General features: G+C 58.0%; 1 protein-coding gene across 1 annotated transcript; it reads left to right on the plus strand.

Moving 5' to 3' along the window:
• The first annotated feature begins 54,403 nt into the window (after positions 1-54,403).
• On the plus strand, positions 54,404-117,709 carry F13A1 (coagulation factor XIII A chain). Its single transcript, XM_084228176.1, has 15 exons — positions 54,404-54,454; positions 55,988-56,135; positions 62,948-63,136; positions 75,375-75,626; positions 79,402-79,520; positions 81,249-81,356; positions 96,229-96,403; positions 98,829-98,967; positions 101,970-102,073; positions 103,315-103,403; positions 104,171-104,324; positions 106,682-106,969; positions 110,089-110,249; positions 114,293-114,429; positions 117,544-117,709. The coding sequence occupies exons 2-15, from the start codon at positions 56,006-56,008 to the stop codon at positions 117,689-117,691; spliced, it is 2,193 nt and encodes a 730-aa protein (XP_084084302.1). The 5' UTR covers positions 54,404-54,454; positions 55,988-56,005; the 3' UTR covers positions 117,692-117,709.
• The last annotated feature ends 10,659 nt before the right edge of the window (positions 117,710-128,368 follow it).

Below are 128,368 nucleotides of genomic sequence, written 5' to 3' on the forward strand. Positions count from 1 at the left end.
TCACAAACAGTGAGGTTGCATCTTTTTCACAGCCCAGTAGTATTCCACCGCGTCTATGGACCACATCTTCTCCACCACCCTCTGTCCTTGGCACCGGGGTTGGCTCCACAGCTTGGCTGTTGTGAATAGGGCTGCAGTGGACCCAGGGGGCCAGACGCCCCTTCAAACGTGTGTTCTTGCTTTCTTCAGCTTGAAGCTTAGAGGTGGGATTGCTGGATTGTGTGGTGGATCTATTGTTGATATTTTGAGGAGCTTCCGTACTGTTTTCCACAGGGGCTGCACCAGCCTGCGTGCCCCCAGAGTGTAGGTGGTTCCTTGATAATATCTGTGCCCTCACACATCCCACAGGGCTAATGTTCATGCTTCCTGCATCCCCGACACCCCGACACAGGCTGTGCTCCCATCTAGTTCCCATCTTTTCACATTGCTGCGTGTCCTCTCAGCAAAGCTCCACTTTGTGGGAACATCCCCCGTTCACACCAGGCTCTCCAGGATGCCCACTCTCCACACTCCTTCTCGAGCTTGTGTCCTCCTGGTCTCCCCGCTCTCTCTGTCTGCCCCGGTTCGCGCAGCACGTGCCCTGTAACTCCCGACCTCCGGGCCTTTGCACATGCTGTGTCTTTTCTGAGGGCAGTCTTTGCCAGCTGGAATCCCCCCAGTGCCGCTGGTGCCTTTCCTTCCTGTGGGCACAGGATTGCTAGTTCTTTGGTTAAATGTAACCAACAGAGTGCAGGGGACACTTGATGAACTGTTTCCGGAATTGCACACAAACCCACAGACACGTGGATGTAACCTGTGATGGTGCCATCTTTCAAATCCGTGCTCTGCCTGATTGCGGGAGGAAGTGGCGGAGATGTGGATGATTCCCATCTGCTGGCGCGGCCAGCAAGACACGCAAGAGGAGTAATAGGTTGGAGGAAGGGAGAGGCGGCGAAGGAACGTTGCTGCATTTAATCTTGGTCTTGTTGCCTTAACAACTTGATTGAGATTGCAAAGAGGTGGCCCTTTTTCTTAATAATCGTTTTGGATGCCAGAGTTGCCATAACAATAGTGCCAAGAATAGCCAGGGCCTGTCAGTGGCTTTGGTGCCTGATTTTTCTCTCCAAGAAAGGCCTATAGGACTTTGGCACCAAGGCCCAAGCAGGGAAGAGAGAACAGGTGATTTGTGCGAGAAGCGAATGGCTCTTCCTCGGATGCTGACGCCAAGCCAAGGCTCGGCGATGGATCCAGGCTGTTTTCACTTCCCCAGTCTTTTCCATCAGCAGCTTTTCGTGATGAGGCAACTTTTTCGGCATGTGTTCAAGTGTATATATCACGCTTGAGCAAAAAGCCAAACTAGATGGAAGCTACATTTTTCTTCAAAGAAAAATGCCAGTCCCGTACCTCTCAGCCACACCATGGACCAAGGAACTCGCGCTGAGCCTCCTGCTGACCTGTGAGACGTCCTCCGGGGACGGCGTCCCTGCTAGACTTTCCTCGGCCTCTGCTCCATGGTCTTTCAATTAATTAAATTTAAAAAGCCCAGGTACCACTGTTTTCATTCCCCATAAATATTCTGACAGCACAGGATGCCCCCTGCTGTGGCCACTATGCCCCCCACAGTCCTCTACGGTCCACTGTGCTGTCCTCCCTGCCTGTCTCGCTGCCCATGACAGCCAGGATGTGGAAACAGCCCTGCAGCCCTGGAGGCGAGCGGTCAAGGGGCAGCGGTCTGTACACACTGTGGCCCGCGACTGTGGGAGACGAGGGCTCAGGGGCTCGCCCACCCGCCCGCCACTGGCCTCCACGGCCGGCCCGTGGCCTTGCATTCCTCCTGGTGTGTCACCAACTTGGACACACGGGCACAGGGCATGTGGACCCCAGGCGCGTGGACCAAGGAGCCACGGAGCAGGGGCGTGTGTGAGGGGAGACCCCTGCCCCAGAGTGAGGGAGACGATGTGTCCACGGCGGCCTCACTGAGGCCCAGAGGCCCGTTGCCACCTCCCTGCCTGCTGCTCTGAGGGGGCCATCCCTGGATTTGACCTGGGAGGCACGACGGGGATTCCGAAGGCACAGAAACCCTCTCTTTGTCTGTGCGAATCAACCATGAACCTCTTGGCCGGGTGGTTGAGCAACTGCTACGGAGCGGTCAGGGAAGAGAAGCTCCTGCCATTCCGGCCCCGTGGAAGGAGCTGGACAAGAGGGTGCCCAGCAATAGGAGCCAGAGGAGAAAGTGGAATCCTGAATGGTGCCTCTTACGTGGGCAACACAGAGAAACCAAAGCAAGGGTCAGACAAACACCAAACCAACCCTTGAAAGGTCTGCGGCCTCTGGGCGCTTAGTGGAATGTTTGTTGCTACGAGCGAGAAGGGAGAGTCCACTGGCCACGTCTCCTCTGGGTGACGACCGTCAGGCCCCACGAGGGCCTCGCGCCTGCCCTGCCTGCTCTGATTTCGTCTGGGTGCCCTTGAGACCTCCCTGCATGGCCAGGAGAAGGCCTCTTGGGCTGTTGATGTCCAGTTGTGTCCTCCTGGGCGGAAGGGCCAGGGATCTCTCTGGAGCCACTCGTACAGGAATTGTAGTCCTGCTCATGGGGGGTGTGCGGACCACCTCCCTTAGGCCCTGCCTCCTAAGGCCGCCATGTGCGGGGCTGGGATTTTAACCTGTCAATTTGGGGAGGACACGAAGCCTCGGTCCGTCGTGCCGCTCGTGGTGGCAAGGAGTTCACCCGGGCAGCAGGGGTGGACAGCACCTGCCTTGACATTCGACCAGTGCTGACCAGGCTCACATTCCCCGGCTGTGAAGCCCGATGGCGGGCTCGGGAAAGGCCTCGGAACAGCTGGACACTGGCACTCAGGTAGCAGCAGAGAGGGCTGAGCTCAGAAGAGCTGGACAGCACGTGGGTCAGACTGCGGGCAGCGCCTGGGAGTGGACGCCTGGTCCATCAGCTGCCTGGAAAGGGGCCGGCAGTGCTCAGCCCCGCGTCCTCCCACTTGTGGACTCTGCCGCTCACGCGGGCAACCCAGGGCGGGGGGTGCCCACTCTAAGAGCCCCGTGAACCTTCTGTTTCCCGGAGCCCCCTTGGGGGCCATTGAGGGTCATTTCATCTTTCTTATGCGAATTTTAAGATACTAGAGGAAGAAAAAAAGAAATGGTTTTCTGGGTTACTTCCCACTGGGATACCTTGCAGAGAAATAGCAGAACTGAAATGTGCGAAGCGGGGCATAAATTCTAAAACACCCCAGAATGTGCTGAGTCTGGAGTCAGCACTGGAAGAATTGATCTAAATCACGATTCCTCCGAAAGAGGAAAGCGGCCCTTTACTGCAGAAAATGCAAATAAAATACTAATTTTCTGCACACGTTCAAATTTATGGTTCTTAAATGATTGTGTTGGAAGCTGCCGGTGATGTATATCATCAATATTTCTGGTTGCCAGATGGGAAGTAGGAAACGGTGTGTTAATGAATTATAGGCTTGATTCAAAGTTTAAAAGAAATAAGGTGCTTTTCAGTCCGCTTTCTTTGGCTTTGTTTGTTTTAAATCCAATTATTGTCCTGCTCTGTCACAAAACGGGACATTTGTTATAGCTCCATAGGCCTGGTGTTTGCAGGGCTGGCTCGGAAGGTGCTTCGTTCCTTCCTACCCACCCCGCGCAGCCAGGATGTGTGGGCAACAGGTGGGGGAGGCACCCACGGGCAGCACAGAGCGTAGCTGGCAGAGAAAAACCAGCCTGTTTTCAATTATATTTTGCTCTTGGATGACACCCCTCACCCCCCGCCCAAGCAGCTTATCACCCAAATGGCAAGATAATACCTTCTCTGACAATCCCAGTCGCCAGCGCAAAGAGCCAGGTCTTTGCAGAGTGACATCAAAAAGAAGGCGCCGTGTGTCTGGCCTCTCTCATTCTCTCAGCCTGGGCTCCCCTTGGTGCCCCCATTTCAGTGAGGAGTCAACCCTCAGGGGCAGGCTGGAGGCCCAGGCAGGGACGCGGGCAGGCAGGAGGTGCCTCCGGGTCTGGGTGCCCGGTGTCACGCAGGAGGGGGCCTGAGGGGGCGTGTGACCGTGCTGGGAGTGTCCGCCTGGGAGGAGAAGGGAGTGGTCAACCCGCCTGTGTCCTGTGGGGTGAAGGCAGGTCAGCTCTCCCACACCTCTGGACCACAGCTGAGCAGAGCCCTAGGAAACGTGTCCCTGATGGGCTTCGTCCATTCCCCTGGTGCCTGGTCTGCTGGCAATGGCCTGGGCCTCTGGCCTGCTGCTGTGCAAATCAAAGCAGGTCAGATCAAAGGCGCCCTCCCTGGGACCCTGAGCCCCACAGCCGCTCATCCAGCTTTCTCAACCACCCTCTCGGGCCCCTGAAGGTCCACAGACCCCTCACTCGGCTACCTGGGAGGCAGCGCGGCCTGACAGCTTCCCAGGTGGGGTCAGCATGGAGGGATGGCTGGCTTAGCTCTCCGGGTACCTGCAGGCCCACTCAGCCTTTCCTCGCATCAGCGGCCTCTCTCCCCTAAGGGCAAATCCAGGTGGGCTGGTCAGTGCATCCTCAGGGCATCTGCCCAGCAGGGTCAGAGGGTGGGAGGCCCTGGGCATGGCAGGGCTGGACACTGGGGAGGCCCTGGACATGGCAGGACTGGATACCGGGGAGGCCCTGGACAGGGCAGGACTGGACACCGGGGAGGCCCTGGACAGGGCAGGACTGGACACCGGGGAGGCCCTGGGCATGGCAGGGCTGCACACCAAGGAGGCCCTGGGCATCACAGGGCTGGTCCCACAGAGCCGGCCCCGCTTCAGGGCTGGGTGTTGGGGCAGAGCCCCGGCGGCAGGAGAAGGTGTTGGGCACCGGCACAATCACACCAGACCCAGGAAGCAAAAACTTTTTCTTTCTGTGACTCTCCCCAATGATCTGTGCCAACAAAGTCTAACACCGAACTTTCTGGCAGAGGAAACTATTCCTGGGACCCAGACCTATTTTTCAGAGCAGGTAGTAGAGCGTGACTAGAGGCCAAGAGGGGGTCACAAGAGCCGGGGTACGTGGTGTGTAGGTCGCTCTTAATCGCTATTTCAGAGTCATGTGGCCATCTGGCAAGTTTAGATTTATGACATCAATTAAATGCTTTTCGTGAACAATTCTGAACGTGCATTTTAGGCAGCTAAGATTTATTTAATTCTAAGGAGAAAATAATGGCTTCATCCCACTCACATAAAAGAGAGAAATAAAACCTTAAAAGAGTGAGCTAGATCCCTCTCCACATCTCCTCATTATTTGATCAACAGGGAAGGGGAGAGAAGGCAGTGATGTTGCTGAGTCTCCTGCCAGGAGCTTTGCACCTGTAATTATTCGAAACCTGCTAAAATACAATGGACCAAGGCAGTCATGTGACATCTTATAGAAGAGCGTAGGGCGGGGAATCTGCATGCAATTTGCATGTGATTTGCATTCTCAGGAAGATGACTTGGCCAGCCTGGAAGTGTCTAATTGAGGAGGAGGCCCAGGAATGCCCCACATAAGCAATACCCCAGAGACTGCTGTGTGTGGTCCCTGGACCACGTTTCATTAACTTGCTCCAGTTCCCGGGCGGCGGGGCAGACCTCAGACGGAACAGAGCAGTCTTTGTCTCCAACCATGTCCCGCCTTCATCCTGGCCTTGTCAGACTGTGCGTTCGCAGTGAGAGTTGGGCAACATTATTGGACTTCTGGTTTCTGGGCCACCTATGTTTGAGGGAGGTAATCAGGACAGTCAGGGGCTTAAAAATGAGCCCAGACTCTTTCAGGATCAACAAGTTATAACTGGGACAGCAGTGGCTGAGCTCGGCCACCTTGTGATCGTGCAGATGCTCCTTCTTTTAATCTCAATCCATTGATGGACCTTAGAAAAATCAGCTGCTATCCAGTGGAAGGTCGCCTTTATCTGGGAGGCTGACAGCAGTCAGTTATAAATGACACTATTAAATTGTCAGATAATGTGACAATTATCTAGTGAGATATTCAATAATGAACATTTCTAAGCCCATCCACCATCAAAGAAATCTGATAGCTTTCAAAGTTAATTGTCAGATGCTAATCGATAGTGCTTATTTTCTTAAGTGGTTCCAAATGAGATAATTCCAGATCTTCTCCTGTTGAATGATGCATCATGCAGTATTCGGAATGAGGAAATGGAAGCAAGCTGTGTTTTGGGTTGGGCAAACATGTGTAACTAATTTTAGAGCATTTGGAGATCAATGCATTACTTAAAATGCATTCTACATGCAACTAATTTTTTTTAGAGATTTATTTATTTGTGCATACAAGAGCTGGGGTACAGGCCAGAGATGCAGGGGGTGAGAGGATTCACCAGAGACAGAGCAGGGAGCAGAACAGGAAGACTGACTGAAACACACTGCGGAGGGGAGCAAAGGGCACAACAGGAGAGGTCTGCTGCACCATGTGGGTATCTCCGCCACCGGCCAGGATTGATCTCGTGCTGCAGAGGCTGTGGACAGCTTCACGGCACTGCGCTCAACCCGCTGTGCCACCAGGGAGGCCCGCGAAAAACTCATTTGCTCTTGGTTCTTTCCTTGGTGTGCAAATGTGATCATTAGAGAAACCTTATTTAAATTATTGAGTATCTCTTTATACAAAGATCCTTTAAGGCAGAGCAAGATTGTGTGCCAATCAAATAAATGGGCCTGAAGATTCTGAAAAATCGATGTTAAGAGTCTGACGGCCCAGGCACACAGCGTGCCTTTATTCAATTTGTTTACCTTTATTCAATAAAGATCTCTACCATAACCTTCTCATGAGTAGAAGAACTCAACTTCATAAAGTTCTCCTCAAATTAAGCCACAAATGCGATACATATCCAACAATCTCTCAGTCAAGTAAACTGATTATAAATATCATGTTAAAAAATCAGTAAGAATCACCAGAAATGTTTGAGAGAGGGAGAAGGAGAACTATTACTATCATCCATCAAAGCATATTCTAAAGCTACAAGAATTAAAACAATATGACTTTGGTGTGTGGCTTAAAAAAAACAAGATAAATGAAACAGAATTTGAAATCTAAAAGCACACCCAAATGTATATAGGAATGTAAACGTGGAAATGTAAATGTGGGATTTTAATACAGTAGGAGAAAATAGGGACTATGAAGGTGGTGGCTTTAGATTGCTGGGAAAAAATAAGATTCCCATATTACATGTTATATACACAGAAATCTACAGATCAATTAGAATGTAGATTTTAAAAATAGGAACTAAAAGTAGAAAAATATTTAATACTTAAAAATTTTAAATAGCAAAATCTTTCCTCAGCATGAATAGTGGCATCAAAGAAAAGACCGATAAATCAAATCAGTAAGAAAACGTACAGCCCAAGAGGAAAATGGACAGAAGGTTGGAAAGGACAATTCATACCCATGGAATTGGAAATGTTCAACCTAGTTCTCTAATAAGGGAATGGTCCTCTAGAGCCGGGGACACCTTTTGCTGTATCACCTTTTTACGTTAATTTTTGTTATTTTCTAAATGAAAATTGCTTCTTTTCTAATTTTAAAGACGCTTCTTTTTTTTTTTTTAAGCCGAAGAACAGACGACAGAGAAAGTGGAGACCAGCCACAGTCCTTGGCGGCCAGCCCATGTGCTCCTCACACTCCCGAGACTTCGACATCTCAGTAGACTTCAGACTCCCCTTGTGCATGGGGGAACAGACACAGCTGGAGTCGTGTGGGTTCCCCAGTTTCCTCACTGGAGAACTCACACTCATTTTACACATGGAATCTAAGCCGTCAGCACGAGCCCTGTACGCGGTGTGTTCTGTCCTGCGGGGAAACCGCCCTGCCTGCCGGGCCCATTCCTGGCTGGGGTGGACGGGCTGACTTTGCACAGCGCTGCGCACCTGTCCAGGTATTTCTGAAGACAGATCTCTGTAAGCAGAATCCTGACTTCTCTGGATGCCCTTGGAAAACAAACTTGAAATAGGCAACGTTATTTTTGCCAAAGGGAGCCTTTTCCAGAGACATGGGCTTGCCTCTGGGCAGCTTCTGGACCCGCCTTGGGGCGCCCCCCTCCCCAGGGCTTCCTCCCTCCCTTGCCTCCAGCTCTGTGCTGTCGCTGCTGCTGTTGCTGCACATAGCGCCCACCTTCTGGGGGAAAGCAACAGCTCTGTGGAATAGGTTTTATCCTAATTCTTCTTCGTAGCGGATTCCATTTGTTGTGTCTGAATTTTCTCGGCGGAGACAGCAGAGGTCTGCTCAGAGCAGCTTAACAAAACCATCTGTGTGTACGGAAAAGCAGAGACAATGAGAAGCTGGTGACAACTCTGGGCGAAGCTGGGGACCTCGTGTTCTGTCATGTCTGTGCGGAGAAAGGATAGTCAGTTGAAGCTGCTGCAGAGAAGCACAGCCTGGGAGACGCTCCAGGCAAGTTAGCCAGGTGGGGGGCTTCTGAGTCCAGCAAACCCCAAGGTGGCAACGGGACTGGTGCGCAGGTCCCACAAACACTCACACTCACGCGCGCGCTCCCTGAAGAGGGGACGGAAGCAGCGCCATCTCCCCTGCTGACTTTGAGACGAGCGGATGTCAAGGTCCCCGCCCCCCAGTTGCTCGTGTCAGCTGCTCTGTTGATCAGTTGTTTTTCTCCGGGTCCACGCGGGGAGGGCGACTCTCCTGACCCTCCTTCTTCCCACTGTCTCCCCGCCCGTCCACGCTTTCCACCCGAGGGCGGTTCCTATGAGCAGTTCTGGCCCAAGGACGCCCTTGTGGGAAGCCCCTCAAATCCCCAGACGCACTGAGAAGAAAGGGTAGACTTGGAATTTGCTGACAATCCGCTCACCTGGTTCCTGACTCCCTCTCCAGTTAGTCTTTAGCTCACACAGCAAGTTCAAGCTCACGAACGTGATGGAAAGTTGCATCCGTCTCCGGCTCCACAATTGTGGCAGCGTAGCCCCGGCCCATCCCCTCTCCTCAGCCGTCACCTCCGCCTTCCGTCAGCAGCCGCCGTGCTTCTGCTTAGTCAAAATGGATAACGTTTCTGTTTTATTCTAGGACCGTAATTCAATCTTCTGTGCTTTCTCTCTCTCGGTGGAGTCTAAAGCTGGAGAGCTAATAAGCGACACTGACATTGTTAGGGCTACATAAACGTTGACTTCAGAGACGAGGAAGGAGAGAATGATCACATTTCCCGCGCCGAGGGTCGAACGTCAGGATTCCTGGGCGCTGGCACCCACGGTTCCGGGCTCCGAGGCCACGTGGGTCCTTCCTGTTCGTGCATCTGATCAGTCGTTCTCGTCAAGTCACTGTTTTCTTCTCTGCGCTTGATGTTTTTTCTTTGCTTACTGGATACTTCTAATTAGAATTCTTTTTTTTTTTAACTTAAAAAAGAACCTTAGATTTCCACCATAACCTTCCATGGATCCAACCTTGCAGGAATACCAGTGAGTGATTTGTAGAATCCCTTTATTCCTCCGAGGCCCCTGCAATAAGGGCCCTTCTAGAATTTTCCAATCTGGCAAGCATCATCTTTGAGGACCTCTCCAGGGACTCAGCATTCAGGGCCAGTCCTGAAGTCCATGCCACCTTTTGGTTTTCTCCTTGGTTTTTCTGGAACAATTTCTGAAAAGATTCCCTTAGGCAGGAAAAAAAGGTGCATAAACTGACTCTTTGTCTGAAAATATCTTTATTTTATGCTCACGCTGTACTTCTAGTGTAGGTAGAGAATACAGGTTCAAAATCTCTTGCCTTTAGAATTTTGAAGATGTTGACTCGTTTCTTCTGGAACTAACATGACGAATGAAAATTTGGGTGATTGCTTGAATTTTTCTTTGGAAAATTTAATAATTTTTTTTCTCTACCCCTGGGGTTCTGAGCTTTCGAGAGGATGTGCTACCTGCGTGGCTCTTCCTGCATCCTACTTGGTGCTCAGCACACTCCTCAAATGTCAGACTTTGGGGCCAAGATGGAAACAGCCTCCACTGTGGTGGACTGGTCAGTCGCTCTGCCCCTCTCGCGGAGCTTTGTCAAGGCCTTTGGCAAATAGACACGTTACCGGGAAACCTCTCTAATCGTGACCGAGGGAGGACAGATTCCCTTGAAAATTTAGTGATGACGATAAATCAGTGCCTGTAGTATTCATGCCATTGGCCAGCCTGGCACAGTGAGCCAAGGAGCCCGAAACTTCCAGAGGCGCATGGAGCCCCATCCGGGTCCAGCGACGATGCTCATACACCCAGAGCCATCAGCATTTATCTTGCTCCAGGAAGAAGCCCGACGAGGACCATGACCATTTCATCAAGCAGGTTCTCGAACCAGACATATGGACCCACTGGGTGCCACAAACCAAGATGGCGCAGAGAGTGTCTCCACACGTTGGGGCAGCCTTGGTCGGCCCCCACGAAGTACTGATGAGGAGCAAAGAGGGGGCACCTGCAGGGTCCCCTAAGGACTGCAACACCAGTGTGGCAGTGACTGACTGCCTCAGGGCTCAGCTTATGCTCGTCCTGCTGGTGTTGGCGTCGATGTTAAAGCGATTACGCCCCGTCTCAGTGCCTCCCGACTTGGATTTAAAAATGTCATGTTTTCTGTTTCTAATTGCCTACGTGGTCCTGCGTTCGCACGGGATGAGTGGAAGATTATCTGCAGAATTGTACCATGTGATTTTTCAATAAGGAACCCCTTGATGGCTTTATTGGTTTGCTCCAATCCTTCAGGGGGTGGGCGGCCTCACGCCTGCCTACTCATGAATAATCCAGAGCTGTTGCTCCCCGGGGCCCACTGCATGTCTGCTTTAATTCCTCTCATTGCTGGGCGGTTTGAACCTCCTGGTGGGGACGGGCATCCTGGGCTCACCAGAATGAAGGTGCTCTCTGGAATCTAGCAGCTGCTGACCCCTCCTCCTCTCTGCTAACCGTGTCCATTACCCGGGCCACCAGCTTCTCCGTGTGGTTTCAGCTGCTACTGTTGGTGCATTTCAGCACAAGAGCTGCTCTGAGCCAGAAGTGCCAGATGGCAGGAGGAGCTCTGTTCCAGAGCCATGTCGTCTGCTGAAGAGTCAGCGGCTGATGGACAAAGATACACTTGCTGCTGCTTTTATCCGAGTCAAGCTGTTCCCCCTCCATGACGAGGCCTTTCCTCTGCCACTGGCTTGGGTCTCAGGCTCTCTTTGGAAGCTTATTCTAGTCTCACCCGCCTCCTCCATCCAGTCTTCCCATGAGGTTCCTCAAGTTACTTCAGCTTTGCTGTCCGCAGCTTGGTGACTATCTCGCTTACGTGACGTTTTTAGTTATCTGTAACAAAGGGTATCGTATCTCCCCAACCAAGATCCTTCCGATGACAGCTAACTGTTTTGCTTCTTTCTTTCTCTGCGGGGACCCCATGGTGGTGTCACCTAATTAATATTTGTTGACTGGGAGACTGTTTCTCTGAGGCCTGCTGCATCCAGATCAGGAATGTTTCAGAACAGTGTCCTGCAGCGTGTGAGGAGATCAGGGATGCAGTAGTGACATTTAACCAAAATCACAGCGCGGGCAACCAAGGTGTCTTGAGGGAGATCCCCGGAAAACTGCTTCAGGCACTGAGTAAACAGCTGCAGGTCACAGAAGAAAGGGCCGGGGACTCCTCTTTACAAGCCCAGGGATGCCCGTGGCTGATGGGCTACACCGTGAGGTGTCTGGAATCGGTGTCCACTTTCGGCCAGAACAGCAGCGTGGAAAGAGAGCAAACGCCAGTGGTGATCCTGAGGGCAGTTAGTTTGGAAAATCTTATTCCAGGATGGCGATTCTCAGGTGGGCGCTAACCCCACCATCTGGAGCCCTGTCAGCGCTGCAGGGTCCCCAGTCCGTGAGCCCTGCCCGAATGAGGACAGGTGGCTTCACTGGAAATTACCTTTTTTTTTTTGCTAATGGCTTGGCCGGCCTTCTTTCTGAGGTCCCTCCGTCCTCTGCCTGGCACGCATCAGCCACTCTCATACATCAAGCACCTACCCGGTCAGTGGCCAGGCTCAGCTATAAAAAGACAATAACGGGGCTCCCTGGGGGCGCAGGGGTTAAGTCTCAGTGCTATGAAGCTATCACCAGCCTTTGAGGCCTGAGTTCAATCCCCAGCCAGGGAGCTGACCCTCATGGCGCAGCAGACCTCCCCTGTCCCCCCGCTGCTCCCCTCAGCAGTGGATTTCAGTGGATCCACCTGTTCTGCTCCCCACTCTGTCTCTGGGGAGTCCTCTCACCCCCCACACCTCTGGCCTGCACCCCAGCTCTTGCATGCATAAATAAAATAAATCTTTTTAAAAAAAGGCAATAGGCCTCCCTACTTCTCTCCAGCCTCCTGCCCTTAAGTTCCAAGGACAGAGCCCTCCTTTGCTTCAGCCCCACCCAAGCCAGTCCTCGGTGAGGGACGACATTGAAGCTGCTTCCATCATCTCTCTCTACCCAGAGCGGAGCTTGGATGGAGGCTGGAGGCCTGACGGGGTTGGGGGACAGTGGGCTTGGGGTTGTTGAGTGACGGCAGGAAGAGAGGCGGGAAACGGTTTGGGAAGATAAACCTTCGCCTCTAATTTTAGTTCCTGAGACTCCAGATCTTTCTCCTCGGAGGGCTCAGCGCCGGGCCTCGCCCTGTGTGCATGAAATGGGCAGGAGCCCCAAGCGCGTGTTCCGGAGGCCCGCAGGGAGGGGGAGGCTGAGGGCAGGTCAGCCCTCCCAGCCCTCCCAGCCGGGCTCGGAGGAGACCCGCGTCACCCACCCCTGCTGCTGCCCTTGCACCCCTCCCCATTGTCCCTGCCGCGTTTGCAGCCGGTGCTGGTGCTGACTGGGCAGAGCTCATGCAGGAAACACCTGCAGCTTCGCTCCAAACGGAGGGACAACACCTCTCTCTGGAGACGCCCCCCTGCATTCCACAGCCTCGAAGCCATTCTGCCTGACAGAGCGTCCTTTGCCCCTGGACCTGAGCGGCCCTGAGAGGCAGTAGCTGACAGCGGCGGGCGCCTGGGGCCTCAGGAAACCGCTGTCGCCGCCCGTTAGTGCCCGCGCCCAGGGGCAGGCCCTTGTCTGGACGGAAGCAGGCGGGAGGCGAAGCGGGGCTCAGCTGCCTTCCTGGGCCCGGTGTGCGGGCCGGGCCCCTGCTTCGGGGCTGCTGGGGGATCTGCCCGTTTGTCTTTAGTTGCTTGGTTTTGCTCTGCAGCCCACAGAGGGCCGGGGATCCTGGATGCCCGGGAGCTGCGCCCACCAGGTTGGTGACGGCCCGTCTCTTCCGCTCTGTCTCTGCGTCCCTTTGCCTTTCTGGGCTCTTCCTCCCGCTCTGAGGCCAGGGGCTGTGTGGATGATCTCATATGGACCCGTGACATATGTATACACAGGCTCATTCTACATCAAACACACACACATGCACAAACACATATGCGTGAGTCAGTGAGCAGAGCGGAGAGGCGGCGTCTCAGCAGATGGCGTCCCCTGTTCTTATGGGTTCCCCCAGGAACACCCTCCGCTTGACGGAAGACTTCGCCGTGGGGAAAGGAAGAGTTGAAGCCGGCGGCTCATTCTCGGCTGACCGCTGGGGCCGGCGGGGAGGCGCCGTCGGAGTCGGTGTCAGCCGGTCAGTCTGCGCCCTCGCTGGGCTCGCAGACCCCGTGCCCCGGGGCCATATAGAACATCTTTCATGTAAGATGTCCTTGACCATGTGATATGTCCTTGATGAGATTTTTTTTTTAAGATTTATTTATTTATTTTATACAAGAACCGGGGTACAGGCCAGAGGTGCGGGAGAGTGAGAGGATCCACCAGAGACAGAGCAGGGAACAGAACAGGCAGACTGACGAAGTACACTGCTGAGGGGAGCAGCGGGCGAGACAGGAGAGGTCTGCTGCGCCATGTGGGACCCTCGCCGCCCGGCCGAGATGGAACCAGTGCTGCAGAGGCTGGGACAGCTTCACAGCACGGCGCTTAAACGCCTGCACCACCAGGGGAGGTCCCTTGATGAGATTTTTAAACAACAGACAAGAGGATTCCATCAAAATGTTGGCAGCGGCTCTCTCAGAAGCACAGAGCGCGTCTGTCTTTTCCTTTCCTCTTTTTGGATCTTCCCATCCAGCCAGGAAGCACAAATTACTCTAACAACTGGAGTAAAGACAAGCTGGAGCACAGGCTGGCGTGAGCGGAGATGCCCGCGCCTTCCGCAGGCGGCCAGGCTGGGGGTCCTCCCCGCAGGAGGCAGCGGCCGAGCCCCAGGGCCAGCCTCGGTGCACACCAGCCCAGTTTCCACGGAACATTCCAACCAGAGCGCTTCCTTGTTATTCTGGACCACTCGCATTATTTTAATGGAGACAAACTGCTTCATTATACGGCACCAGCGTTTTTTACTTAGGCAATCTTTTCTTTAAATGTACCTTTTTCCTCCTTGTTAGCGTAAACCAAACAGTCACAAATCACTGTGGAGGGATGCTGTATATAGCCCAGATTTTTTTAAAGAAATATTTTTGCTTGAAAGGATTCTATTTGACAATATTCTTAAATTCTATCTCAAGACTTCGAGTCTTCCCGCAAGTCGATACTTGAGTCTGAAATTTTTATAAAATTTTAAAGCTTCAGGGCCTCCCCGGTGGCACAGCAGGTTGAGCACCGTGCTGTGAAGCTGTCCGCAGACTCTGCAGCACGGGTTCGATACCCAGCTGGCCAGGGAGAGACCCACATGGTACGGCAGACCCCTCCTGTCTCCCCGCTGCTCCCCTCAGCGGTGCACTTTCATCAGTCTGCCTGTTCTGCTCCCCACTCTGTCTCTGGTGAATCCTCTCACCCTCTCGCGCCTCTGGCCTGTACCCGAGCTCTTGTATAAATATAAATAAACAAATCTTTTAAAAAAATCTTAAAGCTTCAGCTTTTACTTTAAAAATTCTCAATAGAGATGGAAGCAAGTCAACAGCACATGTTTTTAACTGAATCGAAATTGCACTGTAGTAACGATGCATGATAGCTTTATAGGTGATTCCGGTGTTCATCATGCCAAATCCACATCTGCATAGACCACACTGAGGTCGCCACTGAAAGCCCGACTCTGTCCTTTGCCAAACAACTTTCCTTCGCCTTTCACCTGACCTACCACCCTCTTCCCCTTCTCTTCTGGTGACACCAACTTGAGTCCACAGGACTATTTTTGTTTTATTTAGTTCATTTGTTTTGCTTCTTTACACATCACTCATCTCGCTGTGTGACTGCTACTTAGCATCTTCTCCCCCCACCACACCCAGGACCACCAATCTACTCTGATTCCGTGACCTTTACAGTTTTCAGTACCTCATTTAAGTGGAACCAGGCAATATTTGTCCTTCTGTGACTATCTTACTTTACTCGGCATAATGTCTTCAAGGTTCATCCACTTTTTCGTGGATTACAGAATATCTTTCTTTTTCAAGGCTGCATAATATTCCATTATATGTATATACCACGTTTTTTCAAATCCACTCATCTACCAATAGGCATTTAGTTTGTTTCCTTGTCTTGGCTAATGTGAATGGTTCTGTAGTTAATGGTCAACTCAATGGGATAAAAATATTTACAAACTACACATCAGATAAGGGATTAATTTTGAAAAACACAAGAATTTCTACAACATAACAGGAAAAAAACCTCAAAACTAGTAACCTATTAAAAATGGGTTAAAAACTTGAATGGACACTATTCTAAAGAAGACATGTAAGTGGCCAACAGGGGTGTGAAAAACACTGCACATCACTAACCCCCAGGGGAGTGCAAAGCAAAAATAGAACGAGAGGCCCCTCCTGTCTGTCAGAACGGACGTGGTCAGCAACATGACATCAGTGTGGGGGAGGAGGGGAGAATTGGAGCTGCTGCCACGCCTGGTGGGGACGCAGAGGCAGCCACGTGGAGGACAGGCCAAAGTCTCCTCCAACACACTGCAGCAAGACCCCCTGGAGCTCCAGGAACCCCACACTGTGGGTCTCCATCCCAAAGAACTCTTTAAATTCTTAAGCAGGGGGTTGCCTGGCTAAGGGGCGGGATCCGGGGGTGCACGAGCTGGCTCTCCACTTGCTGTGTGACCTCAGATGTGTCGCCTCACCTCTCTGTGCCTGTAGTCTCAATCTGAAGCTTGGAAATGAAAACAGCACCAGCTCACAGAGCTCACCGTGAGGATGAGGGGAGCTGACGCCTGTCTCAGGCGAGACCAAGGGGAAAGACGGCCAATGAAAGCGCAGATGTCTCCCCAAATCCAAGTTTCTCGGGAGCCTCAGATAGGGACCTTTCTGGACAGAGCCTTTGCAGCTCTAATTAAGTTCAGATGAAGAGCAGCCCCTAGCAAGGACAGTGTCCTTAGGAGGGAAGGGACACAGCCTGGGAGGAGCAGTCACGTGAAGGTGAAGGCAGAGGTTGCCGCTCCCGCACTCTGCAAGAGGCCAGGAAGGCTCTTTCTAGCTCCTTCTAGGGGCTGCCACCCTGGCTTTGGATGTCTGGGCTCCAGGACATCGAGAGAATACATTTCTGCTTGTGCCCAGGCACCCGTGTTATGGAAGTTGCCCAGGACTAAATGCCCCACCCCAGGGAGCCGCCAGGTCACTCACAGGGTGGGCACGTGGGGCCAGGCACGGACAGGCCGCATGAATCAGGGTCAATGAGCCGCAGAGGGACCCACAGCAGTGCTGGGGCTGGGGTGCCTTCCTGGGTGACGGGGGCGTCTGCCGCCTCCAGGGAGGCCCGGGGCACATCTCCTGCCGCCGCCCCCATGAACCTCTTGGCTCTGACCGTCCATTGATAACACGGGCTCACTTCCATGTCCACACTGCTGCTCGGCCCTAATGATGATTGATTCCAGCGCAAATGGCCTAGAGTGGCCGGCGCCGCTTTCTGGCCGCAGATACAATTACCACCAGGCCCAGCTGGCCGCTCGGGTGTCAGCTAATGGACTCTAATTTGCCGGTGGGGTTTGGGATTCTTTGTTCCCAGACAGAGCTCCATTTGTAAACTAGAGAGTAATTCATAAATATTTCTCTCCGGTCAGGAGGGAAGGCCAGATCGAATTGCGCACGGCAAGGCAGTCCTATCCAGAAGCCACCGAGGGAGGCTGCGAGTGCAGGCCTGGGGGCACCAGCAGCAATGCCGGCCTGGGGGCCAGAGAAGTCGGGCGAGGGGTCCGAGGTCACACAGCTCGCGCCGATGTTCCGCTGCTGCCCGCGAGCTGCCAGCTGCCTTTGAGCTCCTGCCCCTGACTTCTGCTTACTTGAAGCAACGTTCGGAAGCATTTTTCTATGGAATCATACTGTTCTTGTTTCCTTGGTGTAATAATGTTAGGCGCTTGCTTGATGAGAATTAGAAAAATATGAGAACGAGGAAAATGAGTGGTGATTCTTTCACAGAGATGCTACAAGTGAACAGGCTTTGTGCACTTTCATTGTTTATACGTATGTATTTTTTTTAACTTTGGACAAATTTTTTAATATTTTTTAAATTTTGGGCCCAACGGAGGCCGTGTTGTAGACACAGCGTCTTTCCCCCACATCAGCAGAGGCTTTTACTCCGTCTTTAAAAGCCGGAATAAAAGAAGTGGATCATGGGAACCAGACGACACATTCTTCTTCTGAGGTGGGGTGACGCGTAGATGTCATCTGTCGGCCTGCTGGCTGCTCCTCTCCGGAGACAGGACCCCGGATGCCCTGCCCGGCCTCGTCCTACCTGCAAGTCTTGCTGCGTCAAAACAGCGAGTCTGGTCCCAGGTCAATATGGCTTCCTCAAGGACTAACTCACCTCCCGGGTTGAGACACAGAACGAGGACGGTGTGACCCAACCGGAGCCTGGGGATGTGCTTCTCCCCGGGAGGTCAGATTTGCCTGAGAGACCCAGCCCAGTGGCTAATGGCATCGCAAAGAGCGGGAGCGCGCACAGGCCTTGTGTCCTGACGGAAGCCCATGCATAGTTTCATATTCTTTTTTTTAAAAAGATTTATTTATTTATGCACACAAGAGCTGGGGTGCAGGCCAGAGGTACGGGGGTGACAGAACCCCCCGGAGACAGAGTGGGGAGCAGAACAGGTGGATCTACTGAAACACACTGCTGAGGGGAGCAGCGGGGAGACAGGAGAGGTCTGCTGCGCCCTGTGGGTAGCTCCCTGGCTGGGGTTCAGACTCAGGCCGCAGTGGCTGCCGATAGCTTCACAGTGCTGAGACTTAACCCCTGCGCTGAGTAGTATTCCACCGAGTATAGCCACCAGCTCTTCCTGGCCCATCGTCTGTGTTTGGGGTCTGCTCCTGACCTCTTGACCTGAGACAGCACCCCCCCACCCCGAAGCCCAGTGAGGAGATGTTTGTCCATAGGGTGAGCCAGCAGAGGATGGAGACTTCCTCCACTCGAGAGGACACTCCCAGCACACTCTCGCCCCAGGACCCTGGCTTCTCCGGAACACACAGCATCTGTCTCGACACCCCACCTCCCAGGCGCCCCGCCCCACCCTGTCTGTCCACAGAGCTGGCCCCATGCTGGGTGTGGTGGGTGCTGACCCAGAGCTCCCCTCTCGCCCACAGCCGCCTCTGCTGGGAACCGTGTCTCTGGGGGCTGGAAGCCACAGGCTGCGAGGCAGACAGCCTTGAGGCTCCTGCAGACGTGTCTCACCCGCCGGCTGGGGCGAGGGCTGCAGCCGGGTGTGTCGGGACAGTGCCCAGACTCATCATTCTCAGGAAGTTCGCTCGGCCGTGACCCGGGCTTCTCGAGGGCGTGCAGGCACCGTGTCGCCCCCGGCCAGTGAATCAGCCCCGGGGAGGCGGCTCCGAGGGGCCCCTTGGGCCTGTTCTAGTGGTGGACACAGGTGTCAGGGCTGCCCCCCTCCACCGCCCCAGCAGAGGACAGGAAACGCCCCGGGTGCCGGGGGGCCAGAAGCTCTCCCGTTGCTGGTCTTCGGATAGTTCCGCGGAAATCAACCGGAAAGACCCTGCCGAGGAGCAGAGGTCCAGAGGGCCGGGAAGGGCTGGGGTCAGACCCCTTGAAAAAGCCCTCAGTGCGCTCTACTTAAGCCCCTGCTGTTTGCCCACAGTGTAGGGACAGGTGACAGGGGCGCCGGTTCCAATGAGCTTCTTGCTCTTTGGAAATTGAATTGTTTATTAAAAATATGCTAAGTTTGTTATTTTTTTGCATAGAAGAACTGGGGTGCAGGCTAGAGTGCGGGGGTGAGAGGACTCCCTTGAGACAGAGTGGGGAGAACAGGCAGATCCACTGAAATCCGCATCTGAGGGCAACGGTAGGGAGACAGGTGAGGTCTGCCGCGCCATGTGGGTTGCTTCCCGGCCGGGAATTGAACTCAGGTCGCGGCAGTGACAGCCTGAGATGCAACCCCTGGGCCCCAGGGAGGCCCTAGTTTTGCTGGCTCTTATGTCTTGAAATTATCTCGTAGGAAAGTCATGTTTTTTTTTAATTTTTAAAAATTTTATATATTTTTATATCATTTTTCATTTTTGCACAATGAACGCATTTTCATCTTGGTTCTAGTCCCCATACAATTCCCGCCCCCCTTGTTTTGATCCTACTCCCTCCTCCACCCCCTCTTTCTGGTTTATAGTGGCTTGTTCATTTTTATATTTACTTTATTATAATTAGTCTTTTTCTTGGTCCCTTATTTAGGTTTTCTAAATTCCTCTATGCGTGAGGCCATCCGGTAAGCTATGGAAACAACCCAAATGCCCCAAAATAGATGACTGGATCAGGAAGATGTGGTCCATATACACCATGGAATATTACTCAGCAATCAAAAAAGATAAACTCATGCCATTTGCAGCGACATGGATGGCGCTGGAAGGGATCATGCTCAGCGAAATAAGCCAGAAAGAAAAAGGAAAGCCAGTTTTAAGGGGAAGAGCATAGTGGACGTGGGATGAGGACCTCATGGCAATGGCCTTGATGGGCCCCTTCGCGAGGGAGCGCGTGAGGTCGCAGAAGTCACCCTGTGGGAGCGCCTGTCATAGGGGCCTCGTTAGCTCAGCCGCCTTGTCACTCCACATAAGAACCACAGGCAGAGCATGACTTCTGGTAGTTACCAAGGAAAGTTTAGTTCCTGTCCTCGCTCCAGTTGTTCTGGGGATGCGTCTGCATCTGTACCCCTGTGCCACCTGTCCCACCTGTGCCACCTATCCCACCTGTGCTACCTGTCTCACCTGTGCCACCTATCCTACCTGTACCACCTCTGCCACCTGTACCCCTGTGCCACCTGTGTTATCTGTATCACCTCTGCCTCCTGTACCCCTGTGCCACCTGTGCTATCTGTACCACCTCTGCCACCTGTACCACCTCTGCCTCCTGTACCACCTCTGCCTCCTGTACCACCTCTGCCACCTGTACCCCTGTGCCACCTGTATTATCTGTACCACCTCTGCCACCTGTACCACCTCTGCCTCCTGTACCCCTGTGCCACCTGTATTATCTGTACCACCTCTGCCTCCTGTACCCCTGTGCCACCTGTATTATCTGTACCACCTCTGCCTCCTGTACCCCTGTGCCACCTGTATTATCTGTACCACCTCTGCTACCTGTACCACCTCTGCCTCCTGTACCCCTGTGCCACCTGTGTTATCTGTACCACCTCTGCCACCTGTACCACCTCTGCCTCCTGTACCACCTCTGCCTCCTGTACCACCTCTGCCACCTGTACCCCTGTGCCACCTGTATTATCTGTACCACCTCTGCCACCTGTACCACCTCTGCTACCTGTACCATCTCTCTACCTGTACCACCTCTATCACCTGCAGCTCACGGCCTCCCAGTTCTCCAGGACCAGGCTGGGAAGGGAGTGAGGCACCTTCCATCCAGAATGCACTCACATGGCCCGCCTGTCTCTGCCCCACCACAGCCATGCGCTCACCAGAATTCACCGAGCCCTGGTTGCTTTTGGTGGAGAACAACCACCAACTTTGGAGTCAGACACACGGGCAGGAACCCCACTTACTAGGTGCTCATAACTAGCTAGTTCTCAGTTGCCGCTGAGGCTGTTCCCACACCCGTGAGGTGAGAGCAGTCCCGGGTGTCTGCGTGGGAGGACAGCAGGTAGCGAGGTGAGTGCTCCTGTGTTTGCTGTGATGCCCAGTGTGCAAATGCTGGTGCTCACTACCTGCTGAGAGTCACCAGCCAGGACTGGGTCAGACAGAGACGTCTCTGAGTCACGGCCCAGCCTCAGGGAGCAGGCCCCTTGCCAGACGCTGCCGACCTGAACCCGCGATCACGTAAGCGCAGAGGCTTGAGGGAAGCATGGTCAGGCAGCGTGAAAGGCCGGTGCGAACTCAGGAAGCCTGCTGCTGTGACAGAGGCTTCTGGGAGGAGGTCTCTTGGAGCTGGGTTTTGAAGACTCAGAGCATTTCCAGCTAAGATGTGGACGCAAGGATTTCAGCAAATGTGCAAAACCAAAAAATGAGCAAGACTATTTGGGGGGTGAAAAGCTGACCAATTCCGGCTCACAGGGAAGCTTAAAATCAGGGGCTGGTGGAGAAACAGGCTGAAAAAGTGGGCGAGGTGTGGGGGCCAAGAAGGGTCTTGAATGTCACTGAAGGGTGGGAACTTGGTGGGGCTCACAGGGACTCAGTAGAGTTCTGAAGCATGGCATGACCGAGCTGGTGGGGTGCGCGTGGCGGCAGACACAACATGGGGACGGTAATAACCACAGGCCCCGCGCTCACCCCAGGGAGCAGGAGGCAGAGAGAAGGGCCCGGAGAACTTCCTCCTATGTTGTCTTTTGTAGATGAGAGCCACAATCAGAGCCACGACTAGCCTGGGGGTCTTCCCAGGGCAGGGAGGGTGCAGGATGTCACCGTTTGATGCTGTCACTTTAGTGGCTTCTTTGAACACCCCCTCATGGCCCGGGGCAATTGGGAGTCTCAGCCTCCCCTCCCTTCTTGAGGACAGCTGGCCCACGTGTCCTTGACATGGCTGATGACTCGGCTAAGCCTGTGGAGGTCAGAGAAGGTTCCTGAAGGTTCCTGAAGATGAAAGCCAAGGAGATAGTAGCCTGAAGATGATGCTCAGTAAGGAATGAGCCGCTGAACTTGGCTCCTCACCGCCTGTGAGACCTCACCCCACAGACCGCCTGCCCCTCAGTTTCCTCCACCTGCCCCTCCCCGGCACCTGGTCTCACCTGGGGGCGGTGCAGAGGGGGAGCGGATGTGTGTGGACGGCCTGTGCACCCACATGCCTTCTCTGATAATTATAAACTCAACGTGGGCGGATGTGCGTGCTGTGTGGCTATGACACACATAGGCACGTGTAAGTGTGCATGGAATCGTCACCTCCCTGCTGCAGGGCACAGCCTCAGGCTGCTCCTTTCTCTTCTCTGCTCTGATTCTCTTGTCTCTCACTCCCCAGAGCTATGGAAGCCAATACACAGTACAACAGGAGCTCAAGGTGGGTTTTCATTTAAATCTTGGAACTTTCCCAGCGATCGCAGGAATAGCTCTCCCTCTAAAGCCACGCTGTCCCGGAGTTGAGGAGGTGGGGGTGGTCCATTAGGAAGGAGGGGCACTGCTGGAGAGTTCAGAAAATAGTACAGCCAAGTGGGTGGCAGTAGAGTCCAGTCCCTGTGAAAACAAGCAAGCAGGTGCCTCAAAGTGCCAACAATAGGTCCCCCCTATGCTCCAGCAGTCCCACGCCTGCGCATCCACCCAAAGAGAGCAGAATCACTAATCAAACAGCTGTCTGCCCCCCGTGTTCCCTGCAGCACATTCACAACAGCCCCGGCGGGAGTGGATCAGGAAGGCGTGGTCTGTGCGCACCACGGACTACTACTCGGCCCTGAAAAAGATGTGCTCTTGCCACCTGTGACAACATGGATGGACCTGGAGGGGGTGTGAGTGACATGAGTCAGGAGGAGAAAGACGAGTGCCCGACGGTGTCACCGATCCACGCAGTACGGAGAAACCAAGCCAAGGGCCAGATAAAGTTAAACTAAGAACTAACCCTAGAAAACTGACTGCAGGACTGAGCCCCAGAGGGTCGGGGTGGGGGGAGAGTGAGGTGCAGGGGAGCACGTGGACTCGGGAGTGGCTGTGGGTGCCTGGGTGGCGGTAGGGGGTGGTGAGGACGACGCAGAGACAGCAACGTAACTTGCTGTCGCAGAAAAACACTAACTCTTGTTCTCCTCCAGCTCCCCCAAGCCAACCGCAAGCCTCCCTCTCTTAGCCGTGGAGGTGGAGCCGGCAGGAGCGCGGGGAGAGGCGAGCCGCGACCGGATCCCCTCCAGCGGAAGTCATCACCCCCAGCACAGACTCCCGAGCCCACCCAGGGCCCCGCTCCCCCGAGCTGCTCTTCCACCGCCGCCCCGCCGTCACCTCAGCCACTTCAGACGAGCTCATCCAAAATTAAACTCTTGATCTTTCCCTGATGCCTGTTCTTCCTCCGGTGGTTCCCGTTTCAGGAAATAGCACCTCATCCCACCGGCTGCTCATCTTAGCAAGCCGGAGTCATCCTAACACTTCCCGAGCCTCCACTCCCCGCCGGGATCCGCAGCACGTCCTGTCGCGTCTCGCCCTAAATATAGCTCAGATTCGATTTTCTCTTTTTGTCTGACGCTGTCTTAGGCTGACTTCGCCGCCACCTTGCATGTGAGTTACTGTAGGAGCGTCGCCCTCGGGCTCCCCGGCTCCAGGATTTCCCCGCGTCAATCCCGGTGATGACAGCCAGCGTGGCTTCTAAACACAGAGGGAGGCTGTGTCACAGCTTCTATCCACTGCCGCCAGCTGCCCCCACGACAAGGGTGTGTGTCTAGACCCTTCCTTCTTGCCTTCCACGCGCAGGCAAAGCTCACGTCACTTCTGTGTTATCTTGGTCACCGTAGTTTTGGGACATGTGAGTTCTCCAATTTTGCTTTTCATTCCCAAATTGGTTTCTGGGTTCCTTGTGTTTTCAGAAACGTGAGGGCCGTCTTGTCCATGTCTGCCAAGGAGGCAGCTGGTGTTTTGATAAAGGTTTTGACGCGTCTGCATTCTGACTTAGGGAACACCGTCCTTCCGCAGCGCCGTCTTTCGATTTGCGAGCTTAAGACGCCTTTCCGGGTATTTGCATTTTATTTAATTTCCTTCCACGACATTTGATGTCATTTTCAGGGGGTAAATTTCCCATTTCTCTTGGGAAATTTCTTCCCCAGTATTTGATTCCTTTGATGCTGTTGTAAATGGAATCGTCTCATCAAACTTTGTTTTTGTTTTGTTCCTTGCAAGTGTAGAGAGACGGAATAGATTTTTTTTAAAGAATTTTTCGTCCTGTAACCTTTCAGAAATCCTTCATTAGTTCTCAAAAAGTTTAATGGATTTTAATGCCGTCCTTAGAATTTTCATTTACAAAGCCATGGCATCTGCAAATCAAGACTGTTTATTGCTCCTTTCCAACCTGGAAGACGGTCCTTTTTCTGCCTAATTGGTCTAGTGAGAGTGTCCAGGGAATAACGAACGGGCGGGACAGACGGGCAGCGTTGCCGCCACCTCAGGGGGAAGCTTCTGTCCTCACCACCAAACGGGGTGATGCCAACTGTGCATTTTTGCAGGTGCCTTTCATCACGTTGTATCTTATCAGTCTTAGCTTGTCGGTTGTCTTGTCACAAAGGGGTATCAGAGTCCAGTGGGTCTTCTGAGTCTATCGAGGTCGGCTTGTCCCTTTTGTTCCTATTGTATCCCAGAGCGTGCACACGGGTGCTTGGATATCAAGCCAAATTGAATTCCTCGGACAAGAAGCCCTTTGGGTCTTAGAACACAATTATAATATTTGATGGAAAATATTTGTTTACTAAGTTCTGCATCTGGGCCTCCTTAGGAATCTTTTCTTCAGATTTGATTTCTTTTTCCCTTTGTATGGACATTATTTTCCTGGCTATCTTTTTATCTTTATTCCAAATTGGTCTTCCTCCTCATGGTTGAAAACCTTCAGCCCATTTTAAAATTCTGAAAAAGGTCATTTCGATCCTCTTTGCTCTTGTTTCTGCTGCTTTTACAGAGGAGCACATTTAGGTCGAGTCTCGCCCCCTCCAGAACGCCTGGTCTCTCAAAAATCTCACTGAGTGTTACTATCCCCGTGTCTTCGCCGATGACCGATTTCAACAAACCCGATGTAGCGGCGGGTAAAATCAAAATAGACTGTGACTCACAGCAGCGCGTGGCAAGTGGAGAAGACAGAGCGGGACTTGCCGAGCAAGCGTTTGAACTTTCAAGTCTCTCTTCCCAGAAAGGTGGAGTCTTTCTAATTCCGCGCTCAGGTAGGCACTTGGAAGACGGAGCCGGTGGGTAGAGCTGGTGCGGGGGATCTTAGCTGTGTGATGTCAGCTTTGACAACCGCCAAAGCTTTTCCATCAGGCTGGAAAATTCTTCCTGTCTGTTGGCACAAAATTCTTGCTTGATTTTCCTGATGTTCAACCTCCCGCGGAGCAGCAGGGACCGTTCATCTCACCTGAACATCACGTCATCTCATCCCTGCATCGCACTGGCTGTAGAACAAGCCCCGTGTCCGTGGAAGTCTGTGGGTTTCCAGAGTCCTGTGGCTCCCCGTGTAACGGGATTCCAGATAGTATGTGAAAACAGGATGTGAACACATCCCTTTATTACGTTGCTAATGTTTTTTAATTTTGGGGTGACATTGTGGCTTGTCCTTCTGGGTTCACACTCCACTCACCCTCCCCCCAGCCGCCCGTGCCCACACCCCCTCTGCCTCCCTCCCGAACCCATCCATTTAAACCCAAACACGAGAGGAGCCTGGCGTCTGGGATGGACGTGGCTTGTCGCTGACCGTGAAAAGCGGCGACGATGTGAGCTGGGCCCAGGCAGCCTGTGTGGACATGGCCACGGCTGAACCCTGCAGTGATGACCTGTTTCTTCAGCAGGAGGCGTGAAGGGTGACCCTCGGTGTTCAGAGAATGCAACCTTGGAAGACTGAGCGACAGATGCTGTGACTTGCAGCTGTTACACGTGCTGGTTTCTGAGGCTCTGGAGAACACAGAGGACAGAAGCCTCCTTGAGTGGACCTTCCTGGGTCCCCGGGAGCGACCCGGGAGGGAACAGGAGCGCCTGCCCTCCGGGGGAGAGAGCCCGCAACGCTGAGAGCGGGAAGGCAGGCTGGCCAAGCGGGCTCCGTGCCAGCTCGCCGGCGGCTGCCGCCCTCCCTGCCTCTCCAAGCTCTCCCACTGGCCCGAAAACGGTTGTGTTTTTGCTTGTTTGGAGCATGTTTTGGGTTGCTATTAATGCCATCTTTAAAAAAATTATGTTGATTCATCACGAAGAAAGCTCCCGGTGATTCGACATTTTCTAAATGCTGGCTTTTCCCTCAAACACTTGTTTTTGCTCAAGCCTTTGGGAGCAAGCCAGGCCCGGGAAGGAGGAGGCCGGCCGGCCGCCAGCTGGGTCCGTGGGCGCCGGGCCGCTCCGAGCCGACCAGGCAGCCCTTCCCGAACTGGGTCAAGCGGCCTCCGGGGCCCAGCAGTGACTCAGCTGCAGCCACCGTCTCCCTCACCCGCGCTGAGTCAGAGCAGCTTGAATACCCTGACAGCTTCCGAAGAAGAATTTGCAAATTGTTCTCTCTAATCTGGCACAAATCTAGGTTACTGAACAGACTTAAAGGTTGTTTTGTGTGTGTGTGTGTGTGTTTTTTCCAGTTGTGTCTGGGTGTTTTTCTTTCTATAAAAAAAATGCATTCAAAAGTTTCCACTGAGTTCTAATCAATACGCCAGGGCCGGGCCAAGCTGTCCCAACAGAGGGAGGCTGAGAGGAAGCCTCCTGAGGAGCATGACAAGAGGGGGTGTTCTACAGAGGGCAGGGTGAAGGCAAAAGGCCAGAGGCCTGGGCTGTGCACCAAGGACTAGAGGTTGTGCGCGCTCCCTGGTGAGAGTGCACAGGTGTCTGGTCTGCCTCTCCTCCGTGTGAGTTGAAGAAGCCTCCTGATTCCACTTTAGCCCTCTCCCTCCATCCCTGAAAGTGAGCGGACCGTGCTGAGGTGGTGCTGGCCTTTTCTCTCAGGCACCTTCTTGGGCAGCTGGACGTCCACTCAGCCAATTAACATTCCACTGACCACATATGCTGGGATGTGCTCTTCCCCCATTTGGTCTTCGCTCGGCAACCTGCTGATGTGTGACCTTCAGGTGTTTCTGCCCGCGGTTGCCTTAACAAGGAGTTAGTGATTTCTAATGTGGAACTTCAGAGAAAACTCTTTTTGGAGACATATTATGAGATCTATGATGTCAAATTAGGTCAGTGGGAGCCAGGGGTCATTTCCTCACTGCATCTTTTGTCTTTGGTTTTTTAGTGTGGCCGATCTGACCCAGCCGTGAGCTGTGACAGTGTCGCTGCAGCTCGAAAGGGAGCGGAACATTCCTCAGAGTGTCTGAGGAGCAGGAAAAGTGCAGGTGCACGCGTGTGCATGGCACGAACGCACGTGTGTGTGTGCACATACTAGTGTCAGCGCCCTAAGGGGGAATATGACTTGAGTCAGGCAGCGCCTGCCCCACCTCTCCAGGATCGGCGACTTCGCATGTGAACAAGAGCTGACCATGAGGACGTGGAGTGTCCTTCACTGGACTAGGGGCTGCAGGCGTGACCGTCCTTGCCGGGACCGGCCCCAGGCACCAAGCTCCAGGGCAGGGTCATGCTCTGTGCTCCCTGCCCACGCCGGGGCGGGGGGGGGGGGTGACAGAAGCAGTGCTGGAAGACCTTGAGGGCTCCCGCCCCGCATGCCTGGTCTTGGAACAGGACCTCTCCCCGCCTCTCTTTGGAAAGAGTAAACTTTTGGGGCTAGCGACAACAGGTGCCATGGAGCGGGGTAGGTCCAAAGGGAAATCCTTTCTGCAGTGCAGTAGACTGGAGTCTAATGATTATTTGAAAACATTAAATACATGTAACCATAGAATTTTCTAGATTTTAAATCAGTAGGTAAAAAAAAAAAAACAACCAAAGAGAAAGACAAGTTACATGCAGGAGAACAGACATAGGGTCGCTACTGACATCAGGAGCCAGGTAAAGCAGGTAAACCAGGTGAAGCAGGTAAAGCAGGAGACAGTGCAATGTCACCTTGTAAAAGTTTAAACAGACTAAATCTGTTCATGTAGAATCCTCCACCCAATAACTTCAAATATGAAACCCAGTTAATGGCATTTTTATAAATCAGAGAGCATTGGTCAAGAGCAGCCCCCCTTTGCAAGTGATGTTATGGGACCTCTCTTTAGACTGAAGTCCAGGGAGAGTGAATGCAAACTCACATTTTCAAGAAGGAATGAAAAGAGCCTGATATAATATATTTAATTAAATATAGAGGGTTTTCTTGTTTCTTAATTTCCTTAAAAGATAATTGCCTATTTAAAGCAAAAGTAACTGACAACAAAGATAAAATGGATTACTTTAAAAATGCAATAAAAAAGGCAGAGTGAGAGAAACAAAGAACAGATGGGATAACTGGGAAAAATAGCAAGATAATAGATCAAACTCGAGGATATCAGTCGATAACTCCTCCAAATTAAAACGCGGAGAATGCCAAGCGATGAAAAACAAGACCCACCAATCCTGCTTGCGCAAGATGCACTTTAAAGAAACCAGTTACATAGAAAATGACGAAAAATATTTTCCATGAAAACACTAATTATAAAAAACCGGAGTGGTTCTATTAATAGCAGAGTAAATAGGCTTCAGTACAAGACGTTTTGCCAGAAGTACAGAGGGACATTTCATAATCATAACAGGCCAGTTCTCCCAGAAGACGGGTCTGAACACACCCGATAAGGTGGTTTCAAAACACGCGGGGGAAGTTCAGCAGAACCCGAGGGAGGCCAGATGGGCCCAGCATTGCAGGAGCAAACGCTGGCTTCCTCTCTCAACCCGCGGTAGAAAAGGCGGCATTATGAGCCACTATATCTAGGAGCTTGACCTAAATGACTTTGTGATCTAATCAAGAAAAAAGAAAGAGAAGACACAAACCATTCATTAGAAACAGGAATTAGGAGCAGAAATCACTGCTGATCCCACAGACAGCAAAGCGTGAAAAGGTGGTCTGATGCCTGATGCCGTACTCAGAAATCAGACAACATAATCAATCCACAAAGACCTCGTAAGGTGTGACTTCCTAGAATGAACACAGAAGGAAACAGGAAGTCCGAATCACCCTGCGCGTCGTCAAGAAATTGAAGCTGAAATTTGAAACACTCCCATTAGTTAACTCGTGGGCTGAGATTGTCTTGCTGATGGATGGTTTTCAGATATCGAAGGAAGAAATTCTCTTTCAGGGTAAAAAGTGATAGAATTTGCTTTATGGGGCCGTCAGAACCCTGAAGCCAAACTCCAGACAAACATCACGTAGGGAAACAAAGTTCAAGCACAGAATGCACAAGCTGACAGGCGTGACAGCCCCAAGGCGTACAAAGTGGGTACTATCTGTAGGATTTTCAAGTATTAATACCTTAATATTGGAGGCTCAAAAAAGCCAATTCCCCGGACTATGAAAAATTCACCAATTTTTCAACAGGAAAATAGAGTAAGGGGGAAAAGTAGCATCACCTGGATAGATGAAGAAGCAGCGCCAGTGACAACGAATCTCATTTGTGATGACAGTTCTCGGCCATTTAGAGATAGAACAAAACTTCCCCCGCCTGATGGAGGCCATCTGTGAAAGCCCGCGGGCATCTTGGGAGAGAGGGATTGAGTGCGCGAGGTTGAGAATAACCAGGACATCTCTCACAACACTGGTATGCAAAGGTTTGCGGAGAATTAGCCAGAAGTGTGATAAGAAAAAGAAATAAAAGACATGGGTTGAAAAGGAAGAAGTGGACTGGCTGCATTTATCCATCAAGCTGTTGTCGCCGTGAAGAATCCTGAGGAATCTCTAAAAAATTGCGCGTAAAATAAACGGAATTCAACCTAGTCACAGGAGGCAGGGTTAAGACACAGAATGTAATTATGTTCCATGAGCTATTCATGGATAATTCGAAAGCGGCATCATCTACTATAGAATATAAACAGAAAATCCTCAGGATAAATTTCATAAAATATGTGGAGCACTTGCACACCGGAAAAATATTTGTGATCTATAAAACATCGAGGGGAGAAGATCCAAATATGTGGACTAATCCATCCTATTCCCGAGACCAAATCTCAATAGTGTCACTGTGGGGATGGACTTGCCTTGCACTGGGGAGACCGGCTTAAAAGCTTCAAGCCCAAAACAAGGCCAAGCGCAGGAAGCCTGGCCCCGCAGTGCTGCATCTTCAGGTGTTCACCAAAGAGAAAGGTCAATATGTCTCGAAAAGACGCGTGCAAGGATACAATCGTATGTGTAACAGCCGGGAACTGGAGAATCCCGAGCAGGGATCCTAGAACACAGATGAGGAAGCTGGTACCTTCCTGCGGTGGAAACTCCTCGAAAATAAGAGGTTGAATTGCTAACACACACACAATATTCTCCAACATCAAGCGCTGAGTGAAAAAAGACATGAAAGACAACGCATGTGCCCCCACAACTCCACTTACAGGGCGAGGGACGGAAGACTCAACTCAGAGGGGAGGAACAGGAAACGTGTCCCTTGGGGGTATGGCGAGGGCACCCAGGGGACTCCCCAGAACAAATGGAAATTTCGGTCCGGATGGTTTTGTGCATTTGCAGAGGTGACATTCTAGGCTAGTGAACCACACACCTCACTGTACCAAACTATAGATTTAAATATAAAATACGAGGGCATCAAAATCCTTGCTAGAACTAAAAAACCAATCCAGGAGGTGGGACGGCTGGCGCCTGGAAAGGGAAAAGTGATCAATCCCATGAATAAAATTTTTCACTTCTGCATTTAAGAAATAGAATTTCCGATGCACTGAAAAATAAAAATATTGAGGTATGCCTGGCAAAGCAGCGCGTCGGTGACGGAAAGGCAGACAGATGACAAGCCAAAAATATACACCTAAATGCCAAGGACTAATTAAATTATCAGGCGCTCGCACAGATGCCGAGGAAGAGCAATTGCCTGCTGGAGGCAAACAGACGTGCATCACCCCACGTGAAAATGTGGAGCCCCCCAGAGGGAAGGGAGGGACTGGGGAGAAAGCGTCGATGTTGCCCCCTGGTCGGGTCTGGAGAAAACGGGACACCTGCTCACCCGGGGCCCGAGTCACCCTCTCGTTGTCGCCGAGCGGCCCTCTGCCCCCGTCACGGCCTGCTGTTTTACCGTGACGACTTCTTACGCGTCTTAAATCACATGAGATTGCTAATATCCAGGCATTGCAGAGCTACCAAATCCTAATTTCATATGTTCCCACCTAGCAGTGCATCGGAATATCTGACGGGCCGCTTTCCTCCCTCCGAAGGCTCAGTTCTTTCTAAAAATGAAGGTGATGTGTCTCCTTATACACATTTATTCTGCTAGATAAATACCAGATTAAGTTTAACGGATTTCTTTTAAAAGATCCAACTAGTATTTTGATTGAGTTTCATTGATTTTAGATCCGCGAAGGGAAGAATCATTATTTTTGTCATCTCAAGACGGCACCTGTCAGAGAACGCCTTTGCTTATCCAAATAATTCTTTGGTTCTTTAGTAAAGTTTTAAGCTTTTCGCCACAGAAATCACGTGCATTGTCGATTCATCTAATTCCTGGATCCTTCATATAATATTTCTTTTGAAAAATATCACTTTAATTTTATTTCGAGTCCGTCTACCGGACTGGAGAAATGCTATCGATGTTTCTGGATCGATCTTCTATCCAGATATCTTGCTGAACTCTCTTATTACTTCCAATCATTTTCTATTAGAAGTGTGTTGATTCTATTTGTTTTTCTAGCGGATCATATTATCTATAAATAATGACACTTTTATCCTTTTCCCAAGTCTTTAAAATTATTTCCTTTCCTTCCCCTGCAGCATTAACCAGCGCTGCGCCAAAGAGGGAGGCCGGCTCATCTGAGTCCCGAGCCGGTGAGAGGGAGGACCAGGGCCGTGTGCAGAGAGGGAGGACCAGGGCCGTGTGCAGAGAGGGAGGACCAGGGCCGTGTGCAGAGAGGGCGCCGCTGCTGTCACTTCCAGCCCATTTGGTGACGGAATCCGAAGCGGATTGTTGGAGGGAGAGAGGTTCTCACGGCCGAACTCTCATCGCAAATGCATGTCCATCAGGGCCGCACAGAGCCGGGGCCGCCCGCACTGACATGCAGTCGGCCAGAGCTGTTCAGCCCGCAGGGAACCGGGCGTCCCCGAGGAGGCCGGGAGACAGTGAGAGGCAGGACCAACGAGAGGAGAAAGTGGGACCATTTGGAGACTGAGAAGCCCAGGAGAGCAACGCAAGCTGGAGGCAGTGCTGGACCCCTGAGCAGCGGCCAGAGGAAGCGGGGTGGAGAGGAAGGAGATGCCAGGGCGACGCGGGAGACCGGCAGCCACTGCTCCCCGGCCCGAGCGCCAGCCACGGTCACACGGAGACCATCCAGCTGATTCCGGGTGTCTTTGGCCTTCTCTCTCCTGCACGCGGTGGATGTTTCTTTCTGGTTTTGGCAAAAGCATAAAGTCCACGTAAGCGGCCCTCCCGAGTGCCCGCTGGGGGAGGCCGCTCGGTGCTCGCGTCTGCGCGAGAAGCTGGCCATGGAGCCTCCTGCCAGGACCGGGGCGGCCGCGGTCCTCTGCACGGCTGCCGAAGCCTGGGGCTGTGGGCTGTGTGCTGCGGGCGAGTGAGGGAAAGGCCCCGACGGAGCCCGTGGCTGCTTTGGAGGCTGGGAATGAGAACTGAGAAGGCGCCGGGAAGCTCCCTCCCTGCCGGGGAGCCGCTCGCTCTCTACCGCGATGTCTGGGGGGCCAGGCCAGGACCCTGGTTAATCCTCCATCTCTCTTCCTCTTGACCCTGCAGGTGAGCAGCTCCCAGCAGCTCCCTGGGCCTAGGAGGAGACTCTCGCCCGGAGGTGTCTCTGCTTCCTCCTCCCGCCTCACAACAAAGGCCGCAGGGCGCGTGAGGCACAGAGAGGACAGAGAAGCAGAAGGAAGCTCAAACCAGCCGCCGACTTGCCTTCCAGGCAACAGAGCATGTGCTTTGAATCAGGCCAAAGGCGCCAGGGTCGGGCCATGCTGGGGTTTCCCGGAAACCGCTGCTGCTTAGATTGAACAAGATGATGGTGCGAGCTCAGCAGAGAGGATGGTCGTGCGCTGGCATCCTTCCGGAGGGAGCGGAGAGGCGCTGCCTGGCTCGGCAGGTGCAAGCACCGTGTCTGGGGGTGTTTGGGGAAACCCGCCACCTAACGACGCACCGAATCGGGGTGGGACTTAGACTTGAACTCAGAGACCCCTCAAGCTTCCTCCTCGGCTGTCGCGGGGCCGAGCGGAACCAGCGGCAGTTCCCAGAGCTTGTCTCCAGGAGACGCCAGCCTGTAGGTAGTTCTCGGGGGGTTCGCTTAGGACCCCTCGGCTGCCCTGGGACGCCGATGGGCTAGTGTCAGTCCTTGAGAAAGGAAGACTTAGACCTCAGAAACGGAGCGGAAGACTGCCCGGTGCGCGCGGAAGCAGCCGCTCAGTCATCGCTTGAGTCATTTCTTCGCTGCTCACATATTATGACAGGACGATGAAAACATCCCCCTGCTCGCGAAGTCGGAATCCCTGGCTTCCTGCACAGAAAGGGGGGCTCTGAGATTATTAGCTGAGATTTTCGCCAGAGATTCAATATCGGGTTCGATCCGGGGTCCATGTGGAAAGCAGGGCGGAAACGTCACCGCGTACGAGAAGTGACACCCGTGTCACCGATGCGGCGGTGCGGACGCGGCCTTGATGCTGCTTGGCGTTTACGAGCAGGGGGCGGCTGCCGTGGTGTGATCACGCTTCTCACCACTGACTGATGAGATAAACACAGAGTCCCTCTCCGTGGGCGCCTCTGCTGTCAGAAACCATGCGTCAGCCTGCACAACCTCTCCTGTCGAGGACAAACAAAACAACTGGGTGAACCAGATGAAAACATCTTTCAAACGTTTGCCACGCGGGTGTTCTCCGATGCGGGGGGCGGGTGAAAGACTGAACCGAAGCTTTCGCAGATTCCCAGACAGGGACAAGGTCCAGGAGGGGGCCTGGCCAGGCGCGGGTGAGCCAGGAGGAGCCAAACCCGTGTCCCCACAGCCCGTGCCCTGCTGCTCCCGCCACCGGCGAGTCTTGCGCTCCTCGGCTTGGGCGTGCGCTGGAGGGATGGAGGAGTCACCGCCGCGGCGATGGTCGGCGGGGACCCCAGCAGATGAGACGTCCACCTTGATCAGCAACGGAAAACAAGCCCAGAGCGACTTCAGATCCTGGAATTTAGATGCAGACTGTTCGCCACCTTGGAGAAGCCGGACAGGACCCGAGAGTACAGGTCTCCGGGGAGACTCCTCGAGGGGCCCCGCAGGCCAAGCCCACGGCCTGCTGTGTCCAGTCCCAGAGTGCCGGGCGGTGCCCAGGCCTGTGCCGTCTCAGTGGGGCCGGCTCGTGCCTTGGGGAACGCCCAAGGCCTCCATGGGGCTGAGGTGAGGTGGGGGCAGGTTTTTACCAGACAAATACTTTCACCCCATCATTTCATTCCATCCAGGCCAAGACGCCACCCAGCTGGCCCAAGCCCACACGAGGCCTCCCCTCGCCCCTGGCGTGAGGGAGCTTCCTCTGCACCGTGAGTGTCTCCCCAACAACAGGGCAGGCTTGCCCAGAGAGCCAGGCTCCGGCAGCATGCCCCGAGGACCAGGATGCTCCACAGCCGTGGGCGGAGGACCAGATGGCGGGGCTGCGTGGGGAGCCTGGTGAGTGGCCAGGGGGATGGGAGGCCGCAGCAGCAACTCGGAGCCTTGAATTCAATCCCCAGTTGGCGTCACTGCCCGAGGCCGTGGGGGCCAGGGCCCCTCAGGGCTGCTCTGCTCCTGCCCGCCCACCAGCTGCTTTGGATCCTGTTCTTTGAGATCAGAGCGGATCGTGCTATAAATGACCAGGACCTCCGCCGCTGGCCGTGCTGCTGGCACCGCTGTCCACTCCTCGGGCCCCGAGGCCAGATGCTGGCCTGCTGCGGGCCAGGACCGTTTGGTGAATTAAGGAAACAAGCCGACCAGGCAGAGGCTACCCTGGCCAGTCAGGGCAGAGGATCCAGGGACGTGTCCAAGTTCCGTGTCATGTAATAAGCATGCCCAGCAGAGGAGGGGCTGGGCACGCTCCCCCTGACCTCCCAGCAGTTCCAACATGGGCCCTGGCTTACACTGTCTACACCGATGGAGCAGGTTTGCACACACTGGCCTTGGGGTGCTGAGTGTCCTCAGTGACGGGGAGTCAGGAAATCACCTCCTAGGGGGCCCCCCAGGACAGGGGCCCTGCCTGGACACATGCCGGGCCCAGCGGCACCTTCCACGGAAAGGGAGGCTGAGACCAGGCAAGTATGGGGGACGGGAGGCAGAGGGACACCCAGGACAGGGCTGGCCACAGGCAGGCACCGAGGAAGACAAGCTTTGATCCAAATCACAGCCCCCGCCCCTGCCCTACGCTGCCCAGAGCTGTGTTAGAAACGGGTGCCGCAGAGCAGAAGAGGGGTGGCCGCTGCTGCTGTGGGGTGCAGGGCGACCCTCAGATCAGGATGTGTGGGCGGCGGAGACGACCACGTGGCAGCGCGAGGCCAGCGCGGAGGCCCCGCCTGGGGAGAACACCAAGGTTCTGCCCTGGCCTGGCCGGCAGGAGAGACACGCTTGCGTGGCCCATGGCCGGAAGGACCACGATCTCCGTGCTCAGGGAGAGGTCACCCTCTGTCCTCTCCACCCCAGCCCCCAGAGCACCCCACTTCACGAACGTGATTTTCCTGGGGCACGTGCTGCCTCGTCCCTCACCCCAAGCCACTTCCCCTTCCCGTGCCAATCTGGGTGTTGTTTTGAAGGCAGCGGGACGAAGATGTTGCAACTGGCTCCTCGCTCCATCTGCCTGTTGCCTTCGTTGTGTAAGCAGGAGCTTAGGAAACTCTCGGCTGCTGAAACCGGCCCGCACAACCTCCAGAGAGGCCCCGCCCCGTGCAGGAGCCTGAGCTTACGGCTTCCCTGAGCCGCACCCAGACAGGCCAAGCCGCTGGCCAGCCGCCCTTGCAGGGACCCCGTCTTCAGGAAGGAACGAGGTGCTGAAAAGCGCCAAAGTGAGAAGGGGTGGGGCTCGGAGGCTCCTGGGGAGGCCCCGGGGGGAATTTCATCCAGGTGAGTGGAGCAGAGGCCGCAGGGGGATGCGAAAACAGGTAAGAAGTGAAGGTCACCCCAACACACCAAGAGTCCCGAGCTGCGACCCCCCATCACTCCAGCTTCCTGTGACAGGTGGCAGAAAGGAGCAAGCTCCTCCCATGCCGGGAGAATTTGCATTTCCCCTAAATCCAAAGGGCTTCCAGACAACACAGGCCATGCGACTTCCCACCCCCAAGTTTAGTTCACACAGCGAAGCGGGTTCAAAAAGAAGGGGCTGAGACCAGGGGAGCCAGGCCAATGCCCTCGCCTTCGTCCTGCGGGGCTCCAGGCAGCCCCTGTGCCTTGTAGAAGTGGAGCAAGCACTTTCGGAACCGAATTTCTTACCAGCTGCCTTGCCACTATTCAGCTGGCTCAGAGCTTTTCTCTTTGAAGGAAAAACAGCAAAAGAAAGAACAGGAAATTTCAACACCCCGCAGGAGCAGTCAGGGCGGTGAAGCAGCCAGTGGCCACAGCCCAGCTGCGCTCGCTTCCCGGGCAGGGCCGCGGCCAGCAAGGGACGCCGTGGAGGACAAGGTCACGCCGGGATCCCTGCCCTTGGGGGTCTCAGAGAGACCCCCTTCCAGCAGCGATGAAAGCTGATGGGCTGATTGCTAAAATATCGTTGTCCTCTACTCAGCAGGGACAGCGCCTGCTGGAAACAGCTCAGGTCCAGCGTCTTTAATCGCTGCCCGCAGCCAGGAGTTTGCTCGCCGTCTGTCACGGGCGAGGACATCGGGGACAGGGCAAGAAGGTGGTGAACTTAGACAGGGGCCAAAGCCCCAGATCCTGACCGGTACCACCGTCCACGCCTGAGGGCCTGGCCTCTACGTGGGGACCCGCCCCAGGAAGGTCGGTGCCTCCATCGAGGGGAGAAGCCGCAATAACCAAGAAGGCGTATGGGGGTGGGGAGGCCGGCAAGCTTGGACGTGAGTTCCATGCACCACACCAGCAAATTGGGCAAATAACAAATACTCAGAGCCCAGCCACTGTGCCGCAACCGGGACCTGCCGAGAGCCATGACGCAGGCCCCACGGGACCAGCCCCTCGGGTCACCTGGCCGGGGCAGCTGCACCTGTCAGCCCTGGGGCCGCATCGGAGCTGCGGGAACAGCCGCCACGGGCTGGTCCAGACCTCCCTGTGCGGCGCGTCCCAGGCTGCTCGCTCCGCCCGCCCGGTTGGCTGGTTGGCTGGTTGGGGTGGCTGTGAAGGCAGCTTCGTGGTGGGAAGTGGCTCTTCTGGCCCTTTGCACTGAGGGAGCTGTGCCGCTTCTGCAGCTTCTGCCCCGAGGAGGGCACACGTCTCGCCTCTGATGACCCCGAAGCCATTGTCCTTCAAATGTCAGACTTTGCACCCTGTTTTCCAAAATCATCCGCTCGCTGCCTTCCATCGGACTGAATGGGAGCTCCAGAGAGGACAGGAATAGAAGCCGTGACATTTTTCCTCTAAGAATTCTAAAATAAGCATATTGCATACGGACTGGGTTTATATGCAGAACCTAAATATTTTAAGGCTCAAACTAAAAACATCTGATTTTTAATGGGAAAAGTGGAAATAGCCTTGCATGGGAAAGTCTTCTTTTTTCTAGCTTTGCATGAAAAAAAGTCCTGGCGACAACCTCACTGCGGAGACGGGCGAGGAGGGTGGGCGGAGGGTGGAGGATGGAGCGTGGAGAGGGTCTATTTTTAAATGAGGTCATTTCTCCAAACAGAAAAATGTGTATTAAGAAGCCCTCAGCAGGCCTCCCTGGGGGCGCAGGGGTTAAGTCTCAGCTCTACGAAGGAAGCTGTCCGCAGCCTCCATCCCTGGCCCGCGGGGAGCTGACCCACAGGGCGCAGCAGACTGTCCTCTCTCTCCGCGGCCCCCTCTCGTCTCTGATCTTCACAAGCCACACGTAAGCGCCAGCAGCAGCAGCCGCCGCCTTCTGCGTGCGGCTTATTTCTTTAGCAGAAGGTCCTTCAAGTCAGTCCTCACTACAGTGTGAACCGGGATTTCCCTTTTCAGGGCTGAATAGTTTCCCTCACGGGTGCAGGTCACATCTGGCTCATCGTCCCTCTGCCAAGAAACAGGCACGGCGCGTCTCCCTCCCCGTGAGCCACACCCCGTGCAAACACACTCGTCGCCAGACACAGCTTCATTTTCTCTCCATCTCCCAGGCGGCGGCTCGGGGGTGATTTTATTGTTGGGAGACACGGTGGTGTCTGGAGGTGCCGGCGCCGTCCCAACCTCGAGCGCAGGAGGCACCGCTGTGGGCCCAGCAGGGAGAGGCCAGGCCTGCTAAGTGGCCTCAGGGCCACTTAGGAGAGAGCCCGACACCCACAGAGGAGCGACACTGGCTCCATCTGGCACATGGGGGGCGTTAGGCGGCCCCCGCAGGGGGCACACCTCATGGACAGCACGCGGTGAGCTCGGGCCAAGCGCGCCATCTGGGAGCCCCGAGCCTCAGGCTGGCGGTGCCCACGTCCGCCTCCCGCCCACGGGGCAGGTCTGGTGGGAAAAGCCTGTTTCCTCCAGCTACCATGCCGGGCAGATGCCCAAGCGCTGCAGCCACCCCCAGACGCCCCGGGCAGTGCGCGTCCTGGAAGGGCCCTGCCCGTGGGGGCGTCCCGGGCGCTGGCTCAGGGCAGGGGCCTGCTGGGTCTCAGCTCTGGCTCCAGTCCGGCTGCACCTTTGGTCCAGGGCCGGCGTTTCCACGACAGGCGCCTCTTCGGTCCTCACCAGGAAGTGTCCGCGGGGTGGACGGTGAGGAAGGAGCTCACGGGCACCCGGGAAACGTTCGTGCTCTCGCAAAGCCCATACGTGCTGAGCGGCAGCAGTGACCCGTCAGCCCAGGGCTGGCCCTCCCCTCAGCCCGTTTCCTAAGTTGAAGCAGGTGGTGATGGCAAGTGGGGGGAGTGAGACACGGGGCGCCCCAGCTGCCAGCAGCCACGCTCCAGCGGCCAGGAGCACCAATGTCCGTGCTAACAAGGACGAAGTGGGTCCTCCGGGCCCGATCGATGGACACGTCCGATTCCCTGCAGGAATCCCTGTGGGCGTCCAGGCAAGCAGTGGACGGCTGCGGCCCCTCCTCTCCAGCCTGGGAAACCCCTCTGCAAGGGAGGTCCCAGGCTGGGGTCAGTGGCCATCCTCAGGTGCAGGAACCCCTCTTCTGCGACCCTCTGCCTGTGGGGCTGCTGGAGCCAGGTGCTCGCTGAGAGGCACCAGCCTGCAGGGTCACGGGAAAACCCAATTTTGCTCTCGCTGCGGGAAACAGGACCTGCAAGGGCAGCTCCACAGCCAGGACAGAGAAAGCCGCTGGCGCGCGAGGCAAAATAGACATTTTCTTTTCCTCTCTCCGGATGGCTCCCACTCGGTTCCGGATGGACAGTCCAGCTGCTCTGATCGTTTGTTGTTGGACTGATTTAAGGCAGCAACACCATGTTTCACGGAGGAAGCTGTTTCTGAAGACAGGCCCTTGGCGTGGCCTGTCCTGGAGGCTGATGCTCACGGGCGCCAAACCCCAACAGCAGCCTGACGCCAACACTGGGTCTGCAGACCACATCTGTCCCCCAACATAGCCCTTGACTGAGATGCTTGGGAAGGGGAGGATGGCTCTCCAAGGGGCTGCCCTGTGGGGTCCCTGGGGTGGCGGGAGCTCAGCCGGCCTCAGGGACTGTCCCACCGCGACAGGCTGGCCCTGGAGAGGGTCCGCGAGGATCCACTCGGTTAATAGGGACATCGATCTGATTCCTTGGGTTGTAAATTTGAGAGACAGCAAGTTTTTTGAAGGGATTAGGGGAAAAGGTGCCCAGTGTGGAAGGACCCAAACACCAGGCAGAGTTATGGGGTGATCTTTGACAGACGGGGCTCCTGGGCTTGCGTCTGAGCGCAGACTGCCTGCTCCTGGTCTTCATGCCGAGCCCCTGCTTGCTCCTTAAATTACCCGCGTCTCCACACACAGTAGGAAGAAGAAGCCTCTCGGCCGCAGCTCTCCAGCCACCCCGTGAGTTACGGCCACGGCGAACTGCTGTTCTCTTCGACTCTATTATTCAAATCATCCCCCGGGCTTTCGGGGTAACTCCTGTAAACTTGGTGAGCGCGCCATCTCTTTAACAGCATTACCCGCAAAGGAGCCAGAACCATCGTCTAAAAATAGAATCAAGACGTGTAAAAAATATGTTTATTACGCACGCGGGCTGCGCGAGGGTCTGTAAGGACAGAAACGCAGGTTTTTCCAGGAGATGCTTAAAGCGCAGGCATTCTCCAAGGTCAGGCGCCTCACCCCCTGGCGGGGCGTTTCAGGCCGAGGGGCCTCTCTCGGACACCCCATCCTCGAGTCCAGCAGAAGTGGGGGCCCGTGGGAGGATGCTGGGCCACGCAGACCTCGGGGTCCTCAGCCAGGGCCCTGGCGTCTCCGGCGCCCCCGCCCCGCCTGTCACACCTGGGCTGCGCGTTCACCCAGCGGGGAGCAGCGCGAAGGCTCCTGCCCTGAGCCCCATATGGAGAGGACCCCACTCCCCCAGGGCCCCGGCAGAGACGCGGAAGCCTGGGGGGGACCCCGCGTTGTGTGTGTGTGTGTGTGTGTTTGTGTTGATGTTCTTCCAAATAAAGCTGAGCCACCAGAGGGGGGGGGGGAATAGCTCGGATCTGGTCGTCTTTCCAGATCCATTTTCAATGAAATTGTTGCTCCGCGCCTTCCTCGGTGCTGATGGTGGAGCCGGCGGGTTGAGGACTGAGGCTGGCTTTGGGGGCGCAGGAGGGAAGCAGAAGGAAGCCAGCAGGCCTGCCGGCTCCTGTTGTTAATTAAAGTGTTGTCACACTCTCCAGGGTGCGGGCGCCAGAGGCTCCCAGCCCCAGAGAGTTGGTGAGGGCTCAGGGATCACACATTCAAATCCGCTCCGCGGGGTGTGGGAGGCTGCTCGGGCTCATTAGGGGCTGCTTTGCCCGTCTGAGAGGCATGGGCGGGTGGGGCGGGCACTGCTTCTCATGAATAAAATATCCGTGGGGCTCCAGCAGCTCAGGGGTCCACCGCAAGGCCCCTCCTGCCCAGCTGAGACCCACCAGGCTGGCGAGTGCGTTTGCAGCTCAGAGCCCTCTTGACGTGGGGACTCACAGGTGAGCCTCGCCAGAGGGGATGTCCTCGCCTGACCTTCTGCTCAACCGCCTCGGCAGGGACACCCCTCACCACCCTCTTGGGGGGAAGCAGTTGTGCGGAAGGTCAAGCTTGTCTGGTGTCGGCCCGGGGAGCTCCTGGGCTGTCCCCACCTCCCGGGGAGGGCTCACAAGATACAGAGCCCCCCCCGGCTGGAGCTGAAATCTGTTTTCATGGACGTAGAGCCCAGGCCATATTCAGGACATACTTACGCTCAACATTACTTGTTGTTTATCTGAAATTGGAGTTGAGCTGACCTGTCCAGACTTGTGTTGGCCAAGCCGCTGGGGTCTGCCTGGCCCTGGACTCCTCTGCACCCTGGTGTCGGGCCTCTTCACCTCTCTCAGGGATAGGGAGCTTCATTAAGATCGGGGGCCTCTGGGGTCTGCACGGGACCCACCGGGAGGTGGGATTTGCATCTCTAGAAGCCGTCTCAGGACGACCCTTGGCATCCTTGAGCCCTGAGGACCCGGAGGGGGGTTGGTGAGAGGACGTTGGGTCTGGACTCGCGTCCAGTTTCGAGATCTCATCCTTACTCCTGTCGGAGCAGCCTGGAGACACGCCGCACCAGCAGCTTTGCTCTGAGACACACACACTTCACCCCGAGGGGCCTTGATTATTTTCTACCTCAGGACAGCGCCAGGTAAGAAATCCTCTCAGTGCCGACAGCAACAAGGTGAATTCCCTGGACATGAGCATGAAGTCGAAGCGGTGAAGGCAGCCGCAGGTCGGCCACGACGTCACGATGGCCGCTGGCGGGGCTGGCATGTGTGATAGGCTTTCTCTTGCACCATTTAGAAGCATTTTTTGGGGGGGAAACCAACTATATTTAGGCTGTTCCTATGTTGGTCTGAGGTAGATAAATGTGTGGCTTCACTGGAGACTTGCAGCCTGGGAGAGCCCCACGGAGAGCCCCACGCTCCCAGGCGGCCCCGCCAGGGGGACCGTGGCCTCGATGTCCCTCGACCGGGAGGCCTGTGGACGACCTGGCTGGGAGCAGAGGCCCCGTGGGCCTCAGACACTGCACGTCCCGTCCTTTCCAGCAAACTCACGGCGCCTGTGGCTCCTGTCCCAGCCAGAGGCAGCCAGCCCCTCCCTGCAGAGCACCCGACGGTGACACTTGGGGCCTGCGGGTGCCGCCAGCACCGTGGGTCTCCGGCCGGGCCCAGCTGCCTCTCCAGAAACACGGGCCCTGGCCTGTGCGGGAAAGAGGCTGGAGAGCTACTGCCACACCTGGGGTTCACATGAGCCTGCGGGGTGTGCGTGCGGCTGAGGCTGAAGGGCCTGCAGGCATCTCCAAGTCCCTCTAGACATCAGGGCCAGCCTGCATGTTCGGGGACCCCCGGCACCCCAGGAGCCAGCAATGAGGCCTCATCAGCCCGTCTGCTGGTCCCCACTGGCTCCTGGGCCGAGGGCTGGGTCGCAGGCCCCGAGGCTGTCCTGCTGGGCCTCAGGATCCCAGGCACCCCCCCACCCCAGGGAATGGGTACCAGGGTCACAGCGGCTTCTCTGCCCCTTGAAGCAAGCCTGGTGGCCGGATGGACAAGGCTGAGTGTCCTCCCCTCCTTCGTGGGGAGAGCTCACGTCTCTCGGCAGCTCTGGGTCCGGTGGGGAGAGGGCCTAGCACAGGGAGCCCGTGGGCGTCTCCCCCTCCCGCCAGCTCTCTGCCAGCGGGTGGTGGCTGCGTCCTGGCCCCGTCCCTGCAGGTGGGCGCCCCGCCCCCGCCCCACACCCAAACCCGCCGCCCCCGTGAGCCCAGTCGGGCTCCGCTTTGTGTGATTTCTGCTTGTCAGGGACCTGATGGGCTCCCGCCGGGGAGCACTTGCTGACAGCCCGGGTCCCCCGGGAGCCGCCACCCTGCGCCCATTCTTCTGAGGACAGATGGTATCTGGTGACAGCTGCCAGATTCGCGGGACCTTGTGAGCCCGGGAAACAGATCCAAGAGCAGACGGCCTGCTGCGAAGGGGGGGGACCCCGGGTTTCAGTTCTCCTTAGTGCAACCGCAGGCCGGGCTCACCGCACTGTACCCCACCCAGCTCTGCACGTGGCCGGGGGTTCCACAGAGGCCAGTGGGGTGCTGCCCCCGAGACGGAGCCCCCTGCAGGCGTCTCCCTCTGAAAGGACGCCCTGAGGCCTCCGCAGGCGTGTGCGTGGAGGCTGCTCTGGGGCCTGCCCCGGCGAGCAGCCCATCCAGGGGGCTCCAGAGGGGCTTTCGCGCTCGACCCCCTTCAGTATCAGTATCAGAACCTTCAGTGTCGGAACCATTTCTTTTTAATGGTTAGATTCGTTTCGTACAATTACTGGACACAAAATTGCCCAAAATATCAGTCAGACAAGTCATCTCCTACGCAGCTGGTCAAAACAAGACTCGCGCCGGTGGTGACGGCACAGCAGGAATCAGCAGCCTTTGCAGTTTTCCTGTGTCCTGTGGTCTGTCTCCCGGGCTCTGGTCTAGTGAGGGAAGAATTCCTGCCCTCATCACTCCCGTTCAGCCTCGCCCCAGAGGTTCTGGACAACGCAATCAAATAAGAAAGAAGATGAGTTTCAGATATCGAGGGGGAGGACACAGCCCTCGGGTCTCCTGCCGGTGGTGAGCGGCGTACGGAAACTCACGGAAAAATAATTTCAACTAATTAGCAAAGTGATTTGCTAATAAGAACTTCTCCAGGAGTCAGTACCTTTCTTAGAATCAATAGTCAACTGAACGAGTGAAAAGACAGAGTAACTCACGGTCAGAATAAAAACCGAAATCCTGAGAAATAAACCTAATAAGCTACCTGTATCAAAACAAGCCAATGCATACATCTTAATGAAGGCCGTGAAAGAAACTCTGAGCAGATGGAAGGATACTGTTTGTTTAGGGGAGGTTCGCTATTTGGAAGACAGTCATTCTTCCAAAATCCATTTGAAAATGATGCGATTTCAATGAACGAAACACCGAGATGTTTCCTGGAAAGCGGTGAGCTGGTTTCAGATGTCGGCGGGAAAGCAAATGGGCAAAAATAGCTGTGGTCGTTCTCAGAGAGAAGAGCTCTTCAGGGGCCGCGAGACCATGGGCACAGATCGATGCAGAGAGCTTTGCCCAGGGGCCCTGCCGCCGCCTGCGGACACTGGGCCGCGAGCTCTCGGAAGCTTCCGATGAGCAGACAGAGAAGAAGGGCAGAGAGGACCCGGCCACACACGTGGTGCATTTGGAGGAAAAAGGCTGCCTTTCCCGTCCCACGCCGCTCCTGAAGGGACGTTCGCGTGCAAAGCCCAAATGTTAAAGACAAAATTATGAATGATTAGAGGAATTTTTTCTTGATTTAAGATTGAAAATGTCTTCAAACCCACGCCCACAGGATTTGAGAGATAAACTCTTAAAAATTAACATGCCTTCTATTTTTGAAGGCGTTTAGAAAGCTCAGCGACAAACTTATCCATCAGATGGAAGCATCTGCAGCCTATGTGACAGCCGAGGACTAATAACTGGAATAAACAGTTACACCAATTACCAAAAAAGCGGGAAACCACCGATAACGCGCGCACGGCCCGCGAGCAAACACCCCGCAGAGGAACACGCGCGTTGGATTAAACACATTAGAATCCGCTCACCTCCAAGCGAAATTAAAACGAGGTTTGATGTTTACAAAAATCAGTTTTATTAGCAATCGGCACGCTCTGGCGGAAGCGGGGGAAACAGTGTCTCGTCCTCTGCTGGCGCCAATACAGCCCCACGCGCGGGTCTTGGCGGGTCTTGGCGGGTCTTTGTGGGTCTTGGCGGGTCTTGGCGGGTTTTGGCGGGTCTTTGTAGGTCTTGGCGGGTCTTGGCGGGCTCCGTCGTCTGCGTCTGGGGCCCTTTCAGCATCTGTCGCAGGGAGAGGCTGCGTCGGGAGGGGTTTCAGCGCACAGCAAATGCTGACCATGTGGGGATTCATGTCACCTTCAGGAACACGGGAGAGCAAGAGGAAAAGCCCCTCACTGCCACTGGCGCTAATGAGCCCTTGTTTCCTCATGAACGGGAGAAAATCACACCCCAGTTTGGATTGAGCCAGAGGCCCCGGATGAAGCTCGCCTGTGGGGCCAGCCCCTGGTGAGTTCAGTGTTCCCCCGTGCATGAGGCTTACCTGCCACCAGCCTTGCTGCTTGTGTGACGTGGCAAGGCCTCCTGGACACGCGGGGCCCCAGAGCCACCTTGCACCTACCTGGTAGTTGGCCTACTAACTAGGCCACAAAGGTGGCACCCGCCTGGCCCATGACCAAGGCCACGTAGCAGCCCCCTGCCCCGGGGCTCGGCCACCATGTCCCTCCCATCACATTCCCTACTCATCGCCCTTCTCTGCCCCAGACCCAGGCACACGTGTGGCCAGAGCATCCAGGGCAGGCTCCTTCCCTCCTCTCTGGGGCCTACACGTGTCTCTTGAAGAAATGCGCAACTCGAGGCACGTTCTGATTACCATATTGAGCTCGTTAGGTTTCAGTCTTACCCTGTTATTGGGAAAGATGGTCGTGATTCCAAGAGGAGGGTCAGATGAGGATGATGTCAGCAGTTGGTGGAGAGAGCACGGTCCTTCTAGGGGGCGCCCCCAACTCGGGGTCCCCGCGCAGCCCGCCCTGGCCGAGCCTGGGCTCCTCACGTGAATGTGCGGGTGAGCCCCCTCCCATCTTCCAGAACTCCTGTGAACACAGTGGTCTAGCCACGGTCTAGCTGAATCTGTGTTATCTGAATGCAACTTCGTGTCACTCACACAGGGAGGCGCTTGGAAACCTCAGCCCGGAGACCGGGCTCCTTCGCGGGCACTCCGCCCCGTGGACAGCTCGGCGCCTTCCGTCTGTGCGCTGATAAATCATAAATGCGGCACAGATGTTCCCTGGCCCCTGAATTCTGGGACGCGTGTCAGAAAATGTCAGCGCCGACCGTGGACAGGCGTTCGGAGTCACCCAGCAAGCTCTTGGCGTCGAGACTCACAGCCAAGGAGGCAGATGGTCTTAACTGCTTAGCGCCCGGCGTGTGAGTCCATTAATATTTAACCCATGTGCTCACTCGCAAGAGTCGATGTAGACACAAGGCTTTCCAAATGATTATAAAAATCCGTAAGTGATAATTAAATTCACATCTACAAAATATCAGGTTTTTTAAAATGTCTTTGTTCCTTTCCTTCCACCAAACCCCCGCAGCCCACACCCCACCTGCACCCTCCCCCAGCTCCCCCACCTCCCCCCTGTTCCCTCTGGTAACCATTATCTTCCTTTTGCCAAGTTTGAATATTTATTTTCTCTCTTGATTTTGTGTAATTGCTTTTTTGGTATCTATATTCCGCAGATGAGTGAAACCATCCGAAATCTTTCCCCTGTTGACTGCTGTCACAAAGCACGATCGCCTCAAGAGCCAGCCCTTCTGTCCCAAATACCCGCATCTTTCTTCACAGCTGCGTAATATTCCACCGTGCGCTCTGCAGCGTCTCTGTCCACTTGTCTGTCTAGGGCTGGCTCCGTGGCTCGGCGGTTGTGACCAGGGCTGCTCCACTGCTTAGGGAGGCCAGCGCCTGGGAGGACCGTTGTGTGCACACGGAGGAAAGTGAGTGCACTTTATGTGATTTGACAATACCCTTTAGTTTTTCTGAGAATATAGATTGCCTTCCAGCATGCTGGGCTCGTGCGGTTATTTTTTTCCCACATTGATACAATTTTAAAGGGCATCCGATGTTCTGATATCGTCCTGCAGCACCTGGGGAGCAAGCCCTATTAATTTGTGATGACTGTTGTTTGTACCATGACCTGTATCTCATCAGGCCGAGTGTTGCTGTGGATGGATTTGGTTGAGTTGTACAGAAGTTTTAAATTAGGAGGAGGAAGTTTCTTCCTTGGCGCTTTGATGAAGACACGATTTCACTGGATTTGCATCCCAGAATGACTCTCACCTAGTCATCAACTCTGTGCATGGAAGGCCTTAGACTGAATTATTCTAAAAATAGTCACACACAGTTCAGCGGGCTTTTTTGGTGCCCATTCTCTGAAACAATTTTCCGGGAGGAAGAGCCTTGTGTGGGAAACCGCGCTGGTGTTCTCTTCAAGCCAGCAACTGAATCTTTCCTGTAAATCTTTAATGTCAAATCCTTAATGCAAAAGAATCCATCTCAGGCCAGGAGATCAAGCATTTTCATCTGGCGGAGACCTCGGGGCTGCTTCTAGTTTGTCATCAGTGGGGTTTTAGCGCCTCCCCATATAGACACACCTAAGACTCGCGTTACCTTTGGGGTACATGAGTCCATGGACTCTGCTTCTCGAATCTCACTGAGAGGGTCTTGTCTTCATAGAACGACGCCAGTGTCCTAGCGAAGGCCGAGGGGCGTGAGGGTGGGGTCCGGGACTCTCCTCTCCCCGTTGGGTCTGGGGTTTCTCACGGACCCGCTTCTAAAATTCTGACCCCACTACTGTGCCAGATCAAATGCCCCATTCTCTCTCTAGCTGGATGACGTTAATTTGGAGACAGTGTTCTGACTGTCAGATGAAGAACGTGGTAGGAAAACGTGGCTTAATTTGCTGAGCCGTTGGTTGTGTCTGATGGGGAGTCAGCGCGGCAAAGTCGGGCTTAACAAGAGCCCCTGAAGTAACTGTACACGTGTCAAGAATCCACTCGGGGGCTGAAGGGGACGGACGTCTTCCTCGTCATTTCCAAGCTCACCCGCCTGATGTGTGTTGAAGGGGATTTGAGCCAAAGGGGCATTAACTCCAGGGTCTGTTAATACATCCTGACTTCATGAAATTAGTTGTGAGCTTGTGTTGTCCAGTGGGCCGCAGGGGAGGATGGTTCTGGGCTGCGGAAATAGGACCTGTGCAAAAACTGTCCTCTCTGGCCCGGCTGCCCCCATCCTTGTCTGAACAGTGCAAGAGGGGCGCCTCGTCCTTACTATGTGTGTGTGGGCCGCGATTAGGTTTCCTTACAACTCATCCCAAAACAGAGAGCCGAGCTTTCAAGTGGACACCTGTGCGTCCACGCTCACCCTGGGACCTGGTGAGGTGGCCCAGCTGAGAGGTGCCACCAGCAGCTCATGCCCCTTCTATGATGCCGCTTCATTCACCACCTCCATGCTCCCCTTCTTGGGTCTATCCGGCTTCTCCGGCTCCTGCCATCACGTCCACAGCCCAGCCAGAAGGAAGGAAACCAGAGCAAGACAGGGCATGCCTGCCTGGAGGAACTCACAGGACACTTGGCGCCCCGCCAGTTGGACCCACAGTCGGAGTGCACCCCTGGCCAGAACCAGCGACGGGAGACACAGGGAGACAGAATTCACCCAGACAAGCACTCAGCGAAAGCCTGGAGGCTCAGCTACTCCAGGAGGAAGGAAAATGAGTTTGAGGCCGAGCTAGGAATCTCTGTTTCAAAATACGTAATGGGGGCGGGAGGGCCTCCCTGTGGCGCAGGGGTTCGTCTCAGCACTGTGAAGCAGGAGTTCCATCCCCGGCCAGGGAGCAACCCACAGGGCGCAGCAGACCTTTCCTGACTGGCCCAGCGCTCCCCGCAGCAGTGTATGTCAGTAGATCTGCCTGTTCTGCGCCCCACTCCATCTCTGGTGACTCCTCTCACCCCCTAAACTCTGGCCTGCACCCCAACTCTTGTATGCATCAATAAATCTTTTTTAAAAAAAGTCATGGAATCATTATTTCTAGAACTTAATTTTCATCTCTTGTGCAACAAACACAAAGATATTTGCTTCCTTTCCCAGGAAAAACTCACAAGCTCCGACACACGCACCGCGTCTGAAGTCAAAGTCGGCCAAGCCCTACTTTCCAGCTGTGCCTTCTCGTTTAATAATAGCTCTGATTATTGTAAATGATAAAGCTCTGCTATGGATTTTCTAATGCTAACTTCTTTTACATTGAGTGCTTGCCGAAGGCCGTGCCAGTTTTCTGGGTTAATCTAATACGGGATGGAGTTACCTGTTGAATTTTTCCGTGACAAACGCATTCGAGGACAGCAAGAAAGCAGCCCCTGGCCAAGCAGGAGAGGCCGGCGCTCAAGAGCCGCCCTGGGGGAATTCTCCACAGCTCGGCCTCCTGCCATCCGCGCCACGGGGGTTTGGGAGCCAGCACAGGTAGGGAGGTGGCTGGCAGGTGGGTGCCAGCACCCAGGAGCAAGCAAATGAATGGACCACGGCCTGGAGCCTTTGCAGTCAGACACCGGTGGAGGCCCTGCCCTGAGCACCCACCCGGCAGGGCCCGAGGGGTCCCCGGAGGACTCTGAACTGAATGATGGCTTCCTTTGAAGGAACCGAAGCGTCAGAGAGAAGCTGCTTCCACCTTCCAGGGCTGAAAGGGGACCAGGGGCGCTGCAGCTGTCAGCCGCGGCAGGGAGGGTCGGGAGCGCAGGCCCGAGGGTGAGGCTGGAGAACCACCGTGGGCCCCTTTCAAATTCCACACAGTTCTTCAAAGTCAGCGACAAACGAACCACCCAGGGAGGAGGGACCCCTCCGGAGAGAAGACCATGTCAGGGCAGGCTCTGCCCAGCCTCGGGGCCGCAGCCTCCTGCCCGCCTGTGCCTATGCGGGTGCTTCTTCTCCCCAACCCTCTCCCTCCGCAGGGCAGCGGCCTCCCGCCTGCCCGTGCCCTGTGCCTGCCGGGGCTTCTCCTCCCTGACCGCCCCCAGCAGAGGCAGCTCCCTCAGGCCGCCCCCCTGGACCGCGCAGGCCCCTCTCAGCAAACCTGTCCCTCTGGGGCCGCCCTCCCGCCTGCTGGTGTCCGTGCAAGTGTCCTTTCTCGCTCTCCCTTCTACAGTAAACCCGCCCTTTGGGATACAGCCAAGGTGTCTGGTCGTGGAGAAACTCGCTGGTGCCGCTGAGAGGGGGGCTCTGGGGACAGGTCTCCCAGAGTGGACCCAAGGACCCCGATCTCCTGGCCCAGCCTCTCCAAAAACAAGCTCATGGTGCCGTGTACCTAAGGAGGGGTGGCCCTGGACCCCGAAGTCACGCCCATGTTGTCCACCCCCGGCCAGGTAAGCGCATCAGAGGCCGAGCCGGCTCCTGCCCGGCAGTCCCCTGTGCCCACCGCCCCACCTGGCGGGCACCCCCTGGCCTCGGGAATCAGCTCGCTTCAGAAAACAGCCGGAGGCGCCCATGTGCAGTGATCTGGAGCCACCGAGGCACTTTTGTTCCTCCCTCTGCCCTCCGGAGGGAAACCACCATCAGATCCTACAAGAGAGGAGGCCGCCTGCGGGCGGAGGGCTGCGGCCTGGCCCGGGCGCCTGGGTCTTGCCAGGGCCACCTCTGCCACCAGGCCGGACAGTGCAGGATGCAGAATAAAAGCCAGAGGGTGGCGCTGGCCCCGGAGGACCGCCTGGTTCCTGTGGCATCGTGCAAAGGTAACGCTGGGTGAGCAGACGCCCCGTGGCCGGCCCATCAGGCACGAGGCTCTCTGTGGCCATTGGTTGGGCTGGAAGCTCTTCGGTCACCTGGTGTCCTCGCTGTGCTGGGTCCCCAGAGTGGCCCAGTGCACAGGAGCAAACCCCAGGGTGGGCTACAGGTCCAGGGCCCAGGATGCATTTAGGGTGCAGAGATGTGACAGCGGGGGCAGGGCCTGTGTGCCCCGGAGTGGGGACATATCTGCAGGGGTGACCTGCGCCTCCGAATCATGTCAGGGTTGGGCGTCAGCATCGCCCCACATACAGAATCTGTAGAAAGCACGAGGGTGAGAACAGGGCCACTGGCTCCCCGCTGTCCCTGCAGCTGGACCCCGGCTCTGAAGTGCCCGACACCCTCCCCCGCAGCCCCCGCGCCTCCTCTGGGGGGGCGTCCCCAGCTCAGGCTCAGGGACCATGGGGGCAGTGTGCCCGGGGGCTGCAGCCAGGCTTTAGGTGTGTCCACTCGCCCGGGCAGCTGCCGGCAGCAGAGTCCAGGCCCTGCTTCGACTGGAAAAAACCAGCCTTGCTCGGCTGACTGGGCTTTTGTGTGCTTGTTTGGGGAGTGAGGCCTGCACGTAAACCAACGGCCCGCGGGAAAGCCGCGCCCCCACGGGGCCTTGCCAGGCTGGAGAGAGGAGCGGCCGCGGAGGCGCAGGGAGCACCGGCAGGGTGCTCAGAGCGGGCGGGAGGGCTGGGCACCCCCAGTGCCCGCTGCCCCACGGTCCCTCTTCAACGTTCTTCTACTTTTATTTACGTGATTTGTTTCAGATAATTTACTCATTTGACTGGGCTGATTTTCTGTCTGTGCCTGTATTACGGTACGGAGGTCACGCTGCTGGACAACGCTGTGTGATTTAGGGGTCTGGGCTCACCCCTCTTCAGATGCACAGCCCAGGCCCCCCAGCACCCACACACTCCGCCACACGGGGGCCCCCACGATGCTCCCAGCCCCCTCCACCCCCAGCCTCGGGTCTGGCTCTGTCTGTCCCCTGGTTTGCCCCCCCCCAAGAGAAGCCACCGGTGTCCATCTTGCCCCCTCTCCTCACTCAGTGCCCTCCCCCGTCAGGGACCAGGAGCCCTCAGTGGCCTGCAGGGGCACCCCTACCCCCCAGGCTGCAAGCCCCCAGCACGGCTTCTTGCTCTGGCCTTGGGGTGGCCCAGACAGCGACGTCTGCAGGAAAGCGAGGGTTCAGTGGTTCTGGGGTGCGGGTCCCCTGTTCCATGCATCTGTCCTGGACCCCCGGCCCTGAAATCCCTCCTCACCTATTCCTCGAGCCCCATCTTGGGTGGGGGTGGGAAGGGCGTCCAGAGGAGCCACAGCAGAGCTGAGGTGCTCCCCTTGGGGAGGCCTCCAGGCAGAGCCCTCTGCAAGCTGCACTGCGCCCCTGTGGTGTCTGCTTTTGCTCAGCCCTCGGGGTTCTCCTGGGGGCCTGGAGGGGGGCCTCCAGCACCCTCCAGGGGCTCCAGGATCTCCCTGATGGACGGCACTTGGCAAAGGGAGTCCCCACCTGCTGCTGGAGCCCATCCTGCGGGGCCCCACTGGTGGGGACCCGACACCCCAGGCCTGGCTTCTCCGCCCCCGCCCTGTGCCCTCTCCCGCTGGGTGGGATTGCGGCACAGCCTGGCGGGGCTCCCCCGAGAACCACCGGCCTGGGGAAGCCCTGGGGCCCCCGATAGCGGTGGTGCCAGCTTGGCAGATGCTTCCCGGCTCTTGTGAACCAACTTCAGTGAGATTCAGCGAGTGGGAGGCAGCGGAGGGCAAGGGAAGAGGAAGGAAGGGGCCCCGAGGCTGCTGCGTGCCCCACCCCCACCCCCCACCCCACCCCACCCCCAACCCCACCCCTGGCCTCAGAGCACGTTTCAGAAAAGGACGGAGTCCCAGCAGTCCCGGGCCTGCCCTGTACCCCAGCCTGGTGCAGCACCCCTGCTCTCCCCCTCCCTCCTTTCTGCTGCCCCCTGCTCCTCTCCACTCCCCCCTGCTCCTCTCTGCTCCTCCCTGCTCCTCCCCACTCCCCGTCTTCCCTGCTCCTCCCTGCTCCCCCCTACACCCCTACCTTGGCCCACTCCCCGCCCCCCTGCTCTCTGCTCCTCCTGCCCCTCCGCCCTGCTCCCCCTGCTCCTCCCGCTCCCCGTGCCTCTCCCTGCTCCTTTGTTCCTCCCTGCTCCTCCTGTACCCCTGCTCCTCCCCGCAACCCCCTTGCTAGCTGCTGAGCTGATCACTTTCCTCTCTTTCACTTCCTGTCCCCCCCACAAGCCCCTGGTGAAAGTCCCCTTTCCAAAGCACCTCACTTGGCGGGTTTTGTTCTCCTGACTAGACCCACCTGTCGTGCACCTTGAACGCCCACAGACAAGGGCTGTTCAGTGACGAGCGACCAGGCCTCTGGGCCTGCACTGCCGTCCCTGCAGAGGACGCCTCGCTGCCCAGCTCCAGCTCCGTGGCGGGCTGCGGTGGGGCGGCAGGACCCCCATGGACACCACCTGTGGGAGCGGGAGGCCTCGGCATCCGTGTCGCCAGGGCGGGCACATCAGTCCACCGTCAGCGAGTCCGCCTGGAGGGGACCCCGTAGGGTGGGGTCAGGAGGGCAGGCCGCGCGCTGAGTGGACACTGTCCCCCTCGCCGGAGGCCCGCTGGTGGCGCCCAATCTGCAGGTCCCGCCCCCCACGGCGATGGTGGCCACGGAGTCCAGCGCTGGGTCCCGGGCGTGGTCTGTGTGACGACGCCCTTCTCTGGCTCTCGACCGAGAGCGGCGGGCGCGATGGCACCCCAGAACCCCCTGCGGGAGGACTCCGGCCCAGAGCTTCTGCCCTTTCCCTCGGGGACGATGGCGGCTCCCCCTGGGTGAGCCAGAGGAAGAGGCCAGGGTGTCCCCCACGGGGGTGTCCGCGAGCCCCTCCGCGACCCGAGAGCTCCGGGTCCCCGGTGCAGGACGAGCGCTCACGGGCACCCCTCCGCTCTGGGGAGCCGCTGCTGAGGCGACGCTGCTCCTCCGGGTCTGTGGGTGCATCTGCTCCCCGCCAGCCTCGGGCCGCCCGATGGGCCGGGCTCCCCTCGCACCCGGGCCTGCCCGCTGTGGACTGGGGGGGCAGGCGACGCGGGACGCTCGTGACAGGGCCGGGGTGACGGCTCGGTGACCCTCGGTCCAGGCACAGGGAGGGACCCCGGGACAGGCAAGGTCATCAACGGGTCGTGGCGGCGCAGACTCCACAAAGGACGGAAAATTTTAGAAGGAAATGTTCTTCCTTCTTCTCCAGTTACTTGAAGATAAACCAGGATGGCCGTCAGGGGAAAGGCTATTTTCTCACTTGGGTGGCTTTCTTGGGCCTCCGGTCAGGCCCCGGGCCCCTGGGGCGGCAGGAAGTCTGTGGTCAGGGCCGGGGCCCCTCCAGAGCACGGCCTGGCCTCGGCCTGTTTACCCAGAGCAATGGCCGCCCCTGCAGCCGGCCTGGCCACGCCTGCTGTGACCTGTGCGCGGAAGGCAGGCCTCACCGTTCAGGAATCCCCCAGCTCCCAAAGCCCCAAGCCCCCTGGCCAAGCAGGGAGCCAGGGCAGGGGCCCCCAGGGCCCCTTGTGGGGGGCGGCCCAGGGAGGAGGGGCAGGCTGGGCTGAGAAGCTGGGAGTCGGGGAGGGGGCTGCCTGCCTGCCGCCTGCAGCTCTGCCAGGCCAGATAACAGCAGCAAGAGGGTGGGGAGTCCTGGAAGCTGGACATCGGAACCGCCGAGCAGGGAGGAGAAACCACAGGGCTGGCAGGCGGGGCAGGCTGTGAGGAAGTTATTTAAGAGCCAACCTTCTCGCCCTCGTCCCTTTGAGGAAGTGCCCTGACAGCCGGCTGCCAGGGTGCAGGGGAACGCCGATCGCCAGGTAAGCACCCTTGGTCCAGCGCGGGCAGCCGGGCAGGGACAGGCTCTCAGCCAGGCCCGCGTCGCCCTAGGGTGCTGGGGGAGGGAATTGGAGGCAGCCTCGAGGGTCCAGTTCTGCACCTCTGGGGGGGCTTCCCCAGAGACTCCCCTAAACGTCCCTGCAGGTGCAGGTGCTGTTCTGAAGGAGGCAGCGGGAGTGGGGGCCATGGGAGTGCTCCCTTCCAGGGCAGGCCTCCTCCCAGCAGGGGAGCAAGCCTCTGCAGGGGGAGCTGGGGACGGGGGTCAGGTCGAGCACCTGCTGATGGGACCCAGATCCAAGCCTTACACCGGGCCCCAGGCCCCCTGCAGAGCCTGCCTGCTCTCCCTGCTCCCCCCCACCAGGGTGCTCCTGCCCCCTCCTTGCCCTGCCAGGCCTGAGGCTGCTCTTTGCCTGGCGGGCATCCGAGGCCCCCAGGCCTCTGCATTTGGGGCTCGCTCTCCTAGTGGAGCAGGGCACAGCTCTGCCCTGTCCCCCCAGACCCCTCACCCCCACCCCGAGTGCTCCCACAGTCCTCCTGGCTGGTTCCCACAAAGACCGACTTTTCCCACCTCCCCATCCAGCTTCAACCCTCTCCCCTCCTGTCCTCCTGCTCAGCTCCCCGGAGACTAACTGCGTCTGCAGACACCTGTCACCCCGGCCACGTGCATCCCCACACCACCCACTCCTTCCGAGACGCCCGGGCGGCTCCCTTGCCCTCAGCTGTTGCTTTTGCTCAGCCTGTTTCTGGAACGCTCTGGTCTCATGTCCCCATAAGAGGGGCTCCCCGTTGGTGCCTCGCATTTGAAAGCAGCCAAAAAATCACCAGCAGCCCGCCTGGGCCATGCAGGCGACCGAGGCACCTGAGAGAAGGTCTCCTCGCCCGTTGGGGGTCTGCGGTGGCCGACCGTCCAGCGTGTGGCGGCGACAGCTCTGCTGCACACGCCGGGGGCGGCGGCTGGACAGGCAGAGCCAGGGCCACCGGGCCTGTTTAGCCCACGCGGCGTGCCTGTCCCCCCCACCCCCGCCCCGAACCGGCTCCGCCCGCCCTGCTCTTCCCAGAGTCCTGGCCCCAGAGCAGCCCCTTCTCCCGGCTGACTTCTCCCGGGGCCCTCGAACCCCGACACCACCCCCCACCTGCCCCCGGCAGCTCAGTGTCTGCTGCAAAACCCGAGCAGAGATTGGGGGCTCCCTCCCCGTGGTCGTCTGAGTGAGCCGGGCGGGAGGCACGGGGGCACGGTCCCGAGCGTCCAGGAAACCCACCCACCAGTTCTTGCCACGACCCCCCGGTGGGGCGAGAGGGGCAGCCTGCTCTCCGTCTTTCATGCTCTCCCCGCGGGTGACCCACAAGCCCCAGTCCTGGGGTGCTGCTCACGGTCCAGTTTACTTGCGGCCTCGGCTGGGGCTCTGTTTATATGAACCTTGCAGCGGGTGGCCCGGTGCGGGGGCACAGGGGGGTCTAGTTTCTTGCCTGAAATTCTTGTCTCGAGGTCACAGGGTCACCTTCCTTTTCCTCAGGGAGCCTGTGAGGCAAGCATGTCCGAAAACTCGGGGACCACCTATGGAGGCAGGAGGGCCGTGCCCCCGAACACCTCCAATGCAGCAGAGGACAGCCGCCCCACGGTGGAGTTGCTGGGGCTGGCGCCCCGGGGCTTCAACCCACAAGGTACTGGGGTCCTGGGGGCTTAAGGGGGTGCTGGGCCCCAGCGTGTTTCTCCACTGAGTTCCCACAAAGGAGGCCCCTGCACGTTTCTCAGGTTTTAGATAAAAGACCCTCAGCTGCCTGAGGGGCGAAGACCCCGGGTCTGGATCCCAGCCGGTCAGGTCCTGCCACTTGGGGCCCTGCATCTCAGGGCCCCCCCCCCACCTCCAGCCATGCCCTGTGGTCCCAGCCACTCTGGGGGAGTCTCTCCCCACCGGCTCCTCGCCTTGGAAGGACGTTCTCGGCTGGAAGTTTCCACTTCCCAAATACTGTGGCTGCCTGGGTGGCTGGCTTGCACCGCCGTCCCTGCTCCCCGCCCTCCTCCCGCACGGCTGTGAGTTCCGAGCCGGGGAGGGTGCCAGGCCAAGGGTGCCAGGCCAACGGTAATGGAGATGGAAGCCGCGTCTGGAGTCACAGGGGCCGGTGGCTGCATCCCTGCTCCCCGGGGACCCCGAGCGGCGGTCAGCGCTGACTCCTCAGCCCCGTCAGCCGGCCAGGCCCGGGTGCTGGGGGCTGGTGACTCGGACGCGGCCCCTTGGGGACCCGCAGGGACGCCCAAGTCCCATCCCGGGTGGCACGAGCCAGCTTCCCTGGAGCACACAGGCGGGGGCCCCACTGGCAGCTGAGCTCCCTCTGGGGGTGTCCCCGGCTCTGGCACCCACTCGTAGGGTCTTGGCCCCCCGCCCCCATGCGGTCAATCCGCCTGTGGGGAGTAAGCGCCGGGCAGTGCGATAGGCAATCCCAGCACTGCCAGGCCGGGACAGGCTGGCGTTAGCTGTAGGCCGGCGCGTCTGCCCCTCCTGAGGCCAGACCACCACCGTGGGGCTGGCTGGCGGCAGGGTCGGCGGCTCACCTTCAGCCCAGGACAGGAGCCTCGGCAAACTGGCCAGCAACTCCCAGACTGCCCAGCGCTCTCGAGCCCTCACCACTCGTGACAAAGACGTGCAGAGAGGAGGGTCCCTCGGACAGACGGGGCTGGGAAACTGGGCCACGCATGGAGGAAGGACGTGGGGCCCTCTCTCCACGCACCCCAACTCAGACGGATGTAAGACACAGTTATGAGACGTGATCGTGAAGCAGAGGACACTGGCCGCACGCTGGGGGCGGCAGGTGGACAGACTCTGGGGCTCGACCCGCGGCAAGGGGATAAGAGCAAAGCACACATTTGGGGTGACCGGGAATCAGGGACACAGCAGAGCGCAGAGGACACGTAATCCACACTCCGAAATGCCCATGTTTGGGGCGAGGAAACAGGCCAGGGCAGGCAGGGACACCCACGGCTGCGAGGGGCCTTTCTGTTTGTTTTAAGAATCAAAAATAACCACCTGGCAGGAGCCAGGCCCTCAAGCAGGTGTCCCCGGCCGGTGTGCTGACCTCCCCACGGCCAAGAAGACACTGAGCTGGGGCCGGGGCTGGAAGCAGCGGGCAGGGGGAGCAGAGAGGGGACACAAGTGAGCCCCACAAAGGCAGCGGGGCGTACGCCAGCCCTCACCCCGGGGTCAGAGGGCCTGACTCCCCAGGCCAAGCCATGTATGTGCCCTGAGCCTCAGTTTTCCCTCCAGCAGCTTGGAAGCAGTAGCGCAGCTGCCCTGAGAAGCAGGGGTGCAGTGCCTGCGAGGGCCCCGTGCCTGGGACATCTCCCACAAATGCTCATTGACCTGGGACCTGCAACTGAGCTCCCGAGGCCGGGGCACCCCGAGCATCTGAGGTCTGAGTGCGGCGCCGCCAGCTTGGTGTCCAGGAGCGTCGTTTATAAAAACCCGGCGTTGCTGTTTTCAGTTTTGGAGGCCGAGACAGGGAGCAGTTTGCAGCGAGTTTTTAAATCATTCACGGCTTGTTGGCAGCGGCGGGTCCACCCCCCCGGGGACGCTCTGGGGACACGCATCAGCGGCTGGCCGCGGGCCCCGGTGGCTGACCGCAGCCGTGAGTAAGTGGCCGGGCAGTCAGTCACTCGAAGGCAGAGTGACTCATCACCCGAGTCATCCCGCGCTTGCCCAGATTTGTAAACAGGCGCCTCCGGTCTCACTGGGAGCGGAGGCGGAGGCCAGAGGCTCGGCGCAGGGCGGAAAGAAGGGAGCCGGCCCGCACGCCCCCTGAGCCAGGGCGACTGGCTCCTGGCCGTCCTCCATGTTTCAGATTTCCGCTTCATGGCACTGAAAGCAGCTCTTGGTGCTAAGCGTACCTACGTCACCCCCGAAGGCACCCCCAGCCCCAGCCCTGAGGAATGAGGCTCCCTAGCGCCCTCTTCCTGCAGTCCACGCCGCAGCCACTAGGGGCCCCTAGAGACCCCGCACCCCATCTGGGCCAGCTCAGTGGCCGTCCTCACCGGGGTGTCCCTCAGCCGGCGCCCTTGCTCAGCCGGGAGGGCAGAGCAGCAGGGAGAGGAAGGGAGGGCAAAGCCAGCCTCTCCCTTTGGGGCAGCACCGCGGGGTCCGTGTATTAAGCGCCCGAGTCTGGGCAGGTGTTAGGCTGGTCATTCTCTCAGCCCGCGCCTGCTGCGGTATAGCCACACTGTGCGCCATCGCCCTTCTGCCCCGGGTGGAGCGGGGCCGGTCGCCAGCTGCCCCGCGTGGCGCTGTGAGGATGCCGTGCGGCACATGCATGGGTCCCCCCCGCCCCCGTGCCGGGCACCGCCCCTCTGGTCAACCGCGGGTGGCTGGTGTTTCCCGCGGGGTGGGCTCGCTCGCGTCCCCCCCACCAGCAGGACAGTGAGGAATGGAAACGTTTGTGGGAACAAGGGGACACAGGCCTGGGATGGGGCCAGCCGGTCAGGGTGAGCTCGGAACGTCCTTGCGTGTTTTTAGGGATCCTGACTGTGCTCCCCTCCCAACTTTGAATTCAACTGTAACCCCCCAAAAAGTATGTGAAAATCGTCCCCGACTGTTTAGATTTGACCCTAACACTACGCTGCGCACCCAGGGGTGTCTCTGCGCGTCCCGGCCTCCTGGCCGCGGGGTGATGTTCCGGGGGCCGCATGGTCTCCTGGCTCCTCCGAGTTACTCACTCGCAGCCGCTGATCGTTTGCGGGGTAATTAGAATCCGAGCTGGCGGGTCGAAGGCCGTGAATGCAAACGGCGCGGTTAGTCTGCGTCTGTTAAAACCCCATGGAGGCGGAATCCAGTGTTTTTCAGACAGAGGAGGTGAGTGAAGGGGGAGGGTCTCGCCTGAAAGGCCTTGGAGACGTTGCCTCGCCTGCTCGGAGAGGAGGGACTGGCGCGGACACGGCAGGAACCACGTTTTCTCCAAGCCGCTCTAATAGGGGAGGGGCGGGAGGCCTGGCCGAGCTTGGACCCCGAGGAGGAGCAGGCGGGAGGCGTTTCTGTCCCGGGGAGGGCTGGTCCCAGCTCTGTCTCCCTAGCCCGCTCCGAGCAGCCCCTTCGCCGACAGGTCAGGACGCAGGACCCGGGGACAGCGACAGGGCACGGGCGGTGAGGAAGTGCCCCCCTTGCTACTGGACACTTAAGATTGGGGGAATCCGAAAAAAAATAGGACAGGCCCTTTCCCTGCTGTTCGACTGTCTCCGCAGTAAGCACCCCACTGCCCCCCACTTCCGCCTGGACGGGCTTGAGGCCGGGCCTCTGGCAACGGCATTACCCAGACTGCCCAGAGACCGCGGCTCGCGGGGGAATTCCCGGGCGACGAACCTGCGCCTTTAACTCGCTTCCAGGCTCCCTCCCGACGGGTGTGCTCGTTCTCTGGAGACTATTTTTACGACTGAAGGAGAAAACAACCCACTTTCCCTGCTATTAGGGGAGGGCAGGAGGACACGGAGGCTGCTGCTGAGGGGGAGAAGACGCCTGAAGTGGTTTCTGATGTGTTTGGGGTCAGGCGGACTCGTGTTGGGAGACTGGGAGGTGCCCCCGGGCACAGCCAGGTTTCGGCTCTTTCTCAAACAACAAGCAAAGACAGGTGCTGAGCCCTGAGGGGTCCGTTTCGCCAGCACCTGGGCCTGGACGAGGAGCGGCCAACGTGTCTCCTGCTGCTGGCAAAGGGCCCTGGGCTGCGGGAGGCTTTTCTGCCTAAGCCCCGCCCTGCCCGGTGCATGGAGGAGGCAGCGGCCAGTGCTGCCCAGAGGGGCCTTCCCGACTCATGTGGGGGGATCTCACTTATCCTGGGCTGAGCTGTACCCCCCCCCCCCGCAACAACGCCGATTTCCTGCGTTTTTCTTTCTTTCTTTTTTTTTTTTTAATTTTCTAGAGGCATGTCTTATTTATTTATTATTTGTTTGTTTGGTTGGTTTATACATGCACTGGGTACAGTCAGAAGCGCGGGAGGGTGAGAGAATTCACCAGAGCCAGAGCGGGGAGCAGAGCAGGCAGAAGGACCGAAGGACACTGCTGAGGGGAGCAGCGGGCGGCAGGAGAGGTCTGCGCGCCATGTGGGACCCTCCTCCGGTGGCCGGGGAGCAGCCGGGGATCGAACCGGCTGTAGAGGCTGCAGGCAGCTTCGCAACCCAGCGCTCAACCGCTGTGCCACCGGGGAGGCCCCGTTTTTCTTTCTTCCTGACGCTGTTCGCTTGTCGGGAAGACACCGTCGTGGAGAACGGAAAGGTAACGGGGAAGGAACCTAAACCCACGGTGAGCCACGTGTGCTCCAGAGCCGAATGCTCACAGCCCAGTTTATCCGAAAGCAGCTCCTCCGTGTGCTGCGCCAGCACAGCTTGTGAGCCGGCCCCTCGGGGTATTCTCCTCGGCCTAGCTTCCTGGGCTCCTGCTCCGGCTTGCCGGCCGCAGGCAGCGTAGACGACCACACAGACGTGGCGGTTTGTTCCCAGAGGAGGGAGCTCGTGTGGTCAAGTCGCCTTCCCGTCCCCACAGCACACCCAGCCCGAAACAACCGCTTTCAGAATGGGCCTGTCTGCCGAGGGGCGCTCAGAAGCCCCCGTGGCTGCTCTGTGGTGATGGGCCCTTCGCTGCAAAGCCAGGAACCCGGCTCTCGGCCCCCCGGGTCACTCCCCGCCTGCAGGCCCAGACCAGGTTTTCATTTGAAGTGAGACTCGGGACAGTGAGATCCAGACACCAAAGAAGGGCTGAGAGTCCCCGGCGTCACTGGATCCTCCTTCCCCTGCGTTAGGGGCTCCCTGGACCCCCCGGTGCCCTCCCCGCCAGCACCCTGAGCCCTCTTTGTCAGAGTGTTGAGGACGCCGTCGCCATCCTCGGCTCTCTCTGGCAACTCCCGCCGCGCCTCCCCCGCCGATGGGCCAGGCGGTGGCCCAGCCGCCATCCGTATTCGCGGCCTGCGGGCAGCGTCAGCTGCCGCGCGCACAAAATTCCTGGAGGTGGGAGCTGGGGGATAGTGGGGACATTGAGCAGGCGCTAAGGGGCGGAAGTTATCATAGGGCTTGGAACAACGGACGGAACTCAGTAAGATGACCTGTCGTTGGAGTACATGTAAAGCCTGAAAGTGGAACTAGAGAGGAAAACCGCCACAGCCGCAGGCGGGAGGGCACACGCGGGCGTGGCCGGCAGGGTTTGAATTGAGTCTTCATCCGCTCTTGATAGAAACGGCATCTGAATGTATTTTTTAGGGTTTTTGCTTCACCAGTTGCTTAATGTACATCATCAGTAAGATGTGACCTTCAAAACGCGAGCGGTATCTTAGTCTGCAATAATTAAAATGTGCCGCTTATTGTGAAAGACCTAGTGGACCGAGCGTTTCTCGCTGGAAAGCCGCAGCCAGCGTAATGTGCTTGGTTCTAGAGCAAACACTGGGAGAGAGAAGTGCGTGGAAGGGAAGTTCTGGACGCGATCTCTCAAAGAGGCAGTCGAAGAAGTGGAGATTGTCTTGCTCAGAGGAACCCTCAGAGCTGTTCCCTTTGCCCTAGAAAGTGCCAGATGCTGAGAACGGAGAGTCGCCTCTGTGTCCACAGGTCAGGATTGGGCGGCGAGGTTAGGAAAATGACAGGGAAGCAGATGTCAGCTCCTCTTCAGCGGAGTTTTTCCAATAATCAGAGTTGCTTAAAATGGACTGTTTGGGCCTCCCCAGTGGTGCAGCTGTTGAGCGCTGGGTTGCGAAGCTTCCCGCAGCCTCTGCAGCGCCGGTTCGATCCCTGGCCACAGGTGAGGTCCCACATGGCGGGCAGACCTCTCCTGCCGCCCGCTGCTCCCCTCAGCAGTGTCCTTCGGTCCTTCTGCCTGCTCTGCTCCCCGCTCTGGCTCTGGTGAATCCTCTCACCCTCCCGCGCTTCTGACTGTACCCAGTGCTTGTGTAAATAAATAAATAAACCTTAAAAAAAAAAAATTAAATGGACTGTTTGCCTTGGCGGGGGGGGGGGCTCCCCGCTCAGCTGGCGGCCAGAAGCCCCTGGCCTTTCACGGGGAGACCCTCTGGGGGATGCCACCGGCATCCACTACAGAGCTGATTGGGTCTGTGTCCACCCTTGAGGTGACTGACGTCATGCAAAATGACTCTGGGGCCTGAGACAGAGGCCCCAGAGCTGGTGACCGAGGTCCTACCAAAGGGACACTTTGGTTTCTTGGTTCTTTCTTAACTCCGGGACGACCCTAATGAGGCCGGAGAGCTTGGGAGACGGCAGGGCCTTAGTCTGACAGGTCTCTAGGGCTTGGCTGGTTTGGTTTTGTTGCTAAAGACTTGGCAGGCCCTGGTGACCCCAGAGGTGCTCCACAGTCAGGCGCAGGGACCCCAGCTCCATCACCCCATGAGACTCGGTGGCCTGAAATAGGACCCTGGGCGGGAAAAGCTTTTTCAAAAATCCCTGTGAAAAGCCGGCCTGGCCCTCGGCTGCGGGGTGGGGCCTCACGCCACCTCTCTTGCAGACTACCTCCACGTCACGGCCGTGCACCTGTTCAAGGAGAGCTGGGACAGCAACAAAATGGATCACCACACGGACAAGTACGACAGCGACAAGCTGATTGTCCGGCGGGGGCAGCCCTTCCACATCCAGATCGACTTCAACCGCCCGTATGAGCCCTCGAGGGACTTCTTCCGGGTAGAGTATGTCATCGGTGAGTGACAGCGCGGCGTGTCCAGGCCCCAGTTGGCATCCTGGGTGGTGGGGCCAGGGCAGGGGCCCAGGGGCGCTGCGTTCTGCCCTGGCCGTCCAGGGGTCGCTGGCCAGGCCTGGGGTGGCCTCTGTTCCAAACTGGTCTGCGTCATGCCAAGGTGATAACATGCCCCCATCCCCGTGTGGAAGGGGAAGTGAGAACTGTTGATGGAAAACGCTGGGGTGGGTCGGGCATCCTGTGGCTGTGGTGTCAGCTCATATCTCTGCCCTTGTGGCCACTTGGGTCTCCCGTGCTGAGAGTATTTGCAAAGCATACAAGGGTTTTCAGAGTTTGGTCTGCTCCCGTCCAGCCCCCGGGTGGGCCATGAGAAAGGGGAGGTGGAGCAACGCAGGGCTTCCCTGGAGGCGTAGGGGTTAAGTGTCAGCACTGTCGAGCTATTGTCAGCCACTGCGGCCTGAGTTCCATCCCCAGCCAGGGAGCTACCCACAGGGCACAGCAGACCTTGTCTGTCTCCCCGCTGCTCCCTCAGCCGTGGATTTCAGTGGATCCGCCTGTTCTGCTCCCCACTCTGTCTCTAGGGAATCCTCTCACCCCCCCCCCACACACACACCTCTAGCCTGAACCCCAGCTCTTGCATGCATAAATAATATAAATCTTAAAAAAAAAAAAAAAAGAATGGCAATGCACATCAGCTTGGAAAGTTCTGGAAAGTCACACTGGATTTTGTTTGGTCCCATGTTTCGCATATTCATTCGATCATGGAGGACTTCTGGTAAATATGTCCCCAGGATTTAGAAGGATAGTGCAAAAAAGCAACAATGGCTGACGCTCAGAGCCACCCTGTGACCTACATGTAAAAATTAAGGGAAAAAATCAGGCAGCCGGACCCAGATTCACGAAAATGTATATGATTGAAGTCAGCAGTTGTCTTAAGAAAAAGACTTTAAACAAAAGTAGAAGAAATCGCAACGCTGCTGAAGGTCATCTGTCCAAAGCCAACAGCTGTGGAATCCTCCGTGACGAAAAGTCCATTTTCATTCCAGCAGGAAACTCCATAGAGCTCTGCCATCCCCGCCAAGAGCTCTGCGCTAGCAGCTTAGCAAATGCACAGTGTAGGAGAAATATTTACTGGAAACTCTGGAAAATAAGAAATGCGAGGACATGTTTGGCTAGTGCTCTGCTTGTAAGTATAGACGACCCAGCAGAGCGCGGGAGCAGCAGAGTCCACTGAACTGTGTTGCCTGGACGGAAGGGACACACGGGCGAACCCACAGTCTGCCTCTCCCCGGGCATTAAGGACCGGAACGCAGAAACAAGGAAGATAAACTCCCCATGTAAACGTGACGACAACCAACATCATGATTGTTTTTAAGGCAGCCCTAGCACCGCGCACGTGCGTGCAGAGCGGGGAGAGCGGCTGCGACTCTTCCTCAGACAAGCAAATGAAAGGCAAGCGCGTCCTTGGCTGTGTTTGTAAAAAGTCTTCCAAAATTAATATGTAAATTTCACGCATCCCCGTGAGAACCCACTGAGCGAAGATCGTCTTGTTTGACTTGCGGGAAGACACACGAAGGTTCATCTGAAAGAATCATTACCTGACAAGAAGCAGACGCTGGAGCCAGGCCTCTGCAGGGAGGAAGAGGATCCCCTGTCGGAAGCAGCCGCTAGAACATCCTGGGAGGGCCCGGGGAGGCAGAGACCAGAGAACTTAGTCACCGATCCCATTATAATCGGTGACGTGAGATGACGTCAGCTAGTTTGGGGTGAGAAAATGGAGCAAGAAAAAATCGGCATTTTTGTTTATTGTTTCATCATCTCAGTGACACTGACACAACCAGTTTTCTTCCTTTTGGAATTTCAGCATCTGCCTGTACACATTTGGCGTCCGTGACATATCCGTGGCGTCTCCCACAGATGCACAGACCTCTGGTCCGCACACCCAGACCCCACAAATGGCCGTACAGATGACCAAGATGTAGCTCCAGGACCCAGATGCCACTGAGAACCAAGGATGGTTCTGGAAAAACGTGCAAACATGCCTCAGACAGGAAGGTTTCACCCAGAAACGCCAGGAATGTGTAAAACACGAACACCTGCTGCTGGCCGGGTGTGGACAGAAGCGCACATGGCTGGTGCGAGTGTCCGCTCTGTGGCCTTTCTGGCATGGCTTTGGCAGGAAGCCTCTCCTGGGTGTCTACACCCAAGATGCCCAGAATCCCCTTATAAAGACCAGTGTTATTTACCGAAGCGTTGTTTACACTGACAAAGAGACTGAAAATAAGCATTTCTCAGCGTGACGGTAGAGTCGGCTGTTGTAGATTCACCGCGGATTCTGGTTTTTGTACAGTGAATTAGAAGTCAGCACTTGCAGCTCCTCCCATGTCCACCCGGGCGGGCAGACCGAGGCACAGCAGTCGGGTCGGGGCCCTTTGGCGGGGGCGGGGGGTGTCGCCCAAATAGCAGATGAGAGGAGCAGCCGGGGGGAATTTAGTGGCGGGGGGCGCGGTGCGAGCAGGGTGTGGGTGCACGTGGCGGGATGGGGAGCTACGGATGCAGGAGGGAGTCTGTTATGAATTAAAAATGATCAAATTAAGACAAAAAATAGACACTTCCTTAGGGGAAAAAAATGGCTCGGGAGGACCCGGGAGTGTGGCTTCCTGGCATTCACCGTGAAATCCGTGCCTGTGGGTGGGGGAGCTGGAGAGGGCAGAGGTTAAGGGGGGGAGGAAGGAGCCTCCCGGAGACGGGGGTCGGGGCCGAGCCCGGGGGCCCGCGGGCTGGTTACCCGCAGCAGGGCGGAAGGAGGAGGCTAAGTTACGGCCCCTGCGTGCTAGGCCCGAAATCACCAGGATTTAATTACATTTCGGGAGCTGACGCCTGTTGTTAATATTTTTTAATAATGGGTACTTTGGTGAGAACGGAGTCCACAGACAATATTTTAACAGTATTTGAAGATCTGATGAGCGTTTATGTTAATCCTTCCCCCGAGTGCATCCATCTCTCCACAGCTTGTTGCTCCCACACGCTTGTCCCTCATCGCCACGGGCGCTGGCCCTGGACACTCGTCCTGACGTTCTGCCCATGGACGCTGCCCGGGGCTCCCCCCACCGCCCCAGGCGTGCGGGGACAGAGAGGGACGCCCCTGAGGGGCCTGACCAGGACCCGGGAAACACCAGGCTCGCGTGGGAAAGACTCCGAGCAGGCTGTCGGGGGAAGGACTCGGCAAGGTTGAACCGCCCTCAGCAAAGGTGGGGGGCTCGTGGGGGCCCGGGGGCCGTGCAGTTGCCCAGTCAGAGCCAGGTGTGGACTGTCCTTGGCTCCAGGGCGCCCCCAGGGAGGGGTCCTCTGGCAGCATTTAAAGGCCCCTCTTCACGAGAGACGGGAGGCTAGTGTGGTGGCGAACGTGGGCGGGAGAAGCCTGGCAAAGCTGACTTTGAGATCAACCTGCAGAGCGGAGGTGGCCCCTCTGGCCGGGCCTTCCCGAGGGCTGATGCGGGCCGGGCCTGCTCCCAGCCCCGGCCCCGGCTCCGCCGCCCACAGCTCCCTCTGGAGTGAGGGTGTGAATGAATTTGGGAGGGTGGGTGTGGATGCGGAAGGTGTCTAGGGTGCCGTGGCCTTTTCTCTCCCCTCCCCTGAGCCTGAGAAGCAGGCAGCAGAGCCGCGTTAATTATCGGCTTTGCTAACCTGAGCTGAGCTGTGCAGACCCGAGAACAGCTCGTGGTGTTAATTTGCTGTTGCTTTGACACGACCCGGTTCTCTGAGTCTCCGTGGAGGGAGGGTCTCTGCACAGAAGACTCAGCTGGTTTCCTTACAGCCCCCCTTCAAGGCAGGGCCGTCCCCACCTCTGCGCCTTTCCTGCCATCTGCAGCCCCAGGAGCCGGGGCCTCCACACTCCTCTGGGCCTTCTGCTCCCAGGCTCCTGCCACCCAGGCTCCCTGCGTGGCCCCAGCGGGGGGCTGCGGGGGGTGCCAAGGTGGCCGCGACTCTCCTGTCCAGTGTGAGCTCCTGAGCAGCCTGGCCTGGGCACCGGCCCCGACATGAGCTCTGGAGGCCCCGGGCATTGAGGGCCGGGCCAGCCTGTGACGCGGCCTGCGGGAGACCCCATGAGGGGCCTCCCACCTGCTGTCTGAGGGCCTTGGAGCAGCAGGAGCTGGCGTGGGGCAGGAAGCAGCACGTCCTCAGCACCATCGGGGAGTTTGGGGCTGGAAAGAAACCTGAGACGAGCCAAGGCCTAAGTCAGGTGCTGCTCCGGGCTCTGGACCCCGTGGCGGCTGGGAGGGGCAGCTCGGCAGGAAGACACCGTGGCTCCCTAGGCAGGCACAGAGGGTGGGGCTGTGAGGCCGGGAGTGCAGCAGGCGCTGGGGAGCCTCTGGGTTGGGGCGCCAAGCAGCGTGGGGGGCCCCATCCCCAGGGGCTTTCCCTCTAGTTAAGATTCACGTTGAAACAAGCAGCAGCGAAGCCGGCTCTTCCCTCTGCAGTCAGAGGAGACCCTGCGGCCAGGACTGGGGTGCGGTCCGTGGGGGCCCCTGCGCGTCCTCAGCAGGTGAACCGGCAGGGCTGGGGCAGGGCTTGGGGTCAGGCGGCCCCACTCGCTCACCACCAGCACGGAGGGGCCCGCTAACAGCCCCCTCCTCGCAGGGTTGTTTTCTCGCCCCAAAATAAGATGCCGATGCTTCTGCGCAGGCGGTCTGTGTGCTCAGCAGAGGGGACGGGCGCCTTCTATCCTCACAACAAACCTGGGAGCAGGAGGGAGGGCTGGGCCTCACCAACAGCATGGAGGCCCCGGGCGCAGAGATAGGGGCCGGGGTGCCCCATTCTCCTCAGCTAATCAGCACCCGCCTAACAGAAACTGGTGTCCCCAGAGGCCCCGCGAGGCCCCCACACCCTCGGGCGCTGGCGTCGGGCGGCGCAGGGCTCACGGCGCGGGGAGGCACCGGGATGAAGGGACAAGTGGGCTCGTCACTCATGGCTGCTGCCTCCGCTGGGGCACCGTGTCAGGACGGGGGCAGCTGGGCCGGGGTGGGGGGCTTGCTAATAAGATGACGGGGCCCAGCGCGGGTTTGAGTCTCCGCTGTGTAGGGAGCGAGGCCCCAGAGCCATGGGAGCGCGGCCTGCAGAGCTGCGCGGCTCAGCCCCAGGGCGGTGGCCTGGCCGGCCAGGGGCCTCCCCTGGCCCTGCCTCCTCTGTCCTTTCTGCTTTCTCCCTCACTATCCCGGCCCGGCGGCCCTCCCAGCCCTTTCTCCTGGTTTCTCTCCCCGCCCCCCGTACACAGCCCCCTCCGGGGTGACTCTGGCCATCTACCCGCTAGCCAGGGGCAGCGATGTGTCCTCGATGCTGGCCGTGCTTCCTTGGCCTCAGGAAGCCAGGCAGGGCACTCTAAATGCAGCGTCCAGACATGGCGTCCAGCTCAGCCGCATGGCCAGTCCATCTGGCCGGCGTCGGGCATCAGGGTTTTCGGGGCGCCCTCAGGCACCTTCTTGCATGACCCGCCCGCCTGTCCTTGCCTGGGTAAGCACCGTCGTCACCTCTCCTGTCACGTCCCCGTCAGGGGTTTCTGGTGCGGACACCCCCCTGCAGCCGGGTCATCACTGGGTGCAGGCACCCTCCGGGCTTCAAGGTGTCTGCTGAGGCTGACGCCGGGGGTGCGCACAGCCGTTGCGGAGCAGGCGTGTCCCCTGTCAGGGCCCCGTCTCAGGATGGGGCCGGCGTCCGAAGGGGGGCGCTGGGACTATCTCAAGCGGCCAGCACGGTCCACCCTGCGGAGGGAGGACGACCTCGAAGTCCCGAGAGCGTGTCGCTCAGGAGTCACCCTTGTTTCTAGTGAGAAAGGAATCCTGACCGAACCCCCATGTCCCTGTTTTACTTGGGGCCACTCAGCTTGCAGGCTCTGAGCGGGGCTCGCCGGGCCGAGTCCGGCCTCAGGGTTAACCGCCGTGGACAGTCTCCGTCCTGAGGGGTGCGCTCCGCAGGCCTGGCTCCCTGCTTGTGGAGAGTTGTTCTCCCCCCGCCCGGTTCCCATTTCATCATGTCAGATTAAAACACAAGCCCGGAAAAACTATCTTTTATCAAAGATCAGAATCCCATTAGCATGATCAGATGCAATTAAGTCGCCATCCGTCTTCCAGAGCAGCTTTAAAGGGGCTCGATAAACCCCGCGGCTCCGGGGGCCGTGGGCGTCCAGAGAGGCTCAGCGAGCCCTCCCCCTTGTTTACGCACCAGAGCGAGCTGCCGGGAGGGGGGGTATCAATAACCCGCCAGCTGCCTTCTTTAGGGGCGATCAGCTTTGCACACTTGAAATTGTGGAACCAAATTCACAATATTAGGCCTTCGGGGGGATGGACGGCTCGATAATGAGGCGGGTTCTGCTAAAAGCAGGCTCCCCGCTCAGGTGCTCAGCCGCACGCAGGGCCACCACTTACCCTGTGCCCTGCGCCCCGCCTGTCTGGCCGGGGAGGGACAGCCGCTCCCTGAGCCAGGAGACGGCAGCCGGGCGACAGCAGCCGTGCTCCTCCCTGAACTCAGCCGTCTGCGTTGACACAAGCCAGCGGGAAGGCCCTGACCCAAGGCAGAGAGTCCAGGGAGAGCTCCAGCCCCCCACGCTCCTGCACAGATCAGGGTTGCGAGGGGGCCCTGACCCATCAGAGCCATGTCCTAAAAGGGGAGCATCGCAGGAGCTGGGCATGGAGGCTGGGCAGGGGGACTGAGTCAGGAGCCCAAGGGCCAGCCAGGGATCAGGTTCTGAGTCCCACGCTCCCCCCCGAGGGGTCAGTCCAGGCGGGACGCAGGCAGGAGAGAGGGTGGGCAGGGCGTCGCTCCCAGAGGCAGCCTCACCTCCACGTGATGGCGTCAGATGTGGGCCCCGGGGAGCCGGTTCCGACGAGGTCCAGAGGGTGGGTGCCCGGGACAAAATGAGCGATGTTTTAAGAAAGGGAAAGAGAGAGCAGAGCCCCATCCCCGCCACGAGAGGACGGAGCAGTGTCCACCTGCAGGCCAGGGGGGCCCTCAGCCAGGCAGATCCGCCAGGCCCACGCCCGGCCCCCACTCCGGAGCCGTGAGCTGTGGTGTTGTCAGTCAACGCCACCCCCCCCCCCCGGCAGCTCTGTGGAGTGTGTCACCCGGGAGAGACACGCAGACAGTGGGGGGAGGCCGCCCTGGGCACCCGCTGTGAGCTCCCACGGAGGGGCGAGCTTTCCCTTTGGCTCAGATCAAAGGGCGAAGCGAGTTCAAGTCCCGTCGCCTTGACTTGGAAATCGCAAAGGCAAGATGTCTTTCCCTGAGACCCCAGAACTCACACCTGAAGGGAGACGCCACGCCTGATGCTGCGCCTGATGCCCACACGCGATGATGCCCACACCTCCGAGCGCGTGGCTCTCCCTGCCGTGAGTCGGCCAGAAAGCTGGGTGTGGAGTAGATGAGCCTTCCGTCTCCTGGAGCAACTAATTTCCCAAAAAGAGCCGAGACCAGTGTTCCCACGACTGCGCCGAGGGAGCTGCGGCCTCACAGGCCGCCGGCGGCATCTCCCGGCCACGCTGGTTCGGGCAACGTGTCCGCGAGCAGCAGAGGGAGCCGCGCCGTCCCCGTGACCGCATCCCGCTGTCTCCATCTCTTCTGACTTCGTGTTTGTGAAACAAATTGCTTTAAACACGCCAGAGACCCTGGAGTGGAGTGTTGGCCAAATTTTAAAAATAAAGATGATTCATGAAGCCAGCGCTTGTGTTTATAACCGTCGGGAGAAGATCTCGAGAAAATCCCAGAGACCTGAATATCTAGGGCACTGGCTCCTCTTCAGAAGCGAGAGAGGAACCCCTCTGTGCTGCCTGCCCTGGACCCCGGGGCGCGGTCAGCCCAGCCCGCCGGTCTCCATCGCGCCCCGTCGTGCCTTGCCGACAGCTGCAGCCGGCGCTTGCTTCGGCCTGGCCCCGCCGGCCCCGGTCCCCAAGGGCTCAGCTCCACGTTGGCACCGCCCCTGCCAGGGAGCCCAGGTTCTCAGAGCTGGCGCCCTGGCTTGGGTGTTGCCTAATTCAGGGGGCCCAGATGGCACCTCTTCTGCGCAGACTTTTGAAGAGCTGACAGTCGCGTCCAGGAGAGTGAAACTCAGTGGCTCGCCTTAAAAAACAAACACGTTTGCCGGTTTTAACAGAGATGACAAGGACGCAGGTGACGTCCAGCTGAATACACGGGAGGTGGGGTCGGAGAGGGTCCCGGTGCACGTTGGCTGCTCCGTGGAGTTGGGGGCCCCCTCCCCGTGCAAGGATGTGCTTACCAGCCTGGGGCCTCCAAGCCCCACACTTCAGGATTGTGTGGCAGGACCCCAGGTTGGCCCGGTCAGCTACGACCTCCGCCTCTCGCCGCTCTCCTCCCTGCAGCACTGCGGTGGGGCTGACGCGTCCCAGTTTCCGGTCATGTCTGGGTCTTTCCAGTGAGCAGCTCCTACCCAGGGGTCCCTCCAGGCTGACCTCGTGAGAACAAAAGATGCCCCCAGAGCTCCGGTCACTAAGGGGTCGGCAAGGGTTAGAGCTGGGTCAGGAGTGGGGGTGAGGACCAAAGGCGTATGCTCTTTCTGCGAAGTCACAGTGTCGTTCGTCTTCAGAAACCTGAAGACCTGCATGGCTGACAGTGAAAGGAAGGCGGGGGGAGACTCGGACGTACAGGATAACGGCACGGGCAGCGAGTGCCCTTCCCACGGTGTGCTCTTAGGATGATGCCAGCAAAGCTTTATTTTTAATTCTGAAACCAGCCCTGCAGGAATGTGCGAGGACGATACACGGAGCTCTCTCTCCCCCCCTCATCTGTCCGCCAATGTCCCGTCGTAGTTAACGCCGCACCAGAGGCCTCCTGTCAGTGACCATCACCACCAGGAGTCCCCGCGATGGGTCGCGGTCATGGACGCCTCTTGCTGCCTAGAACGCTTGCGTGTTGAGTCTCGCTCTGCCCACAATGGGCCTGTTCTCGGGCATAACAAATTCTTGGGGTGCTTGCTGCTGCGTGTTGCGTTCATCTACAGGAGCAGATCTCCTGGCTCTCTCCGACCCATCTCCTGTGACTCGTCCCCGTTCCCTCGACTGCAGACTCATCGACCTCCTGGATCCAGCCAGGCGTCGCTTCCTCGGGACCTTTGCCGAGCACCCGTGCTGCAGTGCCCTTCTCCCAAAGCTTGCTCACGTGACGTAAAATTCTGGTAGACCAGACACCTTCAAGAGACTCTAACTCCAGTCACCAAATACTTACTGAGCACCTGCTGTGCCCCACGTGTCCTGCAAGCTGCTGGGTGTTCACAGAGAGTGAAAACTCAGTTCCTGTCCTCAAGAAGATTCCCTTTCCTTCCCCGGTTTGCTGGAGCCACAGACGCAGCCTCGCTGGGGAGCTTGGTCCCTTTTGGGTACATCTGGGAAATACAGACACACAGGCAGAGGGTGAGCCAGGGAGGGCAGGTCCTGAGGCCTCAATGAAGTGACTTGCTTTCAAGCACCTGGGTGTCTGCTCGGTCGCTGTCATCCAAGCTTCCTGGGCCCTGTGTGGTGTTTTCCTTCCCAGTGTTGTGTTTTGATGTAGTGGTTGGTGGCCTGGTGTGTCTAGAACTCAATCAGGGGCTTGTTTGCCCCCGGCCCCACCCATCCCCACTCCATCCTAAGCCTGCTTATTCAGACGAGGCCGCCTCCCCCTCAAAGGCTCGGCTCAGCCCCCCGGGGCACCCCATGTATCACCCTGTCACGGAAGCACTTCCAGGCCTGTTTGGAAGTAGATGGATTATTTTGAACATGAAAGGTGCGTCTTGGGGAAAACAAATGAATCAAATGGAAAAATGAATTAGCGTCATGAAATTTCCCTTCCTGCATGGAGACATGATCTATTCCTGAGCTCCTGGGGGATGATGCTCTTATAAAAATTCACTATGAGAGAAAGTCTGCAGTTAGGAAGTCCGGGTCCAGCGCGAAGCACGGCTCTGTACGTGTGGGACACGCCCTGTGAAGGAAAGTGCTCGGAGCTGGAGGTTTTGTTTCCGGAGATGGAAGCTGTAGTGGATGGCGTCCGCGGCCAGCGGAGACAGGTGTGGTGGGCTCTGCTCCGTGGATACCACTCGGCTATAAAAAAATGATCTAGTGCCTTTTGGGACAAAATGGACGGCTCTTGAGGTGGTTTGGTGAAGTGAAATAAGCCAGAAAGTGACAGTTACCAGAGGGTAAAGCTGGTTATAAATAACCAAAGAAAACAAAGTGGCGGAACAAGTGATTCCTGGGCTCTGGGATTAACACGGTTACAGAGGCAGTGGTGGGGTGGGGGTGACCTGCAGCTTTGCGGGAGGAGGGGGCGGCGTATTCACATGCGGGGTGACCTTATACTCCCCAAATGACGCAGCAGCCGTGGAAGCTCGTGGCAAATCAGTGAAGGGAGAAAATAAAGCACAAATAAAGATCCTGTGTATTCTGAACTCGAGCTGGTGTTTGGCAGGAAGGGCTGCCCCGGGCAGCTGCAATGGGGGAGTTAGGGCCCGCGTGGCCGAGATGGCCTGGCCGGCATCCCCTCTGCAGAGTGCCCAGTGCCCAACGAGGGAAGGGCAGCCGTGAGCCAGCACAAAGGGGGCGCTCGCAAGAACGAGGCAGGTGGAGAAGCCTTGTCACCCACGAGCCTTGCAGGAGGGTTTCTCTGGGCTTATCGGAGGCTGAGCTCCAGGGATCCCCACGGCCACCTCGACCCTGGCCCACCTCGGCAGGAAACCATTGTTCAGGCTTTATTGGATTTACAAGGACACTCATTCTGAGGGGTGATTAGTGGATTCCCCCATGCACAGCAAGGGGCTGGGGTTCTAATCTTTTTCCCTGACTTACTCTGTGTAAATTATTATTTTCATTAAGATTAAGCACTTTGCAGAATTGCACAGCAGTGACTGATGCAGGGAGCCAGACTGCTCTGGCCTTGGCAGCATGCCTGGTGGAGAATCCATGCAGACCTCGCGCAAGGGCCAGCGCGGGAGCGCCGCTCTCCTGCAGCAGCCTCTGCTGCTCCACATAAAACGCTGGAGAGCGAATACGGTTTGCCCTTGGTGCTTCTCTGCTTATAAACAAAATAATTTGGAGACTTACTCGTCTGATTTATATTCTTCTTCTAGTCGAGAAGAATTCGGTGTCTGAGTCACTTTGGGGGGGTCTGGCCCAGGTGGAGATGTGTTTATTCTGTGATCCTGTAAACTCAACCGTTGCTCAGGCGAGGACGAGCTCCAGGAGGCGGGCCTGCTGCGGACGGCAAAAGCTGTCGTTTTTTTTGGGAATCACTGGGAAGATGTAGTTTTGAGGGTCGCACCAGGAAATAAGAATTTGGTTGCAAATGGCCACAATGACGAGAAGTAAAAACGAACGCTGAGAGAGTGTGCGCACACACACGTGCTCACACACGTGCACGTGTATAGAGTGTAATAAACCCGAGGGTGCTCTGGTGTTTAACCTTCTACTGAAATAAGTTAAAAACGTGTCGTGCATGAAAAGTAACTGCAAAGCAGCTGGCGTGTATCGGTCTCTTGCACCCGGAGGTAAGAGCATCACCTCCGTTTCATGATAAAATAAAAGGGGAGGAACTGAGATGTGTAAAGGTCAAATAATTTGCCAGAGATTACGGGGCAGTCTCTTTGGGAGCCGGGATTCCTGCCCAGACAGCAGCCTGAGATCACAGATGAGACGGAATAACCAGGTTGGGGCTGAGGACTGTGGTTCTCTGCAAACAGCCGCTAGACGTGACCCCGGAGCACTCACATCGTGGCGGGTCCCGAAACGGCGTTTGGGATGAGGAAGCACCATTTGCCTCAGTCCCTGAGCACAGCTAAAGTGACCTCCCGAGCTTCTTGCAGGACAGCCCTTCAGGGGGTGACAACCTCCCACGCCCTCTTCAGTCTGCTTTGCTTTGGGGCCTCGGCCTAGTGTCTCGACATCTCCACGCGGGTGCTGACCGACCAAGGCCCAGCCCTCCCGCTCTGAGTTTACACGACGGGCCCGTGCCTCGAAGAGGTTAACTCCTCAGAGGAGAAAGCAAACGTTGCCCAAAAATGAACAATGAAGTAAAATATAGAGAAATAAATAAACAAACAACCCCGTCCCACAGCTGGCTAGTGGCAGAAAGAACCCCAAGCCCCACCTCACGATCCCCAGTCTTAGAACAGGTTAGTTCCCCATCGGCTCCCAGGTGGCGGAGGGGGAGCAGAGTGGCTTCTGGAACCTTCCCAACGCCGTGTCTCCTGCTCCTTCCCCAGGCCGCTACCCGCAGCAGTCCAAGGGCACCTACATCCCGGTGCACGTGGTCCCCGAGCTGCGGAAGGGCCAGTGGGGGGCCAAGGTGGTGCTGAGAGACGACCGCTCGGTGCGCCTGGCCGTCCAGCCTTCCCCGGAGTGCATCGTGGGCAAGTTCCGCATGTACGTGGCCGTGTGGACCCCCTACGGCATCCTCCGCACCACGCGGAACCCCGAGACGGACACCTACATCCTCTTCAACCCCTGGTGTGAAGGTAGGCGCGGCCCCGGGTTCTCGTAAAGCACCTGACCGAGAGACCTCTCGTGCGTTGCTTGTTGGCGGCATCGCAGAACCGGTCTCCAAAGCCCGTCCTTCGTGCGGTGTCTCAGGGTCCCAGGAGAGACGGGAGAGGGACTTGTCCTCCATGTCCTGCCCCGGGGGAGCTTAGGGGGGTCAGCACAGCAGCCAGCCAAGGCTGGACCCTCAGTCCATTGAGCAGCTGCGTCTTGAGGTGTGCCCTGTGCGAGCCTCTGCTCTGCCAGCAGAAGGGGCTTCTGAACACGCCCTTCTGAAAGTCAGGCGCGACTTTAAAATTTCGGCCTTTGAAGTTTTGACCCTGGAGCAGTCTGCAAGGAGGTGCACGTCTTATTCCCATCCATCCATTATCTCAGTGAGCCAGCGACATTTCAGTTGGACCGTGTGAGTCTTTCTTTCGCTCTGGGAATTTTTTCCCCTCATTTCGTTGACTATGTTCTTTCTTTTATTTTTCTGCAATATAGTAAAATGCCTTTTAGATATTTGTTGATCTTTCTAGATATCTTCTATACATCTCCTATACTTTCCTGTTTTTATATTTTTATTGCAACAGTCCTTAATTTTCCTGGAGATGCTGATACATTTCTTTTCTCTTGCTCCCTACCCCGAATATTATGAATTTTGTAGTCACTTCAAGGAATCTGCAATGACAGAGGTGTATGAGTCCATCAGCTATTTTCACCAAATTACCTCCAGATTTTTTAAACACATATCTTATTAATTATATTTACTTTATATATCATTTTGTGCTTCATATTTAAGTTTTCACTTGCTGGCTTTGCAGTTCTAGTATCATTAAATCCTTCCCCCCAAAATGTATGTGAATAACTATATACTATTCTTTGTGGGTGAATAAGTTATTTAGGACAGTTCCTATCTTTTCCCAGGTTTTCATTAATATAAACACTGTAATGAACAAATTCTGTGCATACACATTGCTGCAACTATTTCCATGGGCACGCTAAATCCAGCACTCGGGTCAAAGACCATGAACATTAGCAAGGCTAATGGTACAATTGCCAGGTGGCTTTTGAAAATATTCTTGTGGGGCCTCCCTGGTGGCCTAGGGGTCAGTCTCAGGGCTGTCACCACCATGGCCTCAGTTCAGTGCTCCTCCCCCACCCCAGGTTGCTGACCCACAGGCGCAGCAGACCTCTTCTGCCTCCCTGCTGCTCCCCTCAGCACTGGATCTCAGTGGATCCGCCTGTTCTGCTCCCCAGTATGTCTCTGGGGAATCCTCTCACCCCAGCACCTCTGGCCTGAACCCCAGTTCTCCTAGGCAAAAATAAATAAATCTTAAACAAACAAATAAATACATTCTTGCAATTATTCTATTCCTCACACATTAGCTGGTGTTGAATATTATAAGTTTAAGTACGTAAATAAATTTCATATCCATATTCCTTTTAACCCTTTGATTTCCTGGGTGACTACTTAAATTGTTTTCACGTATTTACTTTCTGATCATATTTCTTCTGTGACTAATTTTCCCTTTGCTGAGTTTTTTTTTTTTAAGATTTATTTACTTATGCATACAAGAGCTGGGGCACAGGCCAGAGATGCAGGGAGTGAGAGGATCCACCAGAGACAGAGTGGGGAGCAGAGCAGGCAGATCCACTGAAATCTACTGCTGAGGGGAGTAGCAGGCGAGTCAGGAGAGGTCTGCTGTGCCCTGTGGGTAGCTCCCTGGCCGGGGATCGAACTCATGCTGCAGAAGCTGTGAATTGCTTCATAGTGCGGTGCTTAACCCCTTGTGCCACCAGGGAGGCCCTGCTGAGTTTTATTTGAGATAATTTACGGTCTCCTTATCAATATATTAGAGTTCTTGACAAGTAAGGAAAATTTACTAACATTTGCCATTGTTGCAAATATTTCTCTGGTTTTCTCTATAATCTTTAAATTTTATTACATCTGATCCAGTTTTATATTATATGAAATAAAATGCCTTGGTCATTTCCTTTTAAAATTTTCTATTATTTTTGTTCAGATAAAACTTTCTCATCTAGACACCAAACAAATATTCACCTTTATTTTATTCTAGATTTTATAGGCTTTCCTTTTTTAAATTCAGATTTAGAATTAACAAAATTAACTTTCAGTTTATTCGGTTGTATGGCAAATTTACTTTTCCCAAACAGCCAATTTTCTCAGCCGGATGTAATGAACACTCAGCCGTCCCACTGATTTATGGCATTTTCTTTACCGTAAAGTAATTTCTCAGATGTATGTGCATTTCAGTGACATCTATTTCTAGGCTATTTTGACCTATTCATCTATCTTTAAATTAAATGTTTTGAAATATAAAAGCGTTAGAACACAATCTAATGCCTCACATCTTTTAAGGTACACACGCAAGTCCACAAAACAGCTCGCATTACAAGGAAAGCAAGTTGTAAAACGTCCCTAAGTGACCTGTCTGGGGCAGGTGGTCTTGACCCCATGGGCCAGGACATCATCACAATCTCACTCCCGCAGTTAGACGCCATCATAAAGCAAGAAAACAAGCAACCCCCACCCCGACCTTTCCGGGGGGTCGCAGCATCCCCGAGGCATGTGTGCATGCAAATACTCCTGCATTGTTTAATTTTAAAATCAAGGTATTATTTTCCATGTTCTTACTGAGCAATATGGACCTCAGCCTCAGCTGTCACCCCTTAATGTGTTACCTCTGCTTGGCCCCCCTGAAGCCAAGCTGTCCTTTTATTTGGGGCCTGGGGGTCCAGATGGAGATGTAGGTGAGACCTTGGCATTGGGCCCGGTGCCAGCAGGACCAGCGGTTTGGAGCTTCAATGCTCCCACCTGCTGGGGCTGCGAGGAGGCTTGGCACCTGCATCTGGAGCTCCAGCTCTTTCTGGAAAGATGAAGCAGCTTTAGGGAGGAATGAGCTATTGATACACATACTCGGATGAATCTCAAAACGATTAGCCTGAGTGAAGGAAACTAGATACACCCCCCCTCCAAAAAAAAGCACATACTGCAGTATTTTATAGAAAATGTAAATTAATTTACGTGACAGAGCAGATGAACAGTTCCCCAACTGGGGGGTCAGGGAATGGAGAGGGGGTTACAAAAGGGCACAAGGAAACCTGGGGTGACAGGAGTGTTTGTTGTCGAGATTGTGAAACTGCGCGTGTTCGTGTGTGTTACTGGGCATTAGTGCGTCCACATACAAGGGTGTGTGTGCTGCGACGCTGTGTGTCTGGCTGCGTGGAGTCAGCAAGTGACGGGTAGCGGCAGGTGACAGGTGGCGAGCAGGGGGCAGAATCCCAGAGAACAGCCTCAGGCCGCGAGGCCAGGGTTCCCAGGGGCTGGCAAGGTCCCGGGACTCATTCCCAAACCTCTTTCTACTCGGCCAGTTTGCTGTGGACGCTACTGGGGTGGAAATTTTTTCTTGGTGGCACTAGCGGCCTGTGCCCCACCACAGCCTGGTCCTGAAGCCCTGACAGGCCGGACCCCAACTCTGAGATGTGTCATGTCATTGTGCTGCTCGGGGCACAAAGAGCAAGAACTCGCCAGCCCCCAGCACACGAGCATCATCCACGCCCACTGGCCACTGACTGGACCAGTCCTCCCACTAGCCACTGACCGGTCCTCCCTCTGCTCCTCACACGGGGACCGAACTCGCTTCTGCGACACAAACATTTCTCCCCATTTAGTGGCTTAAACTGAAGTGTAGGGACAAACACGCCGCGAGACCTGAGCAGGGCGGCCGGTGACGCCCCTGTCTCCCCCAGAGGACGCCGTGTACCTGGACAACAACGCGGAGCGGGAGGAGTACGTGCTCAATGACATCGGCGTCATCTTCTATGGCGACGCCAGTGACATCAAGGCCAGGAGCTGGAGCTACGGTCAGGTGAGCTTCCCGCGCGTGTCTGTCCCAGACGCGGACCCCAGGGATGGTCAGTGTCCCGGGGCTCCCCGTGTCCACCATGGGTCTCAGACAGCGAGGTGGGGAGCCAGGGCAGCAGGTCATCACGTCCCTTGTCAGCTGAAGCCATGCAGGGGTGAGGTGGCCGGGCCGGGGCCCTCAGATGACCTGGCGTGAGGGAGACGAGGCCCGCAGGACAGTGGACGCCCTGGGCCGAGACGAGCTGGTCAAGCTGGCGGGGGCTGGAGTTTCCTGGGTCTTCTCAGGACAGGAGCTTGGTAGGGTGCAAAGGGCACTGGGGAGGGCGGGTCCGTGGGGTGTCCTGGTGGGGGGCGCTCAGGGACAGTTTCCACAGAATCCAGTCTCCCCAGCTGGGACGACACCGACTCAGCTTCAGCCACCGTCCTGCCTCCACCGGGCTCTCCCGGAGTCCCCAGCCCTGCCCCAGCCTGGCCCTGGCCGTCCCTGCTGGTTCGTCGCCCCAGCCCTGACAGGCACTCGCCCGAGCTCCCCGCGCATCTGTCCCCTCGCGCCCCCCGGGCCTGGTCCCGACCGCCTGGCGACAGCTGTTTCCAAGTGTCACGCACGGCCTTTGCCGATGGCCTTGGCCGCGGTCCCCAATTCCTAACCTCTGGGTGTGACTCGGAGTCTTCCCAAGGGGCCACAGGGAGGACATGACAAGGGCACGTGAGGGCAGCAGGGAGGACTTGGAAAGGCCCCCAGGGTGCTCCCAGGCCAGCAGCCTCGGCGGGGCCCCTTGAGTCCCACCCCTCCCTTTCCGCCTTCACCCCGACGGCCAGCCGCGCCCGGAACTGGCCGAGAGAAAAGCCCCTCGTCCTCCACCTCCTGAGCTCTGTCACGCCGCACACAGCGGAGGGGGCGGCCAGCAAGCCGGACCCCAGGTCTTTGTGTTCCCAAGAGCCGGCACCTTGGCCAAGGTGTCCACCCCCAGCCCCACAGCATCCACCCACAGCCCCGGGCCCATAGGAGGGTGTTCTGGGGACTCAGTGGACTTAACAAAGAGCCCAGAGCTGTCCGTGCCTGCGAGCAGCCTTGTCCCAGGCGCACGCGAGCAGGGCCAGCGTGTGGTGCCGGACTCTCCGGGGCGGGAGACGCCGCAGAGGTGAATCCTCCCGTTTCCACTTTATTACTATCTTGCTTTGTTCTTTTTTTAGAACATTCTGCTGTTGAGTCCTTCTGGGGAAATTGAGCTGCCGGCCAGTGTGTTCCTTGTTATGTAATCTCCTTTTCTAGGTCTTTCTGCCTCTCTGACCCTGGAGTCCAGCTGGTCTCGGGGCAGGGGGAGCCTTAGGAACGGGCCCCGTGAGCTCCCCGACAGCGGCCATGCTGGGGTCTCCGACGTGGGTCTGCCTTGGGGCTCCCGTGGGCCCTGGGAGATCACTGGCCGCGGGCCCTGAGTTGGTGTTGGCAGGGTCTGAACCCATGAGCACAGCGTTCTGAGGGCTTCGAGTGGCTCCTGGCCCCAAGTGCACGGCTCCCTGGCCACTGGCTTGCTTCTGTGGTCTTCCTCATCTTGCTGGACAATAACAGACCACGTCTGCTTCCTGCCACTTCCGCGGCTCCGGCTACAGTCGCGAGGGTGGCCGTCCAGGCGTCCACCTTCTAAGCTCTGTGGCTTCATTTTCTTTCCGGCAGAGGTTACGGTGCTCGCAGGACGCACATTAAGTGGTTTCTCGATGTTTCTCCCGACAGTTCGAGGACGGCATCCTGGATGCGTGTCTGTACTTGATGGACAGAGCAAACATGGACCTTTCTGGCCGGGGCAACGCCGTCAAGGTCAGCCGCGTGGGGTCAGCCATGGTAAGTGTCCCTGCCGAAGGCTCCGCCAGCCACGCACTCTCAGGCCGCTGCCCGCTCACTAAGCGCGCGACACGGCGGCTTATGCTCATTTTATTTGTAAGAATCCCCTGAACTTGTCAGGTGCTGTAAAACAAAGCTCCCCCCTCAGGAGCGTATGTTTCGCCGGCTTCCGACAAATGCTGATGAATGAGGTGATGCCGCGGACCACTAGCTCTTAGTCTCTCCCCGAGGGCGTGACGGTGGCCCATCAGTCACCCAGGAACACAGATGACAGCCAGGTAGCTTTGTCACCCCGTCGCAGGGCAGGGAGGGGGCACCCAGCACCCCCAAGCCTGCCTGCGCTACATGGGTTCTGCCATCCCCCCATCAAGACAAACACACTCGAGTGCGTGAGACCTCCAGGAACAAGACCTTTCAGCCGGCCAGCGTGCCGCAGAGAGAAGAGCAAGAACAGGGTTAAAATAGTTTCCCGTGACGCCCCCTGAGTCACCATCCCCTTGCGGGTCAGTGTCCAGACGAACAGGTCGGCCCAGAGCAGGCCTGAGGCCCGAGACCTGCCCGAGTGTAAGGCATCTTCTAGGGGGGACCCGCAGGGAAGAGGCAGGACGGACCCAGCACGTCTGTGACAGAAGGAGCAAAATCAAACCCCACGCCAAGAAGGGGCTGCCGTGGCCCCCTACGCACCGCTCAGAGAGCTGGCCCGGGGGCAGGGAAGTACCCCGAAGCCGGCCGGCGAGCAGAATATTCCCGAGAAACACTAGCTTGGGTGCTGCTTCACGGGGAGGCTGAGCGAAGAAATCGGTCCTTCTAGGACCAATTTCCTTACGTTTTCTAAAAATTCTTTGGAAAACGTTTGTCTCTGAGCTTGGTCTGAGTTAAATAAACTCAATATCGTTCATGCAAAGAGGCTCAACCAGGAAGGGCCTGAAAGGTAATTTCTGGCTGGCTCTTGAGAAGAAGGGCTTTTGAAAAACGTAATTAATAGCTAAGCTACGTGCAAATTTGGGAGGTAGTGGAAGCTGCATAGAGAAGATTAAAAACTGGCATCTGAACGTAGTTTATCGTCTGCCGGAGTTTACGGTGCGTCGTGAAAAGACAATGGATGCTAAAGCAGGGGGAAATTTCTTTTTCTCAGCGCTGTCGCCCACACCCCCCGGCCTGCTGGCAATTGCAGCTTCCCCTGCTTCACGCGCGAGCTGCTTCCTTTTCTTCCCCTGTGACAGGTTTGCAGGGAAAAGGGAAGCAACAGCTAAAATCAATTCCTCCTTAAGCATCTAAAATAGTTTGCTCATCAGCCGAGCCTGCTCACACTTCGTGTGTCTTTTTACTCATCCAGAAATCAGCGCCTGGCATGAGCCGAGCTGGGGGGAGGCGAGCATGAGACAGCAAACCCGGCGCGTTCTGGCCTGGCCGCTGGCCAAGGGGAAACTGCTAAGTCTTGAATTAAGCACATAATCCTAATGCAAATTGCCTGGAAATTTTACTAATCATAAAAAGCCTGTGAAGTTCTAATTTTGAAATTCTAACCCAACACAAGGTTTAGAGCCAGAGAGAATCTATGTGGGGGATGGTTTGTTTGGGGTTTGCCTTTTTTTGGGGAGGGGGGGCCTTGAGTTACGGGGGCTTCTGTCCCCGCCCCGGGCTCATTGCCCCCCTCTGTGGGCAGACACACAGTCTGCACGGGAGCTGGCACGCCCTCCCCCGCCCGCCATCCCCGTAAGCCGAGGAGAGCTCTGTGAATCTCCCCCAAATCTATTCCGTGATCATGGGTTTAGAGGCTAAAATATTGAGCCTCCAAAAATCAATAAAAAAAGATGACATTTTAAAAAATCAACTGTTTTCTGGTTGTTCAGGCAGTTCTTCTCCTCACAGCCCTGGAGATTTATCATGAAATTGCAGAGTGCCTGTGAGCCAAGGCTGAGAGGGAGAAGCAAGGAAAACAACAAGTCCTCAAAGTGCTTGGAGGTTTGCCTTAAACACGAGGGGGTGTGTCCAGGGCCCTGAACCCGAGGATGGGTCCTTGGGACGCTGCAGTCTGCTGGGAGGACTGGCCCGGGCCAGGCGCTTGGGGCGTCCTCTCGACCACACCCAGCCTGGGGGTCCCCAGAACCTCCCGCAAGTGCTGGCTCAGGCCCAGGGCACGCGGTTCCGGGAGGGGAGCGCATCGGCTTCCAGCCATGCCCGGAGCAGAACTTCCTGGGCCAAGGGCTGCAGGAGGGAGTGGGCTGAGACGCTGGCCCTGGCTGGGTGCTGGAGAGCGCGAAGGGCAGGCACAGGTGACCGGGTCCTGGGGCCTGCTGCTCCCCCGGGTCCCGGGAGACAGTCCGGCACAGAGACTGAGGAGGAGGTGCGGGGAGGAGGGGCGCATGGTGTGCGAGCACAGGGGAGAGCTCAGCTCGCGCAGACCTCCTGCAGCAGGATGACGTCCACCCAGGGTCTGAGAGCAGGCACGGGCAGGCGTGGCTGTTGTCCACTGCCGGTGGCATGCGCAGTTCTCTGGGCGGTGCGAGGACGTGAGCACCGTGCCTGGCCATTAGCATCGTCCCCCAGATCTGACCACCAAGGAGGGCTTCAGACATTGCCAATGTCTCCTGGGGGCCCACGGCACTAACTCCTCTGTGACTCAGTTTCCCCGGCCCGTGTGTGTGTATCGGGGGGGGGGGTGTCAGGACTCGCCCCCATTCTGCGCCGACTTGCTGGGGGCCAGGGTGACCTGCTGGACCCGCCGGCCCTACTTCTGCACCTGTAAGTGGACCTTGTGCTCAAACCATATCTGTTATTCCCAGCGGCGGCAAAATAGCCTTCTGTTCTTCCAAACAGGGCCCTCCGTTCTCCTGTCTCCTCCTTATGAATTCAGTATCTTGTTGGGCTCACATTTTGAGTCTTTGTTGCTTCAGTCTGATGTGAAACTCTGGCGAGTTTCTGACAACCTGGACAGCGAGGGCGCCGGGGTGTTCCCAGGAGACACGCAGAGCCTCCTGCAGTCAGTGTCTGGATCAGGCCAGCGGAGTTAGAACCTTACATAAGCCAACTTTTATTTAGCCTCTTCCAGCTGCCGACGGGGGCATCTTACCAAGTTATCCTGCAGACTGACTTAGGAGAGACATTTCTAAAAAGAAGAAACCAGAGCAAGGAAGACCCTTGGCCAAAGTTAACTGCTTCTTTAAGTTGCACCTCTCGATCCCTGCTCTCCCCCACCTGGGACAGGAGGAGACAGTCTCCGCCGGGAAGGTGGCTGGAAATGTACCAGGAGGACCTTCCAGCCTGCCCCGGACCTCCGGCAATGGCCGTGCCCTTGGGGCATTAAGAAAGCACCCATGGCTGCCCGGGGGCGTGGGGGAGCCCCATGGGGACCCCAGGGCCGCCGTGAAGACAGCTGTAGGAAAATGCAGTCGGGGCTTATATACTCAGTTGTTAGCCAAACGCAGCAACATTATGGAGAAATGTTGGAGGGGCCAGTGAGGGGGAAAATGCCAACACAGCCACATACTTTTAAATTCCAGTCTTTATCCCGGTTCCAGCCTGGGCTTTCCTGCACCCCTGAGGTGCTCACACCTTCTTTTTATCGCTGGTCTTTGACTAGAATCGAACCGCGGTGCCACCATTAATCCCCATTAATCCCCTGCTCTGACGGTGCCTTTTGGGAACAAATTCAACGCTGAACTTTGTTCTAGCCAATCGATGGTCCATGTACCCTTTAGGGTTATAAAAATATCTTAAACCGTGACAGAGGGTGGTCTGGGGGTTCGGAGGCCCAGCACAAGGACCACAGGGACCTCGGGACGCAGCAGCCTCGGGCACCCCGCAAGGCTGGCTCCCTAGAGGGACGTTTTCAAAAACTGAAACAAAATGTTTAAAAGCGCCATCAAGTCACCCCTCTGGCTGCTAAACACCCAAAGCCCCTTCCCCCAGGGGACCGTCCTGGAGGAGTCGGGAGCTGGCTGCCCACCGTCCCACCCATTTCTCCACTGAGCAGCTTTTCTGATTTCCGCCTACAGGTCTTTGGGGAAAAGCTCCGAATAGCCAGAAAGCCCGACGCGTAATCTCATCTGCGCCCTCCGGTCGGGGGTTTTCAGCCTTGCCCGGCAGAGCTAGCAAGGAGCTGGTGTTGGGGAGCCCCATCGCCGGCCCCCAGCATAAGCCCAGAGCATACCAGGGGCCACCCGGGGCGGGGGAGACACAGCTTCCACCTGGGCACCTGCGAGAGAGGTGGGCGCACACCTGGTGCCCACCGCCGCGCCTGGGAGGCAGACCCCAGGCACTCCACCAGACCCGCGGCCCCCCAGCCAGCGTTGCCAGGCCCCTGACTCACCCGCGTGAGTCTAAGTCGCTGTTTCCTGTCCCCGGGGCGTGACTCAGCCCAGGGACGTCAGCATGACAGCCCTCACCTGGGGGCAGCCAGAGCGGGCGCCCCCTGTCCTTTCTCACCTGCAGGGACCACACAGGGTGGAGAGTGGGGCCCGTGTCGGCCACCTGGGGGACGGATGAGTCAGGGTGAGTGAAAGTGTTATTACCTGCAAATTGGGGAGCTGAGAGACATGCAGAGTTTGGGGGGCCCCTTTGCAGGGGGGCTGGTCTAGGCTTGACTCTGGAGTGGGGTTCTTAGCAGAACTTGGCTCCAAGCTGAGGACCTGGTCTGACCTCCACGCCGGGGCCAGGCACGTCCTTGGCCTGGAAGCCCGACAAAGCTGGACTCACGCCAGCCAGGGCCCCGGGGCCAGAGTAGACTGCACCTGGGCACTGGAAAATGAAGAAATGGGGCATTTCTGGATCCTCCGATTCCCGGCAGCACACGCCTTACCCGCTGCACAGTGCCGGTTCCTTTCTGCTGCTTTTTAAATATTTGAAGGTGATGTTCTTATCCCGTGCGCCTCTCCTGTGGCCGTGATGGAATGACTCTGCTCGGGTATACACCTAGCGCTTTCCGTGCAACCTCATTGTTACAAGTGATGTTCTCATCAACGCCAGGATTTCTGTAACTCACGCGACATGCAGGTTGATTCCCAATCTTGGCCATAATCGTATCTCGAAGACCACTGGACATAACGTTGGGGTAAGGTGACCGAGCTGCAAAGGTGGAGCGTTACATTGGGGGACAAGGAAGTATTCCTTGTCTTAGACCCTCCCAGATTTCGTGGATCCCAAGCCCCCAGCTCCTGCCTGAGGGGCGACCCATCCTCCTGTGGTCCCGGGTGAAGGGCAGGAGAAGGCCGGCCGTGGGGGCTGGGTGGGGGCTGGGGCAGGGGTGAGGGGGGCTGGGGGGTGAGGGGCGGGGCGGCCGCAGGCGTCTTGTCTTCCCAGTGACAACACCTCTGATTGTTTCTTTTGTGCGTTTGGCTCCTATTGATGTTTGGTTGAAGAAATGGTTCTAAAAAGTAAAATTTGGAAGCATGTTGGCCTGGGAATTGAGAGACCGGTTTCTGGTGTCTGCCGCAGCTGCCTTTCGCCCTGTGGTGGGGCGAGAACAGGGGGGAGACGAGCTGAAAATAGAGAACTCCTAGGTTACTCCGCGGACAGGCTCCCAGCCAATACACACGAGCGGAGAAATAGAACAGCCAGCATCACTGTCCCCCTCGCCTGGCTCTTCATCTTTCATCCTTTCTGGACTTTCCCAGTGGCCGCGAGGGCTCTGATCAAAAGAGAAAGAGCCGCGTGTCGTTCCCTGGCTTCTCAGCGGTGGCTGAACAGCAGCTGCTTCCTGCCTCCGCCACTGGAAATGTTCTTTTTCCTCCTGGAACGTCCTTCCACTTTCAAATCCTTCCTGGGCCTGAGCAGCGCCTACTGCTTCTTTCAGCCCCAGCTGCCGTCCCTCTGGCAACCTTCACCGGTCCCTGTGATGTGAGATTCCCGTTCTGTACTCACGGCGGGTTCCTTGCTAGTCTGACCACCTGCCTGTCCCGTCGACCCGGGTCACGGCTGTGACTGTCGTCCGCACACGTTCCCAGAAGGACTCACGCTGCTCTGACGTTGCCCTCCGGCTGGAGCACAGAGCCAGTCCTTGGGAAGTTCTGGAAGGACAGGTGTGGTGTCCGTGGAGCAGAGTGTTTCTTCACCAGATCCGGGCATACGGGTTAATCAGAATGCAACAGATAATTTGCTGATATGCGGTCTGTGTGTAGACAGCATGCAGAATACCCAAAGCTGCATGTGAGAAAGAACCAAGTCAGAGGTCTGCCTGACCTGTGAGCTCCTGTGAGATGGTGTGGCACTGGAGGACAGACAGCCTAGGGCAGCAATACGGGGAATCCAGACACAAGCCCCTGCTCACCCCATTGGGGTCTCACAACCGCAGCCATTGCACAGGGGCAGGAGGAAGAGGCGGAGTAACAGTCTTCTCAGCGAACGAAAGTCTTTGCAACAGATGAGTGTCTGTGCAGTAAGTGCTCCTGGAACAAACGGAGGAAAAGATACCCTGATCCCTACCTCACATCACTCAGAAAGAAAACTCAGATGAAAAAGCCAAATCACAAAGCTTCAAAATAGAGAACAGTTTCATGCTCTTGTGGGAACAACATATTTTCTAGGGAGGATTCTTTGGGAAAAAAAAGAAAACAAATATAAATGAGTGCACCAGGCAGATGTGGCATCACACACCATGAATGTATAGATTCTCAGCTATCAGAACACTGAGTTCCAAGGTTAAGAAGTTCTTGTTCCTTGAAATATACAATCAAGAAAATATAACCGCAAGCTGTAGTGCTGGGGGAAACATCTCCTCTACGTATCTGACATGGCCTGGGTCAGCGCACTGAGAGAACAGAGACAAATCAAGAAGCTAAACAACTCAAAAGGAAAATGGATTTTGATACACATCAAAATCCACACATGACGAGTACATGCGTGGACAGTGTTTGATTGCATTAGTCACCGGGGGATAAGCCCCCGGCTGACCTGCACTGTATATATTACTCACTAGAATGGCCAAAACTAAGAAGCTGACAACATCAAGAGCAGACGAAGCTGAGGAAGAACCGGGGTCTCATTATCGCTCCCGGGGATGTAAGATGGTATCATCACTTTGGAAAACGAACATATCCTTATACAATTGACCACATATATTTTTATCTGATGATCCATACCTGCCGCTCTTGGCTCCTTATCCCAGAGACCCGAAGAAGACTTGATAAGAATGTGCATATAGCTTTATTCATAGCAACCCAAATTGGAAAACCTTCAAATGTTCATCCACAGGTGAACAGACAAATCATGATATTGAATATGATATACTGCTCAGAAATAAAAAGGAACAAATTAGAGATACGCGCAACAACTAAAGAAATCAGCCCCAGATGGTGCAAACTGTGTGAATCCACGTTGTGAGCCTTAAGAACAGGCCACTCTCACCTACTATCAGGAGGCAGAGAGGAGGCTGCGATTGGGCGTGGCTGACTAGCAGAGAACTCGAGAACGTTCTGGGCTGCTATCAGGCAGTGCCTATATTCTGAATGGGGCGGTCATTATCCCACTCAGAACTCATTGGATTTTGCATTTAACCTCCAGGCATTTCGCTCTGTGTAAATTTTACTTTAATTAAACAAAAACCAAGCAGGGGCTGACCCTGACCTCTAGGAAAGACCACAAACCCCGGCAGGCACGAGTCGCTGACACAGCCCCTTCAGAGCTGGGTATCAGATCCCCGTTCCACGGTCACCAACACAACTACAGATTAGTAGCCTCACTCCCTGAGCAACTGAGGCTTCTCATTTGGCCAAAATATGTTTTGCTAATTAACCATCATGAGAGAAAATAACCAAGCGTGGACCCAGAGACGGGGAGACCGAGGCTTTCGGCTCTCCGGGAGTTGCCTGCTTTTCATTTTATTGCTATAGCAACTGCTCTGTGGTGCGGGGCTGGTACAGAACAGGACCCCAGAATATGTGAATGAAAGGGAGGGGTGACTAGGGAAGGAAACAGCAGAGGCAGGAGAGGAGGCGAGAGGGACTTCAGGGAGGGCAGAAGAGAAAGAAAGAAGGCAAGAGGGGAGCGCCATGCTCGAGAAGCTTGGTGAGCAGATGCTAAGGTGCTGGGGTCTGCAGCCTGCCCACCTGTCTGTGCTGGGGACGGCTGTCCCGGGTGACTGCACAGCTTGGGGGGAGTGTTGCAAAGCTTCCCCAGGTTTCAGAAATAGCCTCCGTGATTACAAAATAGATGCAGGATGGAAACCTCATTCCAGGAAGCAATTCAAGGAAAACAGACATTTAGACTGGCTGTGATTATCACATTCTAGAGATGGTTTGTAATAAATGTCTGTTTTTCTCCAAAAATATGGGGAGAACAGGTGTAAGAAATGTAACCTCAATAATCGAGAAACTGAACTGCCTGCCCACAAATGGAAACTTCATCACGGCTCTGGCTTTTACCATAAATGAGAAAAACGATGTCTGGACAGCACAGTGCGTCCTCACCACCCTCCCCACCTCACCTACCAGAGAAGGATTGGATCAGACAGGACGTGGCAAAGACACTGCATTTGGACTCAAGGAGCCGTGTGATAGTTAGGGAGAGAGGACAGGCAGAGGACAACGCCGGGGAAACAGCTATGGTGTCCAGACGCGGGGCCAGGCAAGCCCAGGTCCGCCTCAGTCCTGCCGGGGATCGTGGACAAGTGGTTTCACTTCCTGACACCTCGGTCTCTTCACCCACAGGCTGGTTATTTATGGGGCAGGCCCAGTTTCTGAAAAGTGGTCATGAAAACAATTGTTCAATTCTATTTCCCTGCTGGCTTCCAATGTACTTGTCAGCTGCTAAAAATTCTTCCAATATAGAAATGAAAGTCCCCGGTGAGTGAGGCGACCTTGGGATGCTTGTGTAGCCTGAAAAGTGCTGGAGGCTGGCCTGGCTCTCCATCACCTGCTTATTGTGGGACCCCCTAGTCGTCCCAGACTGGAGAGATGCCTCCCCAGCTACGAACACCTCGACTCCAACTTTAGGGGCTTCAGAAAATCTTCAAGAATTGCTATTTTCTGATTTTGCCCTGCTGGATGGTAATAGCACTTTCACTCACCAACTAGTCCGTCCCCCAAGCAGCCACCACTGCGAGCCCCACTCACCGCCCCGAGTCATCCCTGCAGGTGAGAAAGGGTCCCCAGGTGAGGGCCGTCACGCTGATGTCCCCGAGCTGCGTGACGGGGACAGAAAACCGCGACTTAGAAAAACATGGATGAGTCTGGAGCCCGGGAATGCTGGCTGGGGGGCCACGGGCACTTTGGAGCCCGCCAGGGTGAGGGTTGCCCCTGGGGTCTGCCTCCCAGGCAGCTGCAGGTGGGCACGCAGGTGTGCGCCCGCCTCTCGCAGGTGCCCAGGTGGAAGCCTGTCTCTCTCCAGCCCGGGTGGGCCCCGGCACGCTCTGGGCTCACACTGGGAACCACCCCCTGAACGGCTGCCTCCTCTTTTCAGTCCCCAGAGACACCTCTGCCCTTGCTCTCTTCAAACAAGCCCAGTTTTGTAGTCACTCACTAGGGACTTGGCCTGGAATTCAGAGAAGCGGGTCTCCCACCCACACCCAAGGTATTCTAACTACTCTCTTCTGTAGGGTAAATATCTGAGGGGAATTTAAAGATTTAGAAAATTGTAAGGAAGAAAATGTTATGGATACTCTCACTGCAAGAAATGAGCACAAATAGTATATTTGTTTTAAAAAAATAATGTTCTCTAAGTTGAATTCGGACAATGCAGAAAAATTGAAACATGAAAGTTAAAAAAAAAAAAACTTTCCTCCAAAAATTTATCTCAAATTTCACCAGTAAGAAAAAAAATATTACTAATATTTGGTATGATCATTCCAACTAGACACGTAGATATTTAAGTAAGTAAATATTGTTTTTAAATCATAAATGGCACCTGAGAAGAGAAAGCCTATTGTTTTATGTAAAACAATGATACTTCATTAAAAACTTTAAAAAATATTAAAATAAAAGTTTCAAAAATCATAAATATCATAGATAGTTCTATTTCTCTATTGTGTTTCATCAATCATTTATATTTGTTTGTAAATAGTGGCTTGCTTTTCATTTAAAAACATTACGTTTAAACATACTCAAATTCTATTCAATTTTAAGTTTTATTTATTAAGCTTTATTTAATCACTTCTCTAAGAATTTATTAAAGTTTACTTGGTAAACTTTTTTAAGTTTTACTCTAACAAACGTAACAACTGAATTGCAACGGAAGAAACGGTTAAACTCCAAATAAATGTTTCTTCACAAGAATTATTTCCTAATAGATTCCCCCAAGATTCTTTTAAAAGTGTGAAAACCATAGAAAGGTAAAGTACCTTTATGTTTTTAGATTATGTTTTAATTTTATAGGGTGTCAATTAACCAAGAGAAATCAAGGCCTTAAAACTTTGGGACTTTCTCCTCTCTTTCCTCCCTCCTGGATTTTTTCTTAGGACGACGATTGCTATTAAGTTAACAAGCTTTTAACTTTATATTCACTCTGTGACAATCATTCCCAAAGGTGTTCAAACCCTTGGGGTGAGAGCCAGATTCCTGAGGTCCTTCATGTTCAAAAATGTGCACAAGTTGCTTTTTACTTGCAGATCTCAAGCATTATTCTTGGGTCCGCCTTTCTCTCTCTCAGGTCTGAGTAAATATTGATTGACGATGTTTGTCATTGAACGGTGCGTGGAGAAGTCTGAAGACAGCTCAGGTTCCTCCCTTGATGCTCATTTGCATTTTCTGTCTGCATGACTGAACAGTAACTTCTTTATCCTTTCGTTAAAATTGCTTCGTTAAAGTTCCTGGGTCTCAAGGATTCTGCATCCAATTACTCTGGAGCACAGGGAAGTCTTTCAATGTGTAGATACAATTTTTCCTCAGTTAGGTAAATTATTCCTAGATGATGCCGTGAATACATCTTCCCCTTCATTTGTGGGTTCTCTATTTTAAGGATACTAATTATCCTTATGTTGTATCATCCTTGTCATCCATAACAATCTGCTTCTCTCTAAATAACTTGATCTGTCTTTTTTTGTCAGTATCTCAAGCTTTACTTCCATGCCATTAATTTTATTTTTAGTCACACCTATTCTGTTTGTTATAGTTAACGAGTTATTTTGAGTTCTGTGATGATGTGAGTTGGCCCTCATTTGTTCCGGGAAGTCTGTAGTCTCCCCAGCTATTGTTAGAACATTCTTTATGTTCCTTAATTCTGTTTTCTTCTATGGATGACTTTTTCACTCTCTCACCCCTGTGCCCTCACGACTTCTTCCCTTTTCATTCATGCTCACGCTTGCAAAGCTCTTCCCCAAGTGTTCTATTTGCCTTCATAGGGTGTAGATGAAATCATGGCTTCCCAACCGAAGATAAATTAGATTTCTCCTTTGAACCCCAGTGTGAGACGATGGCCTCGTATTTGCTCTTTAGTCCTCTGAGTACCAAGACTGGATGGAGAGGGGAGTCTAGCTGAAGAGATGGACGGGCTTTGAGATCCTGGGATGCTCGTATTCTGCCCTTTCCTTTCAGATCCTGTTACATTTCTCATTCCAAAATCCTCTCTGCAGCCACATCTCATTTCCATCGGGGACACTCTCAGGCTTTGCATAATTTCTCCCTGTCACCCAGGTCCCCACCTCCATGCAGATGGCCTTTTCACTCATCTCTCCCCAGAAATGTAGAGAAATCATGGAATTATCTCCACTATTCCAAGCAGAACAAGAAAAACATCAGCATCTCAGCTCAGCTTGTCCCTGCCCAGATTTGGAATACAAATGAGAACTCTCAGGAGCTCTCGCCTTGCAAGTGGGGCTCTGAAAAGCTGGTGGATGGGGTTGGGAGCTGCACTGTTGCTTCTCTGCCCCACTCCATCACCCGCATCTTTCTCTGGGCCAAGTTTTGAAGCTTATGGTGTTATTTAGTGCCTCTGAAATGGATGAGCGTGACTTTTGGGAACCGGTTTTTCATTTTTCCAATTTTGCAGCTACTGTGAAGGTGCAATGTTGGTGCCATCTTAATGGCGCTAAATAATGCTCCTGTCCTTAGGGTCATGCGTCCACGTGGCCACCGGTCACCCGAGGCCCAGACATCTCCTTCTGCCTCTGGTCAAACTCCAGGTTCACAATAGGGTGTGGAAACCATTGTGCCATGAAAAACAGCAGCACGTCCTTGAGTGCCTCCCAGATATCTTGTGTTTTAGGGAGAGACATTTTACTTTAGCCCGTTACATCTGTTCCCAGAGACAGATGTATCCGTCTTTATTGCTGGACTCCCCAGAAATCAATGTTGTAATTAGGAAACAGTAGCTGATCTGGCCGAATGCTAATAAATGAGAATTGTGATTTATCTAACAACAGGGGAACGGCTCAGCCTTGACAATTAAAGGGTCTGTGAGGGGTGCTTTCCTTTTTCCTTAGCTGATTGGGTTCAACCACATGCTATAAATAGCCCTCCTAATTAATGGCTCTCTGCTTGGAAATCAGTCATTAGAGCCACCGTTAGGAACCTTTGCCTCTGAGATTCGCAGGCCGGGTCTCCCTCTCCGCAATGGGGACACAGACATGGGCAAGCCAGTTGAAAGCTGAATGTTCCTCTCCACAGACACCAGAGCACATCACAGCCACCCAAGACACTCTCCAGGTTTGTTATAATCGATCTGATGCTTAAGTAATCAATGCACATGCAAGGGGGAGTATTGATTATGAATAGAGCCCACACGGCTGGCTACGCCTTGCCATCACCCCCACCCCCATTTCGTGGAGTTGCAGGGTGAAGTCAGAGTTCACACCCCAATTCTGAATTTGCCATCAGCCGAGCGAGGTCCTTGAGGAATCTCCAGAGTCAGGTTTTCCTCCCTGGAACCAGAACTGGGTGGTTACCTGCCCTTTACACTGACTCGGCAGAGCCAAAGCGGGAGCTGTGCGTGTGGGTTGAGCTGAGCGAGGATTCTCTAGAGAAGGCTCCCAGGAGGGCCCGCTCTGGGAAAAGCCACCCGGTGCGGGACTGAACCCCACATACGAGCGGGACTCGTCTCTCGCGGCAGATGGGCCGGCACATCTTCAGCGTTTTCTTCTGGAGCTTCCCAGTCCATCCAATGGCGCCGATTACATGAGGCCCCGCAGGACCCCAGCAGTCCCCTGGGCTTGCTCTATCACGGTGACGTCGCAATTGTTGAACTGTCCACTCCGTCGATGGACTTTTCTGGCCAGCAGCCCCTCCAGCCCCGGCTCTCCTGCCACTGCCTCTATCCCACCCCCACCGCCCTCCCGGCCTGGGGCCTCGTCTTCCCGGTCATCTTTCTGTCATCCCCATAACCTTTACTTCCTCCTGATTGGTTTCTGGTCTGTGCTCCCCAGGGGGACGGTCTCACTCAGACGCGCGACACCCATGTGCTTGTGGAATGCAGGAGTGATTAGTCAACTGCTATCGAGCGCCCGCTCCGGCGCCGAGTCGGAGAGACATAGATTTTTATCTCTGTCCCCAGTGAACTTGTGAACTAGGCCGAAAGACAGATTCTTCCACAACTGAACTCAGCAAGCTTGGGGGGCGCTGGGCAGGTGCCGCAGCTGAGCTGCGCATGGGCAAGGCAGCGGGCACAGAAAAATGCATCCAGTTTAATATCTCTGTCAGGGTTTTCATAATCCAGACACACCTGCCGCAGCCACGCTCCACAGCGCTCGCTGACGTCTTCCCCAGCTCAGCCTGAGCCTGTGCTCCTCAGACGACGTGCGCGCTGATCCCCGGGGGCTTGTTAAAACGCAGGCTGGGTTCCGCGGGTCTTGGGGGGGCCTGGATCCTGCATCTCTAACGAGTTCCCAGGGGAGGCCCTGGAAGAGACCCTAAGCCATTGCCACTTTTGGAAACGGCCACCCTGGTGCCCACCTCGGCTTCCTGCCACCGGTACCTAATGCCGTGAAAGCCCCACCAAGACAGTGACCCCCAGAATGGTCGGGGTGCCTTAAAACTGTGGCTTCCTGGCCCTTGTTTTATCATCTCAACTCCGAAGGGCTCAGTTCTGCTTCCTAGTCTCCTGCTAACTTAGGGCCATTGTCTGAGTGTGTAGCAAGGCCTCCCCGATATTCCAGGTTGCTGTTCTCTGCTTACCCACCCCCCACAGGTAATGACGCCCTGTTCTAGGAATGCAGATATTTTCTGGGAATGGAAATGTCTTTTAACAACACTGTGCAACTCTAATCACTGTAAACAATCACAAAGAAAGTGCTTCTTTCACGCAACTTGTTTTGCCGTTGATGGACTGAGGCTTTGCAGGCCACAGACCTTCTAGGAGCTTCAGGGTGACAGCTCGATAAATGCTCCAGGCCATGTTCACCCCCAAAGTGCAGTGTCACTCTCTGCTCTCAGACTAGCCCCTCCCCATTTCTCCCACCCTCCCTCTGTCGACCACCCTCTTGTCCTCAGTGTGACAGTCACGTTCCTGTGTCCCGTTCGTGTCTCGTGACTGCACAGCTCTCCTTTAAGCAGACCCTGGGAGGCGCTCGCGGGAACCTCATTTCCCGCTAACTCTGACGGTGTCTGGGGCATCAGCGCTTCTGTCCGCTAGAGCCGGCCCTCACCAAGGTCAGCGGACTCCACCCGGACAGGCACCGCCTCTGCCGACACACCTCTGGCCTCTCCTTCCCAGACGAGACCCCCACTTGGTCTCCACGAGGCTGCTCCTCTCCCCACATCCCTCTCCCTGCCATCCCAGCCCTAACCAGGCTCGTGTGTCTTCTCCCCAAAATACAGAGAAGATGCTAGAATTCGTCCCCCTCTTTAATGCACTGACTCTTGATCGTGCCATGTAAGCGAGGTCCCACTGAGCCTCGCCCCCTGCACCGCCCGAGCTGGGCAGAAGGACTGTCCTCGCCACGTGGGCTCCACGGAGCCCCGGCCCCCCGTGAGTGACCGCTCTCCCTCTGCCCTCCGCTCTCCCGCAGATCAACGCCAAGGACGACGAGGGCGTCCTGGTGGGGTCCTGGGACAACGTGTACGCCTACGGCGTGCCCCCCTCCGCCTGGACGGGCAGCACCGACATCCTGCTGGAGTACCGCAGCTCGGAGCGCCCCGTGCGCTACGGCCAGTGCTGGGTCTTCGCCGGCGTCTTCAACACGTGTAAGTGGCCGGCTGCCGGCAGCTTTGATGGGCAGGAAATTCCACTTCAAGGCACGTTATCTATAGCCGGCGCGAGACCACGGCGCGAGACCACGGCCCATTAGCCCGGAGGATTTATGGGTGGCTATTCTGGGAGCGGCGATGCATAATTAAGCTGTTCTGGGCCAGGTCGGCTCAGCCTTTCCCCGGCCCGCGGGGTCGTCGCAGAAAGAGTGATGGAGCGTGTCCTGCGCTATCTATCATTCACCCCCAGAGGGGGACGGAGGCCGCGGGAAGGGTGCGGGGGCGGAGAAGCCATTTTTCTTTGCAGAAACCCTCCACGTTTGAAAAAGGTTAAAAATGTGCCCCTTTGCAAACAGTAAGAAAGGGGACGTCCCATTCGTTTGTTGCGGTGCAGTTTGCAGCTCGTGCGCTGCGTGGCACCCCGGGGAAGCCGTGGCTGGGCCGCCGGGCGTGGCCCGAGCGCACAAGGGTGTCCCCTTCTCCGGTCACGAGTGCGCCTCGCTGCCCCGGACAGGCAGGCACCGGGGCTGCGTGAACAGTCTCTGGCTGCTCTTTTTCCTCCCGGCTCGTCCCCCGCATCCAGCCTGGGGAGGAGAACGGGGGAACGAGATTGTTCCCTTCGCCCGAGTGTCTCTGCCAGGCCTTGCTGCAGTTCGTCCAGCGGCCTCTGCTCCGGCCTCCATCCTGCAGGGGCGTCGTCCACAGGCCGCTTCTTACCCAGGGAGAAAACACCGCGCTTGAGCCAGAGTCCTTCGCGTTGGCTCCTTCATACGACGGCGTCCCCTGGTTGGCGTTTCCTTAGTTAGAAAAACCGAACGGGGCCTGGAGGTTGCATTGGGTCAGCCCACCAGCAAGCCTGGGCGCCCGCCAGCCGCCGAGGGGAGAAGCCGCCAGCTGTGCGCTGGGTTTTGTCTCTGGGCGGCATCAGGCTGCAAGACTCTTTTACTTGGCAGTAAAAGCCTGAGTACCGTTAGCTGGAGCTGCCCCTACAGCAGGAGACGGGGCGTGACTTCAAGGCGGTCTGGAGACCCCCGGCCGGCGCGCGTCCGGACAGTGAAGTGGTCACAGGGGCCAGACAGGACCCGCCTCCCGGGCCTCCTGGCCTGTCACGTCTTGGCCCAGGAGGTGCCTCTGGGCCCCCAACTAGATAAAACAGTGACCATCTTGCACCCATGTCCAGGGCCCTCAGAGCATTCCAGAAACAGGCGTGGACAGTGCAGAAGAGGCAGAAGCCGGGTGGGACTGAATCTGCCAGGAGATAAATCTGAAGCAGGAAGCCGCCTCCCCAGCCCAGATTCTGACCTGTGGACTCCAGCCACGCTGTGACCGGGCCGGGGTGGCAGCGCTCCCGGGAGCCGAGGAGGCGGGCAGAGGGCCCGTGGTCAGGAGGCCGGGGGAGGCCAGGCTTGGCGGGGACAACCTCAAGCGCTCCCTCGGGGATGCCGGCGGCTCCACCTGAGCCGAGCTCCGGCTCCCAAGGCTGCTCTGCTGAGGGGGTGGAGAGCTCTCGCTTAAAAATGCTAAACTATTCTGGGGGAGGCACAGAAAGGCGAGCCGAGTCATTAATCTTAAAATTGTCAGCTGAATTATTTCCAATGAGTCCTGATGCCTGGCGTCCTGGGAGAGGGCGGGCGTGCGGATCACGTCTAATCGATGGGTACATCTGGCAACGGAGGCAGCGGGTAATTCATTACCGACAATTAACGTGAATCTGGGGTGTCGTCCTCCAGCGAGTGTCACGGGGCAAACCCACTGAGGTCCTGCTCTGGGAAGGTCTGACCTCACTCGCCGCACTGTATTTTGTTTTCCTATTTCTAGGACTGTGGTCCCATTAGCTGAGGGAACAGTCCTGTGATGACGGGGTGGTGAGCAGCTAAGGCCCTGGACCCCGTTCCTGGGGTTCCATGCCAGTGGGCCTCAGCTGGCCCCATCTGCAGTCAGCCGCATGGCGACCCCGCTTCACGCACAAGTCCCTGGCGCTGGGCCGGACCCCAGGTTCTGCTGCAGCCGGGGCATCTGGGGACAGGATGGGCAGAAGGGGGTCCATCCTGGCAAAGATGACCGTCCCTACCAGAGGGGTTTTCATCGTGTGTTTATTAAACTGGGGTGATGTGGGGCCTCCCTGGGGGCACAGGGGTTAAGTCTCAGCACTATGAAGCTACTGCAGCCTCTGCAGCACGAGTTTGATCCCCGGCCAGGGAGCTACCCACAGGCACAGCAGCCCTCTCCTGTCTCCCCGCTGCTCCCCTCAGCAGTGGATTTCAGTCAGTCTGCCTGTTGTGTTCCCCACTCTGTCTCTGGTGAACCCTCTCACCCCCACGCCTCTGGCCTGCGCCCCAGCTCTTGTGTGCATAAGCAAATAAACAAATCTTTAGAAAAGATAACTGGGGTGGGTGCTGAGCCGCGGCGTGTCTTCCTGCAGTTCTGAGATGCCTGGGGATCCCGGCGAGGGTCATCACCAACTACTTCTCGGCCCACGACAACGACGCCAACCTGCAGATGGACATCTTCCTGGAGGAGGACGGCAGCGTGAGCTCCAAGCTCACCAAGGACTCTGTGTGGTGAGTCTGCGCCCGGGCGTCGCCAGCGTCGGGGTAGGACAACGGTGCCCGCTGGCCAGGCGGCCTCGTCAGGCCTCCTCTCTGGGTGGGGACGGCCGCTGCCGTGGGCACAAGTGTCTGGCGGTCGGAGAGTGATTGTGCTAACGCATCGGGGAGAGACCGGGCTGACGGGCAGTTTGGGTCCGTAGTAACGAGGTGATCGTCCCGGCCGGGCGGCACCAGGGAAATCAGCAGAGAGCTGAGCCTCCGCGCCCTGAATTTCAGGGCTGGTCACCCAGCAGCACCGAGCGGGGGTCCGGGCCCCACAGATGCCCATTTGAGAAGGAAATTGCTGAGCTGCTCACGAGGTGCCGGGGGGATAAAAATAGCACAGCTCATTTGACGGGGATGAGCTCAGTGGCCTAAGCCGGAGAGGGCCGGGCGGGTGGCGCCTCTGCAGACCCAGCAGCGTGCAGGCAGCGCCGGAGCCCTGGGGGACAGCCCACACCCCGCAGGGACGGGCACCACTGAGCAGACAGGTCACCCCAGCCCGCCGGCCTCTGCAGCCCCTAAATGGGAAATAGGTGGCGTCTGCACGCCATGCCTCTTACACACACACATGCACACACATGCACACACACACACTGCACACTCCCATGCACTCATGCTCACACACACTCATGCACACTCCCCTCACGCTCCAGGCCTGCCAGGGCACTCCCCCAACCCTTGATCCACACGCCGCACCTCCTGAACCCACGGGCACCAGTAAGCCTCCCTGCAGCCCCTGGAGGGCGTGGGCAGACACGGAGAGGCCAGTGGACCTGCCTGCGGCCCTCCCTCCCACAGCTCCTGCTCTGGGCCCCTGCCCCCCAGCCCCGCCCTCTCGCCCCCCCATGGCTCATCGGCTGCTCTGGCCCCCACTGACCGGCTCCTCCTTGCTCGACATGTCCTGACAGGCAGCTGCGCCCCGTGGACAGAGAGCTGACAGGCTGGGCTAGGGCCAGGAGGGCCAGGAGCCCCAGCTGGCCCTGGGCGGCCAGGGTGACTGGGGACACGCAGCTAAGAGCCCCAGGGCGGGTCCCCGAGAGCACCGCTGCAGCGGGCACGCGCTTGCTGCCCACAGAGGGGCTTGTGACTTGGGAGGGGCAGGGCAAGCCCCCGAGCGACCGGGCCCTGGGGCAGCAGGTGGCCCAGGGTCAGGCGGGCAGCCCGTCCTAGAGGGCCCATTCTCCAGCCGTGCGCTGGCAGCAGCGCCGCCCCGGGAGCTGCCGGGAGCCCCGCGGCTGGTGGGACGGAGGTAAGGCTGCGCCGCGCTGAGGAGCAGGCTGGTGAGGCCGGCGCGGCTTCGGGAGCCGGGACTGTGCTGCTGCTTGTCAACTCCCTTCAGCAGTCACAGCCAGAGGCCGCGTTCAGAAGAGCTGCGCGGAAATCCTGAGCGCACGGAATTCCACCAACACCCTCCACACGAGCCGCGCCTTCGCTCTCCAGCGGAGCAGTTCCTGGCCTTCTGGGCCAGAGGCAGCAGCAAGGGGCGTCGGGCCCTGTCCCGTGCTGAGCCCGGTGGGGGCCCCCCCCCACGCCCACAGAGGTCTTTCTTCCCGTCTGATTTTTTTCTTGGTTTTTGGGGGCCACGCTTAGTTTCCTTCTGTGTCTCTGTATTTCCAGGGGATAATCAAAAACAGAACAGTCAAAGGGGGAAGCAACGAAAGAGAAGGAAAAAGATCTATGTGATTATCCACTAATTTTCTAAAAATTATTGCTGATCAAGAACTTGTGAGTTTTCTTAATAAATAGCCAAGACATCGGCACCTGGAGGTTCGAGGAGAGAGTGAGACGGCGCCGTCCCGGGGTCGAGGAAGGGCGTACCCCAGAGCGCTTTGTAGGTGGGACAACCTGGTGAGGGGTGTCAGCCCAGCCCAGCCCAGCAGGCCCACCTGTCCAGGCCTCTCTGGCCAGGAGCAACAAGCTTCTACGAGGGGAACGCCGGGCACCGCCTGACCCAGCCTCGACCTGTGGCTGAGCTGGCCCGAGAGAGGGCCTGTGTGGACCTCCCAGCGACAGCTGAACTGTGCTGCTGCCCGCTGGTCAGTGTGTCACTCGCCTGGACAGTGAGGGTCCGGGATGAGGCCTGCATCTGGTCCTCGTTGCTCCCCCACCTGCCCCCGTGCCCGAGTCACCCCAGTGCAGGGCCCCTGGGAGCCAGCCCGGGCAAGCTGAGCTCAGAGGGGACGGGAAGGTGTGTGAGCTGCGGGCACTGAGGGGAGCCAGGGGCAGGCTGGACGGCAGCTGGGTCTGGAAGTCACCGGTGTTGTCAGCCGGGCGACTCCCTCCATTGTCATTAAAGTGTCGCCGCCACCCTGGGCTGCTCGGCAGCGGGGACGGGCTAACGGGCTCCCCAGGCTGCCCCGCCCCCCCGCGGCCCAGCTGTCCCCAAGGACGCGACAGCACGACTCCGGGCACAGCTGACGCCAGCTCCTGTGTCCAGGTCGGGTGCCAAGCTCTGCCAAGCGCCGACCCCGCCGGCCGCCCACCTCTGCCAGGGCCCCACCTCCGTGCCTTCCTGTTGAACCCCACATGGAAATGGGCCCCAAATCACATGCAATTAGAGCCCAGAGTTATGGTTTCTATAGCAACGCGGAACACAGCATTTTATCGCTTAACTGTGGCAAAAGAACAGGGTTTCTTAGAAGTCAAAACTGTGGGAAAGAAGCTCAGAGATAAAAGCATTTTTGGTTTAAGTGAACTCTCCCAGGCCCCTGTGGCGCGGGGCAGCAGGGAGTGGGGGTCGGAGCCAGGAGCGCACTAGCTGGGCGGCGTCCAGGGGTCCTGATGGACAGTCCCGGGGGCAGCAACGTCCAGCCGTGTGGTGTCTCCAGCTCCGCGCCAGGGAACGAGCTGCCCCGCTGGCATCAGGGGTCAGAGCATCGCTGCAGGAACCTGTGGGTGTCAGGCCCACGGCAAGCGGCCCCCTTGGGGAGCTTAGGCCGGGACAGCGCTGACCACTGGGCACTGTCTCCTAGGAACTACCACTGCTGGAACGAGGCATGGATGACCAGGCCCGACCTGCCCGTGGGGTTCGGAGGATGGCAGGCTGTGGACAGCACCCCACAGGAAAACAGCGACGGTAACAGTGCAACCTCTCCCCCAGCACCCTCCTGGGGAGCACCCTCCCAGGGATCACCTCCTGGGACACCCTCCTAGGGACGACCCCCGGGGAACACCCTCCTGGGGACCACCCCCCAGGAGCCTGTGTCACTGCCTGTCTCCTTTGCCTCTCTGGTCACTCTCGCTGTGTGGGCAGCTCCCCTGGGCCCCACATCTGGCGCAGGTGGTGGGACAAGCCCGCGTCCCATCAGCCTTCCTGTCACCACTTCTGGAAAAGAAGCATCGGATTAAACGTATAATTCCCCCGCTCTGGCTCTGATAAGCGGTTCTAAAGACGAGAAAAAGGCTGTGTGTGCACTTCTCCTTTGGCTGCCAACGGCCTCAGCCCTGCTGCTGCACAGACAGGGGATGGGGACCTGCCCATCACCACGGGCACCCCGCAATGGCTGTGGTCCCAGAAACTGACACCTCTCTGCCTCGCATGGCTTCTCTCGAACCTGGAACACGTGGGTGCTTGTCTGCACTTGCAGACCAGGCCAAATGGCACATGGGGCTGTGACCCCTCCCGACTTTTCTAAGAGTACACACAAGGCCTTTCCTCTTGGGGGCGGGGGCAGAGACGCCCGGTCACACTCACGTCCCCGAACGTGGCAGGCAACGCTGAGTCGTGTGTCTGGACACAGCTGGACATTCCTTATCTGGCCCGGGAGGCCTCAGTGTGATGCTGGATGTAGCACTGTCTGGGGTTCTGCGTCACGCATCACAAGGAGACACCAGGGTGACTGGGGGCCACTAATCTCTTCTGAACTAGAGTCAGATGGTTAAAATTCAAGGAATTTTTCAGAAATAAGCCTGGCTTCCTAGCACCTGCTGGGCGTGAGTCTGGGTGTGTGGGTCATGTCCGCCCTCTCAGCTAAACTTGACCTGTGTCCTTGCTGTACAAAGGCAAAAGCTAAAATCCAAGCTAACCAAGGACACAGCCCCTCCCCACCTCCAGCCTCTCGGGCACCAGGGAAGTGGTCCCTGTCAAGTTGGGCAAGAGCTCGTGCACGCAGTGGACTCTGTGTGGGGATGGAGGGTGGAGAAGGGATGACACCTGCACTTCTTTTCATGGCCCCAAATTTTGGGTTGCGGGGGCCTGGGTGACACACAGAGTCCCCTCCCATCGGGCCGTGGAGTGCCCGATGGTGTCTGTAGCTGCCAAGTCACGGTGACCACCCCGCCCACCAGTGAGCTGACCATGCCCCTTATGCTCTGCAGGGATGTACCGGTGTGGCCCAGCCTCCGTCCAGGCCATCAAGCACGGCCATGTCTGCTTCCAGTTCGACGCGCCCTTTGTCTTTGCGGAGGTGAGTGAGTGCAACGGCCTCGTGCATACTGGGAACGGCCTCAGTGCTTACTGACTGGCCTGGCTGTGTGCTGCTCCACCCTGAAGTGAGCCCAGCTGCTCACACAGCCCAGATGCTCCCAGCTGTGGCCTCTCCACACACACACCCAGAGGCAGAGGAGGAGGCTGCGGGTGAGGGGGAGCTGGGTTGGAAGCGGAGGAGGCAAATAAAGGGAGCACTAAGGGCCACTGCAACGAGGCCCAAGAAAGCGAGCAACAAGCTTGGCACTTCCAGCTCTTAGGAGGTAGAATTTATCAGAAAGAAAAAGGAGAGAAAAAAATGGTTGAAAGTCCCAGCCCCGAATATTCTTAACTTAAAATACCGAATGTATTTCCAAAACAATGTGGCCATTTGGGGAAGAAATTTGGATTTACAATCGACAAAGCAAAAATCTTATGAAAAATAGCCGATGCTAAGCAAAGAAGTGAGTCTTCTCAAGTTAAGAGGGAGGGAGAAAGGGGAATCGAGGATGGTGGTGGGGAAGGAAGAGAAGAGGCTGTCGCAAATACCTAGGCGAGTGTCAAGGCGGAAAAACAGTAAAACCAAATGCCCGATGTGATCTAAAGTGGATCCGCCTGCAGAGTAGTCTAAAGCAGGGTTAGCCCTGTGACCCCAATGTGACTGTAGGAAGGAACGTGTTGCCCCCGTGACCTCGGGGCCTTGAGGGAGGCTCTGGCGGCAGGGCCCACGGACGACGGCTAACGCGTGCTCTCCTCTCCCGTCTGTAGGTCAACAGTGACCTCATCTACATTACGGTCAAGAAGGACGGTACACAGGTGGTAGAGGCCATTGACACCACCCACATTGGGAAGCTGATTGTGACCAAGCAGATTGGAGGAGATGGCATCATGGATATCACCAGTGCCTACAAATTCCAAGAAGGTAAGTTGCCCCGAAGGCAGAGTCTCTGCCCAGTGCGCTCTGTCCTCACACACCCTCCTGACCCACAGTCCACGCATCATCGTGCATTTCATTTCAGGCACTGGTTTCTTGGCTTTGAGCAAAATCCCCTTTCCCTCCCCCTCCCCGGCTGGGGAGTCTTCAGGGTCACGTCTGCCTTGAGAGAACGTGGACTCTCTTGCTCACAAAGGCACGAAAGGACCCCCATTGTTGATGACCCTGTTAGGAAGCGTCAGGGACTCACAGAATCATCTCAACACCAGCAGTTTCAACGACTAGTCACACTGGTTTGGAAATGTGCAAACTACGTCCCTATACACTGTCCATCAGCTTGGCGGGGCAGAGCGGTGTGGGCCGCTGCAGCCAGGGCTCAGACCCTGCAGAGACCAACTCAGGGTGGGGGGACAGAGCTGCCCGAGGTCGGCAGTGGACAGGGGCTGGAGACCTGCTAGAGGCTCCTGCCAGGCGGTGCAGACGCCTTACAAATGAACCACCTGCCCCGGCTGGCGGCACTGGCACTTACTACAATGCAGGGACAGAAGGGAGGCGTGATTTGCATCCCTGAATATTCATCAGTGTGTCAGCCTCTGAAGTGCTAAGAGAGCAGGGCAGCTTTAACTGCTCTAGAGAGTCTCTGCTCTTGTTTACACAAACAATTTGCACTATAAAGAGAGGATTTGCTGTGCGGGGTCAGAGAGCAGGACATGGTCCTTGAACCAGCGATTTGGGGCTGTTTTCCCGAAATGGCTCATTTTTTTCTTCTGTTGATTACACACGGAAGATGCCTCTCTCTTTGGGGAGCTTCCCAAAAAAGCATTTAAAGAACCCATAAACAATCCGCGGAACAAGTAATGCCTCTGAGTAAGGAGTCACAGGCAGAAGGCTTGGGGAGGAGAAAAGAAAAGCACAGATAAAAACAGCAGGGCCAAGGGCAGCCACATGTCCGTCCAGCAGCCGCTCGCTGTGGCCCTGCACATCCCCACCACAAGGGGCAGGGAACCGCGGGACCTCGCCCCACCTGGCTGGAGAGAAGAGCAGCAGGCAGGCCCCCTGGACGGGTGTCCTGGCCAGCGTGGACAGAGGCTGCACGTGGGGAGAGGACCCCAAGCGGACTTGGGGGCCCCGGGAATATAGTGACAGGCTCACCGGGAGCAACGTCTCGGGAGGCACAGCCAGGGCCAGGTCGGGGGTGCTGGGCAGGTTCCTCTCCCGAGCAGGGTCTAGCCAGATGGAGAGAGGACAGGGGGGGCTCCCAGGGCCGCCTGTCTGTCTGACGCCCGCAACAGGGCGCCGCTGCCACCAGTGGAGAGCAAGCCAGGGTCAAAGAGGAAGCCCAAAGCCACCAGGAAAAGGCGGGAGGCCCAACTCCGAGTAGAAGCTGCCCACAGCTTCAGGCCTGGAGGTTGTCAGGGCAGGTGGGTGCCTCTCGGATGCTGAGTTTTGGGACAGCAGGTGAAGCGTTCCAAGGTCGCTGAGGCTGAGGGATGTGGCGGCCGGCCGGGCCGGATGGCTGGTGTCTGCCGGGCCTCGGGGAAGGCTGGGGCGTGGCCCGTGTGTCTGCCTCAGGGTCTGCTGTGAACCTCTCAGGGATTTCTCAGGCGCTGCTGCGTGTGGCCCTGGCATAGGTCAGACACAGGGAAGGAATCCAGGCCCGCCCCGCATGGCAGCGCCCGACCGCGGGTTTCGGGTTCAAGGACCCAGGGCCGGCCGGTCTGTACGCAACTGTGATGTCCCCCGGGGACAAATCGCTGTTTCTGCATCATGTATCCTGAGACGCATCTCAGGTTAACAGTAGACGTTAGTTCACCAGAGTCAGAAGCGATGTCCCCACAATTTAGTTCATAAAGGAGAGGATTTCGTTCAGAGAGAAGGTGGTTCTGAAGCGCGTGTTCTACGTGCACAGGACGTGGGGGCAGGGAGCAGATCCAGGGGCACTGGCCAGGAGTCAGGGCAGGCCCAAGAGGAAAGACAGGAGACCTCCGGGGAGCTCTGCCCCGGGAGACTCACACTGGAGACACAGCTATTGACCAAGTCTCTGTGTAGAGGCCCCCAAATCCTAGCATGTGGCCAGGCCAGGGCTTGGCGAGGAAGCAGGCCAAGGCCAAAGAGCTTCGCTGCTGGCCCTGCCGCTCTGGCCCTGGAGGGCTGCCCCTCGCGCGAGGCCCTTTCCAGAGGTGCTGGCTCAGCCGCCCGCCAGCCTGCCCACTGGGCAGGTCAGGACCCCCCAGGCCCGGCTCCTGCAGAAGTTGCCTCCCAGGAATAACGGGCCCCCTGCGGGGCCCAGCACCCTACTCAGGGTGGCGCCTGCTGTCCTGACGCTGTCTCGGCCTCTTCCCCAGGTCAGGAGGAGGAGCGGCTGGCCCTGGAGACCGCCCTGATGTACGGGGCCAAGAAGCCCCTCAAGACAGAGGGTGCCGGCCCCCCGCAGTCCAATGTGGACATGGACTTCCAGGTGGAGAACGCCATGCTGGGAAAGGACTTCAAGGTCACCATCACCTTCCAGAACAGAAGCACCACCCGGTACAACCTCTCCGCCTACCTCTCGGGCAGCGTCATCTTCTACACCGGGGTCTCCAAGGCGGAGTTCAAGAAGGAGACCTTCCACCTGACGCTGGAGCCCTTGTCCTGTAAGCTGCCCGGCCCCTCCCGCCTCCCCCGCCCCACCCCCTGCTGCCCTGCCTCAGGGCCACGGCCACACCGCAGGGACAGTCCAGGGCCCTACAGAGGCCTCGACCCTCCCCGCGGCCCCCCGTAGAGGTGAGCACGGGGATCTCCAAGCCCAGAGCCCCCGGGAAATCGCAGCAAATTAAACTGCATGAGCGTGAAATGCAGCTTGACTTGCTGCGACCCAGCGTGCAGGCCAAGGACCTGGGCTCAGGGACAGAGGGCAGGCCAGGCCCAGCCGCCCCCGCGGTGCCCCCTGCCACCTTAAGAAAGGCTTGGAGGGCCACAGGGCAGGAAGGTGCTGTGACCAGCCCCGGCGTGGCCTCTGCCCGCCGCACATGCTCAAACGCCGGACGGTGGTTTTTACGGCAGGGAGAGTCTCCTGAGCGACTGGTCAGCGTGAGGCTGGCTCCAAGGGGCGTGGAGGGCACAGGGGTATCTGGGGGGACAGAGTCCCCAATACACAGGTGCCGTTCGTTCCTCCCTCTTCACAAACCAAGCGCTCATTTTGGGGCCTGAGCTGAGCACGTGTTTCTGGGGCTGGGGAGGCCAACGTCCTGCGGTTACCCCCGCTTGCCTCCTCCGGGGGTCGTGTGTGTGCACCCCAGAACAGACCCCTGGGCAGCCTGCCCGAACCCGCGTCGCCTGTGTCCGCTGGGCAGGTCCTGCTGGCTCTGCAAGGAGCAGGGGGCGGTGCGTGGGCAGAGGCGGCGGCGGGCAGTGAGCTGGCCGGGCTGAACCTTGGGGCTCGGGCTGGACTTTGCCACGGTTTCCGGCCACTGTTCCATCACCACCGAGGAGAGCCGGGCTCTGCAGGGAGGCCGTTTCCAGCAAAGGTTCTGGCCAGAGGCAGGAAGGAGACGGGACACTTGGGCTGCCTCCTCCCCGCGCCCCTCGTCCAGGGAAAGGGCTGGGCTGTGCCCGCGTGGCGTGTGTGCAGCCGTGCCCCGGCCTCCTCCGAGACGGCTGACCTGCCCAACCCCACTCAGGCGGGTCCTGCAGAGCGCGATGGGCCATGGGCATGGAGATGATCCTTGCTCCCCCGCCGGGGGCAGGAGGCGACCCTGGCATCTCCCACTCTGCCGCGCTGACCGCGGTTGGCTCCCGGGGCTCCAGCCCTTGGCCGGGCAGGCCAGAGAGGGGCGACCCCAGAAGGGGAGGCTGCAAAAAGAAGTTTTCCAAGCAGCAAGGAGGCCTGCGGCCCAGCCCGGTGATTACAGGCGCGTGTGGGCTAGATTCAGCTCGGAGGTTTCAATAGCTCCAACCTTCCGGTACCTTCAAAGGGGCGATGGCTCCGCCGGGCTATATTTAGCTTCCTTGGCTTTTCGGAGAAGAGATGAGGCAGCTCCCGGCCGTGTCTCCCTGGGCTTCTCCAGACGCCGTGAGCGAGGCTGGCAGCCGCCCCGGCCCACTACTCAGGGAATGAAAACCTCGTCTCCTTTCTCTTGCCACGTTTAATAAACTTTATAAAGTGCAAAACACAGCACTTACGTAAGCTGCTATTTCGGGAGAACTGTTCTCCAGGGCTCGGGAGCCTGGTTCTTCAGCGCCCTGGTGGGGAGGACGTTTCTCCCCCAGGACCGAGCCCGGTGCCCACACTGCCCGGTGGCCGGAGAGCCAGGGGCAGCAGCAGGGCCGCCTCCCAGCGCCGAGCTCCCGGCGGTGAGACCAGGTCTGGAAGCAGCGAGAGGGCGTCTGTTTTCATTATCACTCTGGCGGCAGCTGAGGCCAGAGGCAGCTCACCGAGGCCTGCCGCTTGCCGCCTGTCGCCCACACCTATGCGCCTCTGTCCACACCCTCTGTCCACCCGCCAAGTGGGCACAGGCTGGCGAGCTCTCTGAGGTTGCACCATGGAGGGACAGAGTCCGTGTGTCTACAGCTCATGGCTGGGGGCCTGGAGGGAGTGGGGCCCGCATGAGTGGGTCATTCAAAACGGCAGAATTAGGCGGGGGCAGGAGTGGGGTTGGGGCCCCAAGGTCAGGGCAAGGTCATAGCTCCAAAGGGCCATCCCAGGAATCAAGCCCACCACTTGGCAGCTTAGTAGCCGCCGGGATGGGTCAGCCACCCTGGGGACTGCAGAGCTGGGGCGGGGCCAGGGCAGGGCCGGGGCGGGGCCAGGGCAGGGCCGGGGCAGGGCCGGGGCAGGGCCGGGGCAGAGCCTGGCAGCCTCAGTACAGGACACCCAGGCTGGGGGCTGGTGGGGACCACCGGTGCTTTGTAGGATGCTCAGCTGCATCCTTGGTCTCTCCACCAGACCCCAGTAGCCACCCCCCATCGTGACAACAGAAGTGCCCCCAGGGGTTACCCAACCTCCCTGGGAGTCGAATCAGCCAGGACCGGGCCCTCCCACGGGAAGGAGGCAGCAGGCAAGGACGCAAGTGGCCGCTGGGCTCTATGGCATTTGCACTGGGAGCCCCATGTGTGGGGACGGAGACTGAGCCCCAGCCTGCCACCGCTGTGGCTCCCACTCTGGCCAGGGGCGCCCCACGTTGGGCGAGGAACGGAGCCCCCTCCTGCAGCCAGCGCCCCAAGAGGGACTCTGCGTCCTTAGGAGAGGGCCAGGAGCCCCCCCTGCCCTCGACCAGCCCCTCTCTGGCCGGTCCCCAAGACCCGGAGGCCAGGGCCGGGGCCGGAGGCGTTTGCGCGGCCTGTGGTGTTGCAGCGAGTCGCGGTGGGGAGAAAGCTGACCCTGCGCAAACAGCCTTCCGCGGCCTCTTCCTCCCGACCGGGCAGGCGTCGAGTCCTCTGGCGCAGGAGAGCGGGGGGCAGACGTGGCGCTCCGGGGAGAGGGCAGGGACGAGGCAGCTGGAGACGGTGCGCGGACAGGGGCGCGGCCAGGCTGGGTCCCACCAATGGGCCGTTTCTCAGCAGCCGCCCAAGCCCTCGCCCCCGACGTCAGACGTCCTGGCCTCAGCCTTGCCCCGCGATGGGGAACCCGCGGCTGGGGTGTCGACCCCTCCGTCGAGGAAGCGTGGCCGGGTGTTCCGCGAGCTCCGTCCACCTGCCCCGACCCGCCAGGCAGGGCGTGCGGACAGGGAGGAGGCCCAGGCCGGGCCCTGACCCGCTGCCTATCTCCCCACAGCCAAGAAGGAGGAGGTGCTGGTCAGGGCGGGCGAGTACATGGGGCAGCTGCTGGAGCAGGCGTCGCTGCACTTCTTCGTCACCGCGCGGGTCCAGGAGACCGGGGACGTGCTGGCCAAGCAGAAGTCCACCGTGCTGACCATGCCCAAGGTCGTCCTCAAGGTCAGTGCTGGCCTCCCCGGCAGGGAGACGTGTCTGTGTGTGTCTGTGTGTGTGCGTCCTGCTCGACACACCCCTCTCTGGCCGGCTCCTGCCCCTGTGCAGCTGGGGGGGGGGGGGCAAGCAGGAAGGAAGGAAAACAGCCAGGATCCTCCTGTTCTTTGAAAGAAGTAAACCACCTAAATATAGGCGCTCCGAGAACACGTCTCTGCTCTCCAGATTGAAATATATAGAAGCGGCTGCGGAGATAAATATAACCTGTGGCATAAACACTTGTGGAGGAGGTGGGTGCGGTGGGTGCCGACGCGCCCGCCCCGCGTCTCGGCGGAAAGTGGGTCAGGGTGGCCTGGGCAGCCGCCCGCGGCCGGGCCGGACCAGGCGTCCAGAGGAGCGGCCGCTGAGGGCGCCTCGCTCTGGCTGTGGGGGGCCGGAGGTGGGGCCCAGCACGGAGAGGCTGTCCCTGCCCCCACCCGGGGTACGCGTCCCGGCCGTGCGGCTGGCGCTTCTGAGCGTCCCTGCCGACCCCACCAGCATCTCCGCCACGTGCTCAGGCCTGGCGCGAGGCTGGGGGTGGGCACGGGTGGGCCCCAGCTCCCACCTCTGCAGCTCAGCCACCCCTGCCAGCCCAGGCTGTGCCCCGTCTCCAGATCGGGCTCAGAGTCCCTCCCAATGGCCAGGGAGCCTTGAGGTGGCCGGAGTGGGGTGCACGCGGCTGTCCCCTCCCGTGGCAGGTGGACCCAGTGCCCTGAGCCTTAAATGGCACTGGCAGGGGGTGCCAGGCTCTCCTGACCCACTGGCTGGGCTTCCTCCTCAAACAGTGCAGTCTCTGAGCTTCCTGGGGTCCGCCGGCCCCAGCCCTGGCCCAGCCAGTTCGCCGGCCCCAGCCGTCTGGGCCTGTTTCTGCTTTGACACCCACCGTCCCGCGAGGCAGAGGGGCTGGTGTCTCCTGTCCTGGAGGGACACAGAAGACCAAGGGCGCTCCTAGCTCGCCTGGGCCCGGGGCTGGCCCCAACCCGGCCTCAGGGCCACAGCGTGTGTCGGGACTTGGAGCCGCCCACTCCTTGGGCCTGGGGCCCCGTGGTGGCCTGGAGGACCCGCCCCTACATCATCCTAGGGCGGGCTCCCCCAAACAGACACGTCGCGCCCCTAGAGGAAGAGCTTTCTAGAGGGCGGACAGCGGTGCGCCCCTCTCCCAGGCACCCCGCAGCCCCCCTAGCCGGCGAGGCAGACGGAGGGGGTGCAGGCCTGCAGCAGGGGCGAGCAGGCAGGGGACTGGGGTCCCTGGGGAGCGTGACTGCAGTGGCCTGGTGCCCGGCGCCTCGCCTGGGCCCACCCCCACACCCGGAGGCCTCACTCGGCCTGGCCGCTGCTGAGATGTTTGGCTGCGGCTCGGGTGTGACGGTGGCTCTGGAGCGAAGGCTCCAGAACGGGGCGGTGTCAGCTCCTCCCTCCCAAGAGCGGACCCGCCTTCCTTCCTCTCCTGTGTCCAGTCCTCCCAGCGCTGTCCCCCCGTGGGCGCCCCGGCTGGGGCAGCAGCGAGAGGCCAGTGGCCAGGCTCGCGGCCACTGGCCCCGGAGAGTGTGCCCGTCCCTCGCACCCCCAGGCCTCCGCGCCGGCCCTCCCCACCGCCTGCACAGCACAGGCGCGAACTTCAGGGGGAGCCCTTCCTCGGGCACAGCCGCGGTAGCCGGTAATGAGCACATGTCTCTTCCCTGCGATCAAAATATTTTGATGAGGAAAGTGCATTTTATTAAAATCAGAGCTAGAACGCGTCTGCCCGTGGCTGGTGCGATGCCTGCTCTCCGCGGAGACGGCGCTGTCCAGCTACACCGGAGACATGGCAGGGGGCCGGGCTGGCCGGCCCCAGGCTGGAGATGGGTGTCGACCCCTCTGGGGGGTCCCCATTCTCAGTCAGCAGGAAAGCTAGAGTAAGAACTCGGGGTGCAGCCCCTCGCAGGGAGAGGCGGCCAGCCCACAGGCCGGGCCCCTGGCTATTTTCTATACCGACACCATCATCCGCGCCCTGAGCAGAAGCTCCTGTTGTCAATAACCCGCTGGACCGAGGCCCGGGGCCCCCTGTCTGGCTTCGCTCTGGCGGAGGCATCTGCTCTCCCGCTGAGAGCCTGAAGGAAGTGGGGGGCTGGAGGGGGGCTGTGGGGTTTTCAGATCTAGTCCGGGGTCAAGACCGAGCACGGGGCTCGGCTCACGAGCGGTAGCTGCTGCAGTGGGCCCTCGGCGGACTCCAGAATAAAGAAGCTATTTCCAGCAAATGAAAGGAGGAAGGTCACTATTTCTGCCGCTCTGCCGGCGGCCGCGGCTCTGCGAGCGGAAGACCTGGATTCTGTGTGGGCTCTGCCAGCTGTGCGGCCGGGCCGAGTTCCCCTTCTGAGTTTGCTCCCCTCAGTGGACTCACACGGTGCTTCCTGAGCAGCCCTTTCTTGGGCGTCTGTGTGTGGGTGTGCCCGTGTGTGCACGCGCGTGTGCGCCCGCGTGCACGTGTGATGGTGACTTTCTAGTTCACCAAAGGGTCAGCACCGTCGCTCCTTGTCACGAGGTGGCTCGGTCTCCAGCACCAGGGGCGGACGGGGCTGAACTTGGACAGCAGCGAGTTTGTGTCCATTCAAGAAAACCAGATATTTTAGACAGCACGTCCTGCGTCGGGGCAGCTGTCCAGTCGGGCTTTTTAAGCGGCCGTCTCGGGCGGGACGCACTCAGCCTCCGGCCCCGGCGGTGGCCTCGCCCGCCTCCAGCCACCTGCTGGCGCGCCCTCCCTGGGTGCCCGGGCGCCCGTGCTTAGGGTTTCCAGAGAGAGAGAATCCGCAGTGTAACCGTGTTGACAAGGGACTGTTTTGACAGCACTGAAATCAGTGCAGATTCCGTAAGGAGTTAGCGAAACAGACACCTCAGCCCACGCGCAGCTCGTCACACACGCGCGACCCGCCCTCCGGAAACACCCACCGCAGCGCCCGCCAAAGCGTCCTCGCCCCTGCGGGAGGGCGGACCCCACAGCCGTGGTCACCGGCTCCCCCCAGGCCTCTGCACCTGCCCTCGCCCTCCACCCCCAGGTGGGGACTCGGCAGCCACGCGCCTGGGGAACTGCTTCATTTTCATTTTTCTTGTGGATTTTTAAAACCCCTCGGCAGAACTGCCGTGCAGAGCGAGGCTTTGGTCCTTGGCTGCTGAGTGGGTGAAGAGCCTCCTGCCAGGGCGGGGCGGGTCTTTCCTTCATCCATAGAAGCCCCGTTTGCACGCGAGGGCTGCTAGGCTCTGCGGCCGTCGAGGTCGGCGTGGGACAGGCTGGTGGTTGTCTGGGAAACACAAACCGCCGGCCAGTCCAGCTGGCCCGACTCAGCAGTCCGGGGCTGGCTGCCCAGCCGCTCCGCAGAGCCTGGCCCTCTGCTCCCGGCCCACGCCCGGCCAGCGCCTTCCGCGCAGCTCAGGCAGGGCTGCTGAGCGGGGCAGCGAGCGGGGACGGGCCTGAGCATCTCGCCCCAAGTACTGAGCGCTCGACCGGCCACCGCCTGGCGTGGGAGTCGTTTGGATAAACCCCCAACAGGGCCCGCCCCTGGGTGCACCCTCCTGACCGCGGCGGCCCACTGTGGAAGGTCCCTGTCCCCACAGCGGCGCCGAGTCCAGCGGGACGCCCCTCCGTGGACACCGTCCTTTCCAGGGTGCCTACAGTCAGGGTGCGGGCGCTGCCTCCCGAAGCCGGGACCCCAGGCCGCGCAGGCCCCCGCCTCTCCCCAGCCCACGCCCGCAGCCTCCCTGGACATCTGTCCTGGAGCAAGAGCTCCTCACCGCTGAGCGAGCAGCCGGCGGCCGCTGCGGCCAACTTGAGCTCTAATTAGGGTGGTTTCTGTAATGAGAGGAAAAGGACGCTCTAATTAGTCATGTTCATCTTCTCCTCCGAGGTCACCCCTGGCTCCACGGCCATAAAATCACCATCTGTCCGGCCGCAGCCAGAGCGGAGGCCGAGGGCCGGGCACGGGGCGGGGGCCAGGGCGGGGGCTGTCCTCTCTGCTGATGCCCGTCTCCCCTGCGCCTAGGTCCGGGGCGCCCAGGTGGTCGGCTCTGACATGGTCGTGACAGTCCAGTTCACCAACCCTTTGTCGGAGACCCTGCAGAACGTCTGGATACACCTGGAGGGCCCCGGGGTGATCAAGCCCATGCGGAAGCTGTTCCGGTAAGGCGGGCCCCGCGCCCCTTCTTTCCCACGGCCACGAGTGAGAAGCTGCAGCACCTGCTGGCGGCTCAAGGGCGTGGGGCCACACGGGGCTGGTCGCGGGACTGGCGTCCACTCCTGAGCCCCAGCGAGGCGGAGCGGGCTGGGGTCCTGCTGAGACCCACGGCCCCGGCCAGCACCGTGCAGCTTGGGAGAGACCCGGTGGGTGAAGCCAGTGGCCCAGGCCCTCCCAGCCCCGCCGCATGGCTGACCCCAGGAGCCTCGTGGCCCAGCAGCCTCTCCACCTGGGGCTCCTGCTCAGCCCACATCCGGGGCTGGCCAGGGCCAGCGCTCTGGGGCTTTCAGCTCCCTCCCCCACCAGCTCCAGTGGCCAGAGCGCCTCCTAAAACCGGGCGCCCAGAATGGACCCCAGTCTTTGGGGTTTATTCTTTCACTTCTGCCACAAATAAGCCCTGTGGGCACCTGGCCGGCCAGTGGGCCTCCCGCAGCAGCCTCCGAGGCCAGCAGGACAGGAGCTCCCCACCTGGAGCTCTGGCATCTGTGGGACAAGCTCAGGGCTCCTGCGTCCACTAAGAGGTCTCTCTGCGTTTCCTTTCAAACTGCGGTGCCCACAGCTCACCGGGTTGGGGCTGCCGGGGGCCAGAGGGCGCTGCGAGCGACAGAGAAAATCATTTGAGCACTTTTGAAAAGAATGCATGAAGCACAACAAGCTCCCTGCGCTAATAGGCTCGTCGCAGGAGAGAGTTAAAGGGGGGATGCGGTCCCGGAGAGGTCAGGGTGGCGGCCCTGCTGTCGTCACAGCCGACCGTCTCCCGCGCCCGCTCTCACACCTTCCCACGCGCATCAGATGCAGGCGCCGCTCGAGAAAGTGAAGCACGTTTCTCCTGCAGAACAGCCCTGCGGTCGCCAGGGTTTCCTGCTCCGCAGCCACCCCACAGGCTTCCGCGGCGGCGCCCGAACCCCGATACCTCTGTGCGGCTGAGCCACGTGCTCACCGTGACCCCACCGAGTGGGAAGCGTCTGCACGGTGAAGGGTCGCTGGTCCTCGCCCAGCACAGTGACCGCTGCTGGGGCCGGGGGCCATTGGCCGGCGCGGTCCTGGGAGGATGGGGCCAGGGCTCGGGAAGTCTGCAAGGCCGTGGCCCAGGACGCAGCAGCCCTCCCGCCACACGCCCCCCGGCGTGGCCCGTCCTCCCAGCACCTCTGTCCACGGCTGGGAAGCGCCAGACGCCAGGTCCGAGGTCCCTGCTGGGGCCCCAGGCTTGGGGGAATCTCCCGCAGCACAGGAAGCTGGTCCTCAAGCAAGGGAGGACGGGCGGCGCCACCAATGGAAATATCTGTTGTGCCGGCAGCGGGGACTTGGCGGAGAGCACCATGTCTCGCAGCCTCCCCACTCCAGCACACGCCGGCCCCCAGGGCTGAGCCGCAGACACCCCGATGCCCTGCGTGCCAGGCGCTGCTAACGGGTGACCCCAAGATATACCGCCGAAGAGTCAGGAAGCCAGGGCCCCAATGGTGGGTCACGCTTGGAAGAGGAAGGCTCTGTCTCACTCACACCGAGTCCAAGCCCGCCCCCACCCCGTCTGCCCCGGGGCCCCTGGCCTGCCCACCCCACCCCGCCCCCGCCCCCGCCCCAGACGCTCAGCTCGCGCTCCCGCACCGGAGGCTTCCAGAAGATCAAGCCATCCGTCTTCCAGATTTGTTTTTCTCTTCAAAAAATGATCAGGTTCAGTGAGTTATTTCAAGAGAAAAGACTGGGTGATTTGGGTTGAAAATCTGAATTCCGCAAGTAGGACAGGAGCTGCCGGCCAGCTCCGCGGAGGAGAGCGCGGAGCCCGGGTTTATTGTGATAATAATCCCATTTGCCGGGGCGCATTCAAGATGATGAACGGCCGCCGCTGCTGATGGCTCAGCATGTTATTGGGGCTCATTTATCACGGCGCCTCTCCCCAGGCAGAGGGACATCCCGGGATTGCCGCGCTGACCCGGGTGGGCGGTGAGCCCCTCGGCCCGTGGGCCCCGCACACCCAGCGCCGGGCTGGCACGGATGCAGACAGTGGGGAGCTCGCGTGTCACACAGAGGCGGGCTCCAGGCGCCCTGTGGAGCAGGTCCCGGCACTGCACGCCCCCCGGTGCGCCACGGCACGGGTGTTTCTGCTCGAGGGCGGGTGGCCAGGAACAAGCACGTGTGCAGGGCAGCTCAGCTGAGAAGTGACCGTCGCGGCCTGTGTCCTGCCGAGCTGGTGGCTGGGGGCAGAGGACAGAACCGTGTCCCTGAAGAGAGGCAGAGCGCTCACCCCCGGGACTACGGCAGGGTCCGGCAGGCAGCGGCCCCACAGAGGAGCTGGGAGGGCGCGGTGACGGCGGTGCCCACCGCACACGGCCACCTGCCGCTCGCAGCGTCCAGCACCTCTGCGTCCGTTTCTTCTGGCACTTAGATGTGCAAAATGGTGTCCAGCTCCGGGGCTGCCCTGGGGCCATCCTGGCATCCCTGCCCATGGCCACACTCGCCCGGGGTGGGGGAGGCTGGGCGGCACCTAGAGGCTGAGCCCTGACCCACTGCCTCGGCTGCCCAGAGTGGGCTGGGCTGGGCCTCAGTGCACAGGCTGCAGAGACAGAGCCGAGGCCTCCACAGGGCGGCCCCGAGCAGGACGGAGAAGCCCCGGCCACAGAGGAGCGTGGAGACAAGCTGGGGCCTGCGGTGAACAGAAGGGGTCAGGAGCCACGCGGCGCGCAGGCGACCGACCGAGGGCTTGGGAACTGCCCCAGGGACTTGGAGGGATGCCCTGGAGCATCCAGACCTGAGGGGCAGCTGACAAGTCACACAGGAGTCTGGTCCCAGAGGGAGGGTGGGGCCGGGCTGAACCGAAGCTGCACCGGCAGGGCGCAGGGGCTCCTGGGGCCAGAGAACTCGCCCCCCACACGCCGGACAGACCCCATGTCCCAGCGGCCAGCGATACCCCAGGTGGACAGAACCAGGCCCAATGGCCGTCCCGACACAGCCTCCCCCAGGACCCCATGCAGAAGGGCGTGTGGCTGGCGACGGAGCTCCAGCTCAGTCAGGGTGGGGTCTGAACCCGCCTCCCCGAATACTAACCCTCCCTCTCTCTACAGCGAGATCCGGCCCCAGGCCACGGAGCAGTGGGAGGAGGTGTTCCAGCCCTGGTTGGCCGGCCCCCGCAAGCTGATCGCCAGCATGAGCAGCGACTCGCTCAGGCACGTGTACGGGGAGCTGGACCTGCACATCCAGAGGCGCCCGTAGCTCTGAGCCTGACCGCCCACCTGCCCAGCATTGGGCCCCCGCAGAGCCAGGCCTGCTTCATGCCCCCCGGCGCAGAGACCCTGGGACGAGCCCCAAAGCTGGACGCCGCCCCTGGCCCAGCCACACTCCCCTCACCCGCTCTTTCCCAGTACCTTGGCGGCTGCCCCCCTCTGCCCCCCTGCTGCAGGGACCACTGCTCATTAGTCCCCAGGAAGTGCTCACCCACCCTCGCCCCCCAGAGCTGAGCCGCCAGTCACCACACACACACGCTGCGGGAGGAGGCCCCGCAGGGCCAGCTCAGGCTCGGGCGCACGGGTCCCCACTGGCTCCGGGTCAGGAAGCCCCTGATGTGGCCCCAGAGCCCACCCTCTCTGGAATCAGGGGTGCCTGTGTCGGGTGCCGGCTCCTGCCAGCGCTACAACGTGGTTCTGTGGGCCTGGGAGGTGCCGTGCTGTGCCGGCCGGCAGGAGCCACTGGCCTGTGTTAACCCTCCCAGCTGCCGTGCCTGGCGGCAGCAAGGCCCAGCAAGGCGGAAGGAAGGAGAGAGGAATCCGTCCCCTCGGTCAGCGGCTGCTTCCCTTTCTCGGGAACCAGCCCCCGTGCAACAGGCCGGCACGTTTCGGAGACAGAGTCGCCCCCACGTCAGAGGAGGGGCAGGCGAGGGGTGGACAGCCACGAAGTCTGCCTCGTCCTGCACTTGGCCCAGTGCTCAGCTGAACGCGGGGCGCTGCAGGGGCTGGGGTCCCCCCGCGGACCAGCCGTGGGCACTGTCCAGCAGACGGTGCCGCTGACGCCGCGTGCAGGCAGACACACGGCCAGCACTGCCCACCGGTGTGCCGGGGTGTGATCCAGGGCACTAGATTGAGGCTTTTAGCAAGAAAAAGCGGGTTCTGAGCAGCGGGCAGAGGCCCAGGGCACAGGCTGGAGAGGAGCGCCCTGGCCACAGCCCAGCAGCCGAGCCTTTGCGGCTGCCCATGCCATCCACGCAGGAACCCCAGGGCTTGGCCTTTCAGGCCCGTGTCCCCTGCGCCCCGGTGTCCGCCAAGCCTCCGTCACCTCCTCTGTCACCCCACATCCTGGTTTTTTAACGCGAGCATTTTTGCTGCACTGGCTTAATGTAGCATCTCCCTCGTCACGGAGTGTAACCCACGCTTGCAATAAAGTGGATCCGACCGCAGTCCCTCTGCGCAGCCGCGAACGCTTCTCCTTCCAACACGGCACACCCCTCGCTGAGGAGGGGGCTGGAGCACCCACGGGCCCCACAGGGGGCGGCCTCCCTGGACATGGGGTGACCACTTCTCCCCTCGCGAGAGGTCACACCGGCTCTCGTAGCCACAGCCTCCTCGCTGCTCACCTCGCCCTTACTCAGCACGGTCCCCGAGGGAGGAAGCTTATGGATTTGGTTCAAAAGCCAACTTCCATGAGCAGTTAGAGCGGATAAGCTCATAGCAGTTGAGCTAAATCCATAAACTTCCAGCTTCGGCAACCGTGGCCCATTCGCGGCAGCGTGGGCGGAGCTGAAGGGAGGCTGCTCGGTGGGTTAAACCAGAAGGAGAGAGAGAAGTATCAGATGGTCTCCCTATGGGAGGAATACAGGGGAGCCACCTAAGGGATCAGGAAAAAATCACAATAAATAAAAAACCAAAATTAACAGGCAACTATAAATCGGAGACTCTGCAGGGGAGGGGAGGGAGGGACCACAACGGGGCGGGACGAGCGCAAGGGCCAGCGGGGATCGTCGCGGGGGGATCGGTGGCGGGGATTTTACAGGGGCGACACCGGAGAGGTGAAAGCACACACTGGGCAAAAAAGAACAATAATGTAAAAACAGACAATCAAATATGAAAACAAAAACCAACTTCTGGAGATTGCAGTATCCCTGGACTCTCGTGAAAGTTCAATCGGCCGTCTGTAGGGAACCTGAAAGCGATGCCGGGCCTCCCACCCCCGTGACCGCAGCCCCCGCACGGGTGTTGTATGAGGAGGGACCAGTCAGCTCGGCACCTCCTCTGCCACCCCCGGAGAGTCAGGGGCCTTGCTTTGCTCCTAGGTCTGCCCTGACTTAGCTCTGACTGTGTGAGCAAAATAAGGGAAATTCTCATCCGGTTCGTTACACCAAACCCTGCCTTCGTGGCCACTGGGACAGGTGAGCGTGAAGCCGGGAGGGTCTGGGTACAGGGGGACAGAAAATGCGGGTCCAGGTGAGTCCCCAGGTGGCCGGCAGGACCTGGTGGCTCTGGCCGCGCACCCGGCACCACAGAGCCCCTTGCTGCTCTGCACCTGCTCCGTGGAGAGTGAGCCCAAGTTCCGCCGAGCTCGCCTTCCCGTCCAAGCCGCAGCTTTTCCTATGGATTTGGGGACCCTCCTAGGGACCCCTTTACGCTCCGACTTCCATGACTATCTACCGTTCACTCACCCCGTGGCGTGTGTGGTTCTACCTTCCGTGCTGATGTCACCTGTACCTCAATCCAATGACTCTCTCCCAGGCATCCCCACGCCCTGAGTACATCCGGACCCAAAGCAGCCAGCCCAGGCCCAAGTGCTGCTGCTGCGCGGCCGCTGAGCGTGCTTTTTGCACATTGCTTTCGCCCCTGACACAAGGTCAGCTCAGGAGTATCACTCTTTTGTCCTGCTTATAGTCAAGAATTCAAAAACTAGGCCTCTCATCAAAGAATCTGCCCTTTAAGCTGGTCATTAGAAGGAACGCGAGGTTCTTTAGTAATATCCCAATTAGCTCTATCGTGCACATGATGCAAAGACCAATTAAATCAGCAGCGTGACAACCAACAGAAAGTCAAAAAATGGGCATCACCAGCAGAACATCTCTCACTGATGAGAAGCAACAGACTCCAGCAACTTCTCCACCAGCCACTGTCTGAGAAATTGAAGCCTGAGTTACCTAAATAGCCTGGAAATTAAAAACGTAATAACAAAGCTTCCAACTTCAACCAATTATTCCCTTTAATCCTGCTTATCTCCTTAAAAAAAACTAATCTGACGACCTCTGTGCCCTAATGAATGTGGAACGTTGTGTTTTGTGAGTGTCGACACGCCGAAAATAACAATACACGACCAGCGGCCGAGTGCACCATCTTTGGAAAATTAACACATTGGATCGTTACAGACCCAAAAGGTCGCCTCCCCCACTGAGATTCTGCTTCTTAGTATTATTGCAAATAAAATGTGTCCCTGAAACCCCACGACAGGCTTGGTCCTGGCTGAACGGAGAAGCAGCAGAGGGAGGGAGGGAATCAATTGGGTTGGGCTCAGCTGGGAAGAGCAGAAATTGGGGCGACCCCTTTAGAACACTACTCAGCACCACCCACTAGGCCTGCCGCATGCTGGCCCTGGGTAACTCCACCCAGGTCTGTCTCCAGCAGAAATGTGCACGCATATTCCCCAGGAGACGCTGGAGGATGTTCATCCTGCCCCAGGAGGCGGCTCGAGACTTCTCCTGAGGCTGTGGCCAAGGTCAGCCGGGGCTGCGGGGTCACCTGGGACGCAAGTGGCAGACTCCGCTGGCCAGCATTTCCCGGGCCCCTGGCAGATGGTCCCTGAGGATGCTGCTCCTGGCTGTTGCCCGGAGGCCTCTCAGTTTCTCGGATGTCAGCCCTGGCACGGGGCAGCTCACATGTTGACACCTGGCTTCCATCACAGTGCGAGCCAGAGAACAAACTAGAAAGAAGCCAGAGCCTCCTCGTGTCCGAATGTCAGCGACGTCATTTGTTGTCATTGTGAAAAGTGAGCCACGGTCGAGAGGTGGGGCTGTCACGGGGCGTGGGGGTTACAGGGAGGGAAGGCGGAGGGCCAGGGCGTTAGAGCGTGATGAAACGTGCGGGGGGAATCATTCTCAGAATTGCCGGATGTAGCCATCGGGGCTGGGTCCACAGACGTGTGGTGTCCAGCTGTCCTCCCTGGGCTGAGACCTGTCCGGGAGCGCTTACTGGGCGCTGACTCCGTTTGGGGACTTCTCCCGACAGAAGACATCAGGTTCAGGACACATCCTGACACATCGCTCCGACCAGGCCGAACAAGCCTCTTGGACCTGCCGGCCTGTTCTCCAGCCGAGAGGACACATCTAGAGACCATGAGGCAGGAGCTGCTCTTCTCAGCAGCCGTTAGAGCAAACCTGTCCTGCCTGAAAGAGTGCCTGGAAAGGCAGCGCCGTCACCATTAACATGTGAGCCCCCCGGCTGGATTCGCCTCCTGTGGGTGGAGACCGGCGCAGCGCAGACGCCGCAGGGAGCCGCGTGTTCACACGCCGGAGAGGCGCACCCTTCGGCGGGAAGTCGCTTCTCTCGCTCGGTCTCTGCTGTGCTTTGCATGGCCCCCCTGATAATTCCCACCAAATGTTGAAAGAAGTTGTAGTATCGGATGATTTCCTTTGCCAAAAGTTGCTAGCAGTTCCAAGAGACTGAAATAGACCCGTCTAGGCCAGGAGTCGCTCTTCAACTTGTGAAAGGAGCTCTATGGCTCCGTGCAGGTCCTGGCGCAGAAGTCACAAGCGAGTGTTTGTTGAATGACTAAGTGAGTGAGCGATCGATCGGCCGACAACCACCTACAGAGCAGGGAGGGGTGTTACCCCGCCCAGGGGCTCCACAGTGCTCAGGCTGCCCCTGGCCTCTTGGCTACTCCAAAGTTACCCCCTCTTGGAAGCTCAAGCAGTTCCCAGACCAAAACTGCCTCAAAGCCATTTGCCTCTAGAGAGTTCTCTTTTGCCATCTGCCTTCCAGAGTTGCCCTAAGTATCAAAGCTCCAGTAATATCACGGGGAGCACGGCGGTCTGTGGCAGAGAACTGGGGCTGCTTTGGTGTGAGAGAGCTATGATGACCACACCTAATACTGTTAAAATAGTAATAAGGATGTAAAATAATGTACCTCATTAATAAAAAATAGTTTAAATAATAAGGGAGGCCATAGTTAATAATTATAAAAAAGTGGGGGGACAAGAAGGGGACCCCACCCCTGAACACGGCTCATCTGCACAGAGCCCGGAGTCTGCCTGCTTGTCCCTGAGTCCTTCTGACCCAAACAAGTCCCCCCAGCTCCCGGGTCCCCCTGGAGAAGTCCCTTGAGACAATAATCAGAGTCCTCAGTAGCCCTGTCCTCTGCGCAGGCCACGGTCAGTGACCCCGACGAGCTCCGCAGACAACGCCCTGCTTTCGGGGGCTGCTCCCTCAGCTCCTCGGGAGCCAGGGCGCGGCTGGGCGTGGGGGGTCTAACAGACAGACTGGAGAAGCTGTGCTCTCATTTCCGTCTCAGAACCAGGCATCACGTGCTGACCTTCCCGCAAACACAATTTCCTACCACAAGCCCAACAGCCAGGCGGGGCTCTGGGCCCACGCTGGAGACGACAGAGCCGGGCGCCCCGCCCCGGCGCTCCTGACCAGCGAGGGAACGGGGGAGATGATGGTCCCTCCAGTCGAGGAGTCTGTGGTTACAGACGCTGCGCTGGATAGTACAGATCCGGCCCTGCCTGTCAGCTCTCTAAAGGGAAGCACCATCCGCCACTCCAGCCCCCCGTCACCCCCCCCCCGGTCCTGGGGGCTGTTTGTGGGGTGCGTCCGAAAATAAGGATTCTGTTACCCTCCCCTTCATGCGTAACGAGCTTCAGCAGATGCCCATCCGGAAAACTGTTTTCATCAGGAAAAAAACTGCTCTTTCGGGGCCGATGAGGAAAGACCTAGAAGGAAAGTAAGAGAGAGAGAATTCCCCATTTCCTGGTGGCGTCCAGCTTTTCCTACATCACCTGAGACCCAGTTCTTTCCTGGCAGTTGCCTTCCCATTAAGCCATGGGCGTGGGTAAAAGCGGGGAGAGCAGACACGAGGGAGCACAGGGATTTGAGGACTGGGCCCCTGATGATCGCCCTGGCTCGCCTGGCTGTCTTGGTTCTGTTGCGGGGTGGGGGAGGCTTCATTTTCAAGAAACCCTGCATGGGCATGAGAGGCCATTGAGAAGCGGGCACACACCCCTTGCGGGTGCCCACGCCCCAGAAGACGGGGCCTCTTGGAGCTCGGAGGCGAGGCCAGAGCGAGGAGAAAAGCTGCGTGCAGCAAGGCCGACAAACGGTGTGTGTGGAGAGGGAGGCTCACCCTCCCTGGGCTTCCGGGAGACTCTTCCCGTAACAAGGGGGAGCCCTAAAATACCGAGGCAGGGCATTTGAATGGATGAGGGGCCCACTGCCCCGTCCTTCACGAACCCGCCTCTCTCCAGTAAGGCTTCACCTTCTCGCCCTCCAAGGCGCCGTCCACCTGCTGGCTCTCCGGCCTGGTCACTGGGCACCAGGTGTCTCCGGCTCTGTCCACCAGGGGGCGGTAAAGAGTGTCCCCTGCCGGGCTGAGCTGGGCCGAGGCGCTGCAGGTTCAGCACCCACGTCTGAGCCCCGGAAGGTCACAGAGACTGGGGTGTCTGCTCAGGAAAGAATAAGGGGCTGAGGACCGATGCATAATTGCCTCTCTCTGCCCTTCGTCGTCACAGAGCGGGAGGCCGTTCCTGGGCAGCAGGGAGGGTGCGCAGACGGCTCTTGCGTCGGCCCTTTCGCCCCCGAAAGTAACTTTCCAGGCAGAGGGAGCCTGCAAGGCCAGATGCCCAAGCCTGCTGGGAATGAAACACAGACGCGTCGCTTCCCAGCGCGCAGGGCTCGGAGCACGGGGACTGTGCCTTCAGGGCGGTCGGGGCCGGGGCCGCCGCGTGTCTGCAGAGATGGCTGCTGACCCCGGGCCTGCAGGCTGGTCAGTTCCGGGTCCAAGATGGGCGTCGACTCCAGGCCTGCAGGCTGGCCGGCTCAGGACGGAGGACCGTGGACGGCAGGGTGCAAGGGATGCAGCTGTGGGCTCGTTCCCGTGGGTTTCATCTGGACCCCCCGGGGCTCCCCGGCTCCCCTCAGCGTTGGCTCATGTGCAGGTGCGTTTTGAACTTTAGATAAAGCTCCGGGAGCGGAGGGTGTGGAGAAGGGCCCGGCTCTGGCTGGCCCTGCCCTGCGCCCGGGTCAAGGCGCGGGGAAGCGGTGAGCAGGCCGCGGCCAGGCAAAGACGGCCCCTAAAGCCGGCCCTGCGAGCTGACCGCAGACCTGCGCAGCCCGGGAGGGGACGGGGTGCGGGGAGAGAGGCCCTGGGGAGGACCGTGCGCTCTGGGACAGCAGCGGCTCTAACGCGATGCGCCCCCGCTTGACACAGCACTGTTCTCCACGGCCAAGCGCTGCAACGGCCTCCGCCCCCGACGGTGCCTGAACAAGGATGTGAGCCGAGCAGGGAGGCCTCCCAAGCGCAGCGCTGCGCTGGGCCTGCCGGGCGGTAAACTCAGCGGGTGGACGCTGTGACCGCTGTGACCGCTGTGGCCGCGCCCCCGGTGTGCGGAGAAAACAAAGGGATGAACTAAGTAAAGCAAAACTCAGCTCTGGCCCACTTGGCCAGGACTACAGGACTACACCGGGGGCAGGGAGGGGACGGGGTCCGCAAAACTGCCAAGGGGCAGCCGTCTGGGAGGGACAGGGCTGGACACTGAGTGGGGAACCCAGGGCAGGACCCATGTTGACTCTGGACGGCACGCCGGAAACGCACCGTCTTAACACAGTGTCCCTTAGCAGGGCCGCGCCACCTCGGCCGGCATCTAATTCCGTCCACGCCCTGGATGTGCGTACCCAGCCCGCAGCTTCTGGGCTCAGCACAGCGGTGTCCGGGCTAAGTGCCGCTTGCCCGAGGAGGCCCCGGGACGCTGAAGCCCAAGTCCCTGGTCATCTGGGGAGCCCCGCCCGGGCTGTCCGTGGGTGCACGGACCACAGGGGTCTCGTCGGCGCTGACTGCCACCCGGACACAGGGCCCGCCCTCCGCGTGCCGGCTCCCGGCCCCAAGGCTCAGCTGAACAAGCATGTCTGTGGGCCCGAAAGCTCCGGGGACGCAGCCAATCAGAGTGGGGGAGCAGCCCCCAGACGCCCCGGCCCTGGAAGCCTTCCTGGAAGCCAGAGGCCCGAGCGCCACTTTCCTGTCTTTCCCCCACAAAGGCCAGCACGGTTTCTAATGGCGTTTTAAGCCGCCGTTAATGCGGGTAATGCAGTTTGGGGAAGAGCAGGAAGGCCCAGTTACAAGAATCGATACAGTGCGTGAAGGGAGAGCAGAAGCCTCTATTAAAGATGGAGCAGGGCCTGCATCGCCAGCAGAACCAAGCCAAGCCAGGGAACCGGAGCCGTGGCGGGGTGGGTGTGGGCGGGAGCCGAGCCGTCCCCCCCGCCCCGCAGCGGAGCCCGGCCTCGGCGGGACCCAGATGGCCGAGCAGCCCCAGCCAAGCGGGCCCACGGCGTGGGGGGGAGCACGGGGATGGGGGCACGTGCTCCCGAGTCGCGTCGTGAGCAAGACAAAGTGCGTGGGAAACAGTCCTGCCCGCCCCGCCTGCGGGGTCTCCAGTGTGACCGCCCGGTCGCGGCTTGGCCTTCCCGGGAACTTCTCCCGGAGGAGCAGCCCCTGGGCAGCCCCTGGGCAGCCGTGGGCAGGGGACCCGCGTCCACAGAGCAGCCGACTCGGACACGGGCCGCGGGGTGGGAGCCTCTGCGGGAGGCAGGGCCTGGGAGCTGCAGGAACACAGGGGTGTCAGCAGGCGCAGAAGGCAACCCCCTCCCTCCTCCTCCCCCCTGCTCCCTCCTCCTCCCTCCTCCTCCCTCCTCTCTCCTCCTCCTCCCTCCTCCTCTCCTCCTCCACACTCCTCTCTCCTCCTCCCTCCTCCCTCCTCCTCCCTCTCTTCCTCCTCCCTCCTCCCCCTCATCCTCCCTCCTCCTCCTCCATCCTCCCCCTCCCTCCTCCTCCCTCCTCCTCCTCCATCCTCCCCCCTCCCTCCTCCTCCCTCCTCCCTCCTCCTCCCTCCTCCCTCCTCCTCCCTCCTCCTTCCTCCTCCCTCCTCCCCCTCCTCCTCCCTCCTCCCCCCTCCTCCCCCCTCCTCCTCCCCCCTCCTCCTCCCTTCTTCCCCTCCCTCCTCCCCCTCCCTCCTCCCCCCTCCTCCCCCCTCCTCCTCCCCCCTCCTCCTCCCTTCTTCCCCTCCCTCCTCCCCCCTCCCTCCTCCCCCCTCCTTCCCCTCCTCCCCCTCCTTCCTCCCCCTCCTCCTCCCTCCTCCCTTCTTCCCCTCCCTCCTCCCCCCTCCCTCCTCCCCCCTCCTTCCCCTCCTCCCCCTCCTTCCTCCCCCCTCCTCCTCCCTCCTCCCCCTCCTCCTCCTCCCTCCTCCCTCCTCCCCCTCCTCCTCCCTCCTCCCCCTCTTCCTCCCCTCTCCTCCACCCTCCTCCACCCTCCTCCTCCCCCTCCTCCACCCTCCTACCTCCTCCACCCTCCTCCACCCTCCTCCTCTCCCTCCTCCCCCCTCCTCCCTCCTCCCCCCTCCTTCTCCCTCCTCCCCCTCCTCCCCCCTCCTACCTCCTCCACCCTCCTCCTCCCTCCTCCTCCCCCTCCCTCCTCCTCCTCCCTCCTCCCCCTCTTCCTCCCCTCTCCTCCTCCCTCCTCCCCCCTTCTACTCCCTCCTCCTCCCTCCTCCCTCCTCCTCCTCCCTCCTCCTCCTCAGCCGCTGGGCTCTTTCCACATGGACCTCGGCCACTATAGCTTTTCCGAAACGTTTCTCGGCGTCCTGGGCTCCTTGCTGTTCCGCACGAATGTGAGGGAATATGAGGAACGTGAGGATTCCCGTCCTGAGTTCCATGAAAATGTCGTGGGCGCTGCGTCGGTGCTGGTGGGGATTTCTGCTAGACATGCGGCGACTATAAATTGGGAGTAATTAGAAAACGGCAACTGTCCCGCAGGAAGGTGACGTGTTTCAGCCTCTCCTGCTCCCTCCCTGCGGCCACGCGAAGGGCCTGGATTTTCCTCACGAAGGCGGCCCCTTTCAATGACTGGAGTCTGCTGGGCTGCCACCGCCGGGCACCGCCCGCCTGGGGCCTCGGCTGCTGTGAAGAAGGCTCTCAGCGTCCCCTCCCGTGCCCGGGCGGCCTCGCCAGCCCTCCTCGCCGCCCCGTGCTGCCCCGCAGAGGCTCTGGAAGTTTCCACGGTCATGTCCTCTGCCACGACGAGGAGCCACTTGCTTCTTCCCCTGGAACCCGGCTCTGCCGCCTGCGGCCCGGGCAGGCCCTCAGCGTCTGGGCCCTGCAGCGACAGCGGCGCCCGCGCCTCCACCGACAGTCGAGTCGCCGGCGGGGCAGCTCCGGGAGGAAGGCCCTGGGCCAGAGCGTGTCTCGGCTCGCGGCTGAAACGGTTCTGATGTTTCCCTTGCCTTTGCCTACGATCACGGGGTCTCTTCCGCAGGCCCTTGAGGAGAGAAGCCACACTCGTGGCCTCCTGACGCTGCAGCCCTCGCCCACTCCCGGGCGCGCAGTGCCGGCGTTTCATTTTAGGATTTTTCCCTTCCGTGCTGAATCAGACTCCCATAGAATTTTCCTGGTTCCTATGCCCTTGACCAAATTTACAGGACTACACCAGCCTCATAAAGGAAATTGGAGAACTCAACTTTCATATTCTCTGGAACACGTTGCATAAGGCAAGAATTATTGGTTCCTTAACATTTGACAGAAGTAACTAAGGAAACGGTTCGAGCTGGTTTTTTAGGGGAAATTTTTGTTACTACGCTTACAACTTTTCTAAAGTCATGAGACTCTGCTCGAACACGTCTTGAAGAATTATTATTTTCTAGGGCAATTTCTACTGAGCTTT

Source organism: Talpa europaea (genome assembly GCF_964194135.1).
Source record: "Talpa europaea genome assembly, chromosome: 2".
NCBI lineage: Eukaryota > Metazoa > Chordata > Mammalia > Eulipotyphla > Talpidae > Talpa > Talpa europaea.

Excerpts from the sequence above, each read along its gene's own strand:
- F13A1 (XM_084228176.1), top strand. The coding sequence starts at position 56,006 with ATGTCCGAAAACTCGGGGACCACCTATGGAGGCAGGAGGGCCGTGCCC. Across the intron at positions 79,521-81,248 it reads GGAGCTGGAGCTACGGTCAG|TTCGAGGACGGCATCCTGGA; the intron begins GTGAGCTTCCCG and ends TTCTCCCGACAG. Across the intron at positions 102,074-103,314 it reads CCCACAGGAAAACAGCGACG|GGATGTACCGGTGTGGCCCA; the intron begins GTAACAGTGCAA and ends TATGCTCTGCAG.